Source organism: Callospermophilus lateralis, chromosome 1 (assembly GCF_048772815.1).
Source record: "Callospermophilus lateralis isolate mCalLat2 chromosome 1, mCalLat2.hap1, whole genome shotgun sequence".
Classification (NCBI taxonomy): domain Eukaryota; kingdom Metazoa; phylum Chordata; class Mammalia; order Rodentia; family Sciuridae; genus Callospermophilus; species Callospermophilus lateralis.
In genome coordinates, this window is record NC_135305.1 from 80,776,397 (window position 1) to 80,920,575 (window position 144,179).

The 144,179-nt window shown below is 35.9% G+C and overlaps 2 protein-coding genes and 1 pseudogene across 2 annotated transcripts; 1 reads left to right on the top strand and 2 right to left on the bottom strand.

Annotated features, from left to right (window-relative positions):
* Positions 1 to 14,311: 14,311 nt before the first annotated feature.
* Stk31 (serine/threonine kinase 31) lies at positions 14,312 to 110,309 on the top strand. The gene is made up of 24 exons (XM_076853852.1): positions 14,312 to 14,361; positions 16,877 to 16,923; positions 17,014 to 17,066; positions 19,300 to 19,398; positions 23,313 to 23,387; positions 24,925 to 25,083; positions 42,374 to 42,732; positions 43,936 to 44,110; positions 46,045 to 46,160; positions 48,978 to 49,137; positions 59,204 to 59,326; positions 67,194 to 67,373; positions 67,895 to 68,011; positions 69,493 to 69,612; positions 70,952 to 71,083; positions 73,666 to 73,767; positions 75,103 to 75,183; positions 77,062 to 77,187; positions 77,784 to 77,909; positions 78,091 to 78,177; positions 79,346 to 79,495; positions 82,343 to 82,465; positions 105,115 to 105,183; positions 110,079 to 110,309. Exons 1-24 carry the CDS (start codon positions 14,312 to 14,314, stop codon positions 110,307 to 110,309), a joined length of 3,060 nt encoding a protein of 1,019 aa, XP_076709967.1.
* Positions 17,483 to 17,824, bottom strand: LOC143411829 (large ribosomal subunit protein eL34 pseudogene; annotated as a pseudogene).
* LOC143405146 (mitochondrial import inner membrane translocase subunit Tim9-like) lies at positions 63,099 to 63,330 on the bottom strand. The gene is made up of 2 exons (XM_076863507.1): positions 63,227 to 63,330; positions 63,099 to 63,144 (listed from the first exon to the last, which is right to left on the bottom strand). Exons 1-2 carry the CDS (start codon positions 63,328 to 63,330, stop codon positions 63,099 to 63,101), a joined length of 150 nt encoding a protein of 49 aa, XP_076719622.1.
* Positions 110,310 to 144,179: the final 33,870 nt, after the last annotated feature.

The following is a 144,179-nucleotide window of genomic DNA, read 5'->3' on the forward strand; positions in this document are numbered from 1 at the left end:
TTTTCCCTTTTTGAAAGTTGGCATCTCTCTATGTTGCCCAGGCTGGACTTGAACTCCTGGGCTCTAGTGATCCTCCAGCTCAGCCTCCCCTGGAGCTGGCACTACAGGCACCACCATCATGAACAGCTTAGAGAAAGGTTTTATGGAAGCCTCGTGATAAATGGAGACCTGGCCAAAGTCTATCTCGCAATGGGTAAAGTGGGTCTGGTCTCACTCTTTATTTCTACAGTCACTGCTTCATATCCTTGCACTCCTTGGACTGAGACATCTGAAAAACCATGAATCCAAAATATATTTTTCCTACTCTAATTTGTTCTTGTCTGACTTTTTGGTCCCATGGCAAAAAGCTGACTAACACTCATGGTGAGGATGGATGTTATCAATGAAAATGCATTTTTGAGAAACACTAAGACCAATGCTCCATTATAATCAGAAAATATGATCTTGTTAATGGAATATGAACATGAATGACTCCAGTAAAAACAATCCCACCGACAATTGATGCATTTCGCCTGCAGAGATAACCAGGCATATGGAAAGCCATCAGTGCCACCTCAGCTTTGAGGGCACTCAGATGCATCATTGGTAGATGCACAAATAGGCAGAAGCTGGCCTTGACATTATGCCTGCTTTGTTTTTGTAACTGAGGTGAAATTCATTATAACATAAAATTAACCATTTCAAATAATTGAAGCATTTCAGTGACATTTGGTGCACCCATGTTATTGTAATCTTTACCTCTATCTAATTCCACAGCATTTCATCATGCTAAAGGAAACCCCGTCCATTGAGCAGTCATTCCCTATTACTCTTTCCCCAGTCCCAAGCAACTGGGAATTTACCTTCTGTCTTTATAGATCTACCTAGTCTGAACATTTTCTATAAGTGGATCATGTGATCTTTTAAGTAGTTCCTGTGATCTTTCAAGTCTAGATTCTTTTGCTTACCATATAATTTTCTGGGCTCCTCCATATTGTAACATGTACTTGTTCTTTTTTTTTTTTTTTATAGCTGAATACTATTTTACTGTGTGAACCTGCTTTTTTTTGGAGAGGGTATCCAGTATTGAAGTGAGGGGCCCTTGGCCACTGAGCCACATCCCCAGCCATATTTTGTGTTTTATTTAGAGATAGGGTCTCACTGCGTTGCTGTGGCTGGCTTTGAACTTGCAATCCCCCTGCCTCAGACTCCTTTGTCATGTACCATCACCCTTGGCTTGCACCTGTTTTTTGATCCACTGATTTCTCTTCCGGACATTTATTCCAAGAAAATGATCATGTATTTTTGTATAGAATAGCTATTAGGATTTTTCTGAGATGTGTAGATGGCCACAAGATAAGACTGGAAAAAGTTACAATTCTTATATGTGATGTGGTACTATGAAGGTGTCACCAGTTATGTCACAGGGGATTATTTTGTAGTAGAAAATCAGTAGATCACAAGTTGAAAACTCTTTAAAAAAAGATTATACATTTTTGAGTTCTATATAATTCCATTTTCACTTATTCTTTTTTCCTTTTTAAAAAATTTGTTCTTTTTAATTATACATGACAGTAGAGTGTATTTTGACATGTTTATACAAAGATGGAGTACATCTTATTCTAATTAGGATCCAGTCTTGTATTTGTACATGATGTGTAGATTCACTATGGTGCATTTATATATGTACATAGGAAAATTCTGCCAGATTCATTCCACTGTCTCTCCTATTCCTATCCCTCTCCCTTCCCTTCATTCCCCTTCGTCTAATCTATGGAATTCCTATCCCCTCTCTTATTGTGGGATAGCTTCCACATATCAGAGAAAACATTTGACCTTTGTCTTTTTTTTGCGGGGGGGATTGATTTATTTTGCTTAGCATATAGTCTCCAGATCTACCTTTTAGCAGCAAATGTCGTAAAGTCATTCTTTTTTTTTTTTTTTTTTTTTTTTTTAATGGCTGGGTAGTATTCTGTTGACTCTTTCCATAACACACATTAGAGTGTGTGTTACTTAGGGAGCATCTATTGCCACAGTGTGCCACATACTTTTCTGAATATAAGTGACTTGACCAGACAAAAATGACTGACTCTAGGTAGCTTGCTATCCTCTGGTGTGTTTCAGTTTAGTGGGAGACAATAACCAGGGTTGCATTTTTCCCGAGCCCTCTGCTTACATTGTGCTTTTCAGGATGTGCTTTAAATTGCTGATGGCCTTTGTTTTTTAAGCCCTGTGGTCCCCCTGGCCCCAAGTCAGATCAACTTCTCCCCAGATGGGCACTGTGAGCATCCCATGGTGCAGAGGGGAAATGAGGCTCAGGGAGATGAGGATGTTCAAAGTCCCAGCATGGGTGAAGCTGAGAGTGGGTCCAGGTGCACCATCTTGTCCACAAACCTAGGCAACCTTCCCCATGACCTTGTGAGAACCCCTGTCTGCTCCATGCACCTGACAGGGAGGCCCAAGAAAGGAGTGGCCAACACCTCTCCCCCTCCCACCACCTCTGCCTCCTCACAGCTCCTGAGTCATGTATAAAACATTCCCTGAAACCACTTATTCCTCATGCATTTTCCATGAGGCTGGATCCATGTTTAAACATACAAACATAAAAATATTAAGAAGCACTTTTTTTTTAAAGGCCATGTTTTACATAATACCAGGAGACCCATTTCTAAGTGTGGCCTTCTCCAGAGCCCGCCTCCCAAGGTCATTTGTCCCCTCTGTCCTTCTCCCCTCCTCTGATACTGGCTCCTCAGTCAACATTGCCCCTACCTCTTCCTCAGCTTCTGCCCATTGCCAAGTTTATTTCCATCTTCCTTTTATTTCTCCTTTCTTTCTGAATGTGTTTTCTTTTACCCGTTGACCTTGCTCTCAAAGTTCCTCTCTGTCTGGGTTTCTACCTATACTTTTCTGGTTCTTCCTGACTGTGTTTCCCTCTTTCTCTCTCTCTGACTCTATTTCCTGCTCTGAGTGAATGTCCCCACTTGGTCTCTGTCAGGGTTTCCTCTTGCTACTTCCTGGTGACCCAAAGACTTGAAAGTAATAGATATGACAGCAACACCAAGAATTGGTGACAGTGAGGGGGTAACTGGAACCCTAGACACCGTTGGCGGGCATGTTAATTGGGGCAACCATTCGGAAGACCATTTATCAGTTCCTGCTAAAGATGAATGGTAATTTGCCCTATGACCAGATATTCTATCCCTTGGTATCTTTTGAGGAACAATGAGGGTGAAATAACTCCTGAAAAGTAGGGAAAGGAATGTTCATGCCAGCTTGATTCATAAGAGCCAGGAAAACAGTTCCTAGGGCCATCATAGGAGAGTGTAATTGAATTCTAGTCTATTTATACATTGGGATACTGCACAGTAATAAGAATAATGAGCTACATACACAAAGATGTAACTAAAACTCCAAAACTTAATATTGGGAAAAATTGAATATATACTGCATGATTCTGTTGACATAAATTACAAGGGTACACCAATGGTATAGAATAGAAGACAGAGAGACAAACCCACATAAATACTGTTATCTCATACTAGACAAAGGCATCAAAAACATTCATTGGAGAAAAGATAGCCTATTCGATAAGTGGTGCTGGGAAAACTGGAAATCCATGTGTAACAAAATGAAGTTAAACCCTTATCTCTCACTCTCATGAAACTCAAAATGGATCAAAGACTTAGGCACTAAGACAGAGACCCTGTGCCAATTATAAGAAAAAGTAGGCCCAAATCTTCACCATGTCACCCTAGGACCTGACTTCTTTAACTAGACTCCTAAAGCACAAAAAGCAAAATCAAGAATCAATAAATGGGATGGATTCAAACTAAAAAGTTTCTTCTCAGCAAAGGAAATAATCAGTAATGTGAAGAGAGAGCTTATAGAATGGGAGAAAATCTTTACCACATGCACCTCAGATAGAGCAATACACTACAGGACATATAAAGAACTCAAAAAACTTAACACCAAAAAAACAAATAACCCAATGGCTAAGGAACTGAACAGACACTTTACAGAAGAAGAAATATAATCAAACAACAAATGTATGAACAAATGTTTAACCACTCTAGTAATTAAAAAAATGCAAATAAAAACTAAAATGTCATCTCACTCCAGTCAGAATGGCAATTATCAAGAATTCAGGCAACAATAAATGTTGGTGAGGATGTGGCAAAAAAGGAATACCCATACATTGTGACTGCAAATTGGTGGAACCATTATGGAAAGTGGTATGGAGATTCCTCACAACACTTGAAATGGAACAACTTGGAATTGACCCAGCTATCCCACTCCTAGGTTTATACCTAAAGGACTTAAAATCAGCATACTACAGTAATGCAGCCACATCGATATTTATAGCAGCTCAACTCACAATAGCCAACCTATGGAACTAATCTAGGTGACCTTCAACAGATGAATGGATAAAGAAAATGTGATCTATATACACAATGGAATATTACTCAGCATTAAAAGAGAACCAAACTATGGTATTTGCTGGTAAATGGATGATGCTGGAGAATATCATGTTAAGTGGGAAAAGCTAATCCCCCCAAAACCAAAGGCTAAATGTTTTCTCTGATATGAGGATGCTAATTCAAACTAAGGTGGAGGGAGCTAGGGAAAAATAGAGATACTTTGGACTAGATAGAGGGGAGTAAAGGGCGAGGGAGAGGTATGGGATTAGGAAGGACAGTAGAATGAATCAAAAATTATTACTATATGCATATATGACTGTAGACTATTGTGATTCTTTATCATGTACAAGAATGAGAAGTTATATTCCATTTATGTTTGATGAGTCAAAGTACATTCTACTGTCATGTATAACTAATTAGAACAAATTAAACAAAGAAACTAAAAAAGTTGTTTAAAGGTAAGCAAAATTCTTTCATGGTGCAGGAAGGCAGAAGGTGGCTGTCTTTGGGGAGGGTGCATGGGCTTGCGGGGGAGGAACCAGAGTTCCTTCTCAGATGGTAAAATTCTCTCTTTTGATTCAGGTAGAGTATGAACAGAGGTGAAATAGCCAACATGCTGCACCCTGCACCCACATTGATGTATTTTATTTTATGGGAGTTAGAGCTCAATAAGAAAATAGAAAGAAAATCAGGTGAGGTGGTGCACACCTGTAATACTAGTAGCTTGGGTGTCTGAGGCGGGAGGATCTCTAGTTAGAGGACAGCCTCAGCAACTTAGCAAGGCCCTAAGCAAATTATTGAGACCCTGTCTGCAAATAAAAAATGAAAAGGGCTGGGGATGTGGCTCAGTGGTAAAGTGCCCAATATAAGAAAAAAAGAATAAAAATATAAAGAAAAAAATTGTAATACATGGTATTGCTCATAAGTTATTGGTATTAGCTGAAGTACCACAATTGGCAAATGATTCAGACCCACAAGTTCAGGTGTGTTTCTGACCCTGTTGGTCATGACAGAGCTGGGCATCTGTGTCCCTCATGCCTAAAGGACCACCTTCCTACTGACCCTAATGGGACTCCACAAACATCATGGTCACCTGGAGAATCTACCACTCAGGGTCATTTGGACGGAGTGTCTGCCGGCCCCTGCTGCCGTCCGGCTGCCCTATGCTAGGTGCTCTGAGGCTTGGCTGTTTTGTCTCTGCTTCTCCTTGACTCTTGTGACTAGGGCTTAACACAACATGCCTGTGATCATCCAGCAGTTCACCAAGGAGACAAAACCGGAATCCAAGTGAACAGCAAGAGGGTGGCCCAGCAGGAATCCTCAGGGAACCATTCCACCCACAGAGCCAGCCCTCAGAACACTGTCCTACCAATGAAGGACCACAGGAGAGGGCAGGAGAGGGACCACAACTCCAGCCTGGGGATACTGTAAAGGATTTTGATGTTTTTCTTCTTTATCTGCATTCTCCCAGGAGGGGAGGAAACACAGAGGCCAATTTTCCAGTTTCAACAGCATAGAACCCTTGAAGGCAAACAAAAACCCCACTTATATTTATTGATGGGGAGGAACTGGGATTTGGAGGACTCCAGCACTCTTAGTTTAATAATAGTGCTTAAAAATTTATTGAATTTGGCCATTCCCCCGTAAGTAATTTGGAATTTTCCTGTTGAGTATACTCTTTTCCTTTGTCCATGAATATTAATGCTCCTCTCAGAGAGATCTACTTGAAAAAAAAAGGGATACATTAAATATCTACAGATTTTTCTAATTCCTCTTTGGTGACATGCTGTCATTATATCAAATTACTGAGATGGGCTCTGCTCTCTCTCTCACTACCTCTCTCTTTATTTTGGGGTGAAAATTATGGGATATAAAGTATATATAAATTGAGCAAAGGAGAAAAAAAACTGTAAAGGAAGAAGAGAGGAAGAGGAGATGTTAGGTATTCTGCTGGTGTAGTAGCCAGTTAATTAATCAAGCAATGGTGAGGAAAAATTGCAGAAGGGATGAGATTGCCCTTCATGTTGCTGGGGCTGGCACTGGACAAATGCTATGGAACCTGAACACACAGTTAGGCATGCAGAACAGGATTATGGGAATATCTTCCCATCTTTGTGTTTCTCGTGGAAGGATGAAAAATGTCATGCTGTTGTTTGGCTGAACTGAGGGGGCAGGGTCGGGGAGATTAGTGGAGCAAGCACAGTTTGTCGAGGAAAGGTTTATTTATTTATTTATTTATTTTTGCATTATAATTCTTAATACACCATTATACCATAATTTATCATATCTCTGATTATATATAAGGTATGTTGACACCAAATTCACATCTTCATGCATGTATTTTGTATAATGATGAGGGTCTCCTTTCACTATCTATGCTATTCCCCTTCTCCCTCCCTTTCCCTCCCACCCCTATTCCCTATCTAGAGGTAATCTTCCTCCCTTGACCTCCCTCCCAACCCCATTTTGAGTCACCCCCGCTTATATCAGAGAAGACATTTGGAATTTGTTTTTTTGGGATTGGTTAACTTCACTTAGCATAATCTGCTCTAATGCCATCCATTTCCCTGCAAATACCATGATCTTATTCTTTTTTATTACTGAGTAATATTCCATTGTGTATAAATGCCACATTTTTTAATCCATTCATCCACTGAAGGACATCAGTGGTTGGCTCCACAGTTTAGCTATTGTGAATTGTGCTACTATAAACATTGATGTGGCTGTGTCCCTATAATAAGCTGTTTTTAGGTCCTTTGGGTATAGTCTGAGAAGAGGAATAGCTGGGTCAAATGGTGGTTCCATTCCCAGTTTTCCAAGGAATCTACATACTGCTTTCCAAATTGGCTGCATCAATTTGCAGTCCCACCAGCAATGAATGAGTGTACCTTCTTCGATCGCATCCTCGCCAGCACTTGTTGTTGTTTGTCTTTATAATGGCTGCCATTCTTACTGGAGTGAGGTGGTATCTTAGAGTAGTTTTAATTTGCATTTCTATGATTGCTACAGATGATGAGCATTTTTTCGTATATTTGTGGATTGATTGTATATCCTCTTATGAGAAGTGTCTGTTCAGGTCCTTGGCCCATTTATTGATTGGGTTGTTTGTTTGTTTGTTTGTTGGTGCTTATCTTGTTGAGCTCTTTATATACCCTAGAGATTAGAGCTCTATCTGATGTGTGAGGGGTAAAAATTTGTTCCCAGGATGTAGGCTCCCTATTCACCTCACATATTATTTCTTTTGCTAAGAAAAAAACCTTTTAGTTTGAATACATCCCATTTGTTGATTCTTGGTTTTAATTCTTGTGCTATAGGCATCTTATTAAGGAAGTTGGAGCCTAGCCTCACTGGATGGAAATTAGGCCCTACTTTTTCTTCTATTAGATGCAAAGACTCTGGTTTAATCCCTAGATCCATGATCCATTTTAAGTTAACTTTTGTGCATGGTGAGAGATAGGGATTCAATTTCATTTTGTTGCATATGGATTTCTAGTTTTCCCAGCACCATTTATTGAAGATGCTATCCTTTCTCCAGTGCATGCTTTTGACACCTTTGTCTAATATAAGGTAGTTATAATTTTGTGAGTTAGTCTCTGTGTCCTCTCTTCTGTACCATTGGTCTACTAGCCTGTTTTGGTGCCAGTACCATGCTGTTTTTGTTACTATTGCTCTGTAGTATAGTTTAAGGTCTTGTATAGGGATACCATCTGTTTCATTCTTCCTGCTTATAATTGCTTTAACTATTTTGGTCTCTTATTTTTCCAGATGAATTTTATGATTGCTTTTTATATTTCTATGAGGAATGTTGAGGCAAGGTTTTAACTCTTTGAGGACACCTTTGCCTACCCTCCCTCCCCCTAGCTCCAGCTTCTCCTTCTCCCAGCCCAGGAGCACATCTGTAGGGAACTCTGGCTTCAAATAGCAAGCATGAAGGGGCTGATTGATGGTGACATGCAGGATGTGTGCATATGTGTGTGGTGCATGTGCGTGTGCATGCTCCTAAGTGTGTGTGTTGGTGCCTATGTATGATTGTAAGGGTGACATATTTCCTCTCCCTCAAAAGCATTCTTTGTTCACTCTGGAAATGGGTGTTTCTGACCCCATCTCCCCCTGTCCCAGCACATTCCTTTGAAAATAAACAGTGTCTTGAATTCTGAGATGGCTGCAAAGCAGACAGTGTTGGAAAGGAGGCTTTGGGGTTGACACTGGGACTTCCTCTGCAAGGCCTTTAGTTTGCAGAGCCCACCCAGCAGGGTGGACCAACTGGAGAGGAAATATGCATCCCCTGGAGCCATCTGAATTTAAACACTGGCAAATCCCTGGTCCTGAGGAAGGATATTCCATTTATTCATTGGGAAAATGAAGAGGGATTCAACCAGCATGCCACCAATTCTTGGGCAAGGATTCCTGTTCAGGTTGAAGGCTGTACTAAATTGCCCAATGTTCCTCTCTCCCAAGGCAAGAGAGTAAAGAAAACAGAGAAGGCAGAACTCTGCCATGTACTCACTGTCACCGTGTGCCAGGCCTGCAAAGAGTCTGCTGATGAGTTAACAGATCATAGCATCTTTTCAGGCCACCTGAGCATCCCCGTTTTACAGAGGACAAAACCAAGGGTTGGCAGGAGGAGGGACTTGCGCAAGACCACCAAAGAAGTACCGGCTGAGTGAGATTTGAAATCTGTCCTACTCTTCTCTTCCTCAGCCTTTCACCCATGGGTCCACAAGGCAAGAAGCATGGCCCAACTCTCCCCAAGCTGACTGCTAGCAGTTACCAGGAGGGTAGGTCATAAGGCCAAGGCCATTAGCCAACTCTCTGAGGGCTCCTTCCTCTGTGCCAAAATATCCAAGGCAAGTCTCAGTAGCTCCTGGGTCTCTAGAAAACATGGCATGATACAATCCCAGGCTGATCTTTATACAGGAAGCCATGGTGGTCCAAGTGTAATGAGTGCCAAAGATGGCCTCCAGTCAACTGCAGTGCCAGGCCTTAGAGTGTGTGAGAGGAGGTGCTGATGACATATGCAGAACTTTCCAGAATGAGATTTTGTTCCTGTCATGGCACACGGGCTACTGTTCCCTTTCATCCTCACAGTTACCATGTGGCTTTCAGTCCTTAGCTGTTGGAGAAATCTCAGGGCTGGGAGGTTATATTGCTGTTTTCCTGAATGTGTTTGGTTTGATTGTTGTTGTTGTTATTATTATTATTATTTTTGGCACTAGGGATGCTCAACCACTGAGGCACATCCCCAGCCCTTTTATTTTTTATTTTGAGACAGGATCTCATTAAGTTGGTTAGGGCTTCACTAAGTGGCTAGGGCTGGCTTTAAACTTGCAATCCTCTTTTCTCATACACACTCACATACACCCACACACATGCACACACGCACACACACGACACTTACATACGCTCACATACTAAAACACTCACATAAACTCACACACACATACTCTCCTGTGCACACACTCACATGCACACACACCCTTATATACATACACTCACACACATACATACACAACACTCACTTGCACACTCACACTAACACACTCACATGCTCACTCACACCAACACACATACTTGCACCCACCCATAGGCACAAACATGCACTCACACACAGTCACACACATGCATATACACATATATCCTTATATACATACACTCATACATGCTCACACACATACACAACCCTCACACTCATACACTTGCACTCAACACTCACACACTCATACACTTACACACTCACTCTTGCACATACTCACAGGCACTAACATGCATGCACACATGCACACACTCATACACTCAAGGTGCTCACACATATGCCCCACCCACATAAATATGTACCCCACAAATATGTATGATGCTTATATGTTAATTAAAAAGAAAAAATCTAGGGCTCAGGATTGATAGAGCTTAGTGGTAGAGCACTTGCCTAGCATGTGGAAGCCCTGGGTTTGATCTCCAGCACTGGAAAGAAAGAAAGCAAGGAAGGGAGGGAAGAAGAAAGAGAGAGAGTTGTAGAAATATATAATATATACTAAGTAAATATGATTGGGATAGATGTACAGAAGTTTGAAGCTTATAGAATCCTTGGGCCTATCGGAGTAGGTTCAGTCAAAGAGGTGGTTGCTGAGAGAAAGTGAGGATCCATGTGCTTATTAGGAGTCAGAGCAGAGTACACAAGCAAAAGTTAGGGAATTTCAATGGTGCTGTCAATTGACATTAGATCACAGAAGAAGGAAAGATGGGATATCCCTACCCCAAGTTTGTGCAAATATATCATATACCTGCTTGCTTGGGCAGGGTACCCACAGCCTGTTTGTGGGAATATTGAGGCACCAGGAAAATAAGAAGTTAAAAATTGTTTAATACAGACACAAAGCTCACTATCAAGCTCACTCAATGATAAATAAGTTGATTAGCCTTATATCATTAAAGAAATTGAATTGGTAGTTAATATTTCCACAAAGAAAAGTCTAGGCCCAGGTAGCTGTACTGTACATTTTATCAAATATTTAAAAAAACAAATGATATCAGTTCTATACAAACTTTTCTGAAAATTTTAAGTTGGGAATTCTTTACATCTTATACTGTAATTGGTATTATTCTTATTACAAAGAAAAGAAAATTTCAGTTTAATAACCTTCTTGATCATCTATGCAAAAATTCTGAATTATTTTATCAGATCTAATACAAGCATATATAAAAAGGATAATACATCATGATCACATTGGTTTTATCCTCGGAATGCAAGGTTGGTTTAATATTTGAAAATGTCTCTGTAATTTTTCATATTGACTAAAAAATAACTACAAAATTATCTCGATAGATATAAAAGATATATTTGAAAGATTCAATGCATAGCCATGATAAAAACTCTCAACAAACTAAGAATAGAGGGTAAGTTTTTCAATCTGCTAAAGGGTATCTACTAAAATCCCATAGCTCACATCATATTTGATGGTGAAAGGAAAATGCTTTCCTCCTAAGATAGGAACATAACAAGAATGTCTATTTTCAGCACTTCTATTCAACATCATAATAGAGGTTCTAGCTGTTGTATTAAGGCAAGATAAAAAGACATAAAAGACATGCAATTTGGGAAGAAGAAAATAAAATAGTCATTATATGCACTCAATATGAGCATTTATGTAGATAATTATGTTAAATATATAAAAACTATCACAAGAAATAAGTGAGTTTGTAAGAATGCAAATATGATCAATGTACAAAATTATATTTCTACATACTAGCAACAAAAATTCAGAAATTGAAATGAAGTAGAAAATACCATTTATAGTAGCATGAAAAAATAAAAATCCTTAGGGAGAAATCAGATAAAAGTTGTGTAATATTTTTATATTGAAAAGTACAAAATAATGCTCAAAAAATAAAATAATAAATAAATGGATATATTACAATCGTGTTCATGGATTAGAAGACTTAATATAGTTAAGGTGTAAATTCTCAAATTAGTATATAAATTCAGTGTAATCCCAATCAAAATCTCAGCAAGATTTGTATATGTGGATATGTCTGTGTGTATGTGTGTACACACTGACAAGTTGACTATATTTGCATGAAGCTACAAAGCTAAAACACTTTTGAAAAAGAATAATGTTGGAATGTGGCTCTCAGTCTAAAGAAGGCAAAGAGATGAATGTGAAAAAATAGAATCCAGAAATAGACCTTCATGCATATGTTCAAATGACCTTTGATAATGGTGCAAAGACAATGTACTAGAGAAATAAGAATGGCTTTAATAAATGGTGCTGGGAAAACTGTATATTCATATGCAAAAAAAAAATAACTTCGATTCATTTCATATCTTATATAAAAATGCCTAAAAGAGTATCCAGATCTAAAAGTAAAGCTTAAACATAGAAATCTGAAGAAAGTGGTGGTTAGCCAGAGGCTTCTCGGACACAACACAAAAGTATGATCTTTAAGACAAACCTGATAAATTAGAGTTTATCAAAATTAACAATCTTTGCTCCTGTTTTTTTTGGTGCTGGGAATTGAACCTAGGGCCTGACTTAATGCTGAGCTACACCTCCACTCCCTGAACCTTTTTAAATACTCTTGTTAGAGAATGAAAAGACAGCTGTATTTGCAAATCTGAAGTTGTAGTCATAATATATAAGGAATTATTAAAAGTAATAAGATAACTCGATTAAAAATGAAAAAAAAATTGAACAGATACTTTATCATAGAAGATATATGGATGGAAAAAATACAAAAAATAGCTCATCATTTTTAGTTTATAGACAAATTAAAAGAATAAATACAAGGAGATCCCACTCTAAATATTTAAACTTAAAAACATCGATTATCCTCGTCAAGGCAGCATAGGCCTATAATCCCAGCTACTAGGCACAAAGAGGCAGGAGGATTGAAAGTTCAAGGCTTGTTTGGGCCACTTAGAAAGACCCTGTCTAAAAATAAAAAAGGTTTCGGAGCGCAGTTCAGAGGTAGTGTGCTTACCTAGCATGTGCAAGGCCCTGGACTTGATCCTCAGCACCACAAAAGCAATATCAACAACAAAATTCACTGGTCATATCAAGTGATGATGAGGATATGGAGCAACCAGAACTCTTTTTCTTTCTTTCATTTTTCTTTTTCTTTTTGATACTGAGGACTGAATCTGGGGGCTCTTAACCACTGAGCCACATCTTCAGCCCAAAGCAGAACTCTTAACCCTGTTGGTGGTAATATAAATTAATACCACTACTTTGTAAAACAGACTGGCAGTTTCTTAACATAACTAACAATATGTCCATACGAAGACTTGCACAATATCAGCTTTATTTGAAACAATCCTAAAGTGGAAACAATCCAAAAGTCTATCACAATGTAAACAAATTGGGTTTGTATTCATATTCAATGGACTAATACTCACCAATAAAAAACAAAAAACAAAACAAAACAAAAAGTATTGCTATATAGGACAAAATATGATGCTTGAAAGAAACCATATAAACATGAACATGCTGTATGATTCTATTAATATTAATTCTAGAAGTGAACATGCTGTATGATTCTATTAATATTAATTCTAGAAATGAACATGCTGTATGATTCTATTAATATTAATTCTAGAAATGCAAACTAACGAATCGAGAAAGAAAGCCGAAAGGTAGATGAGGGAAGCCAGGCGTTGTAAATGGGCGTGAGGAACTTTTGGGGGTGATGGAACTGTTCATCTTGATTTGTGGGGGTGATTTTATCAGTGTATATGATTGTTCACTGTTAACATAGTGTGCACTTAACACAGTTTTTGTTCATAAACTATACCTCAATCAAGCTGTAAAAATTAATTGGTGATCATTTTAAATTGTGCAAGATTTGCCACAATGTACAGTATTTAAAATTGAAGTACATTTTTTTTCTTCTTTAACTTTGTGGGAAAAAACCGGCATTGCTCGAGAAAATGAATGCTAAAGCTGGCTTGAGAAATATATGTAAAGCTATTGATCTGTAAAACACATTTTTCAATTATTAAGGTAAATTTCTTATTTACGTCTTGTACATATGTTGGAAATCTTCCAGTTTGGGAGTTTTGAGACTTAAACCCGTGTGAACAAACTAGGAAGGCCCACACAATCTCACGCCACAGTGTTGCATCATGGTTCAACGCCTCAAAAACCGAACCCGCCATTGGCCCACAGGTGTGATACGGGACTATAAATGGCCAGCACGCAGCCTCAGTACTACTTTAGGCGTGCACGTGCCTGCCTCGCAGCAGCCTCCGGGGTCTTATGAAGTGGCTGCGGCTCCCGCCAAACCCGGATGATGGCTCAGCACCGTGTGCGCAAGCGCAGCGTGGGTTCTGAGTCGCGGAAGCACGCGCGGTAAGCGTCTGCACGTGCGCGACGGCGGCCGAGGGCTTTCTGCTGTGGCGGGCGGTGGGCTGAGGGCCCAACATGTGGGGCCAGGGGCCCTTTTCTAGAGCGTCTGTGACTGAAAGTGTGAGGTCAGTAGTAATCCTTGTGGCAGGTGCGATGGTGGCCACTTCTGGGACCTTAGTTTTGGGGCTGGTTGCATTTTAGGGCTCAAGTTCCGCACGAGGCCTGCTTTCTGGCCTTCCGCGCCCTGGGGCCGCCTGGTGCCGCGAAGGGGCGACGGGCGCCCAGGTTTCTGAATTTGGTGCCAGGGAGCGAAACGGGTTTGCAGATAACAATGTTGGTAAAGCCTGGGGTGGAATTATTTGCTCCCTTTCCCGCAAATCTGCGCCACTTAAATTTTCAAAGTCCTTTCTACAGCAAGAGTGAAGCCACCTGTGCCTGCCTTACTAATTCTCATTTTGAAATGGAGGTTTGGTAATCCATTTAAGCAGAAAGTGGGGATTGTAGCAGTGCTGCATGAACGTGCGGGACAATCAGTTTAAAATAAGATTTAAAACTTAGGGCAAGTGGTAAGTTTTACAAAGTAAACTTTTTATTTTATTTTATTTTTTTTTAACTAAATCTCAGACATAATGTCTTCAAGGGAAACGTAATCCCTCTAAACAGATTCCAATTTTATTTTACAAGTTTTCGGTCAAAATTACTTTTGACCAGTATTGAAGAGTCCTTGGTTTGAAGATGTTTGAAAGACATTTAGTGTATTTGAAGGAAAAAAAATTAAAGTTGTAACAAAAATCATAAGACTGAAGTTTGAAGTTTTTATAAGGCTTTTTTTCTTCTGTTATGAAGAGTTAATAACTTTTTTTTCTTTGTTTAGAGCATTTGAAACTTTGGTATAGTGGTGTTCTTAGATAACTCTTTAAGAAAGTGTTTTTTTAAAAACATGACAGACTGTAGGATATCTGCTTTTTTCTTTTTTTGGGTGTGAGGGTGTATGGGTATTTAACTCAGGGGGGCATCCAACCACTGAACCACATTCCCAGCCCTGGGATGTCTGCCTTTTTAAGGCAGTTCTGTGAAGAGAACTACCCCCATCCTTTTCAACATATAGCTGCATAGAATATTTGTCTTAAAACTCAAGACCACATAAAAATAGTGGTGGTGGTAAGGGGGTGCAGAGCGTGGTGTGAGTCATGCCAGCTAATCATATCAAATTCACCATCAGATTGTTGATATGTACCTTCTGTAAATTACTTTTTTTCTGAGAAGGAAGTAAAATCAGCTGGGACTGAGAAATTAAAACATTTTTCTTCAGTATCTATGAATGGACAGTGCAGTATTCTAGTGTGTTGAGAATAAAATTATAAAGTAGAAGACATTTCTTTTGAAATACTTTTTAGTTGGGAAAGTATAATATTGTGTAATGAAAATGTTTTTTTGAGTAATGGGCAAAACATGATTTATTTTACCATCTTTAGTCCCAGGGTATCTTCAAAAACAATAGCCTCTGTGTCTTTAATAGAAAATTGATTACCAGTATGAAGCATTTGTAGTGTTTCTTCTTATAGAAGCCTTCTTTTTGTTTGACAAGTCATTAATTTATAATAAAAATAGGCACATTGTTCCAAAGTTTTGATTTATGTAAGTGTTCAAAATGCATGACTTATCTTTAGTGTAATTTTTTCCTGGTTTTTATTTTTCCCCTTTTATTTACTGGTGCATTATAGTTGTACATAATGATAGGATCTGTTGTTACATACTCTTAGGTGCACACAATATAGCAACATAATTTGGACAATACCAGTCCTCAGCACTTCCCCTCTCCTTCTGCACCTTCCACCCCTTGGTCCTTTTCCTTTGTTGATCTTTCTTTGATTTTTATGAGACCTCTTGCCCCCATCTTTCTTTTCCTTTTTGCCTCTTTAGCTTCCACATATGAGAGAAAACATATGACCCTTGATCTTTTGAGTTTGGCTTATTTTGCTTAATAATCTTTAGTTCCATCCCTTTTCCTATAAATAAACAATTTCATTTTTTTCTGTAAGGATGAATAAAACTCAGTTGTGTATGTATAGAACATTTTGTTTATCCATTTATCCATTGATCACCACTTAGGCTGGTTCTGTGGTTTGGCTTATGAACTGGGCAGCTCTAAACATGGGAAAGCATGTAGCACTATAGTATAATGACTTTAATTCTTTATTTTTATGTAGTGCTGAGGATCAAACCCAGCGCCTCATCCGTGCTAGGCGAGCACTCTACCTTTGAGCCACAATCCCAGCCCCTGACTTAAATTCTTTAGGGTAAATACTGAGGAGTGGTATAGCTGGGTCATATGGTGGTTCCATGATTAGTCTTTTGAGGAACCTCCATATCTTTTTCAGTGTAAATTTGTAAAAGTCTTGTTAATGATAATTTTAAGGACAGAGACTATAAATGATGAAATTGTAAACTACAATATTCTCACAAGAATAGAACTATTGAAGAACATATGTTTTAGCTCATTTTTAATATGGAGTTTGAATTTTGATAGAATTCATTAGTACAGAACACACTTGAGAAAGTTTGAGCTTCATGTAGTTTAGTCTTTATTGTTAATGAGTGGATTATTATAACCTAATTCAAAGTATTGAATTGTTTTAGTTTTTCAGGAATTGTCCAAATGGATGAAGATATACATTACAATAAAGGTACTGATGCTAAAAATTATTTTTTTGGGTGTAAGAGCTAGATTGTTATGATTAATTTCTAATTTTCTTTACATTGTGATTTGGTTTTAGTTGAAGATGTGGTTGGAAGTCATGTCGAAGATGCAGTAACATTTTGGGCCCAGGTAAATAGCAGTCAGGTTGATTTCTTCTCTTCCCCTCCCTCCCTCCCTAACCTGTCTTCCCCAACAGCAACAAAAAACCTAGGAGTAAGTATGTTTATCATTATCACTGCCTAATTTTTGTTAAGTTGTTTAGCCCTAAGCATTATTAAAATGTAACTGGTTATAACTGTAACTATAGTTGAAATATGAGTAGTATATTCATAGTAATGAATAAAAATGTTAAAATCAGCAAGATTGTGACTTCATAATTACACTGAATGTAATTAATACCAACACCCTAGGCTGCATAAATTTAAGAGGGTGCTGTATAATTGGGTGAAGTTATATCTCCATCTAGTGGTCATTTTAAAGATTGTTTCTTGAAAGATAAAAATTTTAAGTGTCATCTTTTAATTAATCAAACAAATTTCATTTATTTAGCTTTCTGACTCTGCTTATACCTTCAACATGTTAACAATGATTTTCTGCTCCTTTATAAGAAAAGAATGCTTGATCCTATCATGGACATATTTAGGACACACAGAACCACCATAGGCTCAGCTGATGTTTTTCCTTTATACAATCACAGAATTTTAAGTATCACAGAACAAACCCTTCAGAATCTGTCTGGGCACACACGACATGAAGAAATTTAATGCTTTCTCAACCTTCTTGTTATAAAGGAAAACAATTCTGTTACTAGGGATTTGGGACAGCCTAGTTTAGTTAGAAGCTGTATTGTAGGAAAGCCTGTGGTGGTATGTCAAACATTGGAACATTCTGAATGCTCTTAGGCCAGCCCAAAGAACTTTCCTGAAGGCTCTTTTATCTTCAGATGGTGGCTGATTGTAAAGGGAATAAAACCAGTGAGAAGAAAAAGCTACCATATCTCTCAAGACCTTCTCTAGAAGAGAAAGAAAACTCATTTTTTTCTGATTGTTTAAGTTTGAATTTAAGATATGCTAATTTTTCTCATCATAAAATTCGAAGCATTTATGAAACATTTCCAATTTTCTCTTGGTAGGCTACAAGTCAGTAGTGTATTCAGTTTTGAAAATAAAAATTAAGGGGCTGGGGTGGTGGTTTTTTGTACCAGAGATTGAACCCAGGGTGCTAACCATTGGGTCACATCCCTGGCTTTTTGTTATGTTTTATTGTGAGACAGGGTCTGGCTAAGTTTGCTGAGGTTGGCTTTCAACTTTCAATCCTCTTACCTCAGCCTCCTGAGTTGCTGGGGTTATATCAATGACACTGTGCCCGGCTTACATACTAGTTTTTGATTTTGTGAACTGTATGTACATGGTGTCAGAGGGAAGGGAATTAAATTTCTTTATATTTCCTATAGCATGGGAACTTTTTCATCCACCAATTTTTTTTTTTTTTGCAGGTGGGGATACTAGGGATTGAACTCAGGGCCACTTGACCACTGAACCACATCCCTGGCCCTATTTTGTATTTTGTTTAGAGACAGTGTCTCACTGAGTTACTTAGCACTTCCTTTTTGCTGAGGCTGGCTTTGAATTCGTGATCCTCTTGCCTCAGCCTCCCAAGCTTCTGGAATTACAGGCTAACCCACAAATTTTATAATTTTTTACTCTAGTATTTGGCTAATGCTGATTTTCTAATCTCCTCATTCCCAGTGCATTTATTAATTGTTCTTCTATAAAGAAGAGCTGTTTTTCTTTATGATTTTTAATTTTTAAATAATTTATTAATATTAATATAGATGTATGTATTTATTCCACTATTTATAACCCAATGCTGTCATTATTTATTTTGTTGTTCAGATAATTCTGTTCTGGCCATTAGGACAAATGTTGGCCAGAGAACACAGATTGGTTACTTGGCCCTTAAAAATGTCCCATTCTTTTTTTTAGCACTTCTCTCTCTCTCTCTCTCTCTCTCTCTCTCTCTCTCTTCTCTTTTTTGATACCATCAGACACTCTAGGAACATCTTTTATTTCCTAGCTCTGGAATCAACCAGTCTCCAGGGAACCCTCTTTATATTTAACTTAATAACCTTTTATATTTTGTTTGAATTTCAAGTGATTTAAGCCAATTGGAAAGTAAACATTTTTTATAGACTAGTCTTATTTCTTATAATAACTGATTTTAGTTTTGAAAAAATACTGATGTAAGAATACAATCTGATATCTAAGTTTCAAAACCTTTTAAATATGTTTAATAGAATTCTCAGTTTTATAACAGTTAAGTAATATTTTACTGAGTGTCAAACTCTATTCATTCTTCCTAGAATATCAATAGAAATAAAGATATTATGAAGATTGGTTCTTCGCTGTGTGAAGTTTGTCCCCATGCCAATTCAGTTTTTGGAAATCTTGATCCAAAGAAGGTGAGCCATATTCTTGGGTATAGTTATTTCATCCCTTTTGTTTACTTTCTCACATCTTAGATTTTTTATAGTTTTTGGAACTTGAAGTCTATTTGAAAGGATTTTATTTTAGAATGTGTAAACAATACTCATAGTAAATATATTCATTCAAAAAATGCTTAGGCACTGAATATTATTTGGCCTTAAAATGGAAAGAAATCCTGACATAGCTGCAATATGGATATGTCTTGAGAAGCTTTTACCTTTTTTAAAGGCTACAATTATTTCCAGTAAATATGTGATTGTGATATAAGGGAGAGGTTGAATTTTTTCCCAATATGGATATAACAACTTTAACAGCATGATTAATAAAAAAGCCATTGTTTCTTTACTGAATTGTATTGGCATCTTTATTTTATATAAGTGACTATAGGGTATTAATCATTTTTTTTTCAAAATAATAGATGCCCTTGGGTGCATCAATTTCTTTGCCAAGAATTTACCCTTTGAACACTTTTATAAGTGCACCCATATGTTTATACAAAGATATTTATTTCAGCATTATTTGTAATGAGAAAAACTGAGGGTCAACTAAATATCCTTCAGTATTTTACAATAGCAGTAGTAATAATAATAATTAACTTTTACTTCCTTTGTGGGCAATATTCTAAGCACTTTTTGCTAACTCATTTAATCCTCATAGTGCCCATATAAGACAGGTGTTGTTATTATTTTTTATTTTTTCCTGAAATTTCTGAAAAAAGCCAGGATAACTTTTTATGAAAGTCACTAGCTAGGTAAGGGTGGATCTACCCATCTCTTTGACTGTTAATTCTATATTGGAAAATTTAACGGACTTTTTGAATACTGTCTGACCATCTTTGGGGGGCTGGTACTAGAATGAGGCAATTATAAAATTTTAAGAGGCATTCATCTTTATATTTTAAGTGCAGGGTTGGCACCTGAGAGTGAGTACCTCCATAAATTTTGTTGGGTGGGTGCCTAGCTTTAGTTAACTTCCTCCATTTAATTGGTTATTTAAATGAGGGAGATAGCTGTAGTCTAAATGTTTTTTTTTCCCCTCGGAATTTACATGTTGAAGTTCTAACTCCTAAGGTTAAGTACTGAGAGTTGGGGCCTTTGAGTGGTGATAATATCATGAATTACTGCCCTTACAAGAGAAGTTCCAAATAAAAGAGGTATCAGGGTGCTACCATGTGAAGATACATGAAAGTACCAAGAAGGTGTCTTCTCTGAGGAATAGAAACATATTAGGCATTGAGTCTGCTGGCTGTTTGATCTGGGATTTCCCAGCCTCCAGAACTATGAGAAATTAATGTATTATTTATGAGATACTCAATCTAAGGTATTTTGCTATGGTAGCCCAAAAAACTTAAGACAGGGTTATATCTCTGTTTTCTAATAAGGGATGAGATATAGAATGGAGTACATAACATAAGCACATATATGTAAATAAAATCCAGATGGTAGCACAAATATCCTAGTGTATATGTGAAATCAGTGTAAGTGTAAAATTATTTTCTGGACACACAAGTTGGAGAATGTCTTAGTCTTTTGGTAGTCACTTGTGTGTGTGCTGTGGATTGAACTCAGGGCCTTGCACGTGCTAAGCATACATTCTCCATTCTACCACTGAACTAACTCAGCCCTTTTATGTGCTTTGCTTTTCTTTTTTAATAAGACACCTCTTTTAGTTTTGTTTTAAAACAATTAAAATCCCAATGGCATATGTAAAAAAATATAAAAGAAATTAAGAAGGAAGGAACATAGTTTGAAACTAAGCATTAGATGGATAAGGTAATGCAGTTTGTGAAGTTTCTTGTTAGTGTTCCTGAAGTCTATGACTATATTTAATAGTTTAAATATTAACAATACCTTTTTATCTGTTGAATACAAAATAAGTCACTTGCATTACCAGAAATTCAAATTAGCTTCAATAATAAGAATCTGATCATAAGTTATTCCTCACTCATCTCTGATTACACTTTGCAAAATTTTCTTGGTGATCCTAATGGTTTTCTCCTCACTGTGTAGAGAAGGTCAGTTGCTATGGCTAGTTGGGGTTGTGGGAGAAGATTGGGCCCAGGCATAATTGGAATGAATATATAGTTCTGTTTTCTCAATACAAGACTATTTGGGATAGATTTATATGTTATGATGCCTCTGATTATTTACACGTATAGAGCCAAGAACTTCGGATTCCTCAGCTTGGTTGGATCCCAGTTCTATTCCTGGATATAAGTATCCTCATTTATACATCACCTGGATTGTAATCATATACATGTCTGTCACGTGCCTTTTACCAAGTGTTAATCATATTGGTATATTGCTTCAAAGCCTAATTAAAGATAATTTGATCTTTTATAGAGTTTGAAATTAGAATAAAACTGTTGATTGTCATCTATTTTTGCTACTAAACTTGTTTGCTTACTAAAAATGAAATAAAGTTATCGGGAGAGGGTTCCATGCTATTGGTGCTCTTTCTTGACCTCTGTTGTTCAGTGTTAGCTGAGGGAACCAGAGTTTGGTACTAATTAAATACATCTATCATTTGTAGCCTTTGATTTGCTAGATGCACATTTGTGGCTCTGCATAGGTTTGCCCTTTGTCATTTTGGGGAATTAAGGGGTTTTACTATGTATTACTTTTGTTTTAAAATAAATATGTGAATTTGTCCCTGTTCAGTAATGTTTTAACTTAATTTTATACTCTGTCATTGAAAGCCATGTTCTTTAACCTTTTGTTCATAATTCCCTCCTAAGGAGCATTTTAGACTTGTTTTTTCCTGATGGGCCTTTCCCCTAAACATATTTTAATATCACAAATATATTGTATATCTCTGTTGTCAGATAGGGCTACAAACCATTGTAATAGCTAAGATCCCTTTCCCCCTGTCCACTAAGAGCCACTTTTCATTCCCTTGGGGACAATATTGCTTCAATGTGGTTATCAACCTGGAGTGAATTTTTATCCCCAAACTCCTACTCCCAGGAGACATTTGAAAATGTTTGGAGACTGTTTTTGGTTGTCACAGCTGAAAGTGGTTCTACTGACATCTAGTGGATAAAGGTCAGGGGAAATGCTGGTAAAGATCCTAAAATGCATAGGATAGAGGACAGTTTTCTTCTCACTTTTAAAGAATTATCAGCTCTCAAATGCTAAGGCTGAGCAAATGACTGAAAGTATGCAAATTTTTTTTGTTATGCTCTTTTATTAAACTCAAACACAGATTTATTAAATAAATGAAAATTCATTGTTCAGGTTATTGTCCAGTTACCCACTTGATATCACTGATGTCTTATATATAAAATAAAAAGTATAAAAATATTTTTCTTGGTTGATAGGAAATAATGGATCCCACCATGGTTGAGAATTAGACTTATGTAGAATATTCAGCATATTTGGGTCTAAGAATAATTATACCTGTTTATGTCTTCAGACATTAAAATAGTTTTATTTTAAGTCTTTGATACTTGTGCCTTCTTTTGAGTCTTTTTTTTTTTTTTTTTTTTTTTTGCAGTACTGGGGATTGAACCCAGGGCCTCATGCATGCTAGGCTAGCACTCTACATCCTCAGCTTTCTTTTTATTTTGAGACAGGGTCTCAGTAAGTTGCTCAGCTGGTTTTAAACTTATGATTGATCTCCCTGCCTCAGCCTCCTGAAACTTTTCTTGTTTGTTTCTTTTGAGGTGCAGAATAGCATAATGGACTTGGAGGGGTTCTGCTCAATACTAATTTGTGACATTGGGTACATAGTGGTGAAAACAAAGCATCTGCCTTATGGCGTTCTGGGCATTTAATAAGTTATTGTATGTAAAACGCTATTGACACATAGTAAGCACTTAATAAATGCTAATCTACTTAGTGTGCTTTTCTTCATTAAGATACCAAATAATTTTGCTTTCTGTTTTTAGATTTATGGTGGATTATTTTCTGAAGATAAGTGTTGGTACAGATGCAAAGTACTGAAAATCATCAGTGATGAAAAGGCAAGAAATATGTATTTGATTTTTTGCCCTAAGGAATTCTTAATGTGCTTCCAAAATTTGATGCTTATTTAGCCCATCATTGCATATTCTTGGTAGTAATAAGGTCTGGTTTAGTGAATTTATAAATTGATTAAAACATGTTTTTTTTCCTAGTGAACACAAAAAGAAATTAGTTACTTGAAAACAGATAAGATTCAGAAATGTTCTTCTGAATTTAAGTTTTTTTTTTTTTAATAATTATCTTTAGACTGTCAAAGAATAGTTGATATAGCTTGTGGATTATTTTTGGTGACTGATTGGTCCTTTGCACCTCAGTTTTTAATAATTATGTTTGTTACTTGCTAATGAATAACATTAAAAGTTCATTTTATTAAGATTGATGAATAGGAAAAGAACATTTGATCCTGAAGTTAGGTGTGTTTTTTACTTAGTTGTGAATATCTTTAATAATGAAGGTTGGTTTGCCATATTCTTATTCCTAGGTTTAATGTGATTAATTTTCTCTCTCTAACCTTGAAACCTTGTGGAAGATTTTCTTAAAATTTTTTTTGTCGTTGTAGGTGGACAGAATGCCTTTATTTACTTTATTTATTTTTTATGTGGTACTGAGGATTAAACCAAGTGCTTCACATGTGCTAGGCAAGTGCTCTGCCAGTGAGCCCCAGCCCCAGCCAGTTGTGGAAGATTTTTAGGAGGATTTGGGGAGAGGGGATTCTGAATAGTTGTTTAGTGGCAATTGCACATTGTAGGCAGTATAAAAATATTTCACAGGTCTTCCCTTAGTGTTTCTTCCTTATTTGCTTTCTGGACTTAAAATATGTTTTATAATATATGTGTTTTATAAATAGTTTTCTTGTGTAATAAAGTGTTAAGATTAAACAACTTTAAAACTCTGATTATCTAGTTTTTTAAAAAAACTCATTGTTTATTATTGTCATAGGTAATGGTTTATCTTAGTGAAACTGTCCTTTCTAATAGATATTTTCCGTATCATTTAACACTTGGAATTATATTTTGCATTTATTTTTGGATTGGCTGCTCTAACTTTTTGAATCAAGGGGCAAAGTGACATTTGACTTTTTTAAGATCCAGAAGTAAGGGTGAGTTTGATCTGTTTCGTGGTCTAGTTGGAGTGAGTATAATTTTATCAAAGGAAGTTTGATAACTTTTCTTTTTAGATTTGTTTCCAACTTAAGATTGATTGATTTTAACATTAATAAAGAAAATAAGAGAGGGCTATAAGCTTAATCGATTCATGTTTGTGTGACATACCAGTTGTTAATAAAAAAAAAAGATAAAATGAAAAATGGGACTGTTGGAACTTAACTAGTACCAAATATAGAAACACTGTGATTTCATTTGATTATATTACTAGAGTTCTGATCCTGAATGCATTTGTTAGGTTGAGGTAAAATTCCATCCTAATATACAGGTAATCAACAGAAAACAGCAAATTATGATTTCTCTGGAGATATTTAATTTAGATTGAGTGTTGATATTTGTTTCCCCCTCCTTTTTTTTTTTTTTTTTTTTTTAGTGTCTGGTGAGGTATGTTGACTATGGAAACACTGAAATTCTAAACCGATCTGACATAGTAGAAATTCCTTTGGAGCTGCAATTTTCCAGTGTTGCCAAAAAGTATAGACTTTGGGGACTACAGATTCCTTCTGGCCAAGAAGTTACCCAGTTTGATCAGGCAAGTTACAGATTTTGAACATTTTTTGTTAGTAAAAACAAAACTGTGTGCTTGAAAAAGATGTTAGTGTAGTTAAGTCTCATTAACTTTGTTTAATATTACAAACCCATATAAATTAGTAGAAAATATGAATTATTAAAACAATTCAGGGTTGGGGATATAGCTTAGTGATAGAGTATTTGTCATGCATAGACATAAAGTACTGTATGTGCAAGTGTGTGCTCACTTCATGCACACACACGGACACATATACACACAAGGCATAAAATAATTCCAAAGCAATTATATAATCATGCTTATGTTTGCTAGGTAGACATTTTTGATGAGTAGATAAGTGATGTGTGTGTGTGTGTGTGTGTGTGTGTGTGTGTAGACACACACACATATAATAATAAAACAAATGTGAATAGTTGTCTATGATGTAAAAGTTTAAAAGGATTGTTTTTTTTAACATGCTGAAGAAAATAATGAATGCAATTACTTGATTATCATTTTTGTGAATATATTAAGTAAAAGTGGTCTTTAACCTAGCCTTGACCATAAATATCACAAATTGAAATTAGTGGGGTTATACTTAATCAGATTTTATCATTTTGGTAGAGGTTTATACTATGATATAGTCATTGACAGTGATGTTTTTGCTAATCTGAATTCTAGTTTGTATTTTCATGAAGTTGTGGGTTTTGCTAATCTGGATTCTAGTTTGTATTTATTTCCATTGTGTTGTGGGTAAGTTAACTAATTGTGGAAGACATTTGATAATTTCAGGGAGAGACTTATAGGAATACCTCCTTTTAAGTCTACTATACAATAATGATTTGTTCTTTTTGTGAGTGGTAGTGTTGGTGAGGGATATTACATTTCAAAGTAATAGGTTTGTAATAGTTTTGTTTAGCAACTCAAGTGGCTTATATGAAAAATGATTTAATCCGCATTATATGGAACAGCACTTACAACTTAGAAACCTTGTATTTGCATCTTTTTGTGTGTTTTGGTAATCTTGCCGGTGTGTTGAATGTTAAATTTGCTGCACTGTGGTTACATATGAGAAACATTTCTGTGTATACAGCTCAGACTTACATAAAATGTAGATATTATAAAATTATACCTAGTGTTTTGGGTTTAAAATCTAATTTTTTATTAATTTTTTCTTTAATAGTAACTTTGACCAAAGTAAAGGTTTGTTTTGAATTTCCCACATGCCTAGAACCCTATAATATTAAGTCACAGACTTAAAATTGATCTACTGTTATCATATTTCCCAAATAAGGAAATTATGGTCTAGAACAACTTAATAACTAATTCAAAATCATAAACCTACTTAGTGCAGAGCCATGTGGCTAGAATTCATCCAAATCCATTGCTATTTTCATGGTAAGATGATACACAGATGTATGTTGATTGAAACAAACAGGAATCAAGAAAGAAAAGGCTTTTTTGGTTTTGTTTTCTTTGTGGTCTGGGACCCAGGATCTTTTGTAGTTTAGGCACTTGCTCAATCACTGAATACACCTCAAGGGCTAGAAGGCATTTTTTAAAAGTTTGGAACTGAAGGAATAAACTTCAGTTGAGACTGTTCTGTATGTTCCATAGATTCTTTTTAGGCAGCTATGTATAAGCATTTGTATTTGGATGTTTAGTTCAGTATTAAAAAGTTGATTAGAGATAAGCTAATTAGCAGACTGTTATCTGGAAAAAAATAGTTATTCTTGAATGTCTTTGCATAAGAAGTCCACAGTTAGTCGTTAATTCCCAGATCAGGAGTCATATATGTAGATTTTGCTAATGCATACATTTGTTCCCCTGCAGCTGTTTTAGTTGTGCAATATGTAAGGCATGTAAAAATGTATTTTTCTCTCCCACAGGATAGTGAGTTTGGTAGAGATAAGACTGTCTTGGTAGAGACAAATATTTTTTTTATGCCTAATCTCCCTGCATGTTAGGTGTTAGTCAAGTATTTATTTTATCTAGAACTTAAATAAATGGGTGAATGTAGGGATTCTATAAAAACAAAAACAAGTAAATACTCCCCACACTTGCAGAAAGTATTCTGGGAACTGAAATGCCTTGAGCACAGTTTTAAATCAGCACATTCACATAATGCTATATAGCATGGTTGAAATTGATACTGCGAATGATGCTTACAAATTGCTAAAGATCAACCCAAGACTGAATTTTTTAATATATGCCTTGCATACTTTAAAAAGCATATATAGAATCAGAATGAGAGCTAAAGATTAGAAATTTGATTTTAACGTTGTAAAGATTTTAACCAATTTCTAGTATACATATTCAAGATTAGGTAGAATAAAGTATAAGCATATGAGCTATTATCTTGTTTCTGAATAAAACTTACCATTTTGGAAAATGAAATGAAATGAAATAATTAAAAAGTGACATTAGATATTAATTTTTTTTAGTATTGGGTATTGAACTCAGGCGTGTGTAACAACCAAGCCACATCCCCACCCCTTTTAAAATTTTTTTATAATGAAGGATTTATTCACATTTAGAAACCACACCTTGAAAGATAAATTCAGTAAAGTTATTAGCTCAAGCAATCCTTTTTTCCCCCTTTGGCTAATTTCTGTGGTAATCAGTATGACTTGATAAATTTTTTTCTTTAATTATTTATTTTAATTAGGTATGTATGATAGCAGAATGCATTTTGATTCATTGTACTCAATTGCAGCACAATTTCTATGGTTGTACACAATGTAGCATCACACCATATGTGCAGTCATACATGTACCTAGGGTAATTATGTCCATCTCATTCCACCATCTTTCCTGTCCCCATCACCCTCCCTCCCATAGTTCCTCCATTTTCCCCATACTTCCCCCCTCCCCGTTATGGATCACCATGCACTTATCAGAGAGCATTTAGCCTTTGTTTTGGGGGATTGGCTTATCTCGCTTATCATGATATTCTCCAACTCTATCCATTTACCGGCAAGTGCCATAATTTTATTCTCTTTAATGCTGTGTAATATTCCATTGTGTACATATACCAGTAACCCTTTTTTATTTTTTAATTTTTTTTAGTTGTAGATGGACACAATACCTTTATTTTATTTACTTATTTTTATGTGATGCTGAGGATTGAACCCAGTGCCTCACAAATTCTAGGCAAATGCTCTACCTCTGAGCCACAACCCCAAACCCCTGTTTCATTTTGAGACAGGATCTTACTAAGTTGCTTAGGGTCTCGCTAACTTGCTGAGGCTGGCTTTGAACTTGGACCTACCTGCTGTAGTTTCTCAAGCCATTAGGATTATAGGCATATACCACTGCACCCAGCACATTAATCCTCTTTTAAATTATTGAAAGTTCTGTGTTCTGAACCAGTAACCAGATTTATTTAAAAGGTAACTCATCTCTTAAATATGTTTTAAAAGTACTTGTGTATATTTCACAGATTTAATGGAAAATATAATACATCTGTAATGATAAAAATTAAATGTTTTAACATTTACAAAAGAATATTTGTAAATATTATGGCAAAGTATGGTAAAAAACACTCATGTTATCATCTACCTTGTCATTCTCATTGCTAGTTAGAATTGAGAATTCAATTTTAGGGTTCTTTCTTTGTGGATATAACTATTCAGGGAGAATCTGGTTGAAAACTTGGTACTAATTGTGATGGGTGACTATAACTGAAAAGAATTTGACTTCAGAGAGAAGTCTAAAAATCAAATTTATACACAAAAAGTTCTAAAGGAGTTGTGTACCTTTACAGCATTCAGCTTTAGACAATTCAAGTTTTTGTAGAAAGTAGATTGTGGGAGACCAACCTTACACGTGACTGGGTCACATTCCCCGCTGGATGCTGAGGTGCTCAGTCACAGAAATGTGGCAGAGCTTTCCCCACCCTTCTTGGGTTCGAGGGTCGGTGTCTTGTGCATGGGTGTGTCTTGTTACAGCCCCATGGGTGAAGCTATGCTCACCTGTTCCTTTGTAATATAATTCCTTGTCCTGTTTAGGATAGAATCTTCCATGGAAGTGCCTTGTGTGTGTCCCCTTCTCTTACTGTCCCCTTGGGTGTGGCCTATCCAGGTGTCAGTCAACCTGCTGACAGTGGACATCATGAAGATAGACTCAGCCCCCTGAAACCTGACCCCTTGCCTCATTTGAATAGCTTCTTCTCTCTTCTTCTTGCTCTCGCTCTCTTTCTTCCTGCGGACCCTTAAGGTCAGAGGAGCCGTCACAGCGACCCCAAAGAAAAAGGTATTGTGTCTCTTGTGTGGTTATTTCATGCAGCCCAGTTATCCCAGTTTAACTGGAGTGACCCCTAAGCCTTTTAGTCAGGAGAACAGAAACTTGGCAGTAGATTATTTCCATTTGAATTTATATGATGTCCAAAGACAAAGATTCTTTTTTCCCTATTTTCTCAGATTTTTTAATTGGTGTATTATAATTGTACACAATAGTAGGATTTGTTAAGTATTTAGTCAGTTTTTTCCCCCAGTAACACCCTTTTCCTTCGCCTCCTACCTCCCTTTACTCCCCATCTTCTATTCTAATGGTCTCCTGTTTTCAAGAGATTCTCCACACCTTTGTTTGTTTTTTCCTGTTTTCTCTGTAGCTTACACATATAAGAGAAAATATACATTTAACATAAAGCTCTCAAGTTCCATCAATTTTCATGCAAATGTTATAATCTTAATTCTTTTCTATAGCTGAATAAAACTTTTTTGTATATACCAGTTTTCTTTATCCATTTATCCATCATCCACCTAGGTCAGTTCCATGATTTGGCTACTGTGAATTGTGCTGCTATAAACATGGGTATTGCTATAATGTACTCACTTTAATTTGTGTGTATGTGGGTGTGTGTGTGATACTAGGAATTGAACCTAGGGGAGTTCTACCACTGAGCTGCATTTCTGACCCTTTTTATTTTTTTATTTTGAGATGGGGTCTTACTAAGTTGCTGAGGCTGACCTCGAACCCGGGGTCCTCCTGCCTCAACCTCCAGAATAGCTGGGAATACAGGTTTTACCACTATGTCTTGCTGAGTTTAATTCTTCAGGATACATACTAAGGAGTGGTCTAGCTGGGTCATATGATGGTTCTATTTCTAGTCTTTTGAGGAACCTCCAAACTGATTTCCATAGTGGTTGTACTAATTTGCAATCCACCAACAGTGTAACAGTTGTCCTTTTCCCTCAATATCCTCTGCAGCATTTATTATTATTTGTATTCTTAATGGCTGCAGTTCTAACTGGAATGAGATAAGATCTCAGTGTGATTTTTTTTTTAAATATTTTTTTTTTAGTTGTTGATAGACCTTTATTTTATTTATATATGGTGCTGAGAATTGAACCCAGTGCCTCACATATGTCAGGCAAGTGTACTACTGCTGAGCCATAGCTCCAGCCCTCAGTGTAGTTTTGATTTGTATTTCCCTAATTGCTAAAGTTGTTGAACATATTATTTTTGTTTATTTGTTGACTATATGTATTTCTTCTTTTGAGAAGTATCTGTTTAGTTCATTTGCATATTTATTGATAGGGTTATTGATTTTTGGTGGTTAGTTTTTTGAGTTCTTTATATTCTCTGGATAATAATCTTCTGTCAGCAGAGTAACAAGTGAAGATTTTCTCCCTTTCTGTAGGTTATGTCTTCACACTCTTGTTTCCTTTGTTGTGTAGAAACTTTTCAGTTTGATGCCATCCTGTTTATGAATTCGTGGTATTATTTCTTGAGCTGTAGGAGTCCTGTTGAAGAAGTGGTTGCTTATAACTATATGATAAACTGCTGCCCTATGTTTTCTCTAGCAGTTGGAAAATTTCTAATCTAATTCTTATATCTTTGATCAATTTCAAATAACTTTTATGTAGGGTGAGAGATTGGGATCTAGTTTCATTCATCCACATAGGGATGGATATCAGTTTTCCTAGCATCAGTTTGCAGAGTAGCTGGGGTTACAGTCATTAGTCATATTGCCCTACTCCATTTTATATTCTTGAATATGTGCTGAAATGGATTCAGAAGTCTCAGTTTATATATGGCCAATTCTGCTGCTCTGGATCTGAAGAGAGGAAGAATATCATAGTGGAAGAGTGTGGTATACAGGAAGCATCTCAGAACATGGAACCAGGAAGCAGAGAACCCCCCCAAATTCTTGATAGATTAAGAATTCTACGTATTCTAGCCATAATTTTCAAACACTTCCTAGGGGTAGAAATTTTATTTGAATATTATTTTGTTACTGGGAATTGAACCTTGGGGCACTTTCCACTGAGTTATATCCCTAACCCTTTTTATTTATATATGGTGAGACAGGTTCTTCTTGCTAAGTTGCTTAGGGCCTTGCTAAATTCTGAGATTGGTCTCATACTTGGAATCCTCCTGCCTCAGCCTTCTGAGTTGCTAGGATTATAGGCATGCCCCACTCTGACTGGCATATACTTGAATTTTAGATAAGCTTTTGGCAATAATGGTTGGAAAACAAAGGTTTTTGTAGGTAAGATGTCAATAGAAAACTATCCAATTGATCAAAATCTTAAGATGATGTATTTTAGTGAATTACATTTTGAGTTGTCTTTGCTTGCTTCATCTCATTTGATTGGCAATGCTTTCTGAACCATATTTGCTATTTACAGTGGTATTCTTGGTGAATTGAGGCCTCTTGATATAATTTGTATATTTCTAAATTTCATGCTTTGAGACATTTATAACCATGATTTTGTTAACCTTAATACTTTTTCATTTTGGCTTGTGGGCTAAAACTTTTTTTTTATAATGATGGTTGGTGATCCTTAAATACAAAAACAGTTTGAATCTCCTCTATTCCCTCATAGAAATTCTTCTAGGCCCAGGGTTTTTTTTTTTTAACATGGTATTAAATTGTATCTCAGTGAAATATTTTTGTTTGTGTTGCTACATATTTCATGCATTTACAAACATTATTCTGATAAAGGGGTCCAAAAGATTTTAGTAAGACTGATAAAAGAGCCCATGGCACAAGAAAAGTTAAGAATCCCCTTTATAGGTCTCACTTTCTACCCTCTATATTGCTGTTTAGTTAAAATAAGTAGAAAATATTTAATTCTTACCAGTGTTACTAAGTTTTTTTAGATTTTGAAGTTTTTCTTTTTAAAATCTGGCTAGTTTAGTTTCAGTTTTTTAGTTTGATCTCTGCATTCTTATTTTTCTGAGTATTATTGATATGATTTCTTATTTAGTTTGCTCTATTTCCATAAATTATATTGTTTTTGATATTTATCTAGTGGGAATATAGCTAAAAATAAAGCTCTTTCTTGTAAGATATGGACCATCAGTTTTAATTATATCCCTAAGGAACCAGTAACCTTACGCAGTACCCACCAATTTTGTTGGTTGTTAAATTTGTTTTACAGATTCTGAAAATAATTGTTCATTGCGTTTATGGTGTAGGGTAAAAATCAGGAAAGGAGCTTAGAGAAATTTTAGAAATTAAAAGTAATTAGATCATATCAAAGTAATTTTTTAAAAAATTACAATTTTCTTGAAGAGTAGGAAAATTCTTATTTAGGTTGTTTCCATATCTTTCATTCTCAAATATGTTTTAGATATATTTGTAGTGGAGTAATAGTTAATAATTAAGAGTTAGCAAGTACCTCACTTTTTTTTTTAAACAAATTTTTATTATAATTGTAGGTGGACACAATACCTTTATTTTTTTGTGTTGCTGAGGTTGGAACTCATTGCCTCATATATGCTACACAAGTGTTCTCCCACCAAACCACAACCCCAGTCTCAGCACCTCACTTTTCATGTAGCTTCTCGTACTGCTGTGGCCTCCTTAAAATTTTATTTAAGAAAGTATGAGTATAGAAATTTATAGGATTGCACATTCCATAATTTTACTTTGTTGATTTTTAAAAGAATTTGCTGATGTTTTTGTGCTTTGAGTTTCTGGTTTTTTAACTCCTGTTACTTTAAAACCACAGTACCCGACTCTGCCTTTAAAACTGTTTTGTTGAAATACCTGACTCCTCCTTTAAAACTGTTAAGTTTTGTTGAAATTGAATATCTTTTTTAAATACCAGAAATTCATTTTAGGACACCATTATTATATATTTATTAGAGCTTTATAGTTATACATAGTAGTTGGGTTCATCCTGACAAACTCATACATGTATGGAATTTGATTTTAATTTATGCTCCTTCCCTTTCCTTCTCCTTTGTCCTTCCTGTCCTCCCGCCCTTTGTCCATTCTCCATTCTCTATGCTACTAGATTTCCTTTTGTTAATTTATATTTAATTGGTTCTTTCTACCTATGCATAAAGATGAAGTTCCCTATTGTATATTTATTTATTTATTTTTTTTAAATTAATTTTTATTGTAGGTTGTTCAAAACATTACATAGTTCTTGATATATCATATTTCACACTTTGATTCAAGTGGGATATGAACTCCCATTTTTACCCCATATACAGATTGCAGAATCACTTCAGTTGCACAACCATTGATTTACATATTGCCATTCTGGAGTCTGTTGTATTCTGCTGCCTTTCCTATCCTCTACTATCTCCCCTCCCCCCTCCCCTCCCCTCTTCTCTCTCTACCCCCTCTACTGTAATTCATTTCTCCCCCTTATATTTTCCCTCCTTTCCCCTCACTTCCTCTTGTATTTAATTTTGTATACCCCTGAGGGTCTCCTTCCATTTACATGCAATTTCCCTTCTCTCTCCCTTTCCCTCCCACCTCTCATCCCTGTTTAATGTTAATCTTCTTCTCATGCTCTTCTTCCCTACTCTGTTCTTAGTTACTCTCCTTATATCAAAGAAGACATTTGGCATTTGTTTTTAAGGGATTGGCTAGCTTCACTTAGCATAATCTGCTCTAATGCCATCCATTTCCCTCCAAATTCTATGATTTTGTCATTTCTTAATGCAGAGTAATACTCCATTGTGTATAAATGCCACATTTTTTTTATCCATTCGTCTATTGAAGGGCATCTAGGTTGGTTCCACAGTCTTGCTATTGTGAATTGTGCTGCTATGAACATGGATGTAGCAGTGTCCCTATAGTGTGCTCTTTTTAGGTCTTTAGGGAATAGACCGAGTAGTGGAATAGCTGGATCAAATGGTGGTTCCATTCCGAGCTTTCCAAGAAATCTCCATACTGCTTTCCAAATTGGCCGCACCAATTTGCAGTCCCACCAGCAATGTACAAGAGTACCCTTTTCCCCACATCCTCGCCAGCACTTGTTGCTGTTTGACTTCCTAATGGCTGCCAATCTTACTGGAGTGAGATGGTATCTTAGGGTGGTTTTGATTTGCATTTCTCTGACTGCTAGAGATGGTGAGCATTTTTTCATATACTTGTTGATTGATTGTATGTCCTCCTCTGAGAAATTTCTGTTCAGGTCCTTGGCCCATTTGTTGATTGGGTTATTCGTTATCTCATTGTCTAATTTTTTTAGTTCTTTGTATATTCTGGATATTAGGGCTCTGTCTGAAGTGTGAGGAGTAAAGATTTGTTCCCAGGACGTAGGCTCCCTATTTACCTCTCTTATTGTTTCTTTTGCTGAGAAAAAACTTTTTAGTTTGAGTAAGTCCCATTTGTTGATTCTAGTTATTAACTGTTGTGCTATGGGTGTCCTATTGAGGAATTTGGAGCCCGACCCCACAGTATGTAGATCATAGCCAACTTTTTCTTCTATCAGACGCCGTGTCTCTGATTTGATATCAAGTTCCTTGATCCACTTTGAGTTAACTTTTGTGCATGGCGAGAGAAAGGGATTCAGTTTCATTTTGTTGCATATGAATTTCCAGTTTTCCCAACACCATTTGTTGAAGATGCTATCCTTCTTCCATTTCATGTTTTTAGCCCCTTTATCAAATATAAGATAGTTGTAGTTTTGTGGATTGGTTTCTGTGTCCTCTATTCTGTACCATTGGTCCACCTGCCTGTTTTGGTACCAGTACCATGCTGTTTTTGTTACTATTGCTCTGTAGTATAGTTTGAAGTCTGGTATAGCTATACCGCCTGATTCACATTTCCTGCTTAGAATTGTTTTTGCTATTCTGGGTCTTTTATTTTTCCATATGAATTTCATGATTGCTTTCTCTATTTCTACAAGAAATGCCGTTGGGATTTTGATTGGCATTGCCTTAAACCTATAGAGAACTTTTGGTAATATCGCCATTTTGATGATGTTACTTCTACCTATCCATGAACAGGGTATATTTTTCCATCTTCTAAGATCTTCTTCTATTTCTCTCTTTAGGGTTCTGTAGTTTTCATTGTATAAGTCTTTCACCTCTTTTGTTAGGTTGATTCCCAAGTATTTTATTTTCTTTGAGGATATTGTGAATGGGGTGGTTGTCCTCATTTCCATTTCAGAGGATTTGTTGCTGATATACAGGAATGCCTTTGATTTATGCGTGTTGATTTTATAGCCTGCCACTTTGCTGAATTCATTTATTAGCTCTAATAGTTTCTTTGTAGACCCTTTTGGGTCTGCTAGGTATAGAATCATGTCATCTGCAAATAGTGATAATTTGAGTTCTTCTTTTCCTATTTTTATGCCTTTAATTTCTTTCGTCTGTCTAATTGCTCTGGCCAGTGATTCGAGAACTATGTTGAACAGAAGTGGTGAGAGAGGGCATCCCTGTCTTGTTCCAGATTTTAGAGGGAATGCCTTCAGTTTTTCTCCATTCAGAATGATGCTAGCCTGAGGCTTAGCATAGATTGCTTTTACAATGTTGAGGTATGTTCCTGTTATCCCTAGTTTTTCTAGAGTTTTGAACATAAAGGGATGCTGTATTTTGTCGAATGCTTTTTCCGCATCTATCGAGATGACCATATGGTTCTTATTTTTAAGCCTGTTGATGTGGTGAATAACATTTATTGATTTCCGTATATTGAACCAACCTTGCATCCCAGGGATAAATCCTACCTGATCATGGTGCACAATTTTTTTGATATGTTTTTGTATCCGGTTCGCCAGAAGTTTATTGAGGATTTTTGCATCTAGGTTCATTAGAGATATTGGTCTGTAGTTTTCTTTCTTTGAAGTGTCTTTGTCTGGTTTAGGAATCAGGGTGATGTTGGCCTCATAGAATGAATTTGGAAGTTCTCCCTCTTTTTCTATTTCCTGAAATAGCTTGAAAAGTATTGGTGTTAATTCCTCTTTAAAGGTTTTGAAAAACTCTGCTGTATACCCATCCGGTCCTGGGCTTTTCTTAGTTGGTAGTCTTTTGATGGTATCTTCTATTTCCTCAATTGATATTGGTCTGTTTAGGTTGTCAATATCCTCCTGACTCAATCTGGGCAAATCATATGACTTAAGAAATTTATCGATGCCTTCACTATCTTCTATTTTATTGGAGTATAAGGATTCAAAATAATTTCTGATAATCTTCTGTATTTCTGAAGTGTCTGTTGTGATATTGCCTTTTTCATCCCGTATGCTGGTAATTTGAGTTCTCTCTCTTCTTCTCTTTGTTAGCGTGGCTAAGGGTCTGTCGATTTTATTTATTTTTTCAAAGAACCAACTTTTAGTTTTGTCAATTTTTTCAATTGTTTCTTTCGTTTCGATTTCATTAATTTCAGCTCTGATTTTAATTATTTCTTGTCTTCTACTTCTTTTGCTGTTATTTTGCTCTTCTTTTTCTAGGATTTTGAGTTGAAGTATTAGATCATTTATTTGTTGGTTTTTTCTTTTTTTAAGGAATGAACTCCAAGCAATAAATTTTCCTCTTAGAACTGCTTTCAATGTGTCCCATAGATTCCGATATGTTGTGTCTGTGTTTTCATTTATCTCTAAGAATTTTTTAATTTCCTCCTTGATGTCTTCTATAACCCATTGATCATTCAGTAACCTATTGTTCATTCTCCAAGTGATGCATGATTTTTCCTTACTTCTTTTATCGTTGATTTTCAATTTCATTCCATTATGATCAGATAATATGCATGGTATTATCTCTACTCCTTTATATTGTCTAATAGTTGCCCTGTGACATAATATATGATCTATTTTTGAGAAGGATCCATGTGCTGCTGAGAAAAAAGTGTAACTGCTTGATGTTGGGTGGTATATTCTATATATGTCAATTAAGTCTAGGTTATTAATTGTGTTATTGAGCTCTATAGTTTCCTTATTCAACTTTTGTTTGGAAGATCTGTCCAGTGGTGAGAGAGGTGTGTTGAAGTCTCCCATGATTATTGTATGGTGGTCTATTAGACTCTTGAACTTGAGAAGAGTTTGTTTGATGAACATAGCTGCACCATTGTTTGGGGCATATATATTTATGATTGTTATGTCTTGTTGGTGTATGGTTCCCTTGAGAAGTATGTAGTGTCCCTCTTCATCCCTTTTGATTAACTTTGGCTTGAAATCTATTTTATTTGAAATGAGTATGGACACTCCTGCTTGTTTCCGAAGTCCATATGAGTGATATGATTTTTCCCAACCTTTCACCTTCAGTCTATGTATGTCTTTTCCTATCAAATGCGTCTCCTCAAGGCAGCATATTGTTGGGTCTTGTTTAGTGATCCATTCTGCTAGCCTGTGTCTCTTAATTGGTGAGTTTAAGCCATTAACATTTAGAGTTATTATTGAGATATGGGTTGTTCTTCCAGCCATATTTGTTATTTATGTTACTAAACATGGTTTGTTTTCCTCTTTGATTATTCCCCCCCACCTTTACTGTACTACCTCCCGCTGTTGGTTTTCATTGATATTTTCCATTTCCTCTTCCTGTAATATTTTGCCGAGGATGTTTTGAAGAGCTGGTTTTCTAGCTGCAAATTCTTTTAACTTTTGTTTATCATGGAAGGTTTTAATTTCATCTTCCATCCTGAAGCTTAATTTCGCGGGATACACAATTCTTGGTTGGAACCCCTTTTCTTTCAGTGTTTGAAATATGTTATTCCAGGATCTTCTAGCTTTCAGAGTCTGTGTTGAAAGATCAGCTGTTATCCTGATTGGTTTACCCCTAAATGTAATCTGCTTCCTTTCTCTTGTAGCTTTTAAAATTCTCTCCTTATTCTGTATGTTGGGCGTCTTCATTATAATGTGTCTAGGTGTGGATCTCTTATGATTTTGCACATTCGGCGTCCTGTAGGCTTCTAGGATTTGGGATTCTGTCTCATTCTTCAAGTCTGGGAAGTTTTCTCGTATTATTTCGTTGAATAGATTGCTCATTCCTTTGGTTTGGACCTCAATACCTTCCTGTATCCCCATGACCCTTAAGTTGGGTCTCTTTATGTTATCCCATATTTCTTGAATGTTCTGCTCATGGTTTCTTAACAGCTTTGCTGAGCTGTCTATGTTCTTCTCCAGTTGAAATACTTTGTCTTCATTGTCTGATGTTCTATCTTCTAAGTGTTCTACTCTGCTGGTAGTATTCTCAATTGAGTTTTTAAGTTGGTTTATTGTTTCCTGCATTTCCAGGATTTCTGTTTGTTTGTTTTTTATAACCTCTATCTCCCTGTATAATTGATCTTTTGCTTCTTGGATTTGTTTATGTAATTTATTGTCGAAGTGGTCGAAGTGGTCTTTCATTGTCTGATTTTGCTGTCTAATGTCTTCCTTGAGACTCCAGATCATCTGAAGCATGTATATCCTGAATTCTTTATCTGACATTCCATCTGCTGCAGATATTACCTCTTCTAAAGTTGAGTTGACCTGCATTGCTTGTGGTCCTTTCTTTCCTTGTCTTTTCATACTGATCGCGTTTCTTTCTGCTTGGTGAAACTGTTGTGTTATTGATTTTTCCCCCTATATATTTATATTGCTCTTGTATAGCTGCAAAGTCTCCCTCGCAGGCTTTGGCGGTGGCTCTGCCCCTCCTCCAATTGAGGCAATGTGCCTTCCACGCCAGGAGGCCGCTGTACCTGTACTTTCGATGGGCCTGTTCTTTTGGTGGTCACAGGTCCGCCTACCTTGCAGGCGTGAGCAGCGGCTTTGCCCCTCCGCTGGCCACTAGGCCTGTTCTGTCTGTCGGTTGCAGATCTGTCTATCTAAAAGGCGCTGGTGGCGGCTCTGCCCCTCCCCCGACCGGGGCGATGTATCTGGCGGGCCACTGGGCCTGTTTTGTCGGTGGTCACGATTCCGCCTACCTTGCACACGCGTGGAGCAGCTGTTTCATTAGTGCCTGGGCACACTCTCCTTGTTTGCCTCCCTCAGGCCCTAAGTTTGTAGAGCTTGGGGCTGAGAACCCCCAGCAAATTTGCTTACCTTCTGGTAGCCACGCCCCCGTATCTGGTGCAAGAGACCTCAGTTGTCAGCACTGGTGGGAGCTGTAGCTGGGAGACCCGCGCCGCGCGGCTCCCGCCGGCTCCTGCGTCAGCGCCGCCTCAGCTCCCGCCGGTTCCCGTGCCGCTGCCGCGGTTCCCGCCAGCTCCGGCCTGCTCCCTCGCCGCTCCTGCTAATTTAGAATCCGCTGGGAAGGAATCTCTTTGGCCGATCTTTGGTGACTTCCCCTCTCTGCTATGGCGGGCCCCTGGCTCCTTGCAGGAGTGACCGAAGGGAGAGGTGGAACTGGCTTGTCTCTGGTCTGACACAATCTCTGGTTTTAGATCCCAGTTCGCTAATTCATAGAGGCTTGGTTAGATTTCCTTCCCATCCTCTCAAGGGGGGGAGCCCTTTCCCGGGTGGGCAGGGCCGTTAGCAGAGCCGGAAGGACACGGGCCTTCTGTCGGGGCAGGCGGGGACCCTTCTGGCTGCACTGGGCCGCCGGGGGCGCCCACAGAGCCAGGCAGATGGCGCCCGCGTGGCTAAGAGCCGGGCGGGGTGACCCTTCGCAGAGCGGGCGGGCCGCCAGGAGTGCCGGGATGGTGGGAGCTGTCTGCCGGCCGGGCAGGGACCCTTCTCGACGAGCAGGGCCGCTGGGGGCGCTTGTAAAGCCGGGCGGCTGCAGCCTCGTGGCTAAGAACTAGGCGGGCGGGGTGGCTGTTTGCAGAGCAAGAGCGGAATGGCGGGAGCTGTCTGCCGGCAGGGCGGGGACCCTTCTCGCAGAGCAGGGCCGCCGGGGGCGCTTGTAAAGCCGGGTGGCTGCAGCCGCGTGGCTAAGACCCAGGCGGGCGGGGTGGCTATTTGCAGGGCAAGAGCGGGACCGCCAGGGTAGCCGGGATGGCGGAAACTGTCTGTTGGCCGGGCAGGGACCCTTCTCACTGAGCAGGGCCGCCGGGGGCGCTTGTAAAGCCGGGTGGCTGCAGCCTCGTGGCTAAGAACCAGGCGGGCGGGGTGGCTGTTTGCAGAGCAAGAGCGGAATGGCGGGAGCTGTCTGCCGGCAGGGCGGGGACCCTTCTCGCCGAGCAGGGCCGCCGGGGGCGCTTGCAAAGCCAGGTGGCTGCAGCCACGTGGCTAAGACCCAGGCGGGCGGGGTGGCTGTTTGCAGGGCGAGAGCGGGGCCGCCAAGGTAGCCGGGATGGTGGAAACTGTCTGTCGGCCAGGCAGGGACCCTTCTCGACGAGCGGGGCCGCCAAGGTAGCCGGGATGGTGGAAACTGTCTGTCGGCCAGGCAGGGACCCTTCTCGACGAGCAGGGCCGCCGGGGGCGCTTGTAAAACTGGGCGGCTGCAGCCTCGTGGCTAAGAACCAGGCGGGCGGGGTGGCTGTTTGCAGAGCAAGAGCGGGATGGCTGGAGCTGTCTGCCGGCCTGGCGGGGACCCTTCTCACCGAGCAGGGCCGCCGGGGGCGCTTGTAAAGCCGGGTGGCTGCAGCCGCGTGGCTAAGACCCAGGCGGGCGGGGTGGCTGTTTGCAGGGCGAGAGCGGGACCGCCAGGGTAGCCGGGATGGCGGAAGCTGTCTGTCGGCCGGGCAGGGACCCTTCTCGCCGAGCAGGGTCGCCGGGGGCGCTTGTAAAGCCGGGCGGCTGCAGCCTCGTGGCTAAGAACCAGGCGGGCGGGGTGGCTGTTTGCAGAACAAGAGCGGAATGGCGGGAGCTGTCTGCCGGCAGGGCGGGGACCCTTCTCGCCGAGCAGGGCCGCCGGGGGTGCTTGTAAAGCCGGGTGGCTGCAGCCGCGTGGCTAAGAACCAAGCGGGCGGGGTGGCTGTTTGCAGAACAAGAGTGGAATGGCGGGAGCTGTCTGCCGGCCGGGCGGGGACCCTTCTCGCCGAGCAGGGCCGCCGGGGGCCGCTTGTAAAGCCGGGTGACTGCAGCCGCGTGGCTAAGAACCAGCCGGGTGGGGTGGCTGTTCGCCGAGCGAAAGCAGGGCCGCCAGGGTAGCCGGGATGGCGGGAGCTGTCTGCTGGCTGGGCGGGGACCCTTCTGCCGCGCTGCTCTGGGCCGCCTGCCGCTTGCAGAAGCGGCGGGTGGCCGCGGGATTGGACTCTGAGCCCGCGCTGCCGGTCAAGTTTCACTTGTCTGGGGCAAACTGTCACGTCTAATAAACTTACTAATTCTCGGCAGGTCTCCTTTCAACGGAATTTTGCTAGAAGATCCTCAGTAGGTAGAATGTAGCTGTTTTAATTGGTGTTTCTGATCCCGTTAATGTGGAGATATTGAAAGTGCAGCTTCCTCGCCGGCCGCCATGTTGGATCCCCTCCCTATTGTATATTTATATATGCACATAATTTGATTTTTAAAGAATTCATTTTACATTGTCTTCCCTTACCCATTCTTCCACTCTGCCTTTTGAGCTCTTTTTTTTTTTACATTACTTATCTTCTCTTTATCATTATGTTATCTTATCCTTTTCTCCTCTTTTATTTTACTCTAGCTTCTTCCTGTGAGAGAAAGCACTCATTTAGTTTCTGAGTTTGACTTATTTCACTTAGTGTGATGTTCTCCATTTCCATACATTTGCTGGCAAATGCCATAATTTCATTAATTTTTGTGGCTGAGTAGAACTCCATTAATGTGTGTGTGTCACCATTTCTTAATCAATTCATCTGTTGACAGGTATCTGGGTTGATTTCCATAATTTAGCTCTTGTAAATTATGCTGCTGTAAACATCAATGTGGTGGTATCACTGTAGTATGCAGATTTTAGATCTTCTGGGAAGATATAAGGACACCATTATATTTATATGGGGCCAGAGTTGTTACTACATTCTTTTGGGTTCAAAAATTATTCTACATATTTAATTGGTATACATTTCAAAATTTATAAACATGGCTGCTTATACAGGTATTAGCTTTAGTTTTGGATTTTTTGCAACTATGTTACTGGAATACATTCATATACATGCGGAAGTATATTTGCATGTAGCCAACAACAAGATAAGATACTTTACATAGAGATTCTAGAATGAAAAAACATACCTAAAAAAAATGGGTAGAAAGAAAAGTGAAGAGAAATGTGATATAGCTGGTTTATGTCTTCTTTCTTGTCTTTCTTAGGGCAGAACCTTTTTGGGGAGCTTGATTTTTGAAAAGGAAATAAAAATGAGAATTAAAGCAACCTATCAAGATGGAACAGTTATTGCTCAGGCTGAGTATGGCAATGTTGATATAGGGGAAGAGGTGGCTAAGAAAGGATTTGCAGAAAAATGCAAACTCTCTTCCAGCCCTAATGCCTGTGAGGAAAAAAAATCGGATCCTAGTCAACTTGCTCTGAGGAATCTCAAGAACCCCATTCCCTTGTGGGGGCACAGATCAAACCAGTCAACCTTCAGTAGGCCAAAGGGACGTTTAAATGGAAGGCTGACTCTTGATCTGAAGAATGAAAATGATGCGGGAAATCCTGTGACATTTCCAAAGTAAGAGTGTGGTGGGGTTTTTAGTTTTAACTAAGTTCAAATTTATGGTAGTGGCCCTTGTAGAAGTTAATGCTCATGCTTTTGGAATCCTTCACTATGTCAGTGATTTTTGAGGAGCAGTTTTGGTAATTTATATTTTTCTCAAATACCTGCTCTCTTCTTTAACAGAATGTTGTCATTCAGAGGGATTTGAAAGAAAAATAATTCCTGGATTTTTGAAAATTCACATACCAACTTTCATGCCAACTCTTTTGAATGCTTTTATCAAAAATAAAAATCTACCCCTAAGTGGGAATTATTGATGCAAAGCCAAGTTTCAAATAATATTTGAAGTTGTGTCTAGGGGTATAGCTCTACTGTAGTAGAGCCTGAACTAGCATTGCAGGAGGCCCTCGGCTCATTCTCCAGTGTGTGTGTTGTGGGAGAAGAATGGGGCTCAGATGGTGGGTGGTGGGGGAAGAAAGAAGAGAAAGAAAGAAAAGATTTTTGGTGTTTTTTTCTATAGCTCTAATAATATTTGAATGAGTTTCTTTGTTCTTCCTATGAAAACTTATTATGATGGAATTTGATTATTCCAAAAGGAATTCAATTTTTAAAAAGTATTTTAAATTAAAACAGTAATTGTACATATTTATGGGATTCATTGTGATATTTCATTATATCACAATGCACAATATTAATAAGCGGATCAGGGGAATTGGCATATATCTGCCAACTTAAACATATATTTAGGATTTCCTTTTTTAGGTAATTTTGAATCATCAACTTGAAGTAAAAAACTAAGATTTGATATTTATATATAGCAAATATCTGCATTGTGAGCCAAACCTTAATGGCAGGTTTTGGGTGACATAGCTATTTGATGGGATCTTACAAGTGTTTTAGGAACTGAATTATCAAATAGGGCGGGGACACAATTGTGAGAAAGATTTGTGAGAAATGCCATTTACTTTGTTTTTTTCAGTTGATTGTGCTAATGAGGAATCTGGAATATAGGATAGTTGGAGGTACTGTTTTTGAATCATGACTCAGTTGTAAAATCTAATTTGCATTAAATTAAAAATTTTAAATGTTGAATGAGATAAAGATTTTAGTTTCCAAAGCTAACTCTACAATTATAAAAATCCAAGGTAATTTTGATTTGTGAACATTGTCAGCCTTATACGGTATATCTTTAAAAATGAGTGTATTTGTTTTTAATAGGGAAAGTTTGGCTGTTGGTGACTTTAATTTAGGGTCTAATGTCAGCCTGGCAAAAATTAAGCAGGACCAGAAACTGATTGAAGAGAATGAAAAACTAAAGACAGAGAAGGAGGCTCTTCTGGAAAGTTATAAGGCATTAGAATTGAAAGTAGAACAGATGTCCCAGGAGCTGCAGGTATGTTTAATAGCTTAAGTTGTAAAGAATGTTCAACCAAGAAATGTGTACATTGATTTGCTCTTACAGAAGGGGAACTCTTCTTTCTACTCCCCAATTTATTTTCTCCTTTCCTTATATCTGTTTATAGATGAAAAATTTTTCTTACATTTTAAATTAATAATGTGTGGATTTCATTGGATGTTTGAAATTGAATTTCTCATTTATATTTTGTTATTTTTTTGGGGGGGTACCAGGGATTGATCTCAGGGGCACTTAACTGTTGAGCTGCATCCCCAGATCTTTTTATTTTTATTTTTTAAAACATTTTCAGTTGTACGTGGACACAATACACTTACATATTAATTTTTTTTAATGTGGTACTGAGGATTGAACCCAGTACCTCACACGTGGTAGGCAAGTTCTTTACCATTATGCTGCAATTTCAGCCCCCTAGACCTTTTTAAAAAAAAATTATTTTGAGATGAAATCTCACTCATTTTTCTAGGGTCTAGCTAAGTTGTTGAGGCTGCGTTTGAGCTTGCAATTCTCCTGCTTCAGCCTCCTCAGTTGTTGGAATTATAGGTGTGTGCCACCACACCCAGTTCCTTTTATGTTCTTTAAAGAACTTTTAGCTAGCTGGGAGCATACCTGTAATCCCAGCCTCTCAGGAGGCTGTGGCAGGAGGATCACCAGTTGAAAGCCAGCCTCAGCAAAAGCAAGGTGCTAAGGAACTCAGTGACTGAGTTCTTAAATAAAATGCAAAATAGGGCTTGGGATGTGGCTCAGTGGGTGAGTGTCCCTGAGTTCAATTCGTGGTAACCCCCCCCAAAACAAAAAAACATTTAGCTATGGAAAATTTAAACATTCCAGAAGGAGAAAGATTAAATAATTAATCCTCATGTACTCAATATCAGTTTTTATGATCATGGGTGGTCTAGTCTTAGTTAAATCTGTCCTTTGTGTATTATTTTAAAACAAATCTCATTTGTAGAATTTCATATTGTTTAGTATGCATACAATGTTAATAGGAAAGGACTTCAAAAGGAATGGGTGGGGCAGGGCTTGTGGCTTAGCAGTAGAGTGCCTTCCTAGCATATGTGGGGCGCTGGGTTCCATACTCAGCACCACATAAAAATAAATTAAGATAAAGGTCCATCAACATCTAGTGTCCAACTACAACTAATAATAATAATAATAATACAAAAAAGGACTTGGTGCTGGTGTAGCTCATTGAGTGCATGCTTAGAAGTGCAAAGCTCTGGGTTTAACTTCCAGCCCCAAACAAAACCCCCCAAACAAAAAACAACCAGATCATACCATAATATTATTCATACTAAAACTAAGTAGTACTTGCTTAATATAATTTAAAATTCAGACAATGTTCAGATTTTTTTATCTTGCTCCATGAAAGTTCTTTTACAGATTGATTTCTTCCAGTCTGAATTCCCTCTAGTTAGGCCTATATATTGCATTTTGGTTGGTGTATCTCTTGAATTACTTAATCTGCACTTCTGATTTCTTTATATATTTCCTTTTTTATGGTAGTTAGGCTTCAAGTTAGGCTCAATTTCAGGTTCATTCTCCCTCGCAATCTCCCAAGAATAGCTGTGTGAGGCTGGGATTGTGGTTCAGTAGCAGAGCGCTTGCCTCACAGTGTGAGGCACTGGGTTCAATCCTGAGCACCACATAAAAATAAATAAAGTAAAGGTATTGTGTCCCTCTATACTAAAAAAATATTAGAAAAAAGAGTAACTGTGGTTTTCAAATGTTAATGTGTTGTTCCAGGATCAATGGTCCAATTCTCTGACACCAGCTGGGTGCTCAACAATTCAACTCATTTTGACACAAACATTATTTAACTTTAAATTACACCTGAAAAAATCATTTAAATAATGTCAGAAATACAGTTTCCTATTTGAGTTTCACTAGCATGTGTGTGTTCTTTGTTTCAGCAAGAGAAAGCAGCTACCCTGGATTTGACTAAACATTTAGAAAGTACTCTAAAGACTCGTGTAGGTACCAGAATGAAAAATCTGGCAGCTAAGGTGGAAAAATTGAAAGAAATTAGGTATGTAAAAGCATATTTTTGAGAAGGAAGGATAATTTAAAATAATTACCAATTAATTTTGAGTGCTTTTTAAAATGGGATTTTAAAAATGCCTACTGTTTTGGTTTGAAATTTAATGTTTGTATTTTTATGACTTTAAAGAGAAACTAAAAATAGTTATTCCTGAGAGTAATTTTTATGGTCTTTGTTGTTAGTTTTCTATTGTCACTACTTGAAACTTTAGTGTCCTAAGGCCACCTCTTGAGAGTGAAATTAAAAAAACAAAAGACAGGTGTCACAAACCTATAATCCCAGTAGTTTGGGAGGCTGAGGCAGGAGAATTGTAAATTCAAAGCCAGCCTTAGCAAGACCCTGTCTCAAAAAGTAAGAAAAAAGGACTGGGGATGTGGCTCAATGGTTAAGCACCCTTGGTTCAATTCCCAGCATTAAAAAGAAGACAAAAAACCATCCAACCCAGCAAAACCCCCAAACACAATTTCTAAAACGTAGTTTGATGGAAAACTACCATGTCATTGTTTTGCTTGGGGTTATTTTTATTTATTTATTTATTTTTGAGAATACTGAAACTAAAGGCTTCAGGAATCTAAATTACTTCATTGTGCTCTGTCTAAATAAAAAATATATTATTTACAAAGTGATCTTTATAGAGTTGGAAGAAATGAGTTCACAAATCTTATATTGAGTTTATTCAGTATTTCTTAAAAGTCTGCATTAAAATTATGTAGGTTTTTGGCACTGCTTCATGATGCCAGCAATTGGCAGCATCCTAGAGTGTCTCCTTTAGATTTCTTTTTATGTTTACCAGGTATAGTTTTTAAGCTTTGTTAAACCCCATTGCCTCCTTTCTGCCACAAAAGCAGTTTTTTTGGTTCATTTGATTCATGGCTTTTTTTCCTTAAGTAGAAACAAGTTGTTGTTTTTTAATTAGTATTCTGGGAGGAAATAAAATGTATAAGCTTAATAAAAATAGATTTATGGGGGCTTACTTAGCATATTCAAGGCCCTGGGTTCCATCTTTTTTTTTTTATTGGTTGTTCAAAACATTACAAAGCTCTTGACATACCATATTTCATACATTAGATTCAAGTGGGTTATGAACTCCCATTTTTACCCCAAATACAGATTGCAGAATCACATTGGTTACACATCCACATTTTTACATAATGCCATATTATAACTGTTGTATTCTGCTACCTTTCCTATCCTCTTTCTTTAATACCACATAAAAATAAATAAAACAAAGTTACCGTGTTTAACTACAACTAAAAAGTAAATATTAAAAAAATAGAATTATGTAAGTATTTTAGTCAGCTTTTTGCTGATGTGACAAAAAGCCCTGACAAGAACAGTTTTAGAGAAGGAAAAGTTTATCTGGGGCTCATGATTTCAGAGGTCTCAGTTCACAGATGGCTGACTTTGTTCCCCTTGTCCTGAAGTTAGGCAGAATTTCATGGAGGAAAAGTGAGGTGGAGGAAAGCAACTGGGAGCATGGTACCAGGAAGCAGAGAGAGCAAGCTCCACTCTCCAAGGATGAAATCTGTACCCCAAAGACACCCCTGACTCCATGACCCATCTCCTCTAGCCACACCCTACTTGCCTGTAATTATCATCTAGTTAATCCCTATTATGGGGGATTAATACACTCATTAGGTTAAGTGAAAGTTCATTTCACTCTGAACTTTCATGCATTGTCTCACACATGAGCTTTTGGGGGACTCCCTCATATCTAAACCATAACAGTAGGTATTTTATCTTAACAGAGGGTTGCATTATTGTTCGTTAAGGTTGTTAAATTGTCAGTTTGAATAAAATAGTTCTTGACAACAGTCTCTTTTCATCCTGTACGCTGTACTTAAAACCAGTAATTCACTTTCTTCTGCACTTTGATACCCTGAGATGTTTCCCTGAATAAATATTTTGTTAGTTTTCTCCCCCTCAATGGAATTTTTTTTTCAGTATAAATCTATCAGTTGGCATGTGGTGTGTCTTTTAAAAGTTTGAGCAACTTGGTCCCTTTAGAGCCTAATGAATTTTTGATACACTACCAAAAACCAACTGGTCGTTCTGACAAAGCTTAAGACAAGATTTTGGGCCAAAATGACAATATGCTTTAATCTATGTTTGAGGGAACAATGACCTATTAGAGTGGTAGCAGTCTGCTTGGAAGCTAGGGAAAAAAAAGTGAATGGATCTTGTTAGTTTTTCTAATTAGCCTGCCTCTCTTTTCTTTTTTTGGAGATTGTATTTTTTTTTTTTTTGAGGTTGTATTTTTTAACTCTTCAAATGCTAGTCTGTTTGTTAGGGTACCAGGAGTATCCTAGTTTTGCTAAACAAGATTGGCTGTGTCTAAAATTTTCAGAGAAGTTCTTAAAAATATGATTATAGATGAGAAATTCAAAGTTCATTTGACATTTGTGAATACACTACCAATGAAACTTCACATCATGATCAATCAAAAGAATGGATCCTAACTAGAATCAGTTATACTCTGTGTATGTGTAATATATCAAAATACCCTCTACTGTCATGTATATCTAAAAATAACAAAAAATTTTAAAAAAGACATTTGATATTGTTTAAATCTTCAGATGTTTGAAGGTATCTTTTTATATCATGTTTTTTAAAAATTTATTTTCCCCCAATTTTAAAAATCAAGTTTTTATTAAAGTTATAAGTGATTTTATATAATGATTTAAAATGTATCTCTTCATAGCCAGTAATGGTAATAGTAACTTTTAGACCAGTAATATGTAAGCTTTTCTTATGCTAACTTTCTGACTTCTTGATCTTATCTTTTTTGCTGTTTTAAAAAAATAGGCGTGTCAACATCAGTGTTCGTTTTGGAAATGACCTTTCAGATGCTATACAAGTGTTGGATGAAGGGTGCATTACTACTCTAGCTTCTTTGAATGAATTGGAGAAAATTTGGGCAGAATACAGTCTGGCTCAGGAGAAGATCCAAAGTTGTTATAATGTGGTGGGTTGAGAATTTTTCTCTTTTATATTTTTTAATCAGTTGAACATGAAGGCATACTATCTTTTGAGAAAGCAGAGATGGACTGCGGCTATTGCAATGATATTTGCATAAACTAAATGCTTTATTCACATTTTAAATACATACTTTATTTGTATAATCAAATGGTTAATGTGAAAATGCTACAAAAGTATTACCTTATAAGAAAGATAATTGGTAATTGTAGATAAATGGTTAATAGAACCTTTTCCCTTTTGTATGATCTTTGATTAACTCTTCTCTGTTCTCTTGGAAATCTGATAAAATAGTTCACCTGTATTTCTGGACAAAATTATCTATAGAAACTGTAAGTCCTGATTGTATCTGGACTAGGAACGATTATCAACTACAAATTCTTTTTGTTTTTTATCCTTTGATACTGGAGATTGGACTCAGGAATGCTTTACTACTGAGGTACATCGCCAGTCTTTAAATTCTTATTTTGAGAAACAGTCTTGCTAAATTGTTTCCTTCTTATTACATATATACAGCACAGTTTTTCATATCTCTGGTTGTATATAAAGTATGCTGACACCAGTTCGTGTCTGCATGCATGTACTTTGGATGATGATATCCATCACATTCCACCAGGCTTGCTAAACCCCTGCATCCCTTTCCCTCTCACCCTTCTGCCCTATCTAGAGTTGGTCTATACTTCCCATGCTCCCCCTCCCTACCCCACTGTGAGTCAGCCTCCTTATATCAGAGAAAACATTTGGCCTTTGTTTTTTCGGGATTGGCTAACTTAGCATTATCTTCTCCAACGCCATAGTCTCCTTAAATTGTTTAGGATTTCACTAAATTGCTGAGTTTGGCCTTGAACTTGTGATCCTCCTGCCTCAACCTCCTCTGAGGCTGGGATTATAGGAGTATGCCAGCAGCCAGCCTCAACTACAGATTCTTGATGGGGATTATTGCATTTGGGTGTGTCTTTCAAGGGACTCTGGGAAGCTCAACTTGTGGAGTTATTATAATAATTATGAACTTTTGAGGGACTCATAGGAGCCTTGTGAACTAGGATAACTTTCACACATGCTCACGTGGATCTTGTCTTCTAGTATAAGTAGTGTTTTAGATTCTTCCATGTTATTAAATACTATCTAAGCCATCTAGTGTTGAGAGGTGGTTTGTGAGTGAGGAAGGTATGAAGACTGAAATACTTCATGTAAACTAAAAAAATTTTTTTGTAGTTGTAGATGGGCAGAATGCCTTTATTTTGTTTATTTTTATATGGTGCTGAGGATTGAACTCACTGCCTCACATATGCTAGGCAAACACTCCGCCACTGAGCTACAGCCCCAGCCCTTATGTGCATTTTTTTATTAGCTTAAGTACAAGTCTGTTTATTTCCTATTTCAGTTTTCTTTAGTTTATTGTATTGAATGAAAATGAACACCTTTTTTTTTTTCTTGTAAAGATATTTCCCATAACCATTAAAGCTGTCTGTAACACCTATGAGCTTTTTATTGTCATTGAACTTGTTCCATCTTAAGTATTGGTTGTTTCTGCCTCTGGTTATACTCTGAACATCTTTTTTTTTTATTTATTTTTTTTTTATTGGTTATTCAAAACATTCCAAAGATTTCAGAATCACATCGGTTACACATCCACATTTTTACATAATACCATAATAGTAACTGTTGTATTCTGCTACCTTTCCTATCCTCTACTATCCCCCCCTCCCCTCCCCTCCCATTTTCTCTCTCTACCCCATCTACTGTAATTCATTTCTCTCCTTATTTTTTTCCCATTCCCCTCACAAACTCTTATATGTAATTTTGTATAACAATGAGGGTCTCCTTCCATTTCCAAGCAATTTCCGTTTTCTCTCCCTTTCCCTCCCACTTCATGACTCTGCTTAATGTTAATCTTTTCCTCCTGCTCTTCCTCCCTGCTCTGTTCTTGGTTGCTCTCATTATATCAAAGAAGACATTTGGCATTTGTTTTTTAGGGATTGGCTAGCTTCACTTAGCATAATCTGCTCTAGTGCCATCCATTTCCCTGCAAATTCCATGATTTTGTCATTTCTTAGTGCTGCGTAGTACTCCATTGTGTATAAATGCCACATTTTTTTTATCCATTCATCTATTGAGGGGCATCGGGGTTGGTTCCACAGTCTAGCTATTGTGAATTGTGCTGCTATGAACATCGATGTGGCAGTATCCCTGTAGTACGCTCTTTTGAGGTCTTCAGGGAATAGTCCGAGAAGGGCAATAGCTGGGTCAAATGGTGGTTCCATTCCCAGCTTTCCCAGGAATCTCCATACTGCTTTCCATATTGGCCTCACCATTTTGCAGTCCCACCAGCAATGTACAAGAGTACCCTTTTCCCCACATCCTCGCCAGCACTTGTTATTGTTCGACTTCATAATGGCTGCCAATCTTACTGGAGTGAGATGGTATCTTAGGGTGGTTTTGATTTGCATTTCTCTGACTGCTAGAGATGGTGAGCATTTTTTCATATACTTGTTGATTGATTGTATGTCCTCCTCTGAGAAGTGTCTGTTCAGGTCTTTGGCCCATTTGTTGATTGGGTTATTTGTTTTCTTATTGTTTAATTTTTTGAGTTCTTTGTATACTCTGGATATTAGGGCTCTATCTGAAGTGTGAGGAGTAAAAATTTGTTCCCATGATGTAGGCTCCCTATTTACCTCTCTTATTGTTTCTCTTGCTGAGAAAAAACTTTTTAGTTTAAGTAAGTCCCATTTGTTGATTCTTGTTTTTAACTCTTGTGCTATGGGTGTCCTATTAAGGAATTTGGAGCCCGACCCCACAATATGTAGATCGGAGCCAACCTTTTCATCTATCAGACGCATAGTCTCTGATTTGATATCAAGGTCCTTGATCCATTTTGAGTTAACTTTTGTGCATGGCGAGAGGAGGGGATTCAGTTTCATTTTATTGCATATGGATTTCCAGTTTTCCCAGCACCATTTGTTGAAGATGCTATCCTTCCTCCATTGCATGCTTTTAGCCCCTTTATCGAATATAAGATAGTTGTAATTTTATGGATTGGTTTCTGTGTCCTCTATTCTATACCATTGGTCCACCCGCCTGTTTTGGTACCAGTACCATGCTGTTTTTGTTACTATTGCTTTGTAGTACAGTTTGAAATCTGGTATCGCTACACCTCCTGATTCACACTTCCTGCTTAGAATTGCTTTTGCTATTCTTGGTCTTTTATTTTTCCATATGAATTTCATGATTGCTTTATCTATTTCTACAAGAAATGCTGTTGGGATTTTGATTGGCATTGCATTGAACCTATAGAGAACTTTTGGTAATATTGCCATTTTGATGATGTTAGTTCTGCCTATCCATGAACAGGGTATATTTTTCCATCTTCTGAGATCTTCTTCTATTTCTCTCTTTAGGGTTCTGTAGTTTTCATTGTATAAATCTTTCACCTCTTTTGTTAGGTTGATTCCCAAGTATTTTATTTTTTTTGAGGATATTGTGAATGGGGTAGATGTCCTCATTTCCAGTTCAGAAGATTTGTCGCTGATATACAGGAATGCCTTTGATTTATGTGTGTTGATTTTATATCCAGCCACTTTGCTGAATTCATTTATTAGCTCTAGTAGTTTCTTTGTAGACCCTTTTGTGTCTTCTAGGTATAGGATCATATCATCCGCAAATAGTGATAATTTAAGTTCTTCTTTTCCTATTTTTATGCCTTTAATTTCTTTCGTCTGTCTAATTGCTCTGGCCAGTGTTTCGAGAACTATATTGAATAGAAGTGGTGAGAGAGGGCATCCCTGTCTTGTTCCAGATTTTAGAGGGAATGCCTTCAGTTTTTTTTTCCATTTAGAATGATGCTAGCCTGAGGCTTAGCATATATAGCTTTTATAATTTTGAGGTAAGTTCCTGTTATCCCTAGTTTTTCTAATGTTTTGAACATAAAGGGATGCTGTACTTTGTTGAATGCTTTTTCTGCGTCCACCGAGATGATCATATGGTTCTTATCTTTAAGTCTATTGATGTGGTGAATAACGTTTATTGATTTCCGTATATTGAACCAGCCTTGCATCCCAGGGATGAATCCTACTTGATCATGGTGCACAATCTTTTTGATATGTTTTTGTATACGATTTGCCAGAATTTTATTGAGGATTTTTGCATCTAAATTCATTAGGGATATTGGTCTGTAGTTTTCTTTCTTTGAGGTGTCCTTCTCTGGTTTGGGAATCAGGGTGATATTGGCCTCCTAGAATGAATTTGGGAGTTCTCCCTCTTTTTCTATCTCCTGAAATAGATTATGGAGTATTGGTATTAGTTCCTCTTTAAATGTTTTGTAAAACTCTGCTGTATATCCATCCGGTCCTGGGCTTTTCTTGGTTGGTAGTCTTTTGATGGCTTCTTCTATTTCCTCCCTTGATATTGATCTGTTTAGGTTGTTTATATCTTCCTGATTCAATCTGGGTAGTTCATATGTCTCAAGGAATTTATCTATGCCTTCACTATCTTCTATTTTATTAGAGTATAGGGTTTCAAAATAATTTCTAATTATCGTCTGTATTTCTGAATTGTCTGTTGTGATGTTGCCTTTTTCATCCCGTAAGCTAGTAATTTGGGTTCTCTCTCTTCTTCTCTTTGTTAGTGTGGCTAGTGGTCTATCAATCTTATTTATTTTTTCAAAGAACCAACTTTTAGTTTTGTCAATTTTTTCGATTGTTTCTTTTGTTTCGATTTCATTGATTTCTGCTCTAATTTTAATTATTTCTTGCCTTCTACTGTATTTGCTGCTGATTTGTTCTTCTTTTTCTAAGGCTTTGAGGTGTAGTATGAGGTCATTTATTTGTTGGCTTTTCCTTCTTTTAAGGAATGAACTCCATGAAATGAATTTTCCTCTTAGTACTGCTTTCATAGTGTCCCAAAGATTTCGATATGTTGTTTCTGAGTTTTCGTTTACCTCTAAGAATTTTTAAATTTCCTCTTTGATGTCTTCTGTAACCCTTTGTTCATTCAGTAGCATATTGTTTAATCTCCATGTGATGTAGGGTTTTTCCTTTCTCGTTTTATTATTGATTTCCAATTTCATTCCATTATGATCAGATAAAATGCATGGTAGTATCTCAACTCCTTTGTAATTGCTAAGCTTTGCCCTGTGACATAATATATGGTCTATTTTTGAGAAGGATCCATGTGCTGCTGAGAAGAAAGTGTATCCGCTTGATGTTGGGTGGTATATTCTGTATATATCAATTAAGTCTAAGTTATTTATTGTATTATTGAGCTCTATGGTTTCTTTATTCAATTTTTGTTTGGAAGATCTGTCCATTGGTGAGAGAGGTGTATTAAAATCTCCCATGATTATTGTGTTGTGGTCTATTAGACTCTTGAACTTGAGAAGAGTTTGTTTGATGAACGTAGCTGCACCATTGTTTGGGGCATATATATTAATGATCGTCAAGTCTTGTTGGTGTATGGTTCCCTTGAGCAGTATGTATTGTCCTTGTTTATCCCTTTTGATTAACTTTGGCTTGAAGTCTATTTTATTTGATACAAGTATGGACACCCCTGCTTGCTTCCGGGGTCCGTATGAGTGATATGATTTTTCCCAACCTTTCACCTTCAGTCTGTGTATGTCTTTTCCTATCAGATGAGTCTCCTGTAGGCAGCATATTGTTGGATCTTTTTTTTTAATCCATTCTACTAGCCTATGTCTTTTGATTGGTGCATTTAAGCCATTAACATTTAGGGTTACTATTGAGATATGGTTTGTATTTCCAGCCATATTTGGTTATGTATGATACTTAACATGATTAGTTTTTCCTGTATGCTTAGTTTTTCCTTTATTGTACTACCTCCCGTTGTTGGTTTTCATTGTTATTTTTCATTTCCTCTTCCTGTAATGTTTTGCCAAGGATGTTTTGAAGAGCTGGTTTTCTAGCTGCAAATTCTTTTAACTTTTGCTTATCGTGGAAGATTTTTATTTCATCTTCAATCCTGAAGCTTAATTTCGCTGGATACATGATTCTTGGTTGGAAGCCTGTTTCTTTCAGCGTTTGAAATATGTTGTTCCAGGATCTTCTAGCTTTCAGGGTCTGTGTTGAAAGATCAGCAGTTATCCTGATTGGTTTACCCTTAAATGTAATCTGCTTCCTCTCTCTTGTGGCTTTTAAGATTCTCTCCTTATTCTGTATGTTGGGCATCTTCATTATTATATGTCTTGGTGTGGATCTCTTATGATTTTGTATATTCGGTGTCCTGTAGGCTTCTAGTATTTGGATTTCTTTTTCATTCTTTAAGTCTGGGAAGTTTTCTAGTATTATTTCATTGAATAGATTACTCATTCCCTTGGTTTGGACCTCTGTACCCTCTTGTATCCCAATAACTCTTAGGTTTGGTTTCTTGATGTTATCCCATAATTCTTGGATGTTCTGCTCATGATTTCTTAACATTCTCGCTGAGCTGTCTATGTTCTTTTCAAGTTGAAAAACTTTGTCTTCGTTGTCTGAAGTTCTATCTTCCAAGTGTTCTACTCTGCTGGTAATACTCTCATTTGAGTTTTTAATTTGGTTTATTGTTTCCTGCATTTCCAGGATTTCTGTTTGTTTGTTTTTTATATCCTCTATCTCCCTATAGAGTTGATCTTTTGCTTCTTGGATTTGTTTATGTAATTCATTGTCAAAGTGATTTTTCATTGTCTGAATTTGATGAATAATGTCTTCCTTGAGACTCCAGATCATCTGAAGCATGTATATTCTGAACTCTTTGTCTGACATTCCATCAGCTGCAGATATTACCTCATCTAATGTTGAATTGACCTGTATTGTTTGTGGTTCTTTCTTTCCTTGTCTTTTCATACTGCTCATGATTCTTTCTAGCTTTGTGAAACTGTTGAGCAAATGTTTTTCCCCTTATATATTTGTATTGTTCTTGAATAGCTCCAATATCCCTCTTTTTCGGAGAAAGACAATGTTAACAGATCCCAATATCAACAGTACATTATCTAAGGACAAGTTTTCATTATTAATACATTTATAGTTAGATTCTAAGACTATAGATATTGGATTTAATTATTACTTAAGAATATATTCCTTAGTTTCATAAAAGGCGTACCATATCTGGTGGCATATAGAAAACTTAATTTCAGACGAAGGATGTTATACTTAAAGAGAAAGGAGTGAGGGAATGAGGTTAAACTAACTTAGCACCTTTGGAGAACTCTAACCACTCGACTGGTAATTTATGGAAAAATGTATAGACTCAACCTCCTATTTAGATAGTTACCCTATGTATAGATAGCAAAAGTTAGGAGATTGAAAGTGGTATAGAGAGAATATGAATTAAAAAAAAAAAGAAAAGAAAAGAAATAACAAGGAAGAAAAGAGAAATAAGAGAAGGGAAAGCGAAGTAAGATAGAAATACAGAAAAAAAAATGGGGGGGAGGTGGGGTATATGCAATTCCTCTATATTATATTACTTTGGTAATTCAGTTGTTCATGCTCAGTTCTTGGTTTCACATATGCTGAAGTTGTGGAAGAGAGAGAAGAAAAGAGAAAGAGAGGAGGAAAAAAAAAAAGGTCTCTCAGAACACTGTTTTCCTTGCTTCCAGTAGGTGGCGTTGTCTATTCCTAGTTTGAGCCTCTGTATTCAGGGTGGTGGGTATAGCCAGTGTGAAGGGAAATGAGCTTCCACCTGTATCTTCCCTACTCTAGTCTCTGAGGTAGAAACCAGGTGCCTCTACAGTTGTTGTTTTGTGTTGATAGCTACATTCTCCAAAAGCTTGTGGGAAATATTTTGAGTTATCGCAGCTAAGGGTGGGGGAGTTGGAAACCGGGTACCTGGATCAGCCGCAACTGTGCTGGTAGCCACACCCACTTTGATGGGTTTTAAGGGTTGATGGGCTTCCTGGAGACTAGCGCTCGGGGCGGGACCGGACTTCCTCCTCCGGTCTGGCTGAGCGGCTGGCGCCTTCCTGCTCCTGTCTGGCTGGGCGGCTGTCGCGGCTTCCTGCTCCGGTCTGGCTGGGCGGCTGTCGCGGCTTCCTGCTCCGGTCTGGCTGGGCCGCTGTCGCGGCTTCCTGCTCCGGTCTGGCTGGGCCACTGTCGCGGCTTCCTGCTCCGGTCTGGCTGGGCGGCTGTCGCGGCTTCCTGCTCCGGTCTGGCTGGGCCTACTCTGAACATCTTACTCATTATTTATACCTAGGTTGACCAATTGGCAACCCAATTGGCTCTAAATAAAAAGTGTGAACAGGATAACTAGGCCTCTGGAAATGCCAGGAATGTTTAGTTTGGAGAAAGGATTGGATTTGGGTAATGGGTCATTTATTACTATGGAAATAAAAATATCAAAATCAGTAATTTTTCAATCTCTGTAAAATATAGGCAATGTTGTAGGTATTTTATAAACCTCCATACCTTAATTTTTAAAAATATTGTATTCATGCATCATAAATTATATATAATGGTGGGATTTGTTGTTACATATTTGTACATGCATACAATATAACAATATAATTTGGCCATCATTATTACCCAGTATTTTCCCTTTCACACTAACTTTTCTTTTTTTAAATATTTATTTTTTAGTTGTAGGTGGCCACAATATTTTATTTTTCTGTGGTGCTGAGGATTGAACTGTGCCTCATGCATGCTAGATGAGCACCTCATATTGATTTTTAAAATGGTCATTTTTGTTACTATTACATAAATGAGGAAACAGTTTCACCAGAGTTAAGGAAATTGGTCAAAATTGTGTAGTTCTAAATGTTGATATGGAATTTTGAACCCAGGCTTGTGTGACTGAAAAGTCATTTTCTTTCCATTTAAACCACAAGGTCAGTTTTCAAATACATCTTAATGAATTTCATATAGTAAGATGAAAAAGACATGCTTTTATGGTCTTATTTTGTTTTTGTGGTTTGGGCATGGGAAAGTAATTCAGGACAGAGAGGAAAGAAGATTAATTTGACTTTCAGACATAATGTTCTAGTAGTGCAAATGTGGCTTTTTTTTTAAGCAATTAATTATTCCTACTACTCTTGATGTTTCAGGACTTAAGGTTCATTTTGTAAACTGAAGAGTAGATTACTGAATAAATATGTAATAAAAATTGCACTCAAAGTTAACCATCTTGTATTTAACTTGGTCTTAGAACTGTTACTTTTATTTATGTATGTACTGCCTAATTCCTTGTTTTCTATTTTATTTTTTGATGAAGTTTTACTTGAAGTTGTTTTCTTTTTGTTTATAGTATAAAATAGTCTGAGCTTATGTAAGAAAAAATATTCAGAAATTCAAGCTTTTAAGTATATGTTCCAGATATTATTATAGATAATGGCTATATATAGCCATTATGTGTAATTTGGATATATGTATGTATGTATGTATGTATGTATGTATATTTATATTTAGGACATATTTTTTCTCTTTTGGTATTAGATGGGTGTACTAATAGTTTCAATATAAAATGGTAAGTACTACAATAGAGATAATGCATAGGGTTCTTGGTTATCTTTTTTAAAAAATTTTTTAGTTGTAGTTGGACACAATGCCTTTATTTTTATTTGTTTTTATTTTTATGTGGTGCTGAGAATCTCGAACCCAGAGTCTCACACTTGCTAGGTGAGCGCTCTACCGCTGAGCCACAGCCTCAGGCCCCTCTTGGTTATCTTTTACATACATAATTTACAAATGACCTCTTGGGCAAATTGGAGGCTTTGTTCCAGTGAAGTTTAACTAAATCTTGAAAGATGACTAGATGAAAGAATTGAGGATGGGATGGGAGTAAAAGAAAGGTAGTGTGTAATTAATAGGAATTTGTATAATTTTATTAACAACTTTCATTGCAGACATAATAAAAAATAAAGATTCTCAGGGAAAGATTGTTGAATTTAAGTGTTTTTATTAAGGGAAGAGATATTCTTTGTCTCTTTGGTGATAAGGAGAAAAGTATTTGTCTTAAATGCTACTATGCTTGGTGAAAGTAATGTTAAATTTTAGAAATTACTTTTTTTTTCATGTAGGTAAATACGTGAAAAACATCCGATATATTAATGGTGGTTTTTCTTTTCCTTCCTCCAGAATGAAGGGAATGTTTTGATTGCCAAAAGAAATGAAGTACAACAGAAGCTATATATGGCAGTAGAAGTTTTTATTCTGGAAGTGGATGAATTACCGCTTAATAAACGCTTAAAAACATTGAAGGTTGGAATTAAAAATATATTAAATATATGTTAAATTATAAATTTACTCAGTGAGAGAGGTGAAATTAGTATTTACCTTGAGATTTTAGAAAGTACTGACAGCTGCGCAGCTTTTTTTTTTTTTTTTTTTTTGCTGAATTCCAGTTTAAGTTGTTGTGTGTACCCCCCACACCCTCCTCCTCCCGGTACTAGGGATTGAACCCAGGCCTGCTTACAGCTGATGAGACGGCCCTTACAGGAATGAAAAATGCCAACAACAGAATGAAAATATTGTGGTATGAAAATATTGTTGCTAGGATGTGCTTGATGATTGCCATTCTAACTGTGGTGAGATGAAATCTTGGCACAGTTTTGATTTGCATTTCCTTAATTAAAAAAATTTTTTTAGTTGTTGAGGACCTTAATTGTTATTTATTTATTTATATGCAGTCCTGAGAATCCAACCCATTGTCTCACACATGCTAGGCAAGCCTTCTACCACTGAGCCATAACCTCAGCCCTGCATTTCCTTAATTGCTAAAGATGTTGAACATTTTTTTCGTATATTTTGAGCATTTGTATTTTTCCAGGGAAGTGTCTGTTTAGTTCATTTGCCAACTTATTGATTGGGTGGTTATTTTTACTTTTTGGTGTTCAGTTTTTTGAGTTCTTTGTATATAATCCCCTGTTAAAGAGTAACTGGCAAAGATTTTCTCCCATTCTGTAGGCTCTATACTTTGCTTTCTTTGATGTGCGGAAGCAATTCAATTTGATGCCATTCCATTTATTTATTCTTGGTACTATTTCCTGAGCTTTGAGGAAGTCATGCCTATATGTTGGTGTGGTGACCCTGTATTTTCTTCTGGTAGTTGCAAGGTTTCTGTTGTAATTTCTTAGATTTTGATCCACTTTTGAGTTTACTTTTATGCAGGGTGAGAGAGAAGAATCCAGTTTCATTCTTCTGTATGTAGAGCTGGGGATGTAGCTCAGTGGTAGAGTGCTTGCATATAGCGTGTTCAAGATTCTGAATTCAATCCCTAGTATTGCCAACAAAACAAAGCAGAAAACACACATCATTCTTCTATATATGGATATCTAGTTTTCACAGCACTGTTTGTTACAAAGTTTACATTTCTTCTATCATGTTTTTGACATCTTTGTAAAAAAATCAGATGACTATATTTGTGTGGCTTTGTCTCTGTCATCTATTCATTGGTCTTGGTATGTGTTCTTATGCCAACATCAACCTATTTTTTTTTTTTTATCATAGCTCTGTAGTATATATAATTTGAAGTTGCAATGCCTCCAGCATTGTTCCTTTTGCTCAGATTTCCTTTGACTATTCTGGGTCTTTTATTTTTCCTTATGAATTTTAGATCTTTTTATCCCCTAGTTTACCATAAAAGAATGTCATTGGTATTTTGATGGAGATTGCACTGAACCTGTAGATTGCTTTTGGTAATATGGCCATATTAATGATATTAATTCTGTCCATTCACAAACATGGAAGGTCTTTCCATGTTCTAGTGTCTTCTATTTCTTTTTCAGTGTTCTGTAATGTTCATTGCAGAGGTCTTCACCTCTTTGGCTAGATTTATTCTTAAATATTTTATTTTTTAAGGTAATCATGAATGAAATTATTCTCATGTTTTTTTAGGGGATTTGTTATTGGTGTATGGAAAAGCCATTGATTTTTGTATGTTGATCTTGTATTCCTGCTACTTTGCTGAATTTGTATATCAGCTCAAAAAGTCTTCTAGTGGAGTTTTTTTTTTTTTAAATTTAAGTATAGAATCATCATCTGTTAACAGCCATACATTGACTCCTTCCTTCCCTTTTTGTATCTTATTCTCCTGTATAATTGCTGTGGCTAAAATTTCAAGTACTATATTGAATGGAAGTGATGAGTGTGGCCGTTTTTGTCTAGTTTCTATTTTAGAGTAAATGCTTTCAATTTTTCCCCATTCAATATGATTATGGCTTTTGTTTTGTCATATATAACCTGTATGATGTTGAGGTAAATTCCTTATGTCCCTAGTTTCTCTAGTAGTTTTAACATGAATGGACACTTTTGCTTTCTAATGGTTCAATGTATGCAAATTTTTTCATGCAAAAATTACTTAAAAGTAACCTTTAGGGTATGTGTATATGATGTATATGAAACATAAATGAATTTGGTGTTTTGACTTGGAAAACACATCCCTAAGATACCTCATTATGTATTTGGAGATAGTCTAAAATCTGAAACACTTCAAGCATTTTGGAGAAGAGATGCTTAACCTGAATTAAAAGACTTTTTTTTGCCTGCCTTGTCTCTTTATTTACCTATGTCACCAGAATATTCTTTAAACTTTGGTTCATTTTGCTAAGAAATAGTTTGTTTATATTTTTCAAGTACTTAAGAAACACATTTCTATAATGAAAGTTAGTCAAAAAAATTAAAGTTCATGATTTCTAACTTCCAGTGCATTTATTAATTTTTTTGTGGCATAAAATACGTGGTTGGTTTTTCATAATTGTTCCTTATGAGTTAAAAAAGTATATTCTAGGTTTTCTTGGGGTGCAGTTCTAGATATACACAGTCATTTATCACTTAATAAAGGGAATACATTCTCAGAAATGCATTGTTAGGCAGTTCCATTGTTGTGCAAACATCACAGAGTATACTTACATAAACCTGGTAATATAGCCTATTAATGAATACCTATAAGTGGTAGAGCTTATTTCTTTTAGGCTACAAATAAGTACATTTTTTCTGTACTGAATACTGTAGGCGTTTGTAACACAGTGCTAAGTATTTGTGAGTGTGAACATTGAAAAGGTATAGGAAAAATATGGTTTAAAAGATTAAAACGGTGCAACTTTATAAGGCATTTACCATGGGCTTGCAGGATTGTAAGTTGCCCTGGGTGAGTTGCTAAGTGAGTGGTGAGTGAGTGTGAAGCCTTGGGACATTATTTTACATTACTGTAGACTTTATGAACACTATGCTTAGGTGACACTAATAAAAATAATTTTTTAGTTTAATGAGAAATTAACCTTAACTTACTTTATTTTTCAACTGTTTGACTCATGTAGTAATAGTTTAAAATACAAATACATTGTACAGCTGTAAAAAATATTTTTCTCTGTACCCTCAATCTATCAACTTTTTCTGTTATTCAAATTTTTATTTATTTTTACTTTTTAAACTTTATTTTCTTTTTTGTTAAAAATAGACACAAACACAGTAGCTTAGGCCTTTGCAGGGGCTTAATAATCAATATTTCTGTCTTCTGCCTCCACATGTTGTCTTACTGGAATGTCTTTCAGACACTCAGAACTGTCATTTCCTCTGATGAAATGCTTTCTTCTGGAGTACCTCCTAAAGGTACCTTCCTGAGACTGTTTAAGAGTTAATTTTTTTTAGTGATATTTCCATTTATTTCACTTTTAGAATAAAAATTTTTCTATCTCATACATGATTGGACACATATTTTGCTTTAAAATTAATAGTCACAATGGAAGAAACAGTGGTTTATTTTTCTAATCAAGTGTGACTAAGCTGCAGAATCTTAAGGCCTCAACAAATGTATCTTAGTATTTTCTCTGAACAATAAGATCTTTTATTTTAATTATTCTTGGTGAACAGTGATGTTGTTTCTTCATTGGTTTCCACTGCCAAAGAGTCATGACAGGTGGTTTAACAGGGGATTCCGTCATACAAATCCTCATTTCTAGTGCAACAGCTGTTGGCAATCTTTCATTGAAAATCCATCCATCAGGATTTCTCTCTATCGTGGTTGACCAAGGAGTCAAGCTTTGGCTGCCAGGGCTTCATTCTGCTGCATATGATATTGTTGAAATCTCATGAATATTCTTTGTGTCATTTTTAAATATTTCTGTAAGCAATGTTCTGAACAGGTGATCTCTTCAGGTTTTACTTGTTGTAAAGTCTTTTAGACAGTCCAAAAAGCAGGTTTCTGTAAGTTTATTGTATGTTCCAAGGAATTCCCTAAACTGTTTTGTCTGATCAGATTCTGGCATTTGCAGCCATATTCTCTTGGTATGTTTGATAATCACCAGTCAGGTCAGGAGTGCTTCAGTCGAAAATGAGTCCCTTGAATTTTATCCAATATCTTAATCTTGTAGGGAGATGTGCTGCCTTTAAAATAAAAATCAAGAGTTAACTTTTTTTAATAAGTAGAAGTAGTATACTCTTAAAATAACAAAAAAGGTTCCTTAGACTATTAAATACATTAAGTAGTAACAATCTTTCATTATAATTTTCAAATATGTACTATACATAATTTTTATGTGTTATATACTTTTATACAACTGTCAGAGCAGTAGGTTTGTTTACACCAATATCACCACTAACATGTCAATAATGCATCATGATAACTATGGCATCACTAGGTGATATAAATTTTTCAGTTCAATTGTGGTCATATAGAACCACTGTTGTATATGTGATTTTACTGACTGAAAATGTTAAATAATGCATAACTGTATATCATCTTAAGCTTTAATCCTTACTTACTTTTTGGTATGTATGTATTTTGAACACCTGAAGGAACTAGAGGGATACACACACACGCACAAACACACTGGACATTAATATGTTCACAATTATATTTTAAACTTTTTAACCACTATGTAATCTTATTTTTTCACTTATCACATTTTGGTATAAAATCCTGTTTCCTTTTAAAATTCCCATCCCACTTTTATTTTTGGTTAATAATTACTTTATATATTTTTTCTTTTTTTCTTTGTATCCAGTTTTTGAACTACCTCTTAGCTAATGCACTCATGATCAATTCTTAAAAGACTTCAACTTAGAAATTTATCTTTTGATTGGTAACTTAGTTGACTTACATATCTAATTACTGTTTGTTTAGAACTTATTTCCATGATCTTATTTTTGTATCTTTATCATGATTTCTTTTTCCCTTTTTGTCTCACTTCTATCCCTAATACTTAAGATCTCCCCTGTCTTTGGTGTCCCCCTTTCTGTCTCATTCCCTAAAGCAACCAGCAAAACAACCAATATTGTTGATTAAGATTATAGCCACAAGTTATGAATACTGTGTTTGATAGTTCAATCAAATAAAATTTGAAGTTACTTTCTCATTATTTCTTAGGTGTTATTTGGTGTCTGGACTTTTTCAAGATATTAGAATATTTTCCCTGTGCTTTCAGAGACATTTTTGTGTAGTTGACTTTATGAGGTATTAAATGTTAAAGATATCATGTTTCTGTCTCTCATATAAATAATTATTTAACTGGCTATATTATTAGATCCAAAGGCCATTTTTCTCTATGGAACTTTGATAATGATAATCTATTGTTATCTGAGTTTTGTAATTTATCAGTTCTTTGACTTTTTGTCCCTCTGAAAGCTTTAAAATTTTCTCTTGACTGTTACTAAATTACACTATAACATGTTTAAGTTTTGATATAATTCAGGTCAGTTCAGTTTTGAATTCTTATCTTTCTTTAATTCTAGGAAATATTTGATATATATTTAAGAAACTGCTACAGCTGCTACCCCACCTCGTGAATTTTTCTTTCATCCCAGATCTTCTGTTACATGGATACTTACTTCTTTTATCCTCTGCATATTGTAACTGTTAATGCAGTTTTTTCTTTTTATCCCTTTTAGGGGCTTTTTGGAGGTATCCTTGATTTAACCATCTGTCTCACCAGTAGGTTCTCTAACTGTATGTCTTCTGTCATTTTTCTAGTCCATTGTGTTTTTTATTTTAAATTGGTTCCATTCATACCTATTATCTTTAGTTGGTTATTATTTATAAGTACCAGGTTGTATTTCCAATACTCTTTCTTTTGTTATTTGTTATGCTTATTTTGAGTTCTTATTATCTGGGAATCTTTTATAAGGTGGCTTATTTTGTTATACTTCTCTTCAAGAACTTGTGTATTTCACACATTTCATCTTCCCTTTTACCTGTCTTTAAGATTCCATATTTCCTTGAGACTAGAACTGCCTTAGCTATGTATGTTGTGTAGGTATGGGATAACATGATAGAGAGGCAGAGTAAGAGTGACATTCTATACTATAATTTTTAAAGATTTCTGAAGCCTTCAGGGAATAGAATGGGGTTGTTTTTTGTGGTGTAGAACTTCTGGTGTTGTAGTTAGGGTGTAGCTATTGCCTATCTGCTTCTCTTCTAGATGGTCTTAATCAGCAGTTCCTTTTTTTTTTCCCAATTCATTTAATTTTATTTTTTTCTTTTTTAATTGCTTTTATTTTTTAAATACATGACAGTGGAATGCATCACAATTCTTATTATACATATGAAAAATTGTGTTCTATATCTCTCCCAGTTCCTTTACCTCAGCCTCTGTTGGGGGCTACCACTTGGACATAAATGCTCCCATGTATTTAGGAGAAATGGGAAGGAAAGAGAATGCTCAGGGGCTTGCCAACCTTGCTCTCCTGGTTATCAGTTTTTGCCTAATCTGTGTCCTTATGTGGTATAACCTCATTGCCTCTTGCTGGTGCTGCTATTTTTCTGCCTAAGGAAAGAGAGAGAGAGAGTAGGGTACATGAAGGAAGTTCTGTTTTCCCACAAGTTATTTTTTGCTGTGGTATATAGATCTTCTTATACTTGCAAGAACTATTCATTTAGTGGTAAGCACCACCCATTGTCTTTTGAGGATTTCTCAAAGAGTTTTGTGATAAGTTTTTTTTTGGAAACTATTAAGCTTTTCTCTTGTCTCTGTACCATTTCTAGGGTTTGATTCCTTGAGAGAGCCAGCAGATTGTGTTGGGTACCTACCTTGTCTCTTCCATTCTATATTTTTTCTTTACTTTTTATTTTTTTATTGGTACATTTTAATTATAAATAATTGATTCATTATGCCATATTTGTACATGCACATGACATAATTTGATACATCTCCCAGCATCTTACCTTTCCTTCTCCTTTCTCCTTCCCTCATCTGCTTGTTCTGTTTCCCTCCTATTATTATTTTAATTAGTGCATTATAAAATATATGTATATAAGTGGTATCACTGGGGTATGTTCATATGTGTACATAGCATAATTTAGTGGATTTTGTTTCCCATTACTTCCCTAGGCCTTCCTGTCCTTATTCCCTCTTGATCCCCTTCTCGTTTGTTTCTTTTCTATTTTGGTGAAATCCCTTTTTAAAAAAAATTCCTTTCCCCCCAGTCTTTTAAAAATGCTTTCAAGTACATATATATGCTTAATGTTTTTACTTAATTGGAATTATTTGTATATTTCGGTGTATAATATATTTTTGTCCAGCAATATCCTGGGAACACCATGTCAGGACAAACATTTGTTACTCTTATTTAAAGTCAGGAAATAGAGGCTAATTTCTAATTTGTTAAAAACCTAAGAATACCCACTTGAATCAAATGTATGAAATATGATATGTCAAGAGCTTTGTAATGTTTTGAACAACCAATAAAAAAACCTAAGAATATAAAACTTGCTGTTTGAATGAATTGACTTAATATAACTTTTACTTCAAAAATAGTCCAAAAATCACCTTTTAGATAGTTCTGTGTTTTCATCTGATAAGTCTTATTTATAAACTTCTTAAGAATGGGGATTCAAATACTGTTTTTTCATCTCCTATGTTCAATACAGTGCTTGAATCCTAACTTGAAGTTAATAAGTTTTAATATATTTTTTTTCTGGTTCTTGGGATTAAACTCAGGGATGCTTTACCATTGAGCTAAGTTTCTGGGCCTGTACATATATATTTTTTTGAGACAAGGTCTTGCTAAGTTACTGAGGCTGGGCTTGAACTTGTGATCCTGCTGTCCCCACCTCCTGAGTCAATAGAATTACAGGTGTGCACTTCTATGCCTGAAAATAATCTTTAATAAACAGAAATATTTCTCTTCGTAGGATTTATCAACCTCTTTAGAAGCAGTGTATGGACAGGCCAAAGAAGGAACAAATTCTGAAGAAATACTTAAAAAATTTTATGAGTGGAAGTGTGATAAAAGACAGGAATTCACCAATGTGAGGAGTGAAACTGAGGCTTCTCTGCAACATCTTGTAGCATGGTTCCAGAGCACTCTAAAGGTAAAGAAAACTCTTCAGTGCCATTTGTGGCATAAAATGGGGTGGGGGGGGACTCCATATACATTAATCATATCCTTTGTTTAAAAGCTAACATTGTCTACTCATCCTGTCAGGTTTAAATTTGCTACCTGAGGATCAAGGTTCTTTATCAGCTTTTAGTCAGACTGCTCCTTTCATTATTGTCAAAACAAACAAACAAAACAACAACAACAAAACCCCAACAACAACAACAAAAAAAACCCAACAAACATCATTTAGGTTTTGCTTTTGCTCTTACTTTTCCTCTGCATTGTCCTCTCACCTATCTTAAACACTAATTTTCTTTAGGTATGCTACAAGCATGTAACTTGTTTTTTCTGGTACATGTGTTTTATGAGGGTAAGTCTTTTCTTTTTTCCTCTGTAATCTTATTTCCCCTATATCACACAGGGCATTCCTAATGCTTTTTTCAGGTATAAAGGTAAAATGAATCCTAACTGAATTAATTGAGTTTATTTATTTTTTATTTTTTTGCAAATGAGGTTTTTGATCTGTCTTTGGAAGAATCACTGATTTCTGAAGACACACTTGGTAATATTGATGAAATCCTAGAGAAGACTGAGTCATGTGTCTGTAAAGAGCTGGAAATATCTCTGATTGTGAGTATTGATATTCTTTATTATTGCTTTCTTTGAAGCAGTGTTTTCTCTTGTTAGTTAGAAAGTATTAACTATTAATTACTTTTTTTTTACTTTTTAAAATTACTTTTAATTACTTTTTTTTAAAGAGGTGAGAGAGAGAGAGAGAGAGAATTTTTAATATTTATTTTTTAGTTTTTGGCGGACACAACATCTTTGTTTGTATGTGGTGCTGAAGATCGAACCCGAGCCGCACACATGCCAGGCGAGCACGCTACCACCTGAGCCACATCCCCAGCCCAGAAAGTATTAACTATTAAGATGGTTTCTTTTGCTAACTAGGAAGTATTAAGACTGATCTGATCTTTCCTCTTACAGTCCTGTTTGAAAGAGTAACACTTGAAGTTGTAATCTGTATATAGTGCAAAATCATTCTTCTGTAGGTGGTATTTTCACTTTAATAGAACATTTCACACTTTAAAAGCTAATATTTAATTCAAGGAAATCTCTCTTCATCTGAGTGGATCAGCTTTCTATATCATTTGATTCTTGTGTTTATTATATATAGTGACTTCAACTAAAAACAACTAAAAATTTGGGAGAGCTTTGGAAGTAGACACACAGATTAATTAGTGTTCCTTTTTTTATTGTGTATAATATGTATTCCTGTATCAAATTTTATTTATTTTTATGTGATGCTGAGGACTGAACCCAGTGCCTCACACATGCTAGACAAGTGCTCTACCACTGAGCCACAACCACAATCCATGATATTTCCTTTTTTAATTAAGAATTTTAGTAAATTACTAAAATAATTAATAATGAGAGTGACTTTTTTTTATCTTTTTCTTCGTTAGCTTGGCTAAGGGTTTATCAATTTTATTTGTTTTCAAGCAAACTATTTTGTTGATTTTTTAAAAAATTCTTTTTGTTTCAATTTCATTGATTCGGGTTCTGATTTCAATTATTTCCCATCTTCTACTGCTTTTATATTGATTCCAGAAGAGTATTTTTTAATCTTAACATTTCTCATTAGGATGCTCACTAGTTGTTCAAGTTGCTTTCCGAAGTCTTAGTGATTATGCTTTTCATTTTACTTCTTTCTTTTTTACTCTATGAACAACTGGATTTTCCTTTTGTTAAATAGGTTTGGTTGGTGTTGTCAGGTATGATATAAGTGGATGTTAATAGATGATTTCTACAATGAGTGTTGAAGTTTTTTATATTGTTTGTTTGTTTATTTAGCAGGTTAGTATTCCTGATTTTCTTTAGCATTGTATTCCAGACAGCTTCGGGGATAATATATAGAGTAATAGGGACAAAATTTTCCATTAAATGTCTTTAATATCAAGGTTCTATATAGAAAAAAGTTGTTCCTGAGAAGTAATTTGAAATAAATATACTAACTTTAAGGTGTAATTTTGAACTTTATTTATTATTATTGAAGATTTTAACTATTTTTGGCTATTCTCATGTGTGATTCCACATGTGATTTTATTTAGGAACAAGGTGATGCAGATAAGGAGATCATTCTAAATACTTACAGTCAAGTACTACAGAAAATTCGTTCAGAGGAAAGGCTCATTGCCACAGTACAATCCAAGTACAGGAACAGTGCTGAGGTTGGATTTCGTTTTGTCTTAATGTTCTTCCAAATTGATGCTTTGGATTTTTTTTAACATTTAAATTTTTCTGTAGTAGTTTAATTCTCATTGGGTCAGTAAATTATTATTGCTGGGAAAACTATAGCTGTAGTTATAAGGTATATAATTGAATTCACTATAAAGTGGGAATGATGATTTTTATTGATATAAATATATGCATATATATGGATTTATGCACATACATATGTATGTGTGTATTTTTTTAATAGCTGGGGATTGATCCCAGGGCTGCTGTACCACTGAGCTACATCTTTAGCCCTTTTTATTTTTATTTTGATATGTTCTTACTAAGTTTCCCAGGCTGGACTCAAATTTGCTATCCTCCTGCCTAAGACTCTCAAGTAGCTGAGATTGCAGGTGTGTGCCTCTGTGTCTGACTAAATACATTTTTTTATTAAGCCTAATATCTTTGATTTTCTTATGTATTTGAAAACATAATTATAATTCTTTTGTCCTTTGAGAAAGATTCATATTATTTCCTTTTTGAATGGAGAGAAAATACAACCAGAATGCTTATTATAATGATTCTTTTGTGCTGTCATTTTGAGTAAATAAATCATCATTCCTATATAGAAGTATAATGTTATCTAACCTTTCATCATATATGTTGGACATTAAGGTAACTTTTTCTCCTGCCTTAAAAAAACACAAAAAACAAAACAACACACTTTTTTTTGGTTTGTTTTTTGTTTTGGTATCAGGGATTGAATCCACGGATGCTTAAGCACTGAGCCACATTCTCAGCCCTTTTTATTTTTTATTTTGAGATAGGGTCTCACTAAGTTGCTTAGAGCCTCACTAAGTTGCAGAGACTGACTTTGAACTTGCAATCCTCCTGGAACTCAACCTCCTGAGCCACTGGGATTACAGGTGTGCACTATCATGCCTGGCCCATATTTTTATAATCTCTCAGATTCCTAAAATTTTAATTCCCACATTATAATGAATGAAAATTATTAAAACTTGGTACATATAGTCAAACCACTTTGAGAAAGATTATTTCAATTTACAGCCTCACTAGACATTCCAGTTTGCATCCGTATTAGCAATGTATGTCTTATTGTATGTCTTAGTTGAAGTATTACTTTTGACTTTGTCACTTTTAGTGCTGAAACTGAGATTTCTTGAAGTGTGGATAATTAGGAAATTGGTAGAATTGTCTTGTTGAAAATTACAGAATTTTCAGAGTATTTCAGTTGTTGTCAGATCTTGGAGAAATAATAAATGGTCAGTAAGTAACTGTTCAGTTAATATTACTGTCTGTTGTATTTGAAAATATGGTAATTCTTTCTCTTAGTTTAAAAAACAGATTATTGAATGTTTAAATAAGAGCCCCAGTGTGGATCACTTGCTGTCCATTAAGAAGACACTGAAAGGCTTAAAAGCTCGACTAAGATGGAAGTTGGTTGAAAAGAATAATTTGGAAGAAGTAAGGAAAAACAATTGCTTCTAACTGAACTCTGTTTGTACCTCATTTTACTAGAGCTTTATTCATAAAAGTTGTACATAAATATACTTTTTTTTAAAAATAAGAGAGCTATTACATTTATGTTTTGTTTTATATACTTTAGATTTTTTTTCTGAGTGTATAAATAATTGAGACTATATTAACAGTGTAAACATTCTCCTATTTAAGTAAATGTTTTTATATTCTTTTTTTTTTTTGCCATGCTGGGGATTGAATCCCAGCATGTTGGACACGTGCTCTATCACTCAACCATATCACATTTCTACCTCTTAAATGTTCTTTAAAAACATTTTACATGGCTTCCTTGGTGTTCAGTAATATGAACATTTTGAAGTAATTTTTAAGACTTTTTTGCTTTGAACTGTTAAGACTGTCTGTTGTAGTATAAAATCTACTTCATACAGGTGATAAATAGGGTACTTCCCCAAAGGTATATTTTTGAGATCATAGTATCTTTTGTTTACTCATTTTTTTAAATGACTGGACATAATACTTAATACTTCTTTCTTTTTCTTTGCTTTCTTTTTTGATCCTGGGTATTGAACTCAGGGGTGCTTTACCACTGGGCTACATCACCAGACCCACCCCCATGCTTTCCCCCCCTTTTTAAAAAAAATTTTAAAAAATTTTATTCTTATTTGTTATAAATGACAGCAGAATGCATTATAATTCATATTACACATATAGAGCACAATTTTTCATATCTCCATCCCCAGCCCTTTCAAATTATTTCTTTTGAGACAGAGTCATATAATATTTCTTGCAAGTATTTTAAGTTGTTTTCATATGAAAACAGATGGAGGGATTAGGGTATTCAATCTCAACTAACCTCTTTAGGCTTGAAACATTGTGATTAGACTGGCAATTCTCTGTATTCTCTTTGAGGATTTAATATTTTTACAGAAGGAATCTATTATGAATTAATCAAACTTGATTATCTCTTTTCATCTTCTGAACACTTAGTTGGGAGTGGAGTGGTAATTATTCTAGATCTAATTTCACAGTTTAAGAGTTTTCCAGCTTTATCCTATTTTGGACTGTGGGGAAGGTAGGCCTTTTCAATCTAATTTTTCAACATTTGGAGAAAAATATATAATTTTAAAGCACATATATCTTTTTAAACAATATTTTTTAGTTGTAGATGGACACACTTGTAGGGTATGGCTGCCTGCTTCCTGGTCTTAAGGCCACACATGCGGCTGGGACGGCTCCTGGTGATTAGCCAGGAGGCGGGGCTGTGGGCGGTGACGGAGGAGGCGGACCACATCCAGGATAGGTCCCGGACTCTTCCACTCTCTGGATAGCTAGTGCCTTCCCTTACAGACTATGGCATGGGTGTGCACGTGAACTTACTCCATCCCTCTGACCTTTATTCTGATTGGCTCCTGTGCAGTATATAAGCTGTGTGTACTTCCTTATTAAATGAGATCCTGCTTTGACTATTCTCTCTCCCTGGCACGTTTGATTGTCCTCCCAGGAGAGAGGGCTGGGTGCTGGGTGTGGGCGGCTAGTAGACCTTTACCTTTCTTGTCTTGGTCTTGGTCAGGGCGTGCTTTTCCCGCTGTTCAGGAGGAGACGGGGCTAAAAATCCCGACACACACTACCTTTATTTATTTGTTTTATTCATTCATTTATTTATTTATTTTTATGTGGTGCTGGGATTGAATCCAGTGCCTCATGCATGTTAGACAAGCGCTCTAATATTAAGCCACAACTCCAGCCCAAAGCATATATATCTTTTAAAAAATATTTATTTATTTATGTATCTTTTAGTTTTGGGTGGATACATTAGGTTGTTTTTATGTGGTGTTGAGGATTGAACCCAGTGCCTCATGCATGCTAGGCGAGCACTCTACCATTGAGCCACCACCCCAGTCCTAAAAGCATATATATCTTTTAAGTTGGCTTTTTAATTAAAACTTCATTAGGGTCTTACAGAGTGTTTGTGAGTTCTGAATAATTTTTCCTGTAGTAGATTATTCACACATTGACTATTGTTTTTTACAGTTTGGTATGTTGTATTTTTAACCAAGTCTTATGTAAAAAACACTTCCAGGTAATTCAATTTTGGTTGCTGTTTGAACACGTTTACTTTATGACTGCAGTTTGTCATCTTTTTTTAAAAAAAATATTTTTTTAGTTGTTGATGGATCTTTGTTTTATTATTTATTTATATGCAGTCCTTAGAATCGAACCCAGTGCCTCATACATGCTAGGCAAGTGCTCTGCCACTGAGGCACAACCTTAGCCCCAGTCATCTTGATCTGTGAGAAAATCTACAGCAAATTAAAAGACCAAAAAAATCTCTGTAATTGATTTTTATCTTTATTGTTTATAGTTTCTTCCTGTAGGTTTTGGAAAAAAATCAGTGTTAGAATAAACTGACCTAAGTTTACTTTAACAAGTATTATGATGGTAGGTACTGAAGGATGCACAGATATCATACAGAATGATTTACATAGAAGTTGAACTAATTTTATGGGAAGACTTGATTTTAGTCTGCTTAATGAGCCTGTAAAACCATTTTTTCTTTCTGATTAAAGTCTGATGACCATGATGGATCAGAGATTGAAAAAATAAAACAAGAAATTACTCAGTTGCGCAACAGTGTCTTTCAGGAAATTTATCATGAAAGGGAGGAATATGTAAGTCTTTGATTCTTTGAAATTTTAAATCAGATTTTGCTCTATAAATTGAATTAAAATACTCATTCTATAAACTGGACTGTAATCACAAGGCCAGAGGTATTATCTTGGCATAAAAATGTTTATATGAATTTAGAAATTTCTTTCTTTTTTTCTTTTGACAGTGCTGTGGACGAAACTCAGGGCCTCACACATTCTGGCAAGCTCTTTATCACTGGGCTATACCCCCAGTGAAATTAATTTATGAAAGAATAATTCATGACCATACCAATGTGGAAATTATAAGAAAGGAAAAGACATTACTTATAACTTTCTCACCTAGTGGTAGCTTAGTTAGTAGTCACAATTAACTTTTGACTTCCTTTTACCCTTTTTTTTTCTGTTTGTTTTCAGAATTGAGATTACAGTACACACACACACAAACAGAGGCATCTTTTTTTGTTTAACATAAATCATAAGAATTTCTTTAAATAAACCTATATGAACATCACTTTAGCATAATGTTTCAATGTAAATATTAATAGAACAACATTATTTATTTTTGGTGAATGTAACATGGAACTACCTGTTTTTTTGAGAAAAGTCATTCATTCTACCCCTAATTACTGTTACCTTAGAAGAATTCATCAGTGTCTTTTCTCTTTAAAAAGGAAAAAATATTGTACTTTATGTCTGAGGCATATTATAGAGAAGAAGTCAATTTACAGTGCTATGAAAATAAAAAAGTACTATAAAATAATAGACATTTTAAGTGTCATGCTTTAATTACCAAACTCATCTGACTATATGTAACACCTTATGAATCTTAAAAAGTTTAGAAGTTTTTCTTAAGCATGTGACATGATTTTCCTTTTGTAAGGATCTTTAGTTTTCACATTTGCTTCAGAGTAAGTGATGCAGAGATATGTATTTATTTTTTATCTCAGGCTTTTATAATTTTTTTCCTTCTAAATGAGACATGCATTATTTTAAAATACTAAAGTGTTCTTAATATTTTAGGAAATAATGACAGTTTATTATTCAAGTTGATATAGTATTATACATTTTCATTTTAGTTTGGAAGTGAGTATGAACTTTGACCTCAGGCTTATATAAGTATACAAGGCATAAAATTGGTAATTAAGTTTTTCTTCTATTTGTAAGGTGGTAATTTTGATTCAAGGTATCACTTGGTTTTTGCTTGGTATTTCTGAAAAATAGAAATCAAAATTAGGATCATATATCTTATTAGATATGTAAAAAGACTGATGCTGATGTACTGTATTATCCTGAAAAGGAACACATAACAATTAAATATGTATTGATCTACAATAAAAAATTATATTTTTAACTTAGGAGAAGCTGAATAGCTTGGCACAGAAATGGTTCCCTGAACTGCCTCTGCTTTATCCTGAAATAGGATTACTTAAATACATGGTAAGCTTTGTTTCCCCTGAGAATTGCTACTCTGCAGAGAGTGTAGAAAAGTGATAATGTTCAGACTGTATATCAGTGTTAAATTTATAATATCTTTTCTATAAAAATGTTTTCTGATGAACATTTTAAAATATTATTAGCACCTTTTCTCAAGACTGTCTTAAGTAGTTGCACAGTGCAGATCTGAATTTTTATGTTCATTTACATCTTTTTCTCTATTTTCTCTTCATTCTCATTCAGAAGATGGTATGGCACTTGTTTGTGTTTTTTTTTTTTGAAATGATAAAACAAAATTTTAACTGCAGTTTTGAGAGTTATATAAAAACAGGATATTGTTAGTCACGAGGAATTTAAACCTAATGTGATTTTCAAGTTAGAGCAGGTTGGGGAAAAAATTTGAGAGAAGAAGGTTAAGGTAGAGTTGTTGAGGAGAGTTTTGTTTTCTAGGCAGGCCAATTCAAAGGCTGGGAGATTAAGATTAGACCTGGACAGTATGGAGCAGGATTGGTAAATTCTGGCTCTGAGGGCAGAATCTGTTCTCTCTTTGTGTTTTATTGTCTGTTAGGGATGAGGAACTAGATGAGGTATAGTTGTTAGTTGGTATTTAGTAGTTCTAGGACACTCCCCCACCCTATCCTAAATCCAAGATGTTCAAATTCCTTACATAAAATGTCTTAGCATTTGCATGTAACCTACATGTATCCTCCAGTATACTTTAAATCATCATAGATTACTTATGATACTTAGTACAGTGTAAATGCTGTGTAAATGCTGTATATTGTTTAGGGAATAATGACAAGAAAGTCTGTGCATGTTCAGTACACACACTTTAAAAAACATTTTCAAGTCACAGTTGACTGCACAGATTTGGAATACATAAATATGGAGGGCCAACTGTATTTATTCTTTATGATTGTCATTTAATTCCATAATAAGCTTAAATATAGTATTGAAAGGGATGTTTGTATAAACACATGAGTTTATTCTCATATAAGATCAAAATTTCTTAAACAATTAATATAAAGTCTTTACAGACTAGACATGAAAATGATGAGTTTTACCTGCAATTATGCAACTCTAGAGTGTCTCATGTTGTGTAGGTGAGTGTTTATGTATGCCATGAAATGAAAATTCATTTCTAAAAATATGTTAATCTTCTTTATTGTAGAAGATTATAAAAGGTTTTAATCATGGTTTATGGCAGGCTTTAATGATTTTAAGATGTTTAACTGGGAAGTATTCTCTGGACTCCTTTGTAGGTTGATTATATGTATTGTGGATTACTTAAATATACTAATATTACTTAACTAGGAAATACTCCTCTGACCCTTTTTTACTAAAACTACAAAGCAAAAAAGTGATTTATAATATTAACTGTCAGATTTTGGTGTGAAAATTTATTCTTTAAAAAAGTTGCAGAAATATCTTGTGGAATTAAAACATTTGAAACCTAGTTTCACTTTTGAGGACTTCAAACAGAGGCAGAGGTGTTAGAATTATTTGATGGTAGTTATAATTTTCAGATTTCTCATTCCTATTTTACAACTTCTTTGTCATTATTTTAGTATTTTGCAGAAAACCATGAGTTTTTTCAAGTAAACAGTAAGTTTTCTTGGCAGCCTATCTGGTTAATCCCAGTCATCTGTAGTATCTGTTCTAGAATAACAGTGATTATTATATGATGATTACACTGTGGGTAGGAGTTCAAGTCAGAAACCAGAAAAAATACAAAAAATTTTCAACATTTTTGTTTTATTGATTTTTCTAGTAGGGTTGATGATGTTCATTCCATTTAACAGCATGTAGCTAACTATGTTGATGATTTAAAAGTACTAGACATGGTTAAATTCTACAACTGTAATAAAAACTTGTGCCTAGAACTCTGGTGGTCTTCTTACTATGAGCTTGGAACGAGATATTCTTGACGCTGAGCCCATGAAGGAACTTAGCAGCAAGCGTCCTTTGGTGTGTTCTGAAGTTAATGGGCAGACAATTCTTTTAAAGGTAATTGCTTAAGTTCTGATTTGTGGGAGTTTTATAAGTTGGGAAGTAGTGGTGTTACTTTTCAGGAAAGAAAAAAACTCACTTTTTATTTTATAAAGGATGTAAGTTGACTGGCGTGATGATGATTCTTTTATTTTGGTTGCCAGAATTAATTTTGACTTTTAAATTTCCTTCATTTTTGTAAGTAGTATCTGTCTTTAGTGGGATTCACTGCTTTTTTTTTTTTTTGGTGAAGTTATTACAATCTATCCAATAGTCTTTTAAGATTCTGCTTTATTTTTAGATTTCCTTTCAAAGTCTCTGCTATGTTGCCAACACAAGCTCCTACTTCTTAATTTCTTTTGTGATTGATTTGTGACACTATTAAGTTAGCCTTAGTTGCTACACATAATAAAATGTGTATAGTAACCTACAGGTAGAATTATTTTTTCTTTTCATAATTATAGTATTCAAAGCAGAAAAAATACGTACAAAATTAGAATAGAAAATCAAATGTAATCTGATTTACTTAAAATTATTATCTTTAAGGGGAGTGATCTGTAATTAGAGTGGGCTTTTAAATGTTGGTATTACCAGTGTCTCTGTCTTGATACAAGGGCTATTCTGTGGATGTTGACACAGAAGCCAGGGTGATTCAGAGGGCAGCTACCTATCACAGAGCTTGGAGAGAAGTTAAAGAAGATTCCGGGTTACTGCCATTGATATTCCTGTTTTTGTGTAAGGTAAAGTTCTTATGCTTATCTCTTATAGACTTAATATTTATATTAAGTTTTGGTTTCCATGTTTTAGAGCAGTAATTCATTCCTTCTAACATAAGCTAAAGTTATCTTATAGAATCAGTGTGTAATAAAAATATGTTGAACAATATTTAACTGGAGTCACCTTCTCTGTTTTGCTTCTTAGTCTGATCCTATGGCTTATCTGATGGTCCCATACTATCCTAGGGCAAACCTGAGTGCTATTCAAGCTAGTATGCCTTTAACTTCAGAAGTAAGTCAAAACAATTTCCATGGGTATATTAATGAGAAAATAACACCTAATATTTAATATCTAATATTTATTTAGGTCATCCTACATGTGATACTGTGTAAAATTTTGACTTGTGTTATTTAATTGTCTCCTCCACTCTGTGATGTGACATAATTCTATTATACAAATGAGAAAAGTGAGTCTTTGACTTGCACAGGGTCCCTCAGGCAGAGATACAGTTGGGACTTGAAATATATGAGTTCTTGGTTATTAATCCCAAACTTATAAATTGTTAAGTTATGTTATATGTAAATTGCCTAGTATAGAATTTAGTATTATAAGCACTTTTAATTTTTATCATTGTAAATTTATAATTTGGACTACCCAGAACATTATTTTCAGTCTCTTCTAGTTTTTTATGTGGTTGTCATTGTCATCTAAGTTTTCTTAGACACTGCAGAATGTGTATATATTTGTATATTTTTGCAATTATACACTGTCACCAAATATACAAGTTACATAATTAGGGCTTTATCTGGCCTTTAATTCTTTATTTATGATTTATTCTCTTTATTGCCTTTTTGAAAATTGGTGCATTGTAATTATATGCAGTAGTAGGATTTGTTGTTACCTATTAATATGTGTATGCAATAGAACAGTATGTTTTGGTCAGTATCATTCTCCATTCCCTTCCCTTCCCCTTCTCTCCTCTCTCCTACCTACCCCTGATCCACCACTTCTACTCTACTAATCTCCCTTGTGTTTTCATGAGATCTCTCTACCTTTTTTCCACTTTTTCTCTCTAGCTTTAATATATGAGAGAAAATATATGGCCCCTGACTTTCTGACTTTATTTTGCTAAATACTGCTCTGAAGTTCCATCCATTTTCCTACAGATGACATAACTTCATTCTTCTTGTTGACTGAATAAAACTTTATTGTGTATATATACCACATTTTCTTAATTTGTTCATCCATTGACGGACACCTAGGATGATTCCATAATTTGGTTATTGTGAGTTGTGATACTGTAAACATGGGTATTCATGTTTCACTAGAGTGTTATGCTGTATTCTTACTAAAGGTTTATTTGGAGGAAATTTTACTCATTCTGAAACAGAGTCTTAACAGGGAAAAGATTCACGTGTTAAAATGATTTGCCTATTTTCTAACCTCTTGTTACCTATAGGAAGCTTTAAAGGTCATGAAAGGTGTTGCCCAGGGCCTGCACACATTGCACAAGGCTGACATAATTCATGGATCACTTCATCAGAACAACGTATTTGCTTTAAATCGTGAACAAGGAATTGTTGGAGATTTTGACTTCACTAAATCTGTGGTAAAATATCATAGTTTTACAAATAAGTTCTAGACTTTTATTTAATATTACTAAGCAGTAAGTCAGCACTTACGCATGATATAGTAATTTATTGTAAGACCTGTGCTTTCAGTTAAGGTGTGTGATGTAGTATAAGCAATTACCTGTTGTCAATCAGGTGCTAGAACAAGAGTTTCCAAGTTTTTACATTGTATATTTTTACCATAAATATTAGGAGCAACCTGAGATTACATTCAATAGTATTGACAACATTAACTATTTTACCATTATCTGGAAATATTCAACCACTAGGAAATTTACAAGAACCCCTCTTTGCTGGTGTCCCCTGTTCCCCATAAATTAAATTTAAAAATACATACTTTTAATTTTTGATTAATAATGTGCACTTTAGAAACCTGGGAACTTTGGACTTTCTTATTTAGTTTAAATTCTGACTCAACTACAATGGCTCTTAATTTGGAGCCTTATCATCTTAGTGTACACAGAGATAGCAAGAGGTTGCAAGAGTTAGCAGAGATAGCAAAGATCAGACAATTAAGAGCACATTGTGAAAAAAACTTTATAGAATTGGCAGTCTCAACATAGTCTTGAGGGAACAAGACTCTTTATCTAAATTGACAAATAAAAATCATTGTGTACAGCATATGTTTTGATATGTGAAATGACTGAATCAGCAATTCCTATTTTAAATATACCAGCTTTATTGAGATATAATTCACCTGTTATAAAGTGTTCAAATTAGTAGTAGTTTCTAGTACATTCTAGAATTGTGTATTGATCACCACTGTCTACTTCCAGAATAATTTGTATCACTCCCAAAAGGAAGTCCCATACTGATAAGCAGTCACTCTTCATTTCTTCCTCTATTCAGGCTTTTGAAAAAACGAATATGTCCTTTATCTCTGGTTTTCCTATTCTAGACATCTGAATAAATGAAATCATAGATTGGCTTATATTACTGTATAGCAGTTTCAAGGTTCCTCTGTGTCACAGAATACATCAGGATGCCATTTCTTTTTATGACCAAATATAATACTTCATTATATATATATATATATCATATTTTGTTTATTCATAAATTGATATTTTAGTTTTCACTTGTTATTATGAATAATGTTGCTATGAACATTAATGTACATGTTTTTGTGTAGATATGTTATCATTTCTTTCGGTAGGAAAATTACTAGATCATATGGTAACTCTTTCACTATTTGAGGAATCAAACTGTTTTTAAGAGTAACTATCATTTTACATCCTCATAAGCAATGTATAAGGATTCTAGTTTCTCCATGTCCTTGCCAGCTTTTGTTATTATCTGATTAATTCCCTTTCACTACTATATTATAATGTCTTATACTTTGGTCATCTGCAAGTCATAGGGTAATGCCATCAGTGTATATATAGTCTCAGTGGCTTTCATATGGTACCTTAAAAAGATTAGAAAGTGAAAATCTAAAACTGTAAGATTAGAAAGTGAAAATATAAAACTGTAATGAAACAGGATTTATACAGATTGATTTGGTAAAATATTTATTTTAGCATATTAATTTATCTGAAAATTGAGATGACATCCTGAGAAAAATGACTAAATGATGAGTTTTAAAAGGTTCTCAGCATTTTTTTTTTTTGTATCCGGGATGGAACCCCCCCCAGGATGCTTAACCACTGAGCCTCTCCCCGGCCCTTTTTATTTTTCATTTTGACACAGGGCCTCACTAAGTTACTTATGGCCTGGCTAACTTGCTGAGGATAGCCTTGACGTTGTGATCCTCCTGCCTCAGCCTCATGAATTGCTGGGATTACAGACATGTGCCATTAAGGTTATCAACCTCTAGGGATCCTGCCCAGTTTGTCTTTTGAACATATCATTTATACAACTGTAGATATGACTACTCTTAAGAATTACTCTTCCTCTTTTTCCTCATTTGTTACCTGTTATTATTTCCCAAAACATTGTTTTACTAGTTAAAATTATTTAATCTGAAGTACTGATTAAACTCACCTTTTGCTATATTTTCATACTATATTTAGATTGAAGTATATTAACTAGTAAGAGCAATTTTAAAAGTAGTGTGTAGTTCAATATCTTTGATATCTGAGTTTTACAGTGCATATAAATTACCTGGGAATATTTTTTAAGTGCACATTATTATTTGGCATTTGTGAGATGGAGATTCTTACATTTATAATAAGTTCCCAGTTGGTACTTTAGTTGCTGTTTTTTGGACCACATTTTGAGAAGCAAGGATAAAGATAGTAGGTGGAGAAGATATAATTAATATTAAGTAATATGTGCTGGGCATTATGGTAATTACTTTTATGGTTATAATAACTGTAAGGTAGATACTATTTCTGTTTTATAAATTAATTTTTGGCCCATAAAAGTTAAAGCCAAGTCTTCACTGCAAATGAGTGGAAAAGTAGGGCTTATAACCCAGGTCTGACTGAATTTAAGAGTCATACTATTGCCATTGATTATCCTTTGGTATGTTAGAAATGGTATATATAGAAAATAATTAATAAGAAAAGAAATTTTCAGTTTTTATAAAGCTTAGAGTTTTCAGAATTAGAAAGTAACACTGGTGCATTTCCTTGTGAAACTTACTAAAATAAATGATCTACTTTTGATCTATCCAAGTCTATAACCTGAATGTAATCAAAGACTCACTGTTAATTTTATGAAACTAATTTTGAAAGCAATTTGTAATAGCAAAATTTAGATAATATATTTGAGAGCAAGAAAATGAAATATTTCAAATGAATTTTTACTAATCAGATGCCGAGTATTTTACACAAAACCTCATCAAATTTGTTGACCCTAAAATATTTAAAATACTGTTTTTGTAGAGTCAGCGAACCTCAGTGAACATGATGGTTGGTGGCTTGAGTTTGATATCACCTGAATTGAAAATGGGGAAACCTCCTTCTCCAAGTTCAGACTTATATGCTTATGGTTGCCTTTTATTGTGGGTATGTTATTTTTTTAAATAGATCAATCATTTCTATATATATTTCCTTTTTAAAGTGACAATTATAGCAATTCTTCCTAACATACTGTTCTGAATAAAGAACAATGGTAGAATTTTAGTTTTTAGTTTTATCATAAACTGTTGATACACTTCCTATTACCTACTGTATACTTTTTACAAGTAGCTTGTAAGCTAGGTATTATATTGCTGTCTTAGTTTTGTTAAAGTCAAGATTAACAGTGAAAATGATTTTTGTCCTGTATTAATCTGGAAGAAGTTTATGCATATATGAAAAATAAATGCTAACTGAGCCTTGAGTAACTGTTCCTGCTTCCATTTTAAACCAACTATTTCTTATCCATGATTTAAGAATTATGAGGGATTAAGTAGTAATAAGGGCATTTCTTATAATCAGCATTGTACTGGAGGTTCTAGCTCAGCAATCAGCAAACATTTTCTGTAAAGGTCCAGCTTGTAAATGTTTTAGGCTTTGTGAACCATATGTTCGGTGTTGTAAGCACTGATTTTTTTTTTGTAGCACAAAAGCAGCCATACCCAGTATATCAACAAATGAGTGTGACTCTATTCCAAAAATTGTTTGTAGAAAATTGAAATTTGGATTTTTTGTAATTTTCATATCATAAAATAGTGTTCCTTTGATGTTCTTTTAAGTACTTAAATATGTGAGACCCATTCTTGGATTATAGGCTATACAAAAACAGGTAGTGAAATTGATAGGAGCTGAGGCCATAGTTTTTGATCCCTGTTTAGCAATACAATAAAGCAATAAAAAGAAGCAAAAGTTATACAGCTTGAAAAAAAGCTAACATTTGTAGATGACATTATTATGTGGAAAAATTTCAGGAATGTACATAAAAGCTACTAGAACACCTGAGTTTAGCAAGGTAGCAGTTTTAATTTCAGTGTAATTGGGTTTATATACACTAGCAGCAAATAATAGGAAGTTGAAATAAAAAATCAAGAAAGTATCAAAAATACAGAATTTTTGACAAAAGGTAGACAAGAACTGTACACTGAAAAACTGCAAAGTATTGCTGAAAAGATGTAGATAAATCAAAGAGATATGCTGTAAACTCATGGAATGAAAGACAATATTGTATGCATGTCAGTTCTTCTGATATTGATCTATAGATTTAATGTAATTTCATCAGAATGCTGTTTTTTTTATTTTTGGAGGGAGAGGCAGAAGTTGACAGATTTCATAATGTATACAAATGCAGACAATTTGGGATAACCAAAAGAATTTTGAAAAAGAACAAAATTGGAGAATTTATATTACCTAACTTCAAGACTTAGTAAAATTATAGTAAGATTAGTGTAATGTTGGTGTGAAATTAGATAGACATACAAGTGAATGGAAGGGTGAGTGAAAGGAATCTTCAGCAAAAGTGGTATTGGAACATATGCACAGAAGAAATTTTAATTCATTTCTTGCAGCTTGTACAAATATAACTCCAAATGTATATTAGACCTAGAAGTAAAACCCAAATAACTACATATGCCTATAAAGTTTTTACTCAAACATATTATTATTGAAATATGGTTTGTAGTCCTGATCATTATGGTTTATTTTGGGATTTTAACTTGACTTGCTTTCTTTTTTGTTTGGCTTTTCCTTTAGTGTAGTTCCTCCCTTTGCTGATTTTCATTGTTATTTTTAATTTCCTCCTCATGGAGTATTTTGTGGAGGCTGTTCTGTAGTTTTCTCGTAAATTCTTTTTTTTTTTTAAATTATTTCTTTTTTCATCTTTCATACATTTGATTCAAGTGAGTTATGCATTTCCATTTTTACCCCAAATACAAATTGCAGAATCACATCAGTTACACATTCACAATGTTTACATAATGCCATATTATTGACTGTTGTATTCTGCTGTCTATCCCCCTCCCCTCCCCTCCCATCTTCCCTCTCTACCTCATCTGTTGTTCCATTCTCTCCCTTCCCCCCCTTTCCCCTCACAACCTCTTATATGTGATTTCTTACAACGCTGAGGGTTTCCTTCCGTTTCCATGCAATTTCCCTTCTCTCTCCCTTTCCCTCCCATCACTCGTCTCAGTTTAATGTTAATCTTTTCCTCATGCTCTTTCCCCCTGTTCAGTTCTTAGTTGCTCTCCTTAAATCAAAGAAGACATTTGGCATTTGTTTTTTAAGGATTGGCTAGCTTCACTTAGCATAATCTGCTCTAGTGCCATCCATTTCCCTGCAAATTCCATGAATTTGTCATTTTTTTAGTGCTGCATAATACTTCATTGTGTATAGATGCCACATTTTTTTTATCCATTCATCTATTGAAGGGCATCTAGCTTGGTTCCACAGTCTAGCTATTATGAATTGTGCTGCTATGATCATTGATGTGGCAGTATCCCTATAGTATGCTCCTTTAAGGTCCTCAGGGAATAGTCCGAGGAGGGCGATAGCTGGGTCAAATGGTGGTTCCATTCCCAGCTTTCCCAGGAATCTCCATACTGCTTTCCATATTGGCCGCACCAATTTGCAGTCCCACCAGCAATGTACAAGTGTACCCTTTTCCCCACATCCTCACCAGCACTTGTTGTTTGACTTCCTAATGGCTGCCAATCTTACAGGAGTGAGATGGTATCTTAGAGTGGTTTTGATTTGCATTTCTCTGACTGCTAGAGATGGTGAGCATTTTTTCATGTACTTATTAATTGATTGTATGTCCTCTTCTGAGAAGTGTCTGTTCAGGTCCTTGGCCCATTTGTTGATTGGGTTATTTGTTGTCTTACTGTTTAATTTTTTGAGTTCTTTGTACATTCTGGAGATTAGGGCTCTATCTGAAGTGTGCGGAGTAAAGATTTGTTCCCAGGATGTAGGCTCCCTATTTACTTCTCTTATTGTTTCTCTTGCTGAGAAAAAACTTTTTAGTTTAAGTAGGTCCCATTTGTTTATTCTTGTTATTAACTCTTGGGCTATAGGCGTCCTATTAAGGAATTTGGAGCCTGACCCCACAATATGTAGATCGGAGCCAACTTTTTCTTCTATCATTTGTAGGGTCTCTGATTTGATATCCAGCTCCTTGATCCATTTTGAGTTAACTTTTGTGCATGGCGAGAGAAAGGGATTCAGTTTCATTTTGTTGCATATGGATTTCCAATTTTCCCAGCCCCATTTGTTGAAGATGCTATCCTTCCTCCATTGCATGTTTTTAGCCCCTTTATCAAATATAAGAAAGTTGTAATTTTGTGGATTGGTTTCTGTGTCCTCTATTCTGTACCATTGATCCACCTGCCTGTTTTGGTACCAGTACCACGCTGTTTTTGTTACTATTGCTTTGTAGTACAGTTTGAACTCTGGTATCGCTATACCACCAGATTAACACTTCCTGCTTAGAATTGTTTTTGCTATTCTGGGTCTTTTGTTATTCCATATGAATTTCATGATTGCTTTGTCTATTTCTACAAGAAATGCCGTTGGGATTTTGATTGGCATTGCATTAAACCTATAGAGAACTTTGGGTAATATCGCCATTTTGATAATGTTAGTTCTGCCTATCCATGAACATGGTACATTTTTCCATCTTCTAAGATCTTCTTCTATCTCTCTCTTTAGGGTTCTGTAGTTTTCATTGTATAAATCTTTCACCTCTTTTGTTAGGTTGATTCCCAAGTATTTTATTTTTTTTGAGGATATTGTGAATGGAATGGTTTTCCTCATTTCCATTTCAGAAGTTTTGTTGCTGATATACAGGAATGCCTTTGATTTATGCGTGTTGATTTTATATCCTGCCACTTTGCTGAATTCATTTATTAACTCTAGCAGTTTCTTTGTAGACCCTTTTGGGTCTGTTAAGTATATTATCATGTCATCCGCAAATAGAGATAATTTAAGTTCTTCTTTTCCTATTTTTATGCCTTTAATTTCTTTTGTCTGTCTAATTGCTCTGGCTAATATTTCAAGAACTAAATTGAATAGAAGTGGTGAGAGAGGGCATCCCTGTCTAGTTCCAGATTTTAGAGGGAATGCCTTCAGTTTTTCTCCATTTAGAATGATGTTAGCCTGAGGCTTAGCATATATAGCTTTTACAATGTTGAGGTAAGTTCCTGTTATCCCTAGTTTTTCTAGTGTTTTGAACATAAAGGGATGCTGTACTTTGTCAAATGCTTTTTCTGCATCTATCGAGATGATCATATGGTTCTTCTCTTTAAGTCTATTGATATGGTGAATAACATTTATTGATTTCCGTATATTGAACCAGCCTTGCATCCCAGGGATGAATCCTACTTGATCATGGTGCACAATTTTTTTGATATGCTTTTGTATTCGTTTCGCCAGAATTTTATTGAGAATTTTTGCATCTAAGTTCATTAGAGATATTGGTCTATAGTTTTCTTTCTTTGAAGTGTCTTTGTCTGGTTTTGGGATCAGGGTTATGTTGGCTTCATAGAATGAATTTGGAAGAGCATCTTCTTTTTATATTTATTGAAATAGCTTGAAAAGTATTGGTATTAATTCTTCTTTGAAGGTTTTGTAGAACTCTGCTGTATACCCATCTGGTCCCGGGCTTTTCTTAGTTGGTAGTCTTTTGATGGCCTCTTCAATTTCTTCTTTTGTTATTGGTCTGTTTAAATTGTGTGTGTCTTCCTGTCTCAATCTGGGCAGATCATATGCCTTAAGAAATTTATCGATATCTTCACTATCTTCTATTTTATTGGAATATAGGATTTCAAAATACTTTTTAATTATCTTCTGTATTTCTGTAGTGTCTGTTGTGATATTGCCTTTTTCATCCCGTATGTTGGTAATTTGCGTTCTCTCTCTTCTTCTCTTCGTTAGCATGGCTAAGGGTCTGTCGATCTTATTTATTTTTTCAAAGAACCAACTTTTAGTTTTATCAATTTTTTCAATGGTTTTTTTTGTTTCAATTTCATTGATTTCCGCTCTGATTTTAATTATTTCTTGTCTTCTGCTATATTTGCTGTTGTTTTGCTCTTCCTTTTCTAAGGTTTTAAGATGTAGTGTGAGTTCATTTATTTGTTGGTTTTTTCTTTTTTTGAGGAATGAACTCCAGGAAATGAATTTCCCTCTTAAAACTGCTTTCATCGCGTCCCATAGATTCCGGTATGTTGTGTCTGTATTGTCGTTTATCTCTAGGAATTTTTTGATTTCCTCCTTTATATCTTCTGTAACCCATTGATCATTCAGTAACATATTGTTCATTTTCCAGGTGATGCAGGATTTTTCCTTCCTTCTTTTATCATTGATTTCCAGCTTCATTCCATTATGGTCAGATATGGTGCATGGTATTATCTCCACACCTTTATATTTACTGAGAGTTGCCCTATGGCATAATATATGGTCTATCTTTGAGTAGGATCCATGTGCTGCTGAGAAGAATGTGTATCCACTTGATGATGATTGATATATTCTATATATGTCGGTTAAATCTAGGTTATTGATTGCATTATTGAGTTTTATAGTTTCTTTGTTCAGCTTTTGTCTAGAGGATCTGTCCAATGGCGAGAGTGGTGTGTTGAAGTCCCCCATAATTATTGTGTTGTGGTCTATTTGACTCTTGAACTTGAGGAGAGTTTGTTTTATGAACGTTGCAGCACCATTGTTTGGTGCATACAAATTGATAATTGTTATGTCTTGATGGTGGATGGTTCCTTTTAACAGTATATAGTGTCCTTCTTTATCCCTTTTGATTACCTTAGGTTTGAAGTTGACTTTATTCGATATGAGAATGGCCACTCCTGCTTGCTTCTGAGGGCCATGTGAGTGGTATGATTTTTCCCAACCTTTCACCTTCAGTCTGTGTATGTCTTTTCCTATCATATGAGTCTCCTGAAGGCAGCATATTGTTGGATTTGTTTTTTTAATCCAGGTTACTAGCCTATGTCTCTTGATTGGTGAATTTAAGCCATTAACATTTAAGGTTATAATTGAAATATGGTTTGTACATCCAGTCATGATTATTTATTTATTTATTTTAGATTGGCTAGTTTTCCCTCTTTGGTTATTTTTTTGGTTATTTTTCTCCCCCTTTACTGAGATATTTGGGTGTTATTTTTCAATTCCTCTTCTTGTAATATTTTGCTCAACATGCTTTGCAGTGCTGGTTTTCTGGCTGCGAATTCTTTTAGCTTTTGTTTATCGTGAAATGTTTTAATTTCATTGTCAAATCTGAAGCTTAGTTTTGCTGGATACAGTATTCTTGGTTGGAGTCCATTATTTTTCAGTGTTTGAAATATGTTGTTCCAGGATCTTCTCACTTTCAAAGTCTGTGATGAAAAATCAGTCGTTAGCCTGATTGGTTTACCCCTAAATGTAATCTGCCTCCTTTCTCTCGTAGCTTTTAGTATTCTCTCCTTGTCCTGTATGTTAGCTATCTTCATAATTATGTGTCTTGGAGTTGGTCTATTATGGTTTTGGATGGTTGGGGTCCTGTAAGCTTCCAGGATTTGGCAATCCATTCCATCTTTCATCTCTGGGAAGTTTTCTAGTATTATCTCATTTAATAAGTTATCCATTCCTTTGGACTGAATCTCTGTGCCTTCTTCTATCCCAATGACTCTCAAATTTGGTTTTTTGATGATATCCCATATCTCTTGGATAGATTGCTCGTGAGATTTCAGCATCTTTTCTGTGTTGACTATATTCTTTTCAAGTTGATATACTTTGTCTTCATTATCTGATGTTCTGACTTCTACTTGATCTAGTCTGTTTGTAATATTCTCATTAGCGCTTTTAATCTGATTTACGGTTTCTTGCATTTCTATGATTACAGCTTGATTTTTTTTTAACACCTCTATCTCCTGGTAAAGCTCATTCTTTGCGGATTGAATTTTTGTGGTTAGTTCCTCTTCAAAATATACTTTCAATGCTTGAATTTGCCGTCTCATGTCTTCTCTAATATTCCGTTCCATCTGAATTAGGTATGCCTTGATTTCTTTCCCTGACCATGTTTCTGATTCTTCTAGGACTTCCTGTATGTTTAGGTTGTCCTGCATTGTTTGTAACCCTTTTTTCCTTGTTTTTTCATATTGTTCATGTTGCTTTCCAGCTCTGTTTGACTGCTTTGTAACTGCTTTCTCCTATACATTAGTTTTGGCTTTGTATATCTCTGTTGTCTCTCTTTTGTAGTGGGAGATTATGCCTAGAAATGATGTTGTACTTTAAAGCTGATTCATTCAGTTCATATAAGGCTTCTAGGTTCTGTATGCATATAATGATTTGCTGTTTGTTCTTAGGATTATATGTTTAGGTTAGGTGCTCTGGTGGTACGATGGTTAGTATGTCTTGGCTACTTTAGAAGATTGCTCCACTGAAGGTGGATACTACCAGGCAATTGGATCAGGGTGTTGGTAGTAGCTAGGTATTTAGGAGCCTTATAGACAGTCTCGAGACATTCACCTATTTGCATTTAGACAATTACACGCAATGGAAGATGTAATGCTTGGGATGAGAGTTGGGGGATAGGGGAATGAAGGTGCTGTTAAAAAGAAAAAAGGATAGAGGGAGAGATAGATTAGAGGGGAATGAAAAGAACAATAAAACTTGAAATGGGATAGAAAGAGAGAAGGAAAAGGGGAGAAAGGAACAGGGAAAGAAGAAGGAGAGAGAGAGAAAAAAAAGAAATATCGACAACAGCAACAACGACAAAAAAAAAAAATTCACAGTCTTAGAGATCCACCTTCTTCTCTTCCAGTAGGCGGAGCTGTGCCCTCCAAGCGGAGCGTCTGCTCTCTACCTGCCGAGAGCTATCTCAGTAGAGCTATCTCAGTACGGCGTCTCCTGAGAGTCTCTCAGACTTGTCAGTCCAGAGCCATTTCACTTCTCCAGCCCTTAACCCCCTTCCTCCTGTCAGCCTGCCAGCCAGGACCTGTTCCCCAGATGTGATTCCCCAGAGATCTAGTTACACTTGCAGCTCCACCGCATGTCCCTTTTAAGCCCCCGTACTGTGGTAAACTGGCGGCTAAGACCTTGGGAGTCACCGCTGGTGATATGGGGGGCTGGGAGTCTGGGATCCCCTCTGCTTCCCTACGGACACGAGCCCTGAGAAGTCAATGAAGTTTCCTGGCTGCTTGTATCAGTATGGGGAGTCACGCACCTGCTAAAGTGGCTTCTGATGGGAAGGAATTCCGCCGGCCGAACTCCGATGACGTCACCTCTCTGCTATGGCGGGCCCCAGGCTCCTTGCCGGAATGTCCGAGGGGAGAGGTGGGACTGGACCGGCCCGGTTTGCCTCAGTTCTGGCTCCTGGAGCCTTGGCTAAAGACTTCTTCCTGCCAAACTGCCTCTCGGCGTCTAGCGGGTCCCAGTCACTTTGCCTGCGGGCGGGAGAACGGATCTGCAGCTGTGCCCGCGGTGCGCAGGCTGTGCTGGTGGATCTGAAACTCCGTGGCGGGGTCCCGTTTGTCTGGTTCACACAGACGCTTCAAAAATATCCTAGTAGCTCCTGGGCAGTCTCTCTTCAGTGTAATTTTGCTAGGAGAATCTCCATTGGTAGAATCCAAGAGTTATCCTTGCGGCTTTGTGACCCCATCACTGGGGGTGCAGGAGAAGCGCAGCCTCTCTGCCCGCCACCATGTTGGATCCCCCTCGTAAATTCTTTAAACTTATTTATTATGGAAGATTTTTATTTCATCATCAAATCTGAAGCTTAATTTTGCTGGATATAAGATTCTTGGTTGGCATCCTTTTATTTTTTTTCAGAACTTGGTATATGTTGTTCAGGATCTTCTATCTTTGAGGGTCTGGGTTGAAAAATCTGATATCTGAATTGGTTTCCCCCATATGTAATCTGAAACTTTTCTCTTATGGCTTTTAGCATTCTCTCCTTATTCTGTATGCTAGTCATTTTCATTATAATGTGCCTTGGGGTGGATCTTTTGTAATTTTGTACATTTGGTGTCCTGTAAGCCTCTTGTATTTGATTTTCCAATTTATTCACGTTTGGAAAGTTTTCCAACATTATTTCATTGAAGAGATTGTGCATTTTTTTGGTTTGTATCCCTGTGCCTTTCTCTATCCCAGTAATTCTTAGATTTGGTCTTCTTATGTTATCCCATAATTCTTGAATGTTCTGTTCATGGTTTCTTACTATCTTCACTGTGTGGTCAACTTTATTTTCAAGATTGTATATTTTGTCTTCATTGTCTGAGGTTCTGTCTTCCAAGTGATCTAATCTGTTGGTGATGCTTTCTATTGAATTTTTAAATTGGTTTATTGTTTCCTTCATTTAAAGGATTTTTTTTCAGAATCTGTCTCCTTATGTAAGTAATCTTTTGCTGCCTGTATTTGCTCTTTTATCTCTTTGTTGGTGTGATCAGTTGTTACTTGTATTTGTTCTCTTACATCATTGTTTGCTTTGTAGGTTATTTTAATTATGTACATTCTGAACTCCTTTTCTGATATTTCGTCTGTGCTGTCAGTGGATTCTATTATTGTAGCATCTTGATTTGTTTGAGGCACTTTCTTCCCTTGTTTTTTCATACTGTTCATGTGCTTTCCTCTCTAGCAGTGCAGATTTGAGGTATTACAATTTTACACTGTAATCTTGTAGTATCCCTGCGGATTACTAATACCTTACCTTTAAGGGGGAGACCAATATTTATAGCACCCAATGCAGATAATGTGCAGCCTTAAACCATATAGCTCCTGTTTAGACAGTTACAGCTTTGTCATAGTAAAAAGAAATGATGTGTTTGATTAATATCTACAGTATATATAGTAGGTTTTCATAAGGGTCTACAGTTTCTAATGATGGACAGAGAGCCCGAGGGGTGAGTATAGAATGTGGGGTTTATGAGGTAGGAGGTGAGAATATAGAGATATTAGATCACAGGAAGAGTGAAAGAGGAATCAAGAGAAGTAGGCTAGCAGGTATACCTCTGGTGTAACCAAGCCCACAAGGACCTTGGTGATAGTCTTCCAGGTCCTGGCTGTTGTCTCTAGATGGAAGTGGGCATGTTCCTAGTTGGTGGCAGTGGCAGCGTCAAACCTTAGGTACCTTGATGTTAAGACTTCCAGGTCCTAGCCGGTGTCCTAAGATGGAGGCTGCCCCAACTAAAGATGGTGGTATGACAGTGGAAGTAATCCAAGATGGTGGTGGAGGTGTCTCAAGATGGAGGTGATTGTTTTCAGAGGTCTGAGAGGGCGGACTGTGTGGTGACATTGAGCAGCCTGTTCAGAGATGCAGTGCTGTGGCAGGCTGCTGCTTCCAGGCACTGCCAGTTGTCCCCAAGGTGGAGGCTAACATGTTGTGGGGAGGGTCTCTGGAGGTGGCTCTGGTGCCCCAAAATGGAAGCAGGCTGGGAGAGCCATGCATTTGTAGATGGGGGCTACAGCATGGTCTTTCTTCTCCTCTACATGTGTGTGGTCACTCTACTTTTTTTTTTCTATTAGATGCAGGGTCTCTGTTCTAGTGCCTAAGTCTTTGATCCACTTTGAGTTGATTTTTGTGCAGGGTGAGAGAGAGAGGTTTAATTTCATTTTGTTACATATGGATTTCCAGTTTTCCCAGCAGCATTTGTTGAATTAGGCTGTCTTTTCTCCATTATATGTTTTGGCACCTTTGTGTAGTATGAGATAACTGTATTTATGTGGGTTTGTCTCTGTGTTTTATATTTTGTACCATTGGTCTACATTTCTGTTTTGGTGCTAATATCATGCCATTTTTGATGATATTGCTCTATAGTTTAAGGTCTGGTATTGTGATATTTCCTGTTTTAGTCTTCTTGCTAAGGATTACTTTGGCTATTCTGGGTCTCTTTTATTTTTTTCCAAATGAATTTCATGATTACTTTTTCTACTTCTGTAAAGAATATCATTGAGATTTTAATAGAGATTGCATTAAATCTGTATAATAGTTTTGGTAGTATGGCTATTTTGACAATATTAATTCTGCCTATCCAAAAGCATGGGAGATCTTTTCATCTTCTGGCACATCTCCATATAATTCTAACTACTTGGGAGACTGAAGCATGAAGCAGGAGGATTGCGTGTTTGAGGCCAGGGTGGGCAACTTAGTGAGACACTGTCTCAAAAATAAAAAGGGATGGAGATACAGCTCATTGGTACAGTGCTCCTGTGTTCAATCCCTAGTATTGGACCCCACCCCCACAATTAAAAAAAAAGGTAAAGGCAACTCTCTCTCAAAGAAAGGGTGTAATGACAGAAAGGCAACTTTTGCTGGACAAGATGATGAAATGCACCTTTACAGAATAGTTCTAATGTATTAGGTGGCTTTAGTCAGAGGTATCATCTAAGGTAAAGCTAGTGGGATACTAATATATTGTTTAGCTGCATAACCTCCAAGATTAGTGATTTTTAGAATCAACTAAAAACAGGTGGAGATCAGGGGTTTATTTGTGTTTTACCATGGTTATACTACCTCTAGAGTATAAGTTTCTTCAGGGCAGCTTGTCTGTCTTGTTGGCTACTATATCCTCAATACCTCAAGCACAATAGGCATCTAATTAGTAGTTATATTAATGTATGCCTTGTTGATATAAGAATGAATGTTAAAATTTTAGTCACAATTACATTAATATCTATTTCTTATTTCTCTCCCCATTGTACAGTTTATTCTTTGGAACCCTACTTCAAGATTTTCTTGTTATTCCAATTCCTAATACATTGCTCCTGTAGCTAGGATTTCCAGTATCTGTGACCATTGGTTATGCTGAGACTCTTCTGTTTACCCTTTTTCATGCAATTGTGTGTGTTCCTCCTTACTTGGGGAGCCAGGGTTGCAATTGCTGTTATACTCTTCTCTCTTTGTGTTGCCAGCCCAGGAATCTGTGTACAGGATTCTTCTTTTTCCTTTGCTGATCTCTAGTGCTCTCTCTGAGTTGCTCACTCTGAAATAATGCTATTCATTTGTTGTTTTTCTTCTTTCTGTAGGGGTAAGTGCTGGTTACTTCTATTTGGCCATCTTGTGTATACTTCTCTTTGTTGACCCTGGGTGAATGTCCTTGCCTCCTGAGCCTCAGTTCCCCTGGGTGTAGGATAGATAACATGAATCCCTAGACTTGTGCCCACTTTAAAAAGGCAGCTCTGAGGCAGTACTTGGGTCCTTCTGTGACCTGAATACAGGGGAAAACATGCTTGATTTCATCTTATGTTTTTGAAATTAATGTTCACATGATATATATCACTGTCTTTTTACTCTAAAGGTGTCTATATTGTTGAATTAAAAGTTAATTCTTGTATCATGTTTTTAATTTACTAATCTCTGTCTTTTAATTGGGGCACCTAGATCATTATATTTAAGGTGATTATTGATAAGTTAGGGCTAAGTTCACTATTTTATTATTGGTGTTGCTTGTTTCCTCTGTTTCTTACTCATTTCTTTTTTCTTGCCTTTGTGTGAATAACTTGGAAACATTTAAAGTCTACCTTGAAATCTTTATAGATTTTATTAGTTTAAAAGCACTTAATGTGTAGACACCTACATGACATTTTTTTTCTTAAAAACATGGTCTCTACTCCAGATAAATCATAGTCAAAATAAATGATAGACTCAAGATGCCATCAGTCCCGTTTGTATTAAGATCTGTTGTGTGGATGACAAATAGTAAGCACTTATGACATTGATAAACTGAAAGTAATTGCCAAATTTGCTAACAGTTTTTCATTTCTAAGCCATTCTTAAAGAAAATCATTTGGGGCTACTCATTATAGTCCATCAGAGTAGCCAGGCCACCCAGATTACTATTTTCATCATTAAATAACTGGTAGTTTTTGAAATTAACAAAGATGTGCCCCTATCATGAAAGGATTTTACTCCTTCTGGCCTATATTATTCAAGTTTGCCTTTGGTCAGTTTCATGTAATCTTTAATGTACTTCTTGTAGTTTCTTTTGAAGCTGGTTCCTGCAAGTGATGGTTCATGACAGTATCAACACCAGTGATTACTGTGCTTTTGGTGCCTTTATCCTTGGGGTCTTCAATGGAGGCATTTCCACCAGTGAGCAAGTCATCAATGTTAATTCCCTATGATACTGATCATCTTCCATTCTACCTTCAGGAACTAGCCTGTCAATGATCTCTGGAACCTGTAAATGTAGGAGAAGATCTCATTGTAGCTGATGAAGTTCTGGTAGATAATCATGATAGTAGTTTCAGGAAGACAGTGGGTGATTGTAGCTTAGTAGGAGCCTGGAGATCAGAATGAACTTAGTTCAGCCAGAGTGGTGTTCATTGGGGTTTGGGGAGCAGATGGAAAAGTTGATGGTGTGTTTGAGTGTATTGCCTCCTTGATTTTCTTAATGATTGGTCTGGGTATTACAAAACACATGTGTGGCTTATCAAATATAGTAGTATCACCATTTTATCACTTTGAATCATGTATAGAAACCTTATATCCATTTAGGTTCTGTTACCCTCCCCACTTTAAAGGATCATTGTCTTGAGTATCTGATGGTGTTATAATTTTTAGAAAACTCATGATGAGAAGGATAAGCTTTTGGTATTTAATCATATTTATGTTCTTTCTTCCTTTTCAATGTCCCAGGACTTCTGTTTTTTTTCAGAAAATCATTTTCTTTTTGTTTGAAATACTTCCTTTAGCCATTTTTTGAGATTATGTTATCCTGTAACAAATTCTTTTGATTTTCCCTCATCTTGATTTCACCTTAATTTCTGATGGATAGTTTTGCTGAATATAGAATTTTTGGTTAAAAAATTTTCCCCCTCTTTATTAGTTAAAAAATGTACTACTTTCCTCTTTTATAGTGTATTACTTTTACATAGTTGTCTCTATTGGTCTCTTCTGAAGTTCATTGATTCCATCTTCTGTCATCTCTTTTCTGTTCATCCTGTTTAGCCCATCCAATTTTAAAATTAATTCAGCAAAATAGCAGGATACAAAATTGACATTCATAAATCAAAGGCATTTCTGTATAATCAATGACAAATCCTCTAAAAGGGAAATGAGGAAAACTACTCCGTTTACAATAGCCTCAACAAAACAAAACAGCAGCAGCAACAACAACAACAACAACAACAACAACAAAACCCACTTGGGAATCAGCCGAACAAAAGAGGTCAAAGACCTCTACAATGAAAACTACAGAATGCTAAAGACAGAAATTAAAGAAAACCTTAGACGATGGAGAGATCTTCCTTGTTCTTGGATAGGCAGAATTAATATTGTCAAAATGACCATACAGCCAAAAACACTATACAGATTTAATGCAATTCCAATCAAAATTCCAATGACATTCCTCATAGAAATAGAAAAAGTAATCATGAAACTTATCTGGAAAAATGAGAGACTCAGAATAGTTAAAGCAATCCTTATCAAGAAGACTAAGCAGGTGGCATCACTATACCAGATCTTAAGGTATACTACAGAGCTAAAAAAATAGCTAGTAGCAAAAATAGCATGGTATTGGCACCAAAATAGACTTGTTGACCAATGCTACAGAATAGAGGACACAGAGACAAACCCACACAATACAGTTACTTCATATTAGACAAAGGTGCCAAAAATGCACATTGGAGAAAAGATAGCCTCTTCAACAAATGGTGCTGCAAAAACTGGAAATCCATATGCAAAAAAATGAAATAAAGCCCCTTTCTATCACCATGCACAAAACTTAACTCAAAGTGGATCAAGGATCTAGGAATTAAACCAGAGACCCTGCACCTAATAGAAGAAAAAAGTACGCCCAAATCCCATGTCAGATTAGGCCCCAACTTCTTTGATAAGACTCCTGTAACAGAAGAATTAATATAAAAAAATCAACAAATGGTATAGATTCAAACTAAAAAGCTTCTTCTCAGCAAAAGAAACAATTGGGTGAATAGAGCACCTATAATTTGGGAACAAATTTTTGCCACATTTACGTCAGATAGAGCATTAATCTCTAGGATATATAAAGAACTCAAAAATCTTAACACCAAAAAAAAAAATGCAATCGATAAATGGCCCAAGGGACTGAACAGACACTTCTCAGAAGATGATATACAACCAATCAGCAAATATATGAAAAAATGTTCAACATCTCTAGCAGTTAGAGAAATGCAAATCAAAACTATTCTAAGATTTCAACTCACTCCAGTTAGAATGGCAGCTGTTAAGAATACAAACAAGGGTTGGGGTTGTGGCTCAGTGGTAGAGCACTCGCCTAGCACATGCGAGGTCCTGGGTTTGATCCTCAGCATCACATAAAAATAAAGATATTGTGTACAACTAAAAAAATAAACATTTTTAAAAAAGAATACAAACAACAATTAAATGAAACAAAGCCCCTTTCTATCACCATGTGATAGAAATGAGAGATGTGGGGATAAGGGCACACTCATAAATTGCTGGTGGAATTGCAAATTAGTACAGCCAATATGGAAAGCAGTATGGAGATTCCTTGGAAAACTTGGAATGTAACCACCATTTGACGCAGCTATTCTGCCCCTTGGTTTATACCTGAAGGACTTAAAAACAACATACAATAGGGACACAGCCACATCAATGTTTATAGCAGCACAGTTCATAATAGCTAAATTGTGGAACCAACCTAGATGCCCTCCTGTAGATGAATGGATAAAGAAATGGTGATATATATACACAATAGAATATTACTCAGCATTAAAAGAGAATAAAATCATGGCATTTTCAGGTAAATGGATGGAGTTGGAGAATATCATGCTAAGTGAAGTTAGCCAATCCCCCAAAACCAAATACTGAATGTTTTCTCTGATTTAAGGATGCTGATTCATAATATGGTTGGGGGTCGTGGGAGGAATAGATGAACTCTAGATAGGGCAAAGGGGAAAAAGGGTGAGAGGAAGAGGGAGGGGGCATGGGGGTAGAAAAGATGGTGGTGGAATGAGATGGACATTATTACCCTAATTACATGTATGAAGACACAAATGATGTGACTCTACTTTGTTTATAACCAGACATATGAAAAATTATGCTCTATATATGTAATATGAATTGTAATGCATTCTGCTGTCATATATAACAAAAAGAAAAACAGAATGTGTTTAAGAAGAATTGAGCTTGTATCTGCTGCCATTTCCTTGTTCTTCTGACTTTTATTCTATCCAAGCCACTGTCCTGTTGGATTGTGGTGCCAAGTGTAGGGAAGGTCCCCCACTTTACTTCACATGTAGTCATTCCTGGACATACCCTCATTGACACACCCAGAAGTCTCTTAATCTTTGACATCTCTTAATCCAATCAAGTTGGCACTAGTTATGATGGTATTCTTCTACTTGTGGGGGTTAGGGTGCACTTATTAGACCAGCAGCTTGTGTGATTTCCCCTTGTTTGTGACCTTGGCTTTTCTGTTGCATCCCTCATTGTTTCTTTTAGGCTCACCTATCTGTGTTGGTGGCATTCCTATTAAGTTCAGGAAAGGACCCCGTTTGGCCTGATTTCTGTTGTTAGCTTGGGGATTGGGAAATGTCAAGCCTTGGTTACTTCCTGTTTTGGTTTGGGGCACAGAAGACTCCCTGGCACTGTCTTGTTCCTCAAATCCTATAGTTTCTTTCTCTCTTTATTGAATAGCGTAGCAATGTAAACTCTTTTTTTTTTCTTTTCAGTTTTTATGTGGTGCTAAGGATTGAACCCAGTGCCTCACACGTGCTAGGCAAGTGCACTGCCACTGAGCTAAAGCACCAGCCCCCCTGTAGTCTCTTACAGCTTAATTTCCTCTTTTTATCCTTCAGAAATTTCCTTTGGTTATATATATATTTTTAATGAATTCTAATTTGTTATGCATGACAGCAGAGAATGCATTTCAGTTCATAGTACACAATGGAACACAGTTTTTCATTTCTCTGGTTGTACACAAAGTAGAGTCACACCATTCATGCATGTGGTAAAGATTTTTCTCACCTTTGTCGAGTATGAAATAACTGTATTTGTTTGGGTTTCCTTGCTGTGTCCTCCATTCTGTACCATTGGTCTACAAGTCTGTTTTGGTGCCAATACTATGCTGTTTTTGTTATTAGTGCTCTGTAATATAATTTAAGGTCTGGTATAGTGATACCTGCTTCACTGTTCTTGCTAAGGATTGCTTTAGCTATTCTGGGTCTCTTATTTTTCCAGATGAATTTCATAATTGCTTTTTCTAGTTCTTTAAAGAATATCATTGGGATTTTAATAGGAATTGCATTAAATCTATATAGTATTTTTGGTAGCATGGCCATTTTGACAGTGTTAATTCTGCCTATCCAAGAACAAGGGAGATCTTTCCATCTTCTAAGGTCATCTTTAATTTCTTTCTTTACTGTTCTGTAGTTTCATCGTAGAGGTTTGTCACCTCTTTCATTGATTCACAAGGTTTTATTTTTTATTTTATTTTTATTTTTTGCAAATGGGGTAGTTTTCCTAGTTTCTCTTTCAGAGGATTGTTACTTACATACAGAAATGCATTTGATTTATGGGTATTGATTTTATATCCTGCTATTTTGCTGAATTCATTTATTAGTTCTAGAAGTTTTCTGGTGGAATTTTTCGGATCCTCTAAGTATAGAATCATGTTGTTGGCAAATAGTGATAGTTTGAATTATCTTTTCCTATTCATATCCTTTTAATATCTTTCGTCTGTCTCATTGCTCTGGCTAGAATTTCAAGAACTATGTTAAATAGAAGTGGTGAAAGAGGGCAGCCCTGTCTTGTTCCAGTTTTTAGAGGGAATGCTTTTAATTTTATTCCATTTAGAATAATGTTGGTCTGGGGCTTAGCATAGATAGCTTTTACAATGTTGAGATATGTTCCTGTTATCCCTAGTTTTTCTAGTGTTTTGAATATGAAGGGGTGCTATATTTGTCAAATGCTTTTTCTGCATTTATTTTTTTTTCTTATTTTTTTATTTCTTTTTTTTCTGCATTTATTGATTTGTAAGCCGACTATTTATATTGTAGATAATAAGTGAATTTAACATTTCTGATTTTTGATTTTCATGTTGAACCAACCTTGCATCCCTGTGATGAACCCCACTTGAGCGTGGTGCACTATCTTTTTGATATGTTCTTGTATTTGATTTGCCAGAATTTTGTTGAGAATTTGTGCATCTATGTTAATTAGAGATATTGATCTGAAGTTTTCTTTCTTTGATGTGTCTTTGCCTGGTTTTGGAATCAGGGTGATATTGGACTCATAGAATGAGTTTGGAAGTGTTTCCTCTTTTTCTATTTCATGGAATAATTTAAGGAGTATTGGTATTCTTCTTTGGGGAAGGTCTTATAGAACTCAGCTTGGAATCTATCTGTTCCTGGGCTTTTCTTTGTTAGTAGGCTTATGATGGCTTCTTATGTTTCATTGCTTGTACTTGGTCTGTTTAACTTGTGTATATCGTCCTGATTCGGTTTGGGTAAATCACATGACTCTAGAAATTTGTCAGTGTCTCTCATATTTTCTATTTTATTGGAGAACAAATTGTCATGATATTTCATTTTTCATCATAGATTTTAGTAATTTGAGTTTTCTCTCTCCTTCTCTTTGTTAGCATGGCTAAGGGTTTATCAGTTTTATTTATTTTTTCAAAAACCCAACTTTTTGTTTTTGTGAATTTTTTCACTTGTTTCTTTTGTTTCAATTTCATTGACTCTAGCTCTGATTTTTTTTGGGCGGGGGCGGGGGTGGGTACCAGGGATTGAATTCAGGCAGTCAACCATTGAATGAATCCCCAGCCCTATTTTGTATCTTATTTAGAAATAGGTCTCACTGAGTTGCTCAGCATCTCACTTTTTGTCTCATTGCTCTGGCTAGAGTTTGAACTCGTGGTCCTCCTATCTCAGCTTCCTGAGCCACTGTTTGATTTTAATTATTTTCTGTCTTCTACTACTTTGGGTGTTGATTGTTCTTTTTATAGGGATTTTTTTTCCTGAGTTTTTACCCTCTAGTTTATAGTGTCCCTGTAGGGTTCAATACCTCTCCTTTCAGGGACTGAGATCAATATTATCTGATCCCAATACAAACAATATACAGCCTTAAATCAAATATCTTCTATTAAGACGTTTACAGTTTTGTCACAATATACAGAAATGGTGAGTTCACTTATTATCTACAATATAAACAGGAGGTTTACAAAAGGGTCTACAGTTTCTGATGTTGTACAAAGAGAACCGGGGGTGGGGTATAGGATCAGATGTTAAGGAAGAGTGAAAGAAGAATTGAAAGAAGTTGGCAGTCACAGGAGAAAAGAGAGAAAGTGATTTTGGGGAGACAAGTAAGTGGGAAGATAATATCGAGAGTAAAAAACAAACGTAACAATTAAGAAAAATTAAAAGTGTAAAAATAAGCGATAAAAGAATATACAACACAACTGTAATATATTATTCAGACATCCCAGTCCTCAGTAGCCTAATCCATGAAAAGTATTTGGTTTCAGAAATGTTGGGGATGTTAGGACAGGAAGAGAGAGAAAAGAAAAGAATAAAAAATCTCGAAGTAAAATTAAGACTGTTTCTGTTGGAGTCCAGTATCTTTCCTGCTTCCCTTCTCATCTAATAGGTGGGTTGTCTAATGTTTGCTGGTATCTCCACCCTCAGGATGGTGAAGGTTATTAGGGTGGGAGGATTGGTTTTGCGAGCAGAACTGCTAGATGTGGGGTATAGCACTTGCTTTCACTGCTGGGAGACTGCATCCCAAGATCTCCTTTGGGGCTTGCTCATGTGATGAGGGCACTTGGTCTTTTCTCCTTTTATTGCCTGTAGACCCCACAATTCTGAGTCTCTACTTTAGCCTCTAAACTGTACATCACTCACCCCCTCCCTTTCTACTTCCCAAGCAGGAGCCTCTCTCTCCAGAGATCTTGTGGGCTGCACTCTGAGGCCTGAGCATCTGTCTCAAAAAGCTGTTTTGTTTCGGGCAGATCAGGATCAGTCTTTGCCAGCTATGGACTGGCCACTTAGCAGCAAGCACTGTGCTGGGTTAGTAACTGTGGGGGAGAGGGGGGGAGTCGGGAGGCTATGGGTACCTTGATATTGCTTCTAGGCCTCAGCTGGAGTCCCAAGCTAGGAGTTGTCCCAACTAAAAATGGCATTGGTGTTATCAAGGATAACCAAAGTTGGTGACAAAGGTGTCTCAGGATAGAGGTTGCTGCTTTCAGAGATGGGGTGTCAGGTTGGACTGGGCAGCATGTTCAGAGATGCAGCTTTGTGGAGTGCAGTGTTGTGGCTGGTGGCTATCTCCAGACCCTATCCAGTGTCCCCAGATGCAGGTGACTATGGCAGTGGTTGCAGTGTCCCAATATGGAGGCAACCAGGGGAGCCCCATGCTAGTAGATGAGGGTCCACATGGGAGCGGTGGCTGGGGGGTCCTGAGTGTACCCTGAGGCCAAGAGACCTGTGTGGACTCAGTGACCAGGATTCCTGTGTAGGAATCCTCTAATAACTGTTGGGGGTCCTCTAATAACTTTCAGAGAAACAGTATTCCCACTGCTTGAATTCTAGGTCACAGGGTGACAGGGAATGCATCCTCCCTCTAGCCTGCCATCTTGGATCCACTTGTCTCCTTTGGTTATATTTTATGTTATTTCTAGGTTTATAATAATTATAATGGGAGGAACTACTTGGACTTGCATTTAAATGAACTGTAAAAAGTAAAATAATTTATGATTCAAGGAAATCCATATGCAACAAAATGAAATTAAACCCATATCTTTCACCATGCACAAAACTTAACTCAAAATGGATCAAGGACCTAGGAATTAAACCAGACACTCTTCATCTAATAGAAGAAAAAGTAGGCCCCAACTTCCTTAATGAGACTCCTATAGTGCAAGAATTAAAAACAGGAATCAGTAAATGGGATGGAATCAAACAACAAATTTTTTCTCAGCAAAAGAAACAATCTGTGAGGTGAACAGAGCCTGCATCCTGGGACCAAATCTTTACCCCTCACACATCAAATAGAGCACTAATCTCTAGGGTATATAAAGAACTCAAAAAGGTAAGCACCAAAAAAAAAAAAAAAAAAAAAAAAAGGAAATAACCCAATCAACAAATGGGCCAAGGACCTGAATAGATACTTCTCAGAAGAGAATATACAATCACTCAACAAATATATGAAAAAATGCTCATTATCTCTAGCAATCAGAGAATTGCAAATCAAAACTACTGTCAGGTATCATCTCACTCCAGTCAGAATGGCAGTTATTATGAAGACAAACAACAATAAGTGTTGGAGAGGATGTGGGGAAAAAGGTACACTCATACATTGCTGGTGGGACTGCAAATTGGTGCAGCCAATATGGAAAGCAGTATGGAGATTCCTTGGAAATCTGGGAATGGAATCACCATTTGATCCAGCTATCCCTCTCCTCGGACTATACCCAGAGGAGTTAAAAACAGCATACTACAGGGATACAGCCACATTAATGTTTATAGCAGCACAATTCACAATAGCTAAAACTGTGGAGCCAACCTAGATGGCCTTCATTGGATGAATGGATAAGAAAATGTGGCATACATGCACAATGGATTTTTACTCAGCAATAAAAGAGCATAGAATCATGGCATTTGCAGGTAAATGGATGGCGTTAAAGAAGATAATGCTAAGTGAAATTAGCCAATCCCCAAAAAAACAAATGCCAAATGTTTTCTCTGATATAAGGAGGCTGACTCATAGTGGGGTGGGGAGGAGCAACATAGGAGGAATAGATGAATTCTAGATAGGGAAGAGGGGAGGGAGGGAAAGGGAAGAGGCAGGGGATTAGTAAGGATGGTGGAATGTGATGGTCATCATTATCCAAAGTACATGTATGAAGACACGAATTGGGTGTCAACCTACTTTATATACAGAGATAAGAAAAATTGTGGTATATATGTGTAATAAGAATTGTAATGCAAAAAAAAAACAACCAAGTACATGTATAAAGACACGAATTGGTGTGAACATACTTTATAAAAAGATATGAAAAATTGTGCTCTATATGTGTAATAAGAATTGTAATACATTCCACTGTCATGTATTAAAAAAAATAAAAGAAAAAAGAAAAAAATTTAAATAACAATAGAAATAAAGTATGTACACCATAAAAAAGAATTGAAAACTGCGTATTTGATATCAAAGTTATTTTTATTGTGACAATATCAAAATAATTAAAAAGATAAAATATATCCTTATCTTTTGGAGATAATGTACAATAGTATTTTTATATGAAATTATGGGATGCATAGGATTTTCCTTAGAAGTATTACATTTGGTTTTGTGCATAGGATAAGAGTCACTGATAGATGGTTGTTAGCATTGGGTGATGTAAAAATATGGGACTCAGCATACCTTTGCGCATGTAAGAAATCTCTATATTTAATAGTTTCTTAGTTTAGCTTATAGTTTTTGAATACAAGTTAAGTATTAGAAGGAAGGAAACTTGTCTGGTTTATTTTCTTTGTACCTAATTTTTAAATATTGTTGAAGCCAAAATAATATAGACTATTAAGTTTTAACACATTTTCTTATAAGATGAGGAAGTATTAGCACTTATAGTGTGTTCATAAACTTTTGAATAGTCCTTCAGGAGCCTCAGGAATCATTGTGAGGAAGTAATTATTAAAGTTTTTGTATCCTGCAAGAGTAATGTGGTTTTGTAAATTAAGTTTTCTCTGTTCACATGGATCTAAGGAATTTTATATTTGATTCTCTTGTAGAATTACTATTTTGATAAATTTGGAATCTGTTCATAACTTATTTTCTTTTACAGCTTTCTGTTCAAAATCAGGAATTTGAGACAAATGAAGATGGAATCCCCAAAGTGGATCAGTTTCATTTGGTATGTGACCTTTTTTGTCATTTACTGTTTTGAAATGTATACCAATATAAACTTAAGTATTTTACTGAAAATGTCCTATAATCTTTGTAAGAGCATTCATAGTAGAGAGTACGGAGAAAACTTAAATGCCTTACTTATCATTTAAACCTCTGTCAAATAGTTAGTTAATATTACTAGGGTTTATTGTGTCACACATATTATATACACATATATATATATATATTTAATAAGAAAAAGTATTGGTTATAGTATTTCAAGATTATATTGAAATTAATGTTTTAGCTTTTTTAATGAGTACCTAAATATATTTTTCTTTTAAATTCTCACTTATCATTGAAATTGCTTTTCATCCATGTGTTTTTAGCCAACATATTTCGAGTACTTCTTATGTGCCAGTAATTGAACTAGGAGTTGGGGTTACAAGGATTGCAGCATTGAAAATGAAATAACAGTTTAGGAATGTGAACAAGTAAACAACCAAGATCTAAAAATAAAATATGAAGTAATTTAGGGGAAGTTAATTCTTATTTATGAAGGGGAAGGAGGAAATATAGTGTGATTATATATTAAAAGGTTTAAAGATAGCATAAATATCTGATTCTAAAAGTTTTTATGCCATTTTGATGGTTTGGATATGCGTCAGTGAAGAAATACATATAACTTTATTTAAGTCAATAAACTTATTTGACCACAGATATATATTTTGTTATGATACTCATATTCATGAGTTAAAAAAAAACCTTAGAAATAATGTTTAGGAAGTTTGCCACACTTCTTGGGCTGTAGTAAAAAGTATTTGAGACAACTTTTGGGAAATTATGAAACTGTGTTAGGCATTCTGGCTACCTGTATAGAATGAGATAACAAAGAAGATAATGGTTTACACTTTGAAAAGCCTATTATTATTGATGTTATTTGCAGTTATATAGCATTCTATCAGAGATTATGCTTCAGCCACAGTGAACATATGGAACCCTTATTATTTATTTATTTTCCCCCCTTTTTTATTGGTTGTTCAAAACATTATAAAGCTCTTGACATATCATGTTTCATACATTAGATTCAAGTGGGTTATGAACTCCCATTTTTACCCCAAATACAGATTGCAGAATTACATCGGTTACACATCCACATTTTTACATAATGCCATATTAGTGACTGTTGTATTCTGCTACCTTTCCTATCCTCTACTATCCCCCTCCCCTCCCCTTCCATCTTCTCTACCTCATCTACTGTAATTCATTTCTCTCCTTGTTTTTTTTTCCCATTCCCCTCACAACCTGTTACATGTAATTTTGTATAACAATGAGGGTCTCCTTCTATTTCCATGCAATTTCCCTTTTCTCTCCCTTTCCCTCCCACCTCATGTCTGTTTAATGTTAATCTTTTCCTCCTGCTCTTTCTCCCTGCTGTATTCTTAGTTGCTCTCATTATATCAAAGAAGACATTTGGCATGGGATTGGCTAGCTTCACTGAACCCTTGTTATTTAAAGTTTAGTAGAAAAGTTATTTTCTACCATTGTATTTGTCTATTGATGGACATTTGGGTTCTTTCTGTCTTTTGAATAATGCTTCTGTAAACATTTGTGTACAGATTTTTGAGTGGACATGTTTTCACTTCACTTCAAGAAATACCTTGGATTAGAATTACTGGGTCACGTCACAACTCTGTTTAGTTTGAGGAATTGCAAAAACAGTGCACTATTTTACGTTATTACCAGCATGTGTTGGAGTTTTATTTTTTACTTATCCTTGACAACACTTATTGTAAGACTTTTTGATTTCTAGTGATCCTGGTGGGTGTGAAATATTATTTCATCATTGTTTTGATTTCCATTTTCTTAGTAACTAATGATGTTGACCATCTTCCCCTGTGTTTGTTACTCATATGTCTCTCTTGAAGAAATGCCTGTGCAGATTCTTTTCCTATTTTTAAGTTGGGTTGTCTTTTTATTATCGAGTCACAAAGTTGCTTATATTTTCTGGATGTAAGTTCCTTATTGGATGTATGGTTTGCAAATATTTTCTCCTATTCCGTGAGTGGTATTTTTATTTTCTTAATGGGTATATTTTGAAGCATAAATGATTTGAATTTTTATGAAATCTAATTTTTTTCCTTTGTTGATTCTGCTTTAGTTTCCTGAGTCCTTTACTAAATCTAAAAAGTCACAAATATTTATCTCTATATTTTCTTTTTAAAGTTTTATACTTTCAGGTCTTAGTATTTAAATTTCGGATCTATTTCGGATTAAATTTTATAAAGTTTGCAAGTAAGGTTCTAGCTTTATTCTCTTGTATGTGACTATCCAGTTGTCATAACATTATGTGTTGAAAAGATTGTTCTTTCTCCATTGAATTGTCTTGGCATCCTTATCAAAATTGGTTGACCATAGATGTATGGCTTTATTTGTAGACTTAATTCTATTCCATCAATCTATAGATGCTTCTCAACTTATGTGTTTATATCCTGATAAACCAGTCATACATTGAAAATATTGTGAGTTGAGAATGCACCTAAATTTAACATCATAGTTAACAACAGTGTGCACTACAGAATATTGCTTCCTTACTCTGGTGATCACATGACTGACTGGGAGCTGCAACTCAGAGCAGCTGTGTAGCATCATGAGAAAGTATTGTACTGTGTATTGCTGCATGGGGGAAAGATCAAAATTAAGATTTTGAAGTATGATATTCTACTGAATATGCATTGTTTTCACACCATTGCAAAGTAGAAAAAAATTATAAGTTAAACTATCACAAGACAAGGACCAGTTGCATACATAAGTCTGTTCTTTTGTCAATATCATATTGTCTTGCTTACTGTTGCTGGATAGTTATTAAAATTGGATAATTTGAGTCCTTCTACTTCTCCTTTCTCAGGATTGTCTGTCTATTCTAGATCCCTTATAGTTTCATCTGAATTTCAGAGTTAGCTTGTCAATTTCCACAAAGAAGTCAGTTAAGATTCTGATAAGTTGTGTTCAATATGTAGATCAGTTTGGGGAATATTGCCGCTTTATCAATGTTAAGTCTTCTGATCCATGAACATGGGATGTTTTCCCACTTATTTACATGTTTATTTTTCTTCAGCAATATTTTGTTCTTTTCAGAGGGTTTTCTACTTCTTATGTTAAATTTATTCCTAAGTATTTGTTCTAGTAGTTTTTAGTGGATTTCTTAGTGATCTGTATCTATATATCTATATATCTCCTAATGCCATTGCAAATACAGGTAGTATTTTTACTTCTTTTTATTCAAGATGCCTTGGTTTTCTTGCAAACATAACTACAGCCTCTCCTTTACAATGTTGAATATAAGTGGTGAGAGAAGACATCCTTGTCTATCTTACCTAGAGCTATTAAAACTAGTTACAAAGAAGGCACAGTTGCAAGATATATAAGATTAGTTACAGAAATTGTATTTTTGCACACTTGCAATGAACACCCAAAACTGAAATTAAGAAAACAGTTATACATTATGTTAAATTGAAGTAAGCCAAACCCAGAAGGTCAAGGATTATATATTTTCTCTCATATTTGGAAGCTAGAGAGGAAGAAGGAAAAGAAAGATGGGAAGAAGATCTCATCAAAATCAAAGGGAGATCAGTGGAATGGAGGAAAGGGATTAGGGGGAGTGAGTAGGGAGGGACATGGGAATTACTGGAGAACAGTATTATCCAAATTGTTATATTGTTTGCATGTACAAATATGTAAATAATAGATATCACCATCATGAACAACTATAATGCACCAATAAATAAAAAGAAAACGTAGTCTTTAAGACATTGAAAAAATACATTGGGTAAATCCTTCCTCATTACTAATTTTTTTAAATAATCAGAATTTTGTGGCTATACCTGCTTATTCTTGTAAAAGACCTTTAGGATTAACTGCTCTAATTTAAAAGAAAAAAAACTGATGGTATTTGTGTTGGGAGTTAGGTAAACTTTGTAAATTAACATGTAAATTGACATATTTATTATGAGTCTTTTTTTTTGTCTAAGAACATAAGATTTTAATTTGTTCCAGATCTACTTTTGTGGTTTTAAAGAGGATGTGTTATTTTTCTCATTTAGATTTTCTAGTTTTTTAGTTAAGTTTATACCTAGTGAAGATAGTTTCTTTAAATTTGATTAAAAACATTTTTTGTATAGTGCCTTTTGGAAAATGGTATTCATTCATTTATCAAATATTTACTGAATGTCTGCTATATTCAAAACATTGCTCACTGTTGAGGATGAATTAATAAACTGAAATGTCTGCCCTTAGGAACCTTGGAGTCTAGTAAGTACATTAATAGTAAATAGATGATTTTCATTTGTGTGATATGTGCTGTGATTGGAGGGGCAAATATAAGACAAACTGAGATGGCTTGGGAGGTGGAAATTATTCAGCAGCAACATCCTAGATTTGTTTACTTATGATAAAATAGTGATTTGAAATAGTGGTGCATGATAAAGTCTGGCTTCTGTAATGATGATAGTAATGGTAGTGGTGATAAAAGGGTTCCTAGAGGTGATCATTTCAAAACTGGAACCAAAACCAGTTGACTAGATGGAGTTAACCTTCCAAGCAGAGGGGTTTAGTTGAAATTTTCAGAGCGTGAAACTCTGATCAGTGCCCTATAAAGGACAGAATGGAGAAAATTATAAAATGTCCTTTGCTGAAATTTCACTTTTTTTTTTTTCTGAGAGATTTCAGCTGTGATTCTTTTTCCTTTTTCATTTCCCCCTAAGAATTCAATTCTGTTATTTTATCCATTTACATTAAAAAGTAGTTGAAATTGGTAGGAATCTTTAAATAGGAAAATTTGACTTTAGCTTGTATCAGTGACAAACAGGATTGTCCTTTTGTTCATTTATTTTGATTTTTTTTTGTTTTTTTTCTTTGCAGGATGATAATGTCAAATCCCTCCTCTGTAGCTTGATATATTTTAGAAGTTCAATGACTGCTGAGCAAGTTTTGAATGCTGAATGTTTCTTGCTACCGAAGGGGAAATCAATTCCAAACCCAGAAAAAGAGATTGAATATACTCAATATAAAAAGGACGACGAATTAAAGATGGAGAACTTGGATAAATATAAAGAAAAGACAAGAAATGGTGAAGCCAGCATTGATTTATAAATTAATAATCTATTAATGTTGCAGATCTTCCTTTTAAAAACTTTGTTTAGTTTGGTTAATAGACAAAAGATCTGGAAATGTTCTGGAACTAGTTGGATTTCATCTTTGGTATTCAGGTTGTGAAAAATAAAAAATGTTTGCGTATGTCTAAAAGCTGTTTGTATGCTTTGAAATTTTGCTTAACTTGGGGTTATCAAGGAAGAATTTTCTGTCTGGAATTGTTGGAATTGAGTTAGACTGTGATACCTGTACTAGGAGAGGCTATTAGACAGCAAGATTCCTATTCTATGTAGATTTTCAGTATGTTGGCTAGTTGATGGTGAAGACTGAAATTTATTCATCAGATGATAGTTGGTATGTACTTTGTATCCAGTTCTGGAAACATAAAGGTAAATTAAAACATAGTCCTTGCTCTTATGAATCCCACAATTTATTGAGATTCAGATATATAAACAGATCTTCATAATATAATATGGAATATCCTGTGATAGCCCTGGGCATTATGGGATTATCCAGGAGTAGTACTCATCCTGCAGAGGAGTAGTGTTAGGGAAAACATTCTAGAGGAGATGATACCATGATTTTATTTATTGCTTTAAAATTCTTTTAAAATTTATTTTTAACTATTAAAAACAAAAATTGTGAATATTAATGGAATACCATGTAATGTTTCCATACATGTGTACATATACATGTTTACATTTAAACTTATAGAAGTTTAAATCAAGTTAAACATAATCATCTTCACATTTACATTGCTTATGATTGAAAACTTTTTAAATTATTTCTTTAGGCTTTTGAGATGTACAGTACATTATTATTATCTGAGTTGGCCTTCTGTGAAGTAGACTATGAGAACTTCTTAGTCCTAACTGTAACTTAGTGCTCATATATGAACCTTTCTTCAGCCCTCTCCACCTTTCCATACTCTCCCTTGCCTCTGATAACCATCGTTCTACTCTCTGTGTTTCTATAAGATCAGCTTTTTTCAATTACGTGTATGAGTAAGATCATGCAGTACTAGTCTTTTTAAAAAATATTTTTAGTTGTAAATGGATGCATATTTTATTTGTTTATTTTTATGTGGTGCTAAGATTGAACACAGTGCCTCATAAGTACTAGGCAAGCACCATGCCACTGTGCTACAACCCTAGCCCACTACTTTTGTACCTGACTTATTTCACTGAACACAAAGACCTCCATTTCCATCCATATGGCCATAAATGACAGGATTTCATTTTTAATAATTAAATGGTATTCTGTTGTGTATGCGCCACATTTTCTACTTATGTTGTTTTCACTTGGCTTTTGTGAAAAGTGTTGCTGGTAACATGGGAGTGTAGATGACTCTCTGATATATTGATTTAGTTTTCTTTGGCTATATACCCAGGAATAGATTGCTGGATCATATGGTAGTTTTATTTTTAATTTTTTGAGGAATCTCCATCCCATTTTTCATAACGGCTCTACTATTTTATATTATCACCAGTAGTGTACAAGAGTTCCCCTTTCTCTACATCCTTGCCAGTACTTGTTATCTTGAGTCTTTTCAATAATAGCCATTTTTACTAGGGTGAGGTGATAACCTCATTTGTGGTTTTGATTTGTATTCCCCTGATGTTAGTGATGTTGAGCATTTTCATATACCTGTTGGCCATTTGTATGTCTTCTTTTGAAAAATGTCTGTAAAGAGCTATTGCCCATTTTAGAAATCAGGTTATTTAATTAATTTTTTTTTTTTTTTTTTTTTTTTTTTTTTGCTGTTAAGGGTTTAGAGTTTCCTTAAGTATTCTGGATATCAGCCCCCTTTCAGATGTGTAGTTTGCAAATATTTTCCCCCATTTTATAGATTGTCTCTTTGTTTGCTGTGTAGAAGCTTTTTAGTTTGATGTAATTCCATTTCTCAATTTTTGCTTTTATTTCCTGTGCTTTGGGGGTGTTGTCCAAAAGGTTCTTGCCCATTTCATTATCCTGAAGCATTTTGCTTGTGCTTTCTTCTAGTAGTTTCATAGTTTCAATCTTACATTTAAGCCTAATATAATTTGACTTTTTTCAATTTGAATGCCCTTTATTTCTCCCTCTTGCCTCATTCCTATGGCTAGGTCTTCCAGCACTGTGTTGAAGAAATATGGTGCAAGTAGCATTCTTGTCTTGTTCTAGATCTTAGAAAGCTTTCAGCTTTCCCCCATTTAGTGTAATGCTAGCTGTTGGCTTATTATAAATGTCCTTTATTGTGTTGAGATATGTTCTATGTGTAATTTGATGGGATGTTGAATTTTATCAAATATCTTTTATGTATCTGTTAACTATATGGTTTTTGTCCTTTATTTTGTTGATGTGATGTATCATGTTTATTGATTTGCATATATTGAACCACTTTGCATCCTTGGAATGAATGCCTTTGATCAGGGTGAATGATCCCTTTAATATGCTTTTGGATGTGTCTTTTAGTATTTTGTTGAGGATTTTTATGTCTATTTTCATTGAGGCTATTGGCCTGTAGTTTTCTTTTTCTTTTTTTTGTTCTTATCTGGTTTTAATATCAGGGTGATGCTGGCTTTGTAGTATATGTTTGGAAGAATTCCTTTATCTTATATATTTTTTAGAATACATAAGAATTGGTATTATTTCCTCTTTAAATATTTGGTAGAATTTAGCCATTGGTCCTAAGCTTTCTTTGATTGGAGGCTTTTTATTTACTAATTCAGTCTAATTACTTGTTTTACTGTTCTGGTCACGTTTTCTGTTTCATCATGGTTCAGTCTTGGTAGTGGCATATGTGTCCAGGAATTTGTCTCTTCTGGGTTATCAGATTTTTCAGCATACAGTCCATAATAATGTCTAATGCTCTTTTATGTATCTGTGATGTCAGTTGTAATATCTGTCTCACTTTCATTTTGTTTTTGGTACTGGGGATTGAATCCAGAGGCATTTTAAACACTGAGCCACATCCTCAGGCCATTTTATTTTTAATTTTGAGTCAGGGTCTCCGTAAGTTGCCTAGGGCCTTGCTAATTTGATGAGACTAGCCTTGAATTTGTGATCTTCCTGCCTCAGTCTTCTGAGTTGCTGGGATTACAGGTGTGCACCACCACACTTGGTTTAGTGTCTCCTTTTTTTTTAAATCATGGTTTTATTTCTTTGAATCTTTTCTCTCTTTTTCTTAATATAGCTAATGATTTGTCTTATTATATAACCTTTTTGAAGAAAAGGCTTTTTGTTTTGTTGCATTTTTGTGATATTTTAGTCTCCATTTTATTTATTTCTGCTCTGATCTTTATTCATTCTTTCCCTCTAATTTTGGGTTTAGTTTATTTTTTTATTTGTAGTTCATTGAAATACAGTGATAGATTGTTTATCTGAGATCTTTCTTTTGATGTGGGTATTGATTACTGTAAACTTTCCTTTTAGTATTAGTTTTGCTGTATCTCATAGATTTTGGTAAGTTGTGTCTTCATTTTCATTGTTTTCAAGAAATTTAAAAATTTTCTTCTTGTATCTTCTCAATCCATTGGGTTTTCAAAAAAATTTCATGTATTTATATAGTGTCCAGAATTTTTCTTGTAATTGCTTTCTAGTTTTATTTAATTGTGGTTAGAAAAGGGATTTAAATTTAAAAAAAATTCTTGTGACTTGTTTTTGAGGCCTTTCATTTCCTGGGGAATGTTGCATATGCTAATGAGAAAAATGTGTATTCTTTAGATATCTGTTAAGTTCATTTGGCCTGGGGTGCATTATAACTCTGCTGTTTCTTTGTGATTTTCTTTCTTGATGATCTATTCATTGTTGAATCTGGGTTAAGTTTCCCAACTATTATTGTATTGAAATCATTCTCTTCATTTAGAACTATTAATGTTTGCTTTATACATTTGGGCATTGCTGTATTGGGTGCCTATGCAATCAGAATTGTTTTTCCTCTTGTTTAATTGATCCCTTTATCATTATTTGACCTTACTTTTTCTTTTTATTGCATTTGTCTATTTTATCTAATGTAAGTATAGCTACTCCTGCTTTCTTTTTATCCCATTTACATGGAATATCTTATTCCATTATTTCACTTTTTTATCTATGTGTGGTCTTAGAGGTTAAGGGAATTTCTCGTAAGCAACATATAGTTGCTTATGGGTATTTTTTTTAACCATTCAGTCATTCTGTCTTTCAATTGGAGAATTTTCATCAATTTATATTCAATGTAATTATTGGTAGATATAATCTTACTAGCCATTATGTAATTTTTTTTCTAGTTATAGTTTCCTTTTTTCTATTTTTCCTGTCTTTGTGGTAAAGTGATTTACCGTAGTACGTTTTAATCCTTGTTTATTATTTTTGGTTTCTCTAACAAAAACATTTTAATTATAATAAGCTATTTGAAATGATAGCAACTTAATAGATCATAAGGATAAGAACAGAAACAAATTTTACAAGAGAAAATATATTAATAAGAAAACTATTTTACTTCATTCCTCCCAACATTTTGAATTTTGAATATTCCATTTTACTTCTTTCTATATTACCTATCTCCTAATATATTAATGTGCTTATTATTATCTTTAAGTGTTTTGTTTTTTAGTTTTCATGCTAAAACAACAAATGGTTTATGTACTATGCTTATAATATTAGAACATTCTGAAAACTTACCCGTGAGTTTTATACTTTTTAAGGTTTTCTTCTTACTCATTAATGTTTTTCTTTATGTTTGAAGAACTTGCTTTAGTGTTTGTTGTAAAACATGTCTGATATAGAAATATTTTCTCAGCTTTTGTTTGTCTGAGAATATCTTTATCTTCATTTCAGTTCTAAAGGATAGCTTTGCTGAGTACAGTACAGTATATTTTGATTGACAGTTTTTTTTTTTTCCTTCAGTACCATGAAGACCTCCTGCCACTCTGTCTTGGCCTGTAAGGTTTCTGCTGAGAAGTCTGCTGTCATGCAGATTGGGACATCTGTATGTTTTATTCATTTCTTTTCTCTTTCAGCCTTAAGAGTCTTCTGATTATCTTTTACTTTTGGGAGCTTGATTAGATCTTGGGATAGTCTTTAACCTTCCAGTAGCTGGATATCTGTATCCTTTTCTAGGTTTGGAAAGTTTTATGTTATTTTTTTGAATAAGCTTTCTATCTCTTTGGCATTTTCGAGTCCTTCTTGAACCCAAACAACCTGAATATTTGCTCTTTTTTTTTTTTTTTTTAAAGATAGAGTGAGAGAGAGAGAGAGAGAATTTTTTAATATTTATTTTTTAGTTTTCGGCAGACACAACATCTTTGTTTGTATGTGGTGCTGAGAATCGAACCCGGGCCGCACGCATGCCAGGCAAGTGCGCTACCGCTTGAGCCACATCCCCAGCCCCAACATTTGCTCTTTTAATGTCCCAAAGTTCCTTTAAGTTTTCTTTATTCCTTGTCATTCTTTATTCTCCTCCAACTGCTTATTTTACAGCCTGTCTTAGAGCTTACTTCTAAACAGAAGACTGTTTACTCTATCCTGCTATTGTTACCTTTCATTGTGTTTTTAATTTCACAGAGTATATTTTCATCTCAAGAATTTGTTTGACTTTTTAATTGCCTCCATCTCTTTGTTAAGTTTCTTTTACAGGGTATTGAAACATTTCTGTTTTCTTCAAGCTCATTGAATTTCCTTAAAACAGATGTTTTAAATTTTCTGCCTGAGAGTTTTCCTGTATGGATTACTATCTGGTAGTTTCTGGCACTGTTTTATTTTATTTCATTTTATTTTTTGAGAAAAAGGAAAAAAGTTTTTATTGCTTTGCTAGTAAAGGAGAAACATAGGGCACCTTTAATTCTGTCCATTAGCAGGAACAGGTATTTTCTTTTCTTTTTTTTCTTTTTGGCAGGGCTGGGGATTAAACCCAGGGCCTTATGCCTGGGAGATAAACACTCTACCAACTGAGCTATATCCCCAGCCCAACAAGGGGCTTTAGAAGAGGTAATTTAAAAGCTACATTCCATGTGTAGTTCTCCTTTAGAGTTGTAATTCACTTGTTATTTTGGGAGATAGTAGTTTCTGAGATCTTCTGGTACCATCCCCAAAGTCTGGATTACTACATTCCAGTTGTGGGTACTACTCAAGGACACATAACTCTGCATAAAATGGGGGAAGAAATGTAATCTTGTTTCCCCTGAGATTAGGGAGGGGAAGAGATTAAGGAGGAGCAGGAGAGAGGAAGAGAAAGAAACATGTCCATTTTAAAAATTAAAGTTGCAGTGGCAGAGCAGCAAGGGATGTATTCAAAGCACAAAGTAGACAATTGTTACATTTCCCCACTGTCAGTTTCTAAATTCCATCTATAGAAAAATGGGCAACAACATCTCCAAGCTGCTTGCTGCTGAAAGAGGGCAAAGTTGGGGGAAGTAATCCAAAGTCCTGTTTTCTTTCAGGTGGGGCATGGACAGTTAAGGATATTCAGCATCAGAGCAGTTCAGGGGTCCACAGTGGCAGATGACAGGTGACTAGACAGCATATGTAGAGTAGGGATCATGCTAAGACAACAATAAACAAGACTGCAAAGCATTACTTGTTTTGTAAATAGCACAAAAGCAATTAGTATTTCAGCCAGTCTCTGAAAACCATGGGGACAGTAACTCATATCAGTGAAAATCAGATCGAGTTCATCAATGTAGGAGGTTAAGAAGATTTGTAGGTCTATGAGATCTGGCTCAAATTAGGACAAACTTGCAACTCTAAAGTCCTTTGTGATCATTATTATTAGTCACTCCCACACAAGAACCCTTCCTTCATAGCTTCCAGCTCTATTTAATTTTGGTAGGGCTGACACAAGGGTACATCTTAAGTTACATTTAAAAAACTATTATTTTTTTCTTTTAAATGTTCATATAGGACTGTGCTTAGGCTACACTCTCCTGCCAGGTGTTTAAGATCAAGTTGGCTAAAACTGATCTTGTTTCTATCTACTCTTTTTTTGGGCAGTGCTGGGGATTGAATCCAGGGCCTTGTGTATGCGAGGGTTCCTTTCTACTCTTAAGAGTCATCTGAAATTCCTCAGAGATCACTGTTGGGGAGATATGTGAAGCCTCTTGGCTCCTTAAGCTTTCTTCTGAGAGTGTTGCTATCTGCCAGAATGGGTCAGTTTTGTTGACCATACGTGGCTTCTCTTGGAAGTATCAGGGACATTTCCCTCTCCAGTGACCCTCTTCTTTGCAGGGTCCACTCCCTGATTGGCAGATCAGATGACTCACCAGAGAGGGGTCCTATTCTCTGGGGCTCACCTTAGAGGGCAAGGGCCAAAATGTTGGCTGATTTTTCCTTTGGAACTGTATTTCAAGTATTAGATGATATTATATTTTCCTGAAAGCTCTTGATGCTTATCGGCATGTGATGTCAAGTGGGCATTGAAGCACTAGGCAATTTTTCAGCTTTCCTAATTTAACAGAAATTCTAAGTAGGCTTATTATTTTTGCTGAGCCTGTTGTTGCCTCAACTATTTTAGCATTGGCTGAAACCTAGGTCTGGATTTGCTGGGAGTCTGCTGTTGGTGTGTTGTTACTATTTCAGCAGTAGAGGACAATACAAACCAGGTTTGTCCCAAACACACTGTTGTGTGTTCTTAGAAAGAACTAATAGAGTACCTAGAAAGAGTAGTTTGTTCCCACAAACTTCTCCCTAGGGCCAAGGTAGGTCAAATGCTTTGTCTACAGTTCCTAGCCTGTGTTCAGGCACTGTGTAAGTCTGCCTGGCTCTGGGCATAGTTACCTTCTGTGGACCAGCCCCAGGCTTGTCTGTCACACCTGTGATTACCAGTGCTGCCAACTTCTGTCACACCTAAGCCCACAGTCGATCAACGCCAGCATAATACTGGGATAGAACGAAGGCCTATTGCAGTGGGCTCATGACCCATGACTGCTGTACTCAGCAAAAGATGAAGATAGTTACAGAAGAAGTCTGATAGATTGCAGTTGTGTGTCTTCTTATACATGGGGCTATTCTAAAAGTTCTTTGCACAGGCAGGTCTGGGGATAGGAATCTTTAGGATGTGACCAGTGTTAGATTTCATCAGCTCAGCACTAATTTCTAAGGCAAAGTTTTGTGCTTACTATTATGACCTACTCCTAGTGAATAGTCCTTAACCATTCTTTGTTGTCTGAGGCTGGGGTAGTGTTGGTGATGACAGTCCCTTGGCTACTTAGAGTGATGATAGGCTGGATTGCATCTGAACTTGGAGACACAAGTCTCCAAGTTCAGGATTTGCATAGTCTAGGGTACAATGAGGCCCACTTGTAGCTGGCGGTAGGTAATGCAGACTGAAACATATTCTGTTCACTGGGACACAGGTCTTTGCATGATGCTAGGCCAGTTCTACAATCCCATGTGTGACCACTGGCTTGGTGATAGCTGTGCTGCTCTCACCAAGATTGGGAAATGCATGGTAGAGACAATCTCTTTACCACCAAAGCTGATGCTAATCTGAATGTGAGTCTTAATAGCTGTAGGAACCTGCAGATTCTCAGGAGGGAAAATATATCTTGGACTTACTCCAATACTGGAAATAATGCAGGGCGAATCTTGAGTCTGTCCCACTGGTGCATAGGTATCCAACTAATGCTGAGATTGATCTAGGGGCTCCCATCTGTGAGCTCTGGTCTGCTATAGCGCTTTCAGTTTTATTGGTTGCTTGATCTTACTGTGGTAGTTCTGCCCCTGGGCTCCAAGAAAAAGCCCTGTGCTGACTTTCATGCCCTACTCTCCAATGGGTGGAGTCTTGTTCCTTGTAATGCTGCCCAGGGTTTGGAAGAGGCATGGAGGGAGCATTCAGCTGGTTGGTCTAACAGTTGCAGCAGCTTAGTCTGTGGGTGTTAGCCTGATGGTATAGGGGTTGTAGGGATTTTCCCAGCACTTAGTTTTACCATAGCAGGCTTGGGTACTGGGCTTTGGATTTAATTCTTTCTCCCTCCCCCAAGGGAGAAGAATCTCTCTATGCTGGGCTGCTTTGAGTTGGGTAGGTGTAAGGGATGACTTAGGCAACTCTTTCCTTCCTGCCTTCTTCATTTTGTTTTTTAATTTTGTTATAGTAAAAGCAGGCACTGTGATCTCTCAACCTTATTTCCTAAGCTCTTGTGAGGGTAATTTGTTATTAGTTGTTCAATTTGATGTGTCCGTGAGGGAGAGTATCATTGGAAGATCTTACTGGGTTGCCATCTTACTCAACCTCTCCCTTAATAAATCTTTTTCCTTTTTTTTTTTTTTTAATGAACTTTGGGCTGGTCTAGCTAATTAGGCCTTGTTACTCACATTGAAATTGTATGCAATTTTCTTTCTTTCTTTTTTTTTTTTTTTTTGTGGTGCTGGGTATCAAACCCAGGGCCTTGCATATGCTGGGAATTCTGCTGAATTTCACCCCCAGCCTCTTAATTAAATCTTAAAAGATGAGTAGTAAAAGTGAAGAGAGGAGCAAGAGTATTATAATTTGCTAGTAGAAAAAGCTGAAGGGAGAAACAGTTTGTTGGGGTTAGTAGTTTAAACTGTAGAGCAGGATAGATTAGGACTTTGACAAAAAATGTTTATAACTTGATTTTTTTGGAGGAAATAGGGATTCATTTAATAATTATAGGCAGCTTTAGCTGATTTTTTTGGAGGAAATAGGGATTCATTTAAGAATTATAGGCAGCTTTAGCTGTTGCTGCTTCTTTTTTTTAAATATTTTTTTCAGTTGTCATTGGATCTTTATATGAGGTGCTGAGATTCTTACCCTGTGCCTCTCACATGCTAGGCAAGCACTGAGCCATGACCTCAGCCCAGCTTTAGCTTCTTCATAGTTGATTTTCTACTTATCATCAGGATAGGAGGTAGGGAGACTAGTAAGAAGGTAATTATAATAAAGGAAATGAGAGGTGATGGTTTGCAAGATCTAGGGAAGTAGGTATAGAGATGAAATATATGGAGCAAATTTATGAAATAACTAGGAAAAATTATTGGACATGGTGATTGAAGTATATGTAGACTAAAGTAGCATGGAAGTTTCCAGTTGGCTATTCAATATCCAATCTTCCTTAGGAATAGACTCTCAGTAATTGACTTGGGATGCAGTATACTTAAAAAGACTCTACTTACCACTGTCTCTTACTCAAGGTAGTTTAGGTTATTGCAAATGAGGCTCCTTAAAAGAAGCTGATGTAGGTAGGAGACGTATCCTTTTGCCTTTACCCCTTTCCTACTGCCCCAAAGTTAATGTGATGGCTAGAAATTGAGCAGTCCTCTTGGATCATGAGGTGACCTTGAGGATGTGAGCCATGAACTAGCATGATGGAGAATGAGTTAGAAGAAACTGATGTTCCTTACCATTTTGGAACCTCTGTACTATCCTTAAGATTTCATGTTATTTGAGAGAATGAATCTCAACATTGAGGTATGGTTCCTTTATCAGCAGCCTCAGCATCACTTGGGAGCTTGTTAGAAATGAAAATTCTTGACTCTACTTCTTCCCTACCAAATCAGAAACTCTGTGGGAATAGAGTCTTAACAATTTCCTTTAACAAACCCTTTAAGTCATTATAGTAAGCACTAAAGGGAAGTATGTGAGGAAGGTTGATTAATGGGTTTTAAGTTATACTTAGTTAGGAGAAAGAAATTCTGGTGTTCAATTTTTTATAGTTAATGCACTGTTTATTAAGCTGTAAGAAAGGATTTTGAGTGTTTTTATCACAATTATAAATTGGGAGATAGGTTAGCCCTTATTTGAATATTACACATTGTATACATTTGTCAAAACATAATATGGTATACCATAAGCATGTACAGTTTTTATGTATCAGTTAATTAACAAGGGAACCACTTCCACATTTTCAAGCCATTGCTGCATTTTGACTTCTCTATTTTACAGTAGAACTCAATTTTAGTTGATTCAGTATTAAAAGCTCAGAAGGTAAGTTTAAAGCAAATTTGGATTAAAGGGAGCAAGGATAGACCACCTCATTTACACTACTTAAAATAAAGAATTAGACCAGGATTTCCTAAGGGTATTCTACTGAACAAAAGTGAATTCCATGATTAGCTTTTTGTGAATTAGTGATAAATAGAAGTTTGATTGTACATATTCAATATTAAAGGTTTTTAAAAGTTCTATAGGAGGGTAACTCAATTTAGTTTTCTTTAGCCCAAACAATGATATCCATTTTTCTCCATCATAATACCTCTTATCTCTTGTGAAACCAGTATGAAGATCATATTTTGTGGTCTCATATTTTGTGATCATGTCATCTACTCAGATGAATTTTTAAATTTTCATGTTTTAAAATGGAAAATATTAATATGTAGTGAGAATCAACAAATTCCAAGTATATGTCTGTTCAGTCACATAAGTGTCTCTTGAATGTTTCTTGTTGCAGAGGCAAATTGTGCTTTGTAGGCAGTCTGTAAATAATGCAGCATGTAATATACTATAATAAGAGCACTAAAAAAGAAGGGAGGAGAGGAATGCTGAGATTGAGGAATAGACATTTGATTTGTTTTGAAGGAGCATGGTAGAATTCTGCTTGTTGGAACAAGAAAAAGTGCATTGCAGGTCAAAGAAATTAGGAAAGTTCAAATGTGGATTTAGGAAATGCCAAGAAATTAGCTGTATTACAGAACATTTATAAGGGGGTTGAGAAATAACTTTTTTTAAGAGAGAGAATTTTTTAATATTTATTTTTTAGTTTTCAGTGGACACAACATGTTTATTTTTATGTGGTGCTGAGGATCAAACCCAGCGCCCTGCGCATGCCAGGCGAGCGCGTTACTGCTTGAGCCACAGCCCCGGCCCGAGAAATAACTTTTAAAAAGTATTTTGGGACAGATAATAGAGAATATTGAGCTGCTTTGCAAGAGGTGAGATCCTCTTATAAACTTAGGAGCAGCTAAATAAGATAGTCCTGTTTTAGTATAGAATAATTAACCAGAGAGAGAATGATTTAGGCATGAAAAGATTGGAGGTAAGGAAAAATTTAAGGATAGTACATTTTAACTAAAGTAATGCATAAAATGTTGTTTTAGGTCAGGGTTTTGAAAAGGGAGAGAACCAAAAAATATAAACCATCTCTGAGGAAATTTATGGGAAACCTCTGGCCCATTTCATAGTATTAATGCTAAGTCATTCAGCATGTATTTTAATTTTAACATTTGTTAGATTTCTTCTAAGCATCTGTCTTTTAACTCAGAAAATGGTATATTTTAATACGCCCTAGTTATCGGGATAACCATATTATGCATAGAAATAGTTTTGGAAAGCAGAATAAGGTCCTCTGAAAATGTATCCCTCCATAAAATCAACAAGAATAGTGACAAAATAGTCAAAATCAACTTTTTCATACTTCTAGAAATAACCAATTGCTTACGACATCCTAAAGAACATTTATTCAAGAAAAAATGGTTGGGTCTTGGCAAAAACAGCAAACTTTGTAATGTTTTAATAGACCTATTTCCATTCCCTTGACCACAGCTCTGCAGAAGTCTCATAAACTGTAGCAGCCTCAAAGTTGTGTTATCAATGAAAATGAGTGGGCTTAACATCATTGGAGGTGGCAGAATGTTTGGAGCTTCTCAAAAGCCTCATTGCTATAGAATTGTCACTGTTTGACCGGTCTTTCATCACCCTGGAAAAGCCCCATTCTCAGGACTTGTCTTTAAAATTAGTTACCTGATTTGAAACTCAGAAAAGTCCTTTTCCCATGGCATTTGTTTAAAAAGCATCACAGCAGTTTAATATAGTAGCTGCTGAGGCAGTCATATTAGATGGAAAAAGCAATTTGATAGGAAAATCTAGAGAATGAGATATTTCTAGGGTGTCTTGAAACACTCTGAAAAATTTTTGAGTATCTAGAAGATTGTGTGCATATTAAGCTGTGCACATGTCGAAGAAACCCCTGAGAAGGCCCTAATCTTTCATCTGTGGCTGATCTTGAAATTCTAAAAATCAGAATTTGAAAGCAAAGGCAGAATTATAAACTGCCAGAATGTTTAAGGTGTGCCTCAATGGATACATGTAACCTTTCAGCAAAGTTTGGAATCTTACTGGTTCTAGGAATTTAAGGAAATGAATGTTCAATTGTTAGGTGACCATTAAGCTAAGTGGCCCATGAGAAAGAATATAGCCCTTACAGTGTTAATCTAGGAAAAGTTACTCAGCAACATATTAGCATCATTAACAGAAACAAGAACAACCACAAATCCCAAGAGGCAGAGATGAGATCTGATTTCTAAAGTTGACACATTATATTGTTTAAAATTTCCAGTTTTGAAAAAAAAATTAGATAATATACTAAGAAACAGGAAAGTATGGTCCATATGCAGGAAAAACAAAACAGTTAATAAAATATATCCCTGAGGAAAGGTAGATATTGGACTTAGTAGCACAAAAGCTGTATCAAATGTGTATAAAGAACTCAAAGAAATCATATTTAAGAAGTTAAAAGCATGAGAACAATCTCTTACCAGATGGAGAATGTCAACTAAGAGATAGGTATTATAAGAAAGAACCATCTGAGCACGGTGGCATATGCCTTTAATCCCAGTGACTTAGGAGGCTGAGAAGGATTGCAAATTCAAGACCAGCCTCAGCAACTTAGTGAGGCACTTAGCAAGACCCTATCTCAAAATAAAAAAATAATAATCATAATTTAAAAAAGGATTGGGGATGTAGTTCAGTGGGAAACTGCCCCCTGGTTTCAATCCCCCAGTCAAAAAAGAAAAAGGAAAGAACCAAATAGAAACTAGGAAGCCAAAAATAAGTTACTGAAATGAAAAAATTCATTGTAGTGGCTTAACATATTTTAAATGATGAAATAGAAATTAGTAATCATAAAGCTGAGTCAGTTGGGGGATTGTCTAGTTTGAGGAGTAGGAACAAAATTAAGAAAACAGGACAGGGCTGGGGATGTGGCTCAAGTGGTAACATGCTTTCCTGGCATGCGCAGGGCGCTGGGTTCAATCCTCAGCACCACATAAAAATAAAAAATAAAGATGTTGTGTCCATTGAAAAACTAAAAAATAAATATTAAAAAATTCTCTCTCTAAAAAAAAAGAAAAAAAACAGGACAGAAGAGGCTTATGGGGATACCATCAAGCATTTCAACACCATGGAAAGAATTTTAGAAAGGAGGAGAGAAAGAAACAGAAAGGACATTTGAATAAATTTAGCTTTCTTTGCTTAGCATGATATTCTCCAGCTCCATTTATAGCATTTGCTGCAGATTTTTAAATATTTGCTTTATATATTTAGATGCTTTGATACTAGGTGCATCAAGTATTTATAATTGATGGATTTGCCCTTCATCACAAACTGTCTCTTGTGGCAGGTTTTCACTTAAAAGATTATTTTGCAAATGCTATAATTTCATTCTTCTTTAAAGCTGAGTAATAGTACATTATATATAAATATATGTGTGTATATGTGTGTGTATATATATTTATACATACACACATATACATACATATATACATATATATGTGTATATATATAACATTTTTTAAACCATTCATTTGTTGAAGGGCAGCTAGATTGGTTTCGTGGTTTAGCTATTGTGATGAGCTGCTATAAACATTGATGTGGCTGTGTCAGTATAGTATGCTGATTTTAAGTTCCTTGGGTATAAACCGAGGAGTAGGATAGCTGGGTCAAATGGTGGTTCTGAGGAATCTCCATACCCCTTTTGATAATAGTTGCACCAATTTGCATTCCCACCAGCAATGTATGAATGTACCTTTCCCCCACATCCTTGCCAACATTTGAAGGGAGGGGAGGGGGTATGGGGATAGAAAGGATAGTAGAATGAAACAGACATTATAACCCTATGTACATAGATAACTATACATCTGTGTGATTCTACATCATGTTCAACAGAAGAATGAGAAATTATTCTCCATTATATATGATATATCAAAGTGCATTCTACTGTCATGTACAACTAATTAAAACAAAAAATCTTAAAAAGAGGGAAAAAATGATATTTCATGTAATAAGTGATAACCAAAAGAAAGCACAGGTGGTCCTACTTAGGCAAAATAATCTTTTAAGTAAAAACCTGCCACAAGAGACAGTTTGTGATGAAGGGCAAATCCATCAATTATAAATACTTGATGCACCTAATATGAAAGCATCCAAATATATAAAGCAAATATTTAAAAATCTGCAGGGAGAAATAGCCAACAACTTAATGATAGGGATCCCTATTTCAGTACTCCACTTTCAATAATTGATAGAACATTCAGGTAAAACCAATAAGGAAATTACAGACAGTAATGCTATAGACCAAATGGATTTAACAGACAAATAGAGAATGTTCCATCCATCAGAAACAGCACACACATTGTTTTTAGGAGTACATGGAATATTTTTCAGGACAGATCATATATGGATTCACAAAACAAATATTAAATCTAATAAGATTGAAATTTATCAAGAATCTTTTATGGCCACAATGGTATGAAATTAGAAATCAAACATTAGGAAAATTGAAAACTTCACAAATATATGGGTATTAAACAACACACTCTTGAACAACATGTGGATCAAAGAAGAAAACAAAAGGAAAATAACTTGAGACAAAATGGAAACATATTAAAACCTATAAGATAAAAGCAATTCTAAGAGATATTTATAAAATAAACATATATATTAAGAAAAAGAGAAAGATGTCAAATAAGCTACCTAATTTTATACCTGAAGGAATTGGAAAAAGAACAAAGACCAAGATCAGCAGAAGGAAAGAAATAATAAAGGTCCAGACAAAAATAAATAGAGGCTAGGAGAAAAAATACAAAAGATTAATGAAACAGTTTTTTCTTTTTGAAAGATAAGATTGACAAACCTTTAAGTTTGACTAAGTAAAAAAAGAGGCAATGTTGCAACCAATACCACAGAATTACAAAGAGACTACTATGAACAATTATACACCAACAAATTAGATAACCTACAATAAATGGACAAATTAATAGAAATATACAACTCCACCAGGACTGAATCACTAAGAAGCAAAATCTGAACAGATAAAAGATAGGTAGATACAAGAAGTGGTAATTTAAAAAATCAACAAAGAAACGACCAGGACCTGGTGACTTCACTAGTGAATTCCACCAAGTATTTAAGGAAGAATTAGTGCCAGTCCTTCTTAAACTTTTCAGAAAACAAACACAAAACACAAACTCCCCCAAAAGTGAAGAGCAGTACTCTCAAACTCATTTTACAAGGCAGCATTACCTTGATAATAACACCAGTTTAGTCCATTTTCAGTTACTGTAACTGAATATCAAGATCTGGAAAATTTAGAAAAGATATCTATTTCTTCAAATTCTGAAAACTAGTAAGTTCAAGATTGAGGGAATACACCTTATGAGCCTTGCTGATGCGTACTCTGTAAAATCCCAAAGTAGTTCAGGGTATCACATGATGAGTCAGACCATGCATGCTAGATAATCTGTTTTCATAACAAAAAACAATCCTCAATAACTCACTAATTGATTAATTCATTAATGTATTAATCCTCATGACCCAATCACCCCCAAAGGTCCCACCTTCAAATAACATGTATTTGGGGATTAAATTTATAGCACGTGAATTTCAGGGGCACATTCAAACCATAGAGACACAACAAGGAAATTATAGGCCAGTATCCCTGATGAACATAAATATCGAAATCCTCAACAAAATAATTGCAGACTATATTCAGCAGCACACTAAAAGGACCATATACTGTGATCAAATTGAATTTATTCTGATAACAAGCGTGATTCAACGTATGCAGATCAATAAGTATGATACGCTACATTAACAGAATGGAGTACAAAAACCAGGTGATCTCAGTGGACACAGGAGAAAGCACTTGACAATATTACACATCCTTTCATGAGAAAAATATCCAACAAATTAGGTATAAGAGGGAAAAATCTTAACATGATTAAGGCCATCTAAGACAGTCCCATAGGTAACAGCACATTTGATGGTGAAAAGTTGAAGGCAGTTACTTTTAAGACAAGAACATGGTAAAGATACCCACTCTTGCCACTTGTATTGGACAGAGTACTGGAAGTTGTAGCCAGAGCAATTAGGCAAGAAGATGAAATAAAAGACATCCTAATTGAAAAAAGTAAAATTGTGTTTGCAAATGACAAGATCTTATACATAGAAAACTTTTTAAAGATTTCACCAAAAAATACTCTTAGAACTAATAAATTTAATGAAGTTGCAGGGTACAAAATCAACATAAAAATTAATATTTTCATACACTATATAGAGTGAACTGTCTGAAAAAAGAAATCATGGAAATAATCATAATATTTGGGAATAAATACAAGCAAGGAAGTGAAAGATGTGTACACTGAAACTATACAACACAGGTGAAAGTAATTGCAACAACAAAAACAAATGGGATTTGTGTTTATGGATTGGAAGAATCCATAACAATTAAATTTAACAATTTAACATTGTTAAAATATTTCCCAAAGCAACCTATAGATTCATTGTAATCCCTATTGAAATTTCAATGTCATTATTCACAGACATAGAAAACAAAATTCATATGAAAACAAAAAAGACCCCAAATAGCCAAAGCAACCTTGAGTAAAAAGAACAAAGCTGGAGTTGTAATACCTGATTTTAAGACATAGTATAGAGCCTAGTAATGAAAACAGCATGGTACTGACATAAAAACAGACACACAGATCAAGAGAAAAAATAGAGATGACATAAATAAACTCATACATAAAGCAACCGGATCCTCTACAAAAGTGCCAGAAATATACATTAAAGAAACAGTATTCTCTTTAATAGTGCTGGGAAAATTGGTTATTGATTAAATTTATTAGTTCTAAGAGTATTTTTTGGTGAAATCTTAAAAAAGTTTTGTATGTATAAGATCTTGTCATTTGCAAACAGAGACAATTTTACTTCTTTCTTTTCAATTAGGATGTTTTTTTTTTATTTCATCTTCTTGCCTAATTGCTCTGGCTACAACTTCCAGTACTCCGTCCAATACAAGTGGCAAGAGTGGGTATGTTTACCATGTTCTTGTCTTAAAAGTAACTGCCTTCAACTTTTCACCATCAAATGTGATGTTACCTATGGGATTGTCTTAGATGGCCTTAATTATGTTAAGATTTTTCCCTCCTATACCTAATCTGTTGGATATTTTTCTCATGAAAGGATGTGTAATATTGTCAGGTGCTTTCTCCTGTGTCCACTGAGATCACCTGGTTTTTGTACTTCATTCTGTTAATGTAGTGTATCATGCTTATTGATCTGCATACGTTGAATCATGCTTGTTATCAGAATAAATTCAATTTGATCACAGTACATGATATGCAGAAGATTGACACTTGATCCTGATATCTCTCCCTGTACAAAATAAACTCAAAATGGATCAAACACATAAATGTAATATTTGAAACTATGAAACTACTAGAAGAAGATATAGGGAAAACATTGAGACATTGGTATAGACAAGTTTTGGATATGACCTCCAAACATAGAGAAAACAAAAATTACAAATGAGATTGCATCAAACCAAAAAGCTTCTGCACATCTAAGGAAACAGTGAAGAGACAACCTACAGAGGTGGAGAAAATATTTGCCAACAGTTTATCTGACAAAGTATTAATATCCAAAGTATATAAGAATTCAAAAATTTGACAACAGAAAACCAAAGAAAATTTTAAAAAGGGCATATGATCTGAACAGACACACCTCAGAAGTAGTTCAGTGGCTAACAAATACATGAAAAAATTCTTAACATTATTAGCCATTGGGGAATGCACATCAAAACTACTGTGACCTCAGTGTAGACCTCTTGCCTATCATGCACGAAGTCCTGGATTTGATCGTTAGTAGCACAAACAAATTCTTCAATGAGATATCTTCTCAAACAAAACAAACCCCAAAACAAAAAATCACAAATAAATGCTGGCAAGGATGTAGATAAAAAAGAACTCTCATACCCTCTTGTTGGGAATGTAAATTAGCACAGCCATTAAGAACAATATAGAAGTTTCCCAGAAGACTACACATAGATCTGCCATATGATCCACTCAATTCTGAGTATATACTCAAATGAAATGGAATCAGCATACCTGCAGGTCTATTTTTATTGTTTAATTGTGACACAGTTCAGAATAGGTAAGATATGGAATCAACCTATGTGCCCATCAGCACATGAATGGGTAGAGAAAATGTGGCTCATATATACAATGGAATACTATTTGGCCATAAAGAATAATGAAATTCTGTCATTTACATCAGAATGGATGGAACTAGAGAAAATTATGTTACATGAAATAAGCCATAAAGATAAGTACTGCATGTTCTCTTTCACATATGGAAGCTAAAAAATACCTGAATGTAGAATGGTGATTATGAGAGTTTGCGAAGGGTTGAAGGGAGGGTGGATGTAGGGAGACTGTATTTGATTAGTGCATGCTATTCATGTATGTTCAAATATTACATTGAACCCTATTAATATATGTAATTCACACATGTTACTAAAAATAAAATATTTTTATAAAGAAAACATGACATTTGAGTTTGGAACACTGGCTGGAGAATAGAAGCATTATCAAGGAGAAGTATTGGAAATCTGCAGGGACACTATCAGCCAATAGGATAAAAACTGTAATGCCTTGGATCCGCAGTTCTAAAAGGGCAGACACACGAACAACATGAAAAAACAAGGAAAGAAAGTGCCCCCAACAAACCAAGATATTACATTATTAGAATCCATGACCACACAACAGAAGAAATGACAAAGAAGGAGTTCAGGATGTACATAATTAAAATGTTCTATGAATTAAATGATGATATAAGAGCAAATACAGGCAGCAAAAGATCATTTCAATAAAGAGCTACATAAGCAAATACAAGAAACAAAAGATTACTTCAATAGGGAGATAGAGGTCCTAAAAAAATAAACCAAACAGATATCCTTGAAATAAAAAAAAAAAACAATAAAGTGAACTAAAAGCTCAATAGAAAGCATCACCAACAGGTTAGATCACTTGGAAGACAGGACCTCAGATAATGAAGACAAAATATATAATCTTAAAAAGAATGTTGACTCCACACAGTGAAAACGGTAAGAAACCATGAGCAGAACATTCAAGAAATATGGGATAACATAAAAAGACCAAATTTAAGAATTATTGGGATAGAAGAAGGCAGAGTTTTAAACAAAAGGAAAGAATAATCTATTCAATGAAGTAATATCAGAAAATTTTTCCAAACATGAAGAATGAAGTGGAAAATTAAATATAAGAGGCTTACAGGATGACAAATGTACAGAATCAAAACAGACCCACACCAAGGCACATTATAATGAAAATGCCTAGCATACAGAATAAGGAGAGATTTTTAAAAGCCACAAGAGAAAGGAATCAGATTACATATATGGGGAAACCAATTAGGCTATCTGCAGATTTTTCAACCCAGACCCTGAAACCTAGAAGATCCTGGAACAACATATACCAAGCTCTGAAAGACAATGGATGCCAACCAAAAATCTTATATCCAGCAAAATTAAGCTTTAGATTTGATGACAAAATGAAAACCTTCTATGATAAAAAAAAAGCTAAAAGAATTTACAACTAAAAAGAAAGCCTGCATACAGAACATCCTTGGTAAAATATTCCACGAGAAGGAAATGAAAAACAACAATGAAAATCAGCAAAGGGAGGTATCACACTAAAGGAAATACTAATCGAAGGAGAAACCAAGTCAAATTGAAAACCAAAAATAAACAAAAATGACCAGGAATACAAATCATGTCTTAATAATAACCCTGAATGTTAATGGTCTAAACTTACCAATCAAAAGACATAATCTGGCAAATTGGATTTAAAAAAAAGACCTAAGGGTATGCTGCCTTCAAGAGACTCATCTCATAGGAAAAGACATCCACAGACTGCAGGTGAAAGGTTGGAAAAACACATACCACTTCCATGGATTGTGGAAACAAGCAGGGGTTTTCATCCTCATGTCAAATAAAGTAGACTTCAAGCCAAAGTTAATCAAAAGGAATAAAGAAGGACATTTATATGGCTTCAGGGAACCATACATCAACAAGACATTAACAATTATTAATATATATGCCCCAAACAATGGAGCATCCACATTCATCAAACAAACTCTTCTCAAGAGTCAAATAGACCACAACACAATAATTCTAGGTAACTTTAACACATCTCTTTCACCACTGGATAGATCTTTCAAACAAACTAAACAAAGAAACTATAGAACTCAATAATATAATAAAAAACTTAGACTTAACAGACATATATAGAATATTTCATTCATCAATGAGTGAATACACTTTCTTCTCAGCAGCACATGGATATTTCTCTAAAATAGAATGTAAATTATGCCACAAAACAACTCTTAGCAAATACAAAAAAGTAGAGCTACTACCCTGCATTCTCTCAGATCATAATGGGATGAAATTAGAAATCAATTATAAAATTAAAAATGGAAGTTACTCCAACACCTGGAGACTAAATAACATGCTACTGAATGAACAATGGGTTGCAAAAGACATCAGAGAGGAGATTGAAAAATTTCTAGAGGTAAATGAGATACTGGCAAATTCGATTCTGGCAAATTGAATACAAAAACATATCAAAAAGATAGTGAACCACGATCAAGTGGGATTCATCCCAGGGATACAACATATTTAAATCTCTGAGACACTGTGAAGGCAGGAATCTCCATACTGCTGTAACAAGACACACCCATGCACGAAACACTGACCGAACCCAAGAAGGGTGAGGAAAGCTCTGCCACATTTCTGTGTCTGAGCGCCTCAGCACCCAGCTGGGGAGGTGACTCAGTCAAGTGCAAGGTTGGTCTCCCACAGGTGAGGATGTGGGGAGAAAGGCACACTCATATATTGCAAATTGGTGCATCCAACATGGAAAGCAGTATGGAGATTCCTTGGAAAACTTGGAATGAAACCATCATTTTACCCAGCTATCCCATGCCTCGGTTTATAACCAAAGGACTTTAAAAAACAGCATACTACAGGGACACAGCCACATCAATGTTTATAGCAGCACAATTCATTACAGCTAAATTGTGGAACCAAACTAGATGCCCTCCAGTAGATGAATGGATAAAGAAATGGTGATATATATATATATATACACACACACATACACACACACATACGTACACACACACACACACATACATACATACACAGACACACACAATGGAATGTTACTCAGCATTAAAAGAGAATAAGAGCATGGCATTTGCAGGTAAATGGATGCAGTTGGAGAATATCATGCTAAGTGAAGTATGCCAATCCCCAAAGACAAAATGCCAAATGTTTTCTCTGATATGAGGATGCTGATCCATAATGGGGATGGGGGGCATGGGAGAAATGGAGTAACATTAGATAGGGCAAAGGAGAGGGAAGGAAGGGGGCAGGGAGTTGGAAAGACAGAGAATAAGAATACCCATTATCCCAAGTACATGTATACCAGAGATATGAAAAATTGTGTTCTGTGTACTATGAATTTAAATGCATTCTGATATAATATATAACAAATTAGAAGAAATAATTTCAAAAAAGAAAACATGAAATGTTATATTAGTAAAGTTTTGAGTGACTCATGATTATTAGATCACTTTGTTGCTCCTTTATGACCTGATTATCTATCAAAAACATAGTTTACAAAGAAAAAAAATACAGTTTTCTAGTATTTATACCCAGTGATTCTGCCTCCTATATCAGAAATATGATGTGGGAATCTATATTTATATAAAGTACCTTTAAGTGTAGTTCATGTAGTTAATTTGGGGGATTACATTAAGAAGTGATGCTCTGAAAGCATGTATTTTGGGTTTTACCAGTCACACTTCTGTTTAGTTCTGTCTTATGGTAGTGGACAGTTTGCTCTCACATTGAATGTGCATACATTAAAACAAAATTTAAAATGTTTGTCATGTTTGTAGAAAGTTAGTGTATTTCTTAGTTTGGAATATATTGAAGAGACCATGGTTATCACCAACAAATTAAAATATACAAAAATTAACATATTGAAAATAATTTAAGGATGAGAGCTGACCAGAGAATATAGCATGAGTTTAGGAGACAAAGGGTTAATAAGTTAAAGCATATAAAGTAATTATTCAAATTTAAAAGAAATTCACAAATTTATAAAAATTAAGATTCTAGTAGGTATAGGTATAAATTTTTATTTTTTCAAAATTCAAAGAAGTCAAATTAATCCTTGGATAGTATTTTATGCTTAGTAAAGCAGCAAAATTATAAGTATCTAGTTACATAATATTGGTTACATTGATGCAGATTGTCATTTGTGAGAGCAATGTGGCAATGATAGAAGGTAGCTTGGTCATATGTCTTATGAGCCATAAAAATGGCTCACTCTTTTGATCCCAATGATATCAGGCTTAAAAATTTGTCTTAGAAACAGTTTAACAGAAACAAATTTATGCATATATTTGTCCAAATGGAAACTGAAGAACGTGAACAAATGAATTGTTTCATGAAATCTTTTTTCATTAAAAAATTTTGTTTTTCATTAAAAGCTTTAATTTACTCAGCTACTAAGTAATAATGTACTGTTATTCTGGGAGATTTTTGATTAACAGGGATACATTTTAACTTATGGAGTTTGGAAGAGTTTCTTGTAAATTTGTATATGGCCACCAGGTGTAGCTCTGGATCCATAGCATCCTGCAGTGGGCAGATGAAGGGAGGGTTTTTGTAAAGGTGATTTCTAAACAATAAAATCAGACTTATTTGGGTGAGGGGGACTACAATAAATTTTTCTTTCATTAAGATTTAAAGTTATTAAATTATTCTCAACACAGAATCTAAAACTGCTTCCTTGAAGGATTTCAAAGACTCAATTTATATATTGGCTATATAATTTCTTTATTGTTAAAAAAAATAAGTCTTTGCCATACTGTCTTTTAACTGGAACATCATTTTCTTACTCCATGGCTTCCAGGAGAAATACGTCAATTTCTTTCAAATTTGAATAATTTGAAATATGAGTAATAATTTAATAAATAATTTAATAAATATGAGTTCCATAGCAAATATGTTTATGTTAATCACTCTTTGAAATGATTTTAGGGGGACTCACTTAGTTGTGAACAAATTGACTCTTGGCACAATGAAAACTGATTCCAACTATAACTTTTCTTTAGTGTGATTAGCTTTTTGTGTGTGTGTGTGTGTGTATTGTTGGGTTTTAATTAGCTTTTTTTTGTCGCTGTGACCAAAATACCCAACAAGAACAACTTGGAGGAGGAAAAGCTTCTCTGGGGCAAACAGTTTCAGAGGTCTCAGTTCATAGATGGTTGAGTCCATTGCTCTGCCCAAGATGAGGTCATCCATCATGGGGGAAGGGCCCAGTGGAGGAAAGCTGCTCAGTGCAGGGCAGCAAAGAAGCAGAAATCTCTAGTGTAGATATGATGAGGTCTTCCAAGGCCACAAGGTATTACAGATTTTCTGACTCAAAATGAAAAGACTACTGAAGTTCTACAAATATTAATTTATAAATAAGTAAATACCAGCCTCCATAACTTACTAAAGCAGAAAGCCTTCCAGAGTCCATTCTTGTTCTTATTTTGATAGTGAAAAAGGTCCTGGAGGCCCCCAAAGTGAGATGACCACTGGGAGTTATGCCCAGGTGTGACTGAGTCATTTCTTGCTCTAACCTTATAAAGAGTCATTATGGGGGGAATTTCAAAGAGCAGGTATATAAGAGAGTGGCTGAAGCTGGGTTTTTGTTCTTAAGAACAGGAAGGTGACCTCTTGGATTCCCATATAGCACGTTTGGTGGTGGTTGGTGGCTGGTGGTTGTTGTCTTTGGATATTGGTTTTCTAATTTTTTTGGTGCTTTTTTGATATATATATATATAATTTAGCTAGCATCCTAAAATGGTGTTCCATTTTAGGAGAGCAGTGAGAGTAATCAGAGTAGTATAGAGCTCCAGGGGCTGGGCTCCTATGAGCCCAACATCATGGACCATTATGAAGTTGTGCAGGGCATTGAGGAAGGGGAGTTCGCCAAGGTGAAGCTTATGCACCATCTTGTCATGGGGACAGAGGTTGTGGTGAAGGTCATGGCAAAAACAGCCTGGAACCTCCCCTTCCTGTCTGAACCTGATCTGATGGTGGGCTTGGACCACCCAGACATGATCTGGCTCTTCCAGGTCATTGAGACCATCAAATATGTCTACATTATCATGGAACATGCAGGTGGGGGACATCTCTGGAGCCTTATCTCAGAACCTGGTGGCATGCTGGAGGAGGAGGCATGGAGGAGGAATTTTTTTCTCTAGATGTGAAAGGCAGACTGTTCAGGCAGATCATGAGTGCCTTGCAGTACTGTCACGAGAAGGGTATCTTGCACCTGGACCTCAAACCAGAGAAGGTTGTGCTGGATGCCAGTGGCAAGGTAAAACTCATTGACTTTGGACAGAGCACCAGATTCACAGCTGGGCAGAAGCTGAACAGGTTCTGGGGTACTGTCCTATACTTTGACTCTGAAGTCGTTGGGCAGGAGGAATACAAGGGCCCCCAGGCCAACTTCTGGAGCCTGGGCGTCCTTCTCTATTTCATGATGACAGGGAGTTGCCCATTTATGGCCAACACTGCTCAGGAGGCGAGGAAACTGATCATGGAGGGAACGTGTTATATTCCCCTGAGTGTTTCTGAGGGAGCTCTGAGGGAGCTCACAGGGAGCTCAGAGTCTCATCTGTGAGATCCTGACAGTGGACCCCACACAGAGGCCCACCCTAGAGCAGATCATGGCTGAGCCAGGGCAAGGAATCCTCACCCTGTCCTTCTGATCAGGCACTCCTCAACCTCCAAGGTCCCGCCATTATAACAACTATATTCGACATGGGCTACAGCCCCTATAATACTTGGGTGTCCCTGTCAAATAAGAAATATGATGACGCCAGGGCTACATACCTCCATGAGGGTGAGGAGGAGAGGATCAGCATCTGCCTTCATCAGCTCTGCTGTGTACCTGCTTTGGTCGGTTAGCAGTGAAGAACAGAGTGGCTCCAGTGGAAATGCTGAGCCTAGACCAACAGAACCAAGGGACAGCCAGCAGACCCTGAAGAGTGCCCACTGGCTCTGGCTTCTCCACACAAATTCCAGGCAGGAATCTCTGGATCCACCAGGAGTCTCCTCTGCCCCCACCTACAAAGACACATCATAGAGACTTTGCCCTGGGATGCTTCCCCCGTCCTCTTTGTCCTTTCTCCCATGCTTTGGGAGAAATATATTCTTAATTTCTTTTCTTCACAGATTGTATAATAAAATTGATGTTCAAAGATTTATAAAAAAAGACTTTTTTTTTTTTTTTTTTAAATAAGCCTTTTGCCTCAGGGGAAAGGCTGGAGTCCAGTAGCTATCCTCTCCAGGGCCTGGACTACTGTGCCTTCCACTCCTGCTCAGTGTAGACACTTGCTCATCTTGAGCCAGGGTAGATGTGGATCCACTTGCCTTGAGCCAATGTAGATGGAGACTTGCTCCCATTGACCTACTGTAGCTGGAGATCTCCCCTTGAGCTAGTGTAGACTTGACTCACTTTGAGGTGGTTGCTTTGGTCAGAAGGAATCCTTTTCCTGGTCTTCAGGTCAAAGAACTAGCTCAAAGTGAATCATGTCTACACTGCCTGTTGGAGAAGACACCTCTGGTGAGGCATGGGAGATTCCATTGTCTCTGCATCTCATTATATGTAAAATCTTTAAGGTCTGAGATTTTGCTATCACAGGCATTCAGTAATATTTTCTGAATAAATAAATGGAAAGCATGATTTGAAACTTCTCCTGAAGCCTATCTTGTTAACGGTTGGTAAATCTTAGGATTGTGCTTGTTGAATTCTTTATTTTCTTTTTAATTATTATAGGATCAATTTAAAATAAATGAAATAGTTCTAAAATAACTTTGAGAAGATTTTTTCTCTACATGTGAAAAGAATATAGCTATTTTAAAAGGAAAATAGAACTTAAGTATATTGAAATCTGTTTTAACCAAAAATACTTTGTCTTTTTTTTTTTCCTTAAAGAGAAAGTTTCTATGTTAGGATGTTATGACCTATGAATTTCTTTCTACTTACCAAAATATAAAATCATGGCAAAACTCTGGTAGTAAATTAAACTGTCAATTGGAATAACCATGAGGAAGGATTTTCCAATTTAAAAATTATTTTTAGATGACAAAATGTTCAATGAGTTGTATATAAGAATAGTATTTTCATAAAATGAAACTATTCAGAATGAAAAGTCTTGGGAGAATATTAATGTAAGTTAAGGAAGTGTCTTACAGAATTTTAGTGTCATGCTTTTAAATACCTGATAGCATAGTGGAAAAAAATCATCAAAGTAGAAGTCAACAATAAGTATTAGGACCACTGTTTTTAAAAGGACTCCTATTTTAAAGAAAGGGAAAATTCCAGAGAAATAAGATCACAAAATTACTTAGCTCAAGAATTAAATTCTTCATGTGTTTTCATCATTGTATTGTGCTTTTACATATAACATTTCAAAAGATACTTCTTGACAAGAACCATTTTATCTAGCATGAAGGGCTGTCACTCTGAAAGTCCTGTCTGTCCTTTATTTCCTTCAAATTAAGTAATGTCTACATCGCATATCTGCCTACGGTACCTTCTCCCTTCTGCCTTCTCTTCTCCCTTTTCCCCGTTGGCTCTTCTCTGCCCACCCCCTTTGCCACTACTAGTTAGTTTAGAGAAAGGTAGATATTACTGAAGTAATTAAACTGCTAGTTATTAACACATATTCTGGGAACATCAAATATTTCTTTAAAAATTCATACTAAAATATATAGTCTTAATTATCATGTTTTCCTGACTATCCCCGAATAATATGTACATTAATGTTTTGACATTTATTTGCTTTTCCTTGAATGTCATGATTCATTTTTATCTGATATCAGCTTCATTTATGGCAATCAAATGATAACTGTGAATTACTGTGATTATTGTAGATTATTTTACTTGCCTGAGTCATGATATGCATCATCTTGTGCAATTCATGTTCACAAAATTTTATTTCCACTATATCCTTTTCAACCCCCACATAAGCACCAGTTATAACAGATAAATATGTGATGACACTTTGTTTCAGTAGAATTATCTAAGTAATTTCTTGTGAGCTGCTGTAAAAATTGTCAGAAGCTCTTTTTCTTTAAAGCAAATGACAATTTATATTTCCCTCTAAATAATCACCTTTTCCCCTGTTTCATAATGTGTTTCAAGCCATGCTGAGAGATTATTATAAAATAGATTACTAAGTGTTTTAGTCAGCTTTTGCATTGCTGTGACCGAAACACTGAACAAGAACAACTTAGGGAAAGTTTATTTGGATCTCAGGCTTTCAGAGGTCTCAGTTCATAGATGGCTAATTCTGTTGTTCTGAGCCCAAGTTGAAGGTGAAGAGTGTGGCAGAAGGAAGCAGCTCAGCTCATGGAAGTCAGGAAACAGGAGGTGGGGTGGAGGAAGGAGTGGCTACAGGGAAGATGAACCCTTCCAGAATATGCTCCCAGTGACCCACCTCCTCCAGCCATGCTCCATTTGCCTATGTTTACCACCCAGTTAGTCCATTCAAACTAGGAGGGACTGATTAGGTTACAACTCTCACAATCTATTTTATTTTTTAATATTCCTGCATTAATGTAGGATCTTTGGGGAACACCTCATATCCCAACTTGTTGTTATGACAACAAGTAATGAGCTCGACAAAAATGATTTCTTTTAATTATTTTCAAAATTGGAAGGGATGTGGTTTGTTACAGGACTGAAAAAACACATTCAGAGTGAAAACTCAAATCTGAGCAGCCATAGGTGACTTTAACATAATTAAGAAAACCCTTAGACACTGATACAATAGTTTTTAAAATTTCACTTTGGGGTCTGAGGAAATGGTGCTTGCCTACCATGGGTGAGGACCTGGGTGAGGATTTTTTTGGTTTGATTCCTAGCTCCACAAAACAAAACAAACCAGCTCTTTGGCTGTCTATTGCTTTCTTATTTTTCTTTTAATTGAGACATCATATTTTCATGCCTTTGTTTGGTATGTTATGGTAATCTGATACATGTATGCCATTCATGAATTAGAGTAATAGATATTTCCATCTCTTCAAACATCATTTATATATGTTGGGAACTTAATGATCTTTTAGTCATGTTGTAATATATTATAGATTGTTTTAGCCAACAGTTATGCTACTGTGCTATAGAAAAACCAGAAATAATTCCTCATGTGTTTTTCTGCTCCATATTGAATTTCTTTCTAGCCTCTCAACCCTTTTCTCTTTCTAGTCTCTAGTGACACTATTCTATTCTGTTCTTCTATGAGATCAACTTTTGATTTTCCATAAATGAGTGAGAACATGGTATTTGTCTATGTCTGGCTGATTTCATTTAATATAATGACCTACAGTTTTATCCATGTTGTTGGAAATGACAGAATTACCTTCTTTTCTATAACTGAATAATATCCCATTGCATATACATACCACATTTTCTTTACCTGTTCATCTTTTTTTTTTGGACATCTAGGTTGATTCCATATTTTAATTATTGGGAAGAATGCTGCAATAAACATGGGAATGCAGGTATCTTTTAGGCATAATGATTTTATCTCTTTGGATGCATATTCAGTAGTGGAGTTGCTGGATCATATGGTAGTTACATTTTTAGTTTTAGTTTTTTTTTTAAGAAATCTCCATTTTTTAACATAATGGTTATACTAATTTATTTTCCCAAAAGCAATGTTTAAGAGTTCCCCTTTCTCTGCATCCTCACCGCATTTTTTTTTTGGTCTTTTTGATGATAGCCATTCTGACTGGAGTAAGTTGACGTCTCATTGTGGTTTTGATTTGCATTTCCCTGGTGATTAGTGAGACTGAGTATTTTTGTGTATTTGTTGCCATTTATATTTCTTCTTTTCATATCCTTAGCCTTTGTGTATGTGTGTGTGTGTGTGTGTGTGTGTGTGTGTGTTGTAGCTTTTTGAGTTCCCTGTATACTTTGGATATTAAATCCCTTTTTGGGATGCAAATACCTGCAAATATTTTCTTCTCTTCATAGGTTGTCTCTTAATTCTATTTGTCATTTCCATTGCTGTGCAGAAAGTTCTTAGTTCGATATAATCCCATCTGTCTACTTTTACTTTTGTTGCCTGTGCCTTTGGGGTCTTACGTAAAAAAATAATGGCCTACACCAATGTCTTGATGTGTCCCCCCCTGGCTTTTTTAATAGTAATTTTATAGTTCAGGTTTTACATTAGATTTTTTATCCCAGTTGAGTTGATTTTTGTGTACAGTGAGAGGGGTCTAGTTTCTTCTGCTTCTGTATAGCTAACTTTGCCAGCACCACTTATTGAAGACTTTTTTCTCCACATGTTCTTAGTGCACTTGTCAAAAATCAGTTGGCTGTATGAATATGGATTAATTTCTGTGCTCTCTATACTGTTATATTGGTTTCTGTATCTATTTTATGCCAGTACACTGTTGTTTTGTTTACCATAGCTTTGTGAAGCATTTTGAAATCATTCTCCATCTTTGTATTTTTTACTGAAGACTGCTTTGGCTATTCTGAGTCTTTTGAATTTCTGTATGAGTTTCAGGATTTTTTTTTTTATTTCTTTGAGTAAAGTCATTGGTATTTTGATGGGAATTTCATTGATTCTATATATATCACTTTGGGTAGTATGGTCCTTTTAATAATATAAATTATTTTGATTCATGAACATGGAATTTTTTTTTCATTTTTAGGTCTTCTATAATTTCTTTCATCAGTCTTTTATAATTTTGATTGAAAAGATATTTCATTTTCTTGGTTAAATTTATTCGTAAATATTTTATTTTTTATAGCTATTGTGAATGGCATTGCCTTCTTGATTTCCTTTTCAGCAAGTTCATTATTGGTATATAAATATGCCACTTTTTTAATGTTTTGTATCCTACGGCTTTACTAAATTTGTTTATCAGTTCTAACAGGTTTTTGATGGAGTTCTTAGGTTTCTCTGTGTGTAAATTCATGTCATCTACAAACATGGATAATTTAACTTCTTTCTTTATAACTTGGATGCTCTTTGTTTCTATCTCTTGCCTGACTGCTCTTGTAGTGACTTGTGGTACTATATTAAATAAATTGGTGAAAGAGGACATCCTTGTCTTGTTCCCGATTTTAGAGGAAATTATATAAGCTTTTCCATGTTCCAGTAAGATCCTGGGTATGGGTTTTTATAAACCTTCAGTATTTTGAGATATGTTCATCTGTATCTAATTTGTTGAAAAATTTCTATTATGAATGGTTATTAAACATATGGTGGATCTGCAATGGGTCCCATGGAATGATTATGGGTGTCACTGGGCTTATAGCACAGGTAACCAGTTTCCTGAAGCTGTGGGACCCAGATGGTACCTTCTTCAGTCCCAAGGGACAAGCACAAATGGGATCAAAGCTTTTGGCACTGACAGTTGTGGTTCTAAGTCCATGGGCTGTGAAGAAGATCTTCCCCAGGCTTCCCAGGGCATGTATAGGTCACATTTGAGTTTGTGCTGGTGTCCACGTTACTGGAGGTGAAGGACATGGAGACCTTTTCTAGGTCTTGTAGGTTGAGCATGAGTGGTGCTGGGTCTTGTGGCTTTGTTATTTGTGGTCCTGGAGCTGCAGAATGTGGGTAGGATAGGGCACACTGGTGGGTCAGGGGTTGTGGTATTGTTAGCCACATTCCTAGAGTTGTGGGACAAAGTTGAGACCTTTCCCAGTTTACAGTGGATAGACATAGATAAAGCTGGGACTTGGCACCAGTAGTCACAGTACTGAAGGTACTTGGTTCTTAGTTCCCTAGGTGAGCACAGGTGGTGCTGGGGACTGGAGGTGGAATCTGGTGGGACCTTTCTCAGCTCCTAATTGGCAGGCACAGATGAAGCTGGAACCTTGTACCAGTAACAAAGTCCCAAGCTGTGGCCAGGGGAGGAGTCCTTCCATAGTTTCAGCAAGCATGGGTGGGACTGAGTTGTAGCTATGGCACCTGCTGGTCCTGAAGCTACAGGATGCTAAGGGGGCTGTCTTCCCCCAAGTTAGGCACTCACTGGTCCAAGGCTTCTGGCAGCTTCAGGGTGCAAGCTGCCGTCCCCTAATACAAGATGGCGTCTAGCAGTGGAAGTTGTAGCAGTTTATATTCTGGGGATTGGGAGAAGCCCAATGTGAATTCTTTCTCTGGAGCAGTGTTAGAGTCTGTAAACAAGTCTGGATGGCGCCTGGCAAAATGCCAGAGGGAGTGGTTTGTGAAGTAACAAAAGCGAGCCATTAAGTGTGGAGATTCCTTATTGGTTGACTGCTGTATCTATTTTATGCTAATTAGATAAGCTGTGTAAAATGTATAAATATCACTCAGATCCTAAAATAAAGGGCTCCTATTCCTGCTGTATCAAGGTACACAAGTCATTAGTCACCCCCCGGATATTTTGCCCAGCCAGCCGGGCTTCGGCAGATGGTGGCCCGTTAAGGGGAGCCCCGGGACACTCGGGGGTAAGTGACGAAAAAAGCTGCCCATCCATAGATAGGACGGGAGCAATCTGCTCGTCCCTAGGCAGATAGGGCGAGAGGAAAAATGGCCATTTCGAGAAAATGGAAAACATTGATGCAGTATGTTTGTGTCTTGTTTTGTCTTGAAATGTTGTATTGTCTTTGTGATGAAAATATGGAAGGGGTGAGAAGTAAATTGATAAGAGAAAAAGGCACCCCAGTGGAACCAAGAATAGTTAGGGCATGTGTTGATAAAAGCCCAGAAACTCTAGTCAGAAAGAAAAAGAAAGTTCAGAAGAAGAAAGATTATCAGGAAAAAAGTTGCATCAAAAGGCTATTACTAAATACTTTTCGATACCGGAGGGTGCGTGAATCAACAAGGCGGCTGCCACCTGCCCAAGCCGATCATGGCGCAGCAAGAATTTTCCAAGCGGCAATTGCGGGCTCTTCCCCGCCCCCCTGCCCGGGGGAGCGGATCGCCACTGTGAGTCCAAATCTAGACCTGACCCGGAGGCACAGTCTTGCAAGCTTTTGCTCCCTGTGCCCGGTGGCAATTTGAGTCCGGATGCTCCCGTCTGGGGCTGCCCGAGGATGCTACAGCTGGGTGGAAGACGCTAATGGCGTCCCTGAAGTTTGATCATTTCCAATTTCAGAAACTACAATGGGTCTCCCACACCTGGAGGCTGATGAGTAATGAGTACTATTAAGGCTTATTTCAAATGTAAAAAACCTTGAAATAATGTACTAAATTGTTCAAAAGGTTGTTTTCTTAGTGAAATGCTACAGGATTTTCTTTAGCCATCTGGAGTTCCTGCCTTCCTCCAAGTGCCGGTGAAAACAAAGGTGAAAAAATTTACAGTGTTGCTGAGAACCTGAGGAAACTTCGGCTGAGAACTGAAAGAAACTTCGGCTGAGAACCCGAGGAGACTTCGGAACTGTTGCTGTTTCTGCTGCTACAACTTAAGCTAGCTGCCTGCAGAATTTACCTGGACTGTGATTTACCTGGACTGTGAGTTAATCTATTGAGACACTGCTTTACCTGGACTGAGACAACAAACTGTAATCTATAACAAATTGTAACTCGGTATTTTTGCTAACGGTGTCATTGCTGGTATAATTTTTCCAAGGGCTTCTTGCATGGAGCCATCAATTGGCTTGGTATTGTAACATTTTGTATCCTCCCTTTCTGTTTCTAGCAGGTTATTTATGGTGTTTGTGTAAAAACCACTATGGTCGTTATTTAAATTAAACAAAAGGGGGATATGTTAGAGTCTGTAAACAAGTCTGGATGGCACCTGGCAAAAAGCCAGAGGGAGTGGTTTGTGAAGTAAA

Bases quoted from the DNA above. Each gene is read 5' to 3' on its own strand.
- LOC143405146 (XM_076863507.1), bottom strand. From the start codon at position 63,330: ATGCCAGAATCTGATCAGACAAAACAGTTTAGGGAATTCCTTGGAACA. The intron at 63,145-63,226 runs TAAAACCTGAAG...CATGAGATTTCA, and splicing joins CTAAAAGACTTTACAACAAG to ACAATATCATATGCAGCAGA.
- Stk31 (XM_076853852.1), top strand. From the start codon at position 14,312: ATGTGGGGCCAGGGGCCCTTTTCTAGAGCGTCTGTGACTGAAAGTGTG. The intron at 19,399-23,312 runs GTGAGCCATATT...TTCTGTTTTTAG, and splicing joins GAAATCTTGATCCAAAGAAG to ATTTATGGTGGATTATTTTC. The intron at 69,613-70,951 runs GTTGGATTTCGT...TCTTTCTCTTAG, and splicing joins AGTACAGGAACAGTGCTGAG to TTTAAAAAACAGATTATTGA.